General features: G+C 40.0%; 5 protein-coding genes and 1 long non-coding RNA gene across 36 annotated transcripts; 3 read left to right on the top strand and 3 right to left on the bottom strand.

Annotated features, from left to right (window-relative positions):
• The first annotated feature begins 3632 nt into the window (after positions 1-3632).
• On the top strand, positions 3633-34333 carry cad (carbamoyl-phosphate synthetase 2, aspartate transcarbamylase, and dihydroorotase). Of its 3 annotated transcripts, none has more exons than XM_061900832.1 (44): positions 3633-4228; positions 6589-6728; positions 6793-6922; positions 6990-7132; positions 7220-7361; positions 7923-8094; positions 11491-11676; positions 11827-12160; positions 12311-12442; positions 12512-12745; positions 12829-13050; positions 13150-13338; positions 14450-14574; positions 14648-14781; positions 14885-14997; positions 15078-15242; positions 15308-15393; positions 15460-15706; positions 15777-15875; positions 15947-16171; positions 16259-16441; positions 16518-16736; positions 16806-16973; positions 17056-17238; positions 17307-17411; positions 17501-17746; positions 17823-17904; positions 17972-18138; positions 18210-18374; positions 18491-18622; positions 18706-18907; positions 18984-19174; positions 20757-20897; positions 20974-21051; positions 21128-21269; positions 21336-21529; positions 21599-21673; positions 23401-23613; positions 23706-23831; positions 23902-24057; positions 24140-24241; positions 24389-24483; positions 24629-24755; positions 28680-34333. In XM_061900832.1, the coding sequence occupies exons 1-43, from the start codon at positions 4123-4125 to the stop codon at positions 24726-24728; spliced, it is 6789 nt and encodes a 2262-aa protein (XP_061756816.1). In that variant the 5' UTR covers positions 3633-4122; the 3' UTR covers positions 24729-24755; positions 28680-34333. The 3 variants fall into 3 exon arrangements, with proteins under 3 accessions (XP_061756816.1, XP_061756815.1, XP_061756817.1); XM_061900833.1 differs by lacking the exon at positions 28680-34333 and having other exon boundaries at positions 3634-4228; positions 11827-11936; positions 12018-12160; positions 24629-25121; XM_061900831.1 differs by lacking the exon at positions 28680-34333 and having other exon boundaries at positions 24629-25121.
• On the bottom strand, positions 7399-53666 carry LOC133553053 (uncharacterized). 2 transcript variants are annotated; one of them, XR_009806829.1, is made up of 5 exons: positions 53417-53666; positions 53194-53247; positions 24113-24221; positions 12050-12162; positions 7399-8082 (listed from the first exon to the last, which is right to left on the bottom strand). It is a non-coding gene; the product is annotated as an uncharacterized LOC133553053 (long non-coding RNA). The 2 variants fall into 2 exon arrangements; XR_009806830.1 differs by lacking the exons at positions 7399-8082; positions 12050-12162; positions 24113-24221 and adding an exon at positions 47980-48382.
• On the top strand, positions 36750-53152 carry dnajc5ga (DnaJ (Hsp40) homolog, subfamily C, member 5 gamma a). 9 transcript variants are annotated; one of them, XM_061900834.1, is made up of 7 exons: positions 36752-36949; positions 39300-39439; positions 41150-41363; positions 41438-41597; positions 41765-41937; positions 42489-42529; positions 51460-53152. In XM_061900834.1, the coding sequence occupies exons 2-5, from the start codon at positions 39309-39311 to the stop codon at positions 41932-41934; spliced, it is 675 nt and encodes a 224-aa protein (XP_061756818.1). In that variant the 5' UTR covers positions 36752-36949; positions 39300-39308; the 3' UTR covers positions 41935-41937; positions 42489-42529; positions 51460-53152. The 9 variants fall into 9 exon arrangements, with proteins under 9 accessions (XP_061756826.1, XP_061756825.1, XP_061756827.1 ...); XM_061900836.1 differs by having other exon boundaries at positions 51456-53152; XM_061900839.1 differs by having other exon boundaries at positions 51406-53152.
• Positions 53667-56384: 2718 nt separating the features above from the next.
• Positions 56385-77923, top strand: trim54 (tripartite motif containing 54). 6 transcript variants are annotated; one of them, XM_061900819.1, is made up of 9 exons: positions 56385-56936; positions 57094-57272; positions 63877-64054; positions 64643-64738; positions 66575-66808; positions 66883-66905; positions 66976-67100; positions 72868-72930; positions 77293-77923. In XM_061900819.1, exons 1-8 carry the CDS (start codon positions 56724-56726, stop codon positions 72912-72914), a joined length of 1095 nt encoding a protein of 364 aa, XP_061756803.1. In that variant the 5' UTR covers positions 56385-56723; the 3' UTR covers positions 72915-72930; positions 77293-77923. The 6 variants fall into 6 exon arrangements, with proteins under 6 accessions (XP_061756803.1, XP_061756801.1, XP_061756802.1 ...); XM_061900818.1 differs by lacking the exon at positions 77293-77923 and adding an exon at positions 74973-75390 and having other exon boundaries at positions 56387-56936; XM_061900816.1 differs by having other exon boundaries at positions 56392-56936; positions 72862-72930; positions 77293-77922.
• On the bottom strand, positions 77176-94511 carry mpv17 (mitochondrial inner membrane protein MPV17). Of its 12 annotated transcripts, none has more exons than XR_009806827.1 (9): positions 94371-94511; positions 93797-93920; positions 86219-86334; positions 86065-86157; positions 85869-86001; positions 83024-83056; positions 82897-82949; positions 79303-79597; positions 77570-77718 (listed from the first exon to the last, which is right to left on the bottom strand). XR_009806827.1 is itself a non-coding variant. In XM_061900821.1 (9 exons), the coding sequence occupies exons 2-9, from the start codon at positions 93867-93869 to the stop codon at positions 77713-77715; spliced, it is 765 nt and encodes a 254-aa protein (XP_061756805.1). In that variant the 5' UTR covers positions 93870-93920; positions 94371-94511; the 3' UTR covers positions 77570-77712. The 12 variants fall into 12 exon arrangements, 10 of the variants coding, with proteins under 10 accessions (XP_061756804.1, XP_061756814.1, XP_061756806.1 ...); XR_009806828.1 differs by having other exon boundaries at positions 85906-85955; positions 86066-86157; XM_061900821.1 differs by having other exon boundaries at positions 85906-86001.
• Positions 94512-95458: 947 nt separating this feature from the next.
• Positions 95459-114412, bottom strand: si:ch211-243j20.2 (uridine-cytidine kinase-like 1). 4 transcript variants are annotated; one of them, XM_061900810.1, is made up of 15 exons: positions 114253-114412; positions 111098-111306; positions 109574-109680; positions 109182-109352; positions 105067-105138; positions 102165-102354; positions 102024-102085; positions 101670-101686; positions 100147-100245; positions 99981-100074; positions 99806-99868; positions 99321-99443; positions 99120-99227; positions 95914-96070; positions 95459-95840 (listed from the first exon to the last, which is right to left on the bottom strand). In XM_061900810.1, exons 1-15 carry the CDS (start codon positions 114336-114338, stop codon positions 95764-95766), a joined length of 1635 nt encoding a protein of 544 aa, XP_061756794.1. In that variant the 5' UTR covers positions 114339-114412; the 3' UTR covers positions 95459-95763. The 4 variants fall into 4 exon arrangements, with proteins under 4 accessions (XP_061756794.1, XP_061756793.1, XP_061756796.1 ...); XM_061900809.1 differs by lacking the exon at positions 101670-101686 and adding an exon at positions 100823-100842; XM_061900812.1 differs by lacking the exon at positions 101670-101686 and adding an exon at positions 100823-100842 and having other exon boundaries at positions 109182-109331.
• Between the last annotated feature and the right edge of the window lie 4660 nt (positions 114413-119072).

Below are 119072 nucleotides of genomic sequence, written 5' to 3'. Positions count from 1 at the left end.
CCCTTGTCCTGCGGTGTCCCTCAGGTCTCGATCCTAGGACCAATCCTGGTTTCACATGTTTAAAATCACTTAAATTGTCTTGACGACGTAAAAGCTCGGTTGGGAGTAAACTTCTTGAATTTAAATGAAAACAAGACAGAAATTATTTTATTTGGCTCACAAGTAAATCAGTAATCTGGACCCTATGATGCCTTTTTTTAAACCCACAGTCAAACATGTTGGTTTTGAATTCAATAATGATTTTACATTGGAACAGGGGATTAACTCTGTTGTACAATCCTTTTTTTATCCAAGATTTTTAGCACAAATTAAATCTGTTTTGTCCTTTAATGACTTTGCGCAATTTTTTATCATTCAAGATTTTTTTGCACAAATTAAATCCGTTTTATTTTTCAATGACCTTGTGCGGGTATTCCATGCTTTTATTTTATCACGTTTGGACTACTGCAACTCCCTCTATGCTGGTATGAACCAGGCCTCAATCGCTCATTTGCAGCTCGTCCAAAATGCTGCTACTCACCTTCTAACAGGCCAAAATAACATGAGCACATTAACCCTATTTTAGCAGCCCTTAGATGGCTCCAGTTCATTGTATAATTAATTTAAAAATGTTATTGTTTTTAAATCTAACAGATTAGCGCCAAAATTTATGTCAGACCTTCTAAAACTCTGTACACCCAAAAGGTCTCTGAGGTCAGCTGATACATTTCTTCTCATCTCAAAGACACGATTAAAATCCAAGAGGGATCGTGTATTTTCTGCTGTGGCTCTAAAACTTCGTAACGATATCCGTCTTGCTATTCAGATGGCTCCCTCTTAAATGACGTCTTAAGACACATTTTTATTCCTTGGCCTTAAAACTTCCATGAAAGTTGTGTGATTTTGGTCAATTTGATTTTATGTATTTTATGTATTCTCTTTTTATTGTATTTTTTTAAATTTGTTTTACAAATGTGTGTTTTAACTGTTTTGCAGCACTTTGTGAAACTGTTGTTGTTTTTTATAATGTGCTATATATAAAGTGGATTGGTTTTGATATTTTTACATCAACACGCAAAAACAACAACAACATGCTTTTTTTCAGTTTTGTCTATCGAATACTCTGCAACAATTTTTGCTTGAGCTGCGTCAATACTTGGCGCTTGAGCACTGAGTCTTAAAAAACTTAGCCAGTTTTTCCCAAATATTTATTTATTTGTTTAAACCTGTCTCAAATTCGGATTTGTGTGGCAAAACTTAGGTGTGGTGTAACTCCTCTTCACAACCCATTTCATACGTGCCTGGTTTGCCAGAGAACAGGATGTAGCAGAAATTATCTTTCTTGCACTTCAGTGATTTTGTTGCTACATTTAGCGAGTAAGGGTACATAATATTAAAAGTGAAATAGGTGTATCTTGTTTTATGCATTTATCCGGTAATCAGATACAAGTGGTCATGAAAGTATTTGCCGTGTGAGCAAGAGCTAAGATCCGCCACCACAAGCCCAGGAAGCGTGCATTACCACAGCGAGCAGTTAACCTACAGAAGTGAGCAACCCAACATTCTATCAGGTGCCAAGAAAACACAGCTTAGAAAAACTATTCTGTAGTTTGGGAACACTTTGAAGAACACCGCTTTACTTGTTTGACCAGGGCCATTTGCTGAACGCCGCTTCTATTTAACGGGCCTGTGGTACATTGTAAAAAACATAAGTTAAAAAAATTAAATAAATCAGCAAAAATGGAAAAAAACATCAAAAAGGCATAACATAATGACAAAAGACTGAAATGATGATACTAATAACAAATAAAAAACACAAATATTTGTCTTTAAATATGTACTTTAGCCATTGTAGTAGGCTATTTCAGTGGCTCAGTTGAAGGTTAAAGGTTCGATCCCTGCTTCTGCCATCAGTTGTATTTGTTTTTATATTGACTGCTGGCAGGCTATATGCCACGGCTGTTCTAAATACTTGACAATTTAAAGATAGATGGCTTCGTTTTTTGTTATTCTTCCATTCCGATATTTGTATCAACTACTGAATTTCTGTGGTGCAGCACAGAGGGGTTAGTGCATTTGCCTCACAATACGAAGGTCCAGGGTTCGATCCTGCGCTCGGGATCTTTCTGCGTTTAGTTTGCATGTTCTCCCCGTAAATGCATGGGTTTCCTCCAGGTACTCCGGCTTGCTACCACCCCCAAAGACATGCACCAGGGGATTGGTCGATTGGTAGCACTAAATTGGCCCTAGTGTGTGAGTGTGAATGTTGTCTATCTGTGTTGGTCCGGTGATGAGGTGGCGACTTGTCCACGGTGTACACCGCCTACCGCCCGAATGCAGCAGAGACGGGCTGCAGCGACCCCAAAAGGGCCAAGCGGAAGAAAATGGCTGGATACTGAATTTCTTGTATCAGGAAAACAATACAAATAACCAGTTCAATTTAATTAAACATATGCAGCAATCTGACTGAACTATATAATACTCAAATCCATCACTTATATTAAAAAATAGATTAGCAATATTGCTTTCTGTTGCAGGATACGGACAATGGCCTAGTGGTTAGAGTGTCTGCCCTGAGATCGGTAGGTTGGCAGTTCAAACCCTGGCCAAGTCTTACCAAAGACTATAAAAAAAAATGGGACCCGTTACCTCCCTGCTTGGCACTCAGCATCAAGGGTTGGAAATGGGGGTTAAATCACCATAAATGATTCCCGGGTGCGGCACTGCTACTGCCCACTGCTCCCCTCACTTCCCAGGGGGTGATCAAGGGGATGGGTCAAATGCAGAGGACAAATTTCACCACACCTAGTGTGTGCGTGACAATCATTTGTACTTTTAACTTTAAGAAAGCCACCCCCTTAGTTCAGAGGTCTTCAACAGTGGGGGTGCTTAGAAGTAGTGCAGTAAGGTTATGACACTTTAAAAATAAATAAATAATATAAAATTTTTGATCCAATTGCTCCAACACATTGTAGAGTAGTTTAAAAATAACATTGCCATTGTACCTTGCCTGTCTATACATCCATCCATGACTAATCCCTCTCTGGGTTGAAGAGGGACTGGAGCCTATCCCAGCTGCATTTGTGCTTAAGGCAGGTTACACTCTGGACAAGTCGCCAAATCAGTTAGACAAAATATTTAAAATAAAAACATGATTAAATAAATCTGGGTATTATTTAAACATTGCCAAACCGGATGCAGCTGAGAAAGGCTCCAGCACCAAAAAGACAAGCGGTTGAAAAATGGATGGATGGATATAGTCCATCTATTCATTTATAATCGCTTGCACTTCTCAAGGATGATGCGGCAGAGTGGGGTGCTGGAGCCTTTCCCCGAAGTGCCTGGAGAGAACCCACGCAGTCACATGGGTTCCCCGCGTCCGGGGAACGATATACGACCTTCTCCTAATTGGACCATAACAAGCTACATCAAGTGCCTGTTTAAAACACAATTTTGTACAAGATATCTCCACATCAGTTTGGGGTGGGGTCCTAACGTTGAAAACTCCTGCCATAGTTGGAATGAATACAATCAAATCCATCTGCTATGAAATTGCTGCTCATAGGAGCCCCGCCCCCATCTGACGTAGAGGTGACGTCAGAGGCAAGGTAAAAGTGTTTAAAGCTTGGAATTGTGCTACCGGAAGAAGATTATCGGAGTGTACAACGTGCACTCAAAGTGCAAAAAACCAAACAAATTGTTAATATATGTCTAAAAAACGACTGTACAGTATATAGTTTAAAATACATTTTACCTTAGTAGCAACGAGAATGCGTATGTAATACTTTAAAGAAAAAAACAACCGGAAATAACCTTGTTGTGCGTCAAACTTGCTGGTTCCGGCTACGACGGTTCATGTACTGTGGTGGCCGTACATGTGGGGGATCTGGCACCGACTGGCTAAACACACGGATAGGAAAACAAATCAAATAGAATCTACGTTTGGTTTGCCAGATTCATTCAAACATCCGCTGTTTTTGCTTAACATCCGCTGAGGGTGACTCTCGGTGTTCGACTTTTTTAAACTTCCAGTCCGATCTCCGTCTCGCGTCGGCGTGACTTTCACGTGGAGAGCCGCTGGATCGTCCCATCAACCAGAAGTCAACATCATCCAACCAGTCGGTACCGACAGTTCCAAACATCATGTCCGATGAGAAGATGACCACCACGGCGACCCTGATTCTGGAGGACGGGACGAAGTTCGAGGGCCGCCTTTTTGGCGCTAAAGTGTCTGTGTGTGGTGAAGTTGGTGCGTGGCCCTCGTTGTCTTTTTCAGAGTTCATTATTGTGTTATCACTCTTCATGTTGATCCCCACTTTAAAACAATTTTGCTGAGACTAAGTTAACTCACATATCTTGTCAGGGCATCTCCATTTGTCCATCCATCCATTTTCTACCGCCTGTCCCTCTCGGGTCGCAGGCATTTCACTTGTATGACAAGAAAAACAGCTCTAACCCTGCAATAAACTTGTGTGTCAAGATGCAAAGTGTAGCTATTGACACAAGTCACTTATAATATAAGACTAAATAAAATATACTTTACATGTATACAGTTGTGCTCATAAATTTACATACCCAGGGAGAATTTATGATTTTCTTGGCCATTCTTCAGAGAATTTGAATGATAACACAAAAAACTTTCTTCCACTCATGCCTAATGGTTGTGTGAAGCTATTTGTTGGCAAACAACTGTGTTTACTCTTTTTAAATCAAAATGACAAAAGAAAGTACCCAAATGACCCTGAAGAAAGCCATTACTCCAAATTACTTTATTCCAGAAGTTATGAGGCGTGTGTCTGTGCTGTTTGGCGTAATGTAAGCGGGATACTTTGTGACATTTGTGCAGAAATGTCTTTCTTCTGGCGACTTGACCATGCAGCCCATTTTTCTTCAAGTTGCTCCTTATTGTGCATCTTGAAACATCCATCCATCGATCCATTTTCTACCGCTTGTCCCGTCTGGGTCGCGGGGGGGTCGCTGGAACCTATCTCAGCTGCATTCGGGTGGAAGGCTTCCTACACCCTGGACAAGTCGCCAACTCTTCACAGGGCCAACACAGATAGACAGACAACATTCACACTCACATTCAGACACTAAGGCCAGTTTAGTGTTGCCAATCAACCTGGAGTACCCAGAGGCCGCCCACGCAGTCACAGGGAGAACATGCAAACTCCACACGGAAAGATCCCTGGCCCGGGATTGAACCCAGTACAACTCAGGACCTTCGTATGGTGAAGCACATGCACTAACCCCTGTTCCACCATGCTGCCCATCTTGAAACAGCTACACCACACATTTTTAGAGAGTCCGGTATTTCAGCTGAAGTTATTTGTAGATTTTCCTTTGCATCTCAAACTATTTTCCTGGCAGTTGTGGCTGAAATCTTTGCTGGTCTACCTGAATCCCTCATTTTCCACTTTGTAATCAGCGTTTGCACACAGCTGATTGGCATTCTCAATTCCTTGGATATAATTTTATACCTCTTTCCTGTTTCATGCTGTTCAATTACCTTTTCCCGCAGATCCTTAGACAATTATTTTGCCTTCCCCATGACTCGGAATCCAGAAATATCTGTGCAGCACTGGATGAAAGATGCAATAGTCTATAAGAAGCCCAGAAACTCACTGACCTTTTATACACACACATTAATTACAAACAAACATGTCATAGGTGAGGTTTGGAACCTTAATTAGCCATTCAAACCTGTTTGTGTCAACTTTTGTGCATGTTATCAGATCAAAGTCACTGGGGTATGTACACTTTTAATAAGGGTTATTTGGGTACTTTCTTTTGTCATTTTGATTTAAAAAGATATAACACAAATGTTTGCCAATAGCTTCACACAACCATTAAGCATGAGTGGAAGAAAGGCTTTTGTGTTATCATTCAAATTTTCTGAAGAATAGATAGATAGATAGTACTTTATTGATTCCTTCAGGAGAGTTCTTTCCGGAAAATTAAAATTCCAGCAGCAGTGTACGGAGTTGAGATCAATTTAAATAAAAGTAAAAAGTAAATGGGGGTTTAAATGGAAACAAAATAGAGAAATATTACAATAAGAATAAAAAATAAAAAGCAACAATGGGAATAAAAATATAACAGTAAAATAAGAATACAACAAGAGAAAGTAGGCAGTAGTGACCATGTTATGAAAACATATTGCACTGTTATTGTTTTGCATCCCCTGTCATCCTAGTACCCCCCACCCCAGCGAGGAGTTGTACAGTCTAATGGCGTGTGGGACAAAGGAGTTTTTGTGTCTAATAGTCCTGCACTTGGAATGAAGCAGTCTAGCACTGACCAGGCTCCTCTAGCTACTGATAACGCTATGCAGAGGGTGACTGGCATCATCCAGAATGCTCACTAGTTTATGGCCAAGAAATCATAAATTCTCCCAGGGTATGTAAACTTATGAGCACAACTGTATAATATTACTACAGAACGTCCGCTATATCAAAGCTCATGTCACAAATTGAAATGGTCAGAGGTATTAATTTAAAAAATATGTAATTTTGTGGTTTTATAATTGTACTGCATCATACCGAGCATGTGTACTTGTATTTTTTGTTGATTTTCTAAGGCATTGAAATGTATTATCTTTCCACCCAGTGTTCCAGACGGGCATGGTGGGCTACCCTGAGGCGCTGACAGACCCGTCCTACCACTGCCAGCTGCTAACACTAACCTACCCTCTGGTGGGCAACTACGGCGTACCACAGGATGAGCAAGGCGTGTTTGGACTGAGCAAAGTAGGGGTTCACAAAGACAAGGAAGAAGTATGAAACACCTATCAATTGATCTTGTCTGTTTCAGTGGTTTGAGTCGTCAAAGATCCATCCCGCCGCTCTGGTCATCGGGGAGCTGTCGGAGAGTCCAAGTCACTGGAGCTCATTCAAGTCGCTGGACCAGTGGCTCAAAGAGCAGGGAGTTCCGGGTATACAAGGTGAGAACAAACGCTTGTTGCGAATACAAAACTGGACATAGTTTGAGCTTTTTGTGTAACATTGAAGGCATCGACACTCGCTGCCTGACCAAAAAGATTCGCGAGAAAGGGACAATGTTGGCCAAGCTGGTGTTGGACGAAACCCCTGAGGAGAGCATTCCCTTGGATAATGTCCACCAGAGAAACCTGGTCCAGGAGGTGTCCATGAAGGTAATTTAATAAGCCTATTGTTTTTTTGTTTTTTTTAAAGAAAAATTATGATTATTATTTTTAAATCATTTGATTTTCTGTTTCCAGGAGACCCGTGTCTTCAACCCCAGCGGTGCTCTAAGGATCACCGCGGTGGACTGCGGCATCAAATACAACCAGATTCGCTGCCTTGCGGAGCGAGGGGCCCGCGTCACTGTTGTACCCTGGGACCACCCTTTGGACAGCACAGGCTAGTATCACATGAATGCGGCCATTTTTGGTGCCAGTTGACATCTAGATTATGTCGATGAATGTTCTCATTCATCCAGGTCATTTTAATCTCAAGATGTTCAATCGATCGTAACTGGACTGTGCATAGCGATCATTGTGGCACACAATACCTCAAATCTAACAAGGGGAAATTACACTTCGAGTGTCGTTGGGTTTGGCTGTAGGATTGCTCGTTTGCAACTAAACTGTGTTTTTTCTCACTACGATAGGGTGAAACCATCTTTGCCCAGGCACACCCTCCTGGTTTTGGAGTATAAATATTTTGGGTTTTGGCACCAGTCGCTAGACTAAATCTGACCAATCTAAGTCTATGAGCATGAACTGATGAAGCCTACTGAGGTATTGGCACTAGCCGCCAGACTAAATCTGACCAATCTAAGTCTATGAACGTGAACTGATGATCGGATGAGGAGCAAAAGGTCTTCTAAGACAAACCAAACAGTCCAGTTGCGATTGATTGAACGTCCTGAGATGACATCTGGATTAGTTTTATGGTGAATTTCTCTTTTGTTCTCTCCAGAATTTGATGGTTTATTCATCAGCAACGGTCCAGGAGATCCACAGCTATGCCAGGCCACCATCAACAACGTGAGGAAGGTGGTGTGCGTGGATAACCCCAAGCCGGTTTTTGGTATCTGCCTCGGACACCAGCTGCTTTCCTTGGTCATCGGCGCAAACACCTACAAGATGAAGTCAGTGGCTCAAAAACATGAAAGCAATAAAATAAATCGTAGTCATTTCGAGTTTGCCTTAAGGTAGAAAAAAGTGAAAGTTGTCAGACTTCGCTAGATCCTGACCAACCACCATATGTCTGCTTGGAATGGAAACTCTGGGTACACATGGAGTAATAAGTATCAGCATATTGTACACTGATGTTACTAATCCAGCATAATGCGGTAGTACCTCAGTTATTCAGTCCAAAAGGTCAGACAAAGACTGAATCATACTAAAACCTAACGAATTTTTCCCCTAATAATATAAATCCAATTAGACCTTTCCAGACACCCAATATTAATATGACACATTTTATAGAGAATTATACTTTTAAATACAGAAAACAATGTGAAATCCAAATAAATTAATTACATGGATAAATGAGCATTTTAAATCACTTTTACCTTTTATTGAAGACTCTTGGTGAAGATAGGCAGACAAGTTCAATCAATCAATCAATGTTTATTTATATAGCCCCAAATCACAAATGTCTCAAAGGACTGCACAAATCATTACGACTACAACATCCTCGGAAGAACCCACAAAAGGGCAAGGAAAACTCACACCCAGTGGGCAGGGAGAATTCAAATCCAGTGGGACGCCAGTGACAATGCTGACTATGAGAAACCTTGGAGAGGACCTCAGATGTGGGCAACCCCCACCCTCTAGGGGACCGAAAGCAATGGATGTCGAGCAGGTCTAACATGATACTGTGAAAGTTCAATCCATAGTGGCTCCAACACACCCGCGAGAGTTCAGTCCAAGCAGATCCAAGACAGCAGCGAGAGTCCCGTCCACAGGAGACCATCTCAAGCGGAGGCGGATCAGCAGCGTAGAGATGTACCCAACCGATACAGGCGAGCGGTCCATCCTGGGTCCCGACGAGCGGTCCATCCTGGGTCTCGACTCTGGACAGCCAGTACTTCATCCATGGTAATCGGACCGGACCCCCTCCACAAGGGAGGGTGGGACATAGGAGAAAGAAAAGAAGCGGCAGATCAACTGGTCTAAAAAGGAGGTCTATTTAAAGGCTAGAGTATACAGATGAGTTTTAAGGTGAGACTTAAATGCTTCTACTGAGGTAGCATCTCGAACTGTTACCGGGAGGGCATTCCAGAGTACTGGAGCCCGAACGGAAAACGCTCTATAGCCCGCAGGCGTTTTTTGGGCTCTAGGAATCACTAATAAGCCGGAGTCTTTTGAACGCAGATTTCTTGCCGGGTCATATGGTACAATATAATCGGCAAGATAGGCTGGAGCTAGACCGTGTAGTATTTTATACGTAATTAGTAAAACCTTAAAGTCACATCTTAAGTGCACAGGAAGCCAGTGCAGGTGAGCCAGTACAGGCGTAATATGATCAAACTTTCTTGTTCTTGTCAAAAGTCTAGCAGCCGCATTTTGTACCAACTGTAATCTTTTAATGCTAGACATGGGGAGACCCGAAAATAATATGTTACAGTAATCGAGACGAGACGTAACAAATGGATGGATAATGATCTTGGCGTCTTTAGTGGACAAAATGGAGCGAATTTTAGCGATATTACGGAGATGAAAGAAGGCCGTTTTAGTAATGCTTTTAATGTGTGACTCAAAGGAGAGTGTTGGGTCGAAGATAATACCCAGATGTTTTACCGAGTCACCTTGTTTTATTATTTGGTTGTCAAATGTTAAAGTTGTATTATTAAATAGAGGTCGGTGTCTAAATATTTTCTAAAGAGGAACTACAATTGAAAAAAATGCTAATAATTCACTATCCTTATGAAGAATTTTTTTTTTTTTCATGCATTCTAATTCATAATGTACAGCTAGTACGAGGTGGCTAGCAAAGAAGCTGATGGGAGTACTGTGCCCATAAAGCTCTCTCAAACACTGCCAACAATACTCCATTTACATCTTGTGACCTGACTTTTACCCAAGTATTAGCAATATTATTACTATTATAAGAACTAACGCAGAGGACCTACTTTTAGCACCGGTTAACTAGCTTACGCAGCTATTGACATACAGACCTGTTGAGCTGCTGCATCGCCTCTGAATTGGTGAAAGTTAATTCTATTATAAATCACGCATTTCATCTGTATAATAAAAGGTTGTGGCCATGAACTGAGAAGTTGGTCAACTCTGACATTCAACTTAGACCACTCTTTACAACTCCTTGTACGGATCTGAATGGTTATTATATAAATCTTTACCTAAGTTTGAAGCAAAGGTGGTAATGCTAATCGCCACATTTGGCGAGGCATGTTTTAAAGCAGATCTAGCAGTGCGGTGGCTCTATCGTCACCTTAATTGTTAGTTTTGAAGCCAAAATACCTTCATATTGCACTTTACCACACCCTTTATTAACCAGTAGAATTGTCGTTTTTTTTTCTCCTCCGCTATGTGTGCATCATGCGCCTTGACTATGTAGTAGTCACTGCTGCACAGCACCATGCGAATGAAAAAAACGGCACCGGTATTTTTCAGAGACAGTATAGTACTGTTTTCAATTAATTTGTATCGCAGTACTTTATTTGTACCGGTATACTGTACAACCCTAACATTAAGGGATTGTTTTATTATGTCCGTATGTTCTTATTTCTTGAGCACAGAGCATTAACTACTTAAAGCAATTTCTTGTCAAATCAGTTGAAAATTCAGGCGTCTATAAACCGGGGTACAGTGTTTCCTTGCCACCTCACCACTCACTTACTGCATGGCAAATTTTAAAGTATTGTTAAATGTGATGAAATTTGCGTACCCATCTAGGTTAGTTTGAGAGTAAAGTGTTATAAGAGCGTAATAAGTGTTTATAAGTGTGTGTGAAAAATGCATTGTGGGCCTATAAAGACTTCAAATGCATATGATATTCATAAAAAAAATGAAATAGCGTCTCTACTTTGCCGTAATTCACCCGCAATAATGGAGCGGACACTGTACAATTGCACTGTTTCTTCCAAAAAGGAAAAATTAATTTTGTTAGTATAGTGCACCTAATTTCCCCTTTAGACTTTGTCATATTTTGGATCAAAGGCAACAAAATACGCTAGATGAGGAATATCTGTTCCAGGTTTGCCTTCACATGACCCAAACAAGAGAATCTGACACACTGCGTCGTGATGTGAAATGCGTCTACTTGCTGTTCTCAGCCATCTGTTGACTGACTTAGCGGTTCCGCTTATTATCGCTAGAACGTCTGTGACGACTGCTCTTATCAGCCAACTAGAGTCAGGCTGACCTGTAGGACAAATTAAATGAGAACTTTTAGATTGTGCTTGTGGGAAAATGTAACTATTTTCTCAAAAACAAAATACCATCTCTTTCCAGGGAGGGGAAATATTGCTCCAATGTCAAATCCATTACTACTATCTATTTATTTGTGTGCCTGAAAGGTATGGTAACCGTGGGCACAACCAGCCTTGCATCCATCAGGGCACGGACCGCTGCTTCATCACCAGTCAAAACCACGGTTTTGCTGTTGACCCCGACACTCTGCCGAGCGACTGGGATGTCCTCTTTACTAATGCAAACGACCACACCAATGAGGGCATTGTGCACAACACACAACCCCTTTTCAGGTACAACAAGGCAGCTGGTTTTGTCATTTCTTCCTAAAGTGATGTATCATATTGTAATTGTATGCATGTTTGAAATAAACTCAGACCATAAACCATGAAGTCAGCCATGATCAAACTGAATGTGATAGACAAGTGTGTTTCCTCTTCCAGTGTTCAGTTCCATCCCGAACACATGGCTGGCCCCACCGATCTGGTTGGCCTGTTTGATGTTTTCCTCAGCACCGTACAAGGCCATAAAGATGGCGATGTTGGCAAATCTGGTAACCTGACATCCTCATCAGGAGCATCATCTAGTATCAAGTGTTTCTGTGACATGTGGTTCTCCCTTTCTGTTCCTCCAGTAAAGCAGCGTCTCATGAACTATATCACTTACTTGGGTTCCTTGAAGCCTGAAAAGGTGTCCCGACCAAAGAAGGTCCTCATCCTTGGCTCTGGAGGATTGTCCATTGGCCAGGCTGGCGAGTTTGATTACTCAGGCTCTCAGGTCTGTAAGAGAACGTTCCTCCTCTTAAGATCTTTCTAATTTCCCAATAATAATTTACCCTTCACCGTAATGGAAATTACAAAGGACCATTTTTAAATTACTGGGAACGGTAGGAGATTGTCCTAAATTGGCCTCTCGCCTTCTTTTCAGGCAATTAAAGCTTTAAAGGAGGAGAAGATCCAGACACTGCTGATAAACCCTAACATCGCCACCGTGCAGACCTCCAAAGGTCTAGCGGACAAGGTTTACTTCCTGCCAATCACGGCAGAGTATGTCACTCAGGTATGCCTTGTTTTTGCTATCACAAGTGTAAGGGTCATCACATTACAGCGAGTGTCTGTTCATCTTCAGGTAATAAAAAACGAGCGTCCCGACGGCATTCTCCTGACCTTCGGTGGGCAGACGGCGTTGAATTGCGGCGTGGAACTGACAAGACTGGGCGTGCTTGAGAAGTATAACGTGAAAGTGCTGGGAACACCAGTGGTCTCCATTGAGATGACTGAGGACAGGAAGATCTTTGTGGAGAAGATGGAGGAGATCAACGAGCATGTGGCACCTAGTGAAGCGGCTCTATCTGTAGAGCAGGTCAGCAGATTTCTGGAGAATTATCGTTATGGGTTACAATGCCAATTTTGCTTAAATAAAGACTTCTTGTGCACTTATTCTAGGCGCTGGCAGCTGCAGAGCGTCTGGGCTACCCCGTCCTGGTGCGCTCGGCCTTCGCACTCGGCGGCCTGGGCTCTGGGTTTGCCAACAACCGCGAGGAGCTGACCTCTCTGGTGACGTCAGCCTTTGCCCACACCTCTCAGGTCCTGGTGGACAAGTCGCTGAAGGGCTGGAAGGAGATCGAGTACGAGGTGGTGCGGGACGCCTACGACAACTGTGTCACCGTGAGTTTTATTTCACTCCAATGCGTGCTCCTTCCCTGGTGGATGTGTAGCGATGCTCTACCTATTTCAGTTACTCACACATGCTCTCGTCCTGTTTAGGTGTGCAACATGGAGAACATTGACCCCCTGGGCATCCACACTGGAGAGTCTATCGTCGTGGCACCCAGTCAGACGCTTAATGACCACGAGTACAACATGCTGAGAAACACAGCCATTAAGGTTATCCGCCACCTAGGCATAGTGGGAGAGTGTAACATCCAGTATGCCCTCAACCCCGAATCAGACCAGGTGAGAGACTTAAGAACACAAGTAACGACTAGGGCTAGTGGGCTACCCAATTTTTAATCCTGCTATTGGGCAGTAGATACCACCAGATTGTCACTTGAAATATGCATATGAGGGTGAGGAATGTGAAATTTGGACACAAATGGACTTAATAGCCAACCCGATGCCTTTGTTGACCTTTCCACTGCCTTGTAGTCATAACGACCAAACCCAGTTGTAAAGTCTTCTCTTAAAATATGGCTTCAGTTAAGAAAACATTTCTCTGTGAAAAAAAAGTAGATTCCTCCCTATAACACAGAATTAATTTTTTACACTCGTAAGTAGGCGATCACAATTTGGCATAATAAAGGTTTAAAGTTCAACTGTTCTTAGACAACAGTGTACTTATTTAGTCATTTCACTCAGATATGTAACTAGCCCCCATTGTTTATTCAATGACTGAAAAAGGAAACCTACTGTCTTTCCTGCAATAGGAGAAGCTCAGATACAGACTATTTCCCGCTCAACAAGAATTATCTGAGACCTAGAACCTTTTCACTGAATTTGTGAAAACCTTCTCTTTCAATATTTGAACGACAAAGCTCTGAAATTAAAATTAAACCGTGAATATAGTTTTATGTATGTTCTCATTCATCCAGGTCATTGTATTCTCAGGGCAGTCTTATCGATCGCAACTGGACTGTTCGGTTTGTCTTAGAAGACGTTTCGCCTCTCATTCAAGTAGGCTTCATCAGTTCATGCTCATAGACTTGCATTGGTCTGATCTAGTCTTAGACTTAGCTTGGTCAGATCTAATATTAGACCTAGCTTGATCAGTTATACTATAGATCTGGATGAGAGGCAAAACGCCTTCTCAGACAAATCAAACAGTCCAGTTACGATCGACTGAATGCCCTGTGAAAACATTGAACTACATTATATCAAAACATGTCTTTAAAAAAGTTTCAAGGGAGAGCCAAGAAAGGGGGGTACTTTGTTTTACAAAAAGTGACTTGTAACAAATGTTGCTATCGTGGAAATTGATAGTGTTTTTTAAAAAAAAGAACACCATTAACGCGGCATTAACACTTGCATGTGCTTGTTCTTACCAACCTGTTTTCTGAACCTTTATCAGTATTACATCATCGAGGTGAACGCCCGCCTTTCACGGAGCTCCGCCCTGGCCAGTAAGGCGACGGGTTATCCTCTAGCCTACGTGGCGGCTAAACTTGGGCTGGGAATCCCTCTGCCGCAACTCAAGTATGTCTGGAAAGACCACACTCGTGTCTTTAAAATGTTTGATAATAATATATTTTTTGTTGTGTCTGTAAAGGAATTCTGTGACTAACTCAACCACAGCTAACTTTGAGCCCAGTCTGGATTACTGCGTGGTGAAGGTGCCTCGCTGGGATCTGAGCAAATTCCTGAGGGTTTCCACCAAGATCGGAAGCTCCATGAAGAGTATTGGTAAGAGGCAGGGCCTAATTTTTTTGGGTGGGGGAGGGGGGTGGTATTTCAGCTCATTTATCAGCATTCACAATTTATCTGATCTGGGTGTTGATCTTTCTAGGTGAGGTAATGGCTATCGGCCGCAACTTTGAGGAGGCGTTCCAGAAGGCTCTGAGGATGGTGGATGAGAACTGTGTCGGATTTGACCACACCATCAAGCCAGTGTCTGACCAGGTTAGCATCTGGCTTGTGTAGGATGTCGTAAAGATGGAAGCGAGCCTGATTGTTTTGTTATCGGATTTTCCCACCCATAGGAGCTGCAGATGCCTACGGACAAGCGGATCTTTGTTCTTGCCGCTGCCTTCAGAGCCGGCTACACGGTAGACAAGCTGTACCAGCTGACCAAAATCGACCGCTGGTTCCTGCACAAGATGAAGAACATCGCCGACCATGAGCGGATGCTGGAGATGTACAACCAGGTGAGACGAGTTCTCAACTAAAGATTCTGTGCCAAATTCCAGATTCTCATTTGTTTCCCTTGCAGGATGAGAGCAGCATGCCGATAGAGGTGATGCGGAAGGCCAAGCAGCTGGGCTTTTCGGACAAGCAGATTGCTCTTGCCGTACAAAGGTGGGCATAAGATCAATACCACAGATTTTGTATCAGGGTCACACTGCACACTTTTTCTATTCCCAGCACCGAGCTGGCAGTGAGAAAACTGCGTCACGATTGGTCCATCTTGCCAGTAGTCAAGCAGATTGACACTGTGGCCGCCGAGTGGCCGGCCTTTACAAACTATCTGTACCTAACCTACAACGGCACTGAGAACGACCTCGACTTTGAAGAGCAGCATGTCATCGTGATTGGCTCGGGTGTGTACCGCATCGGTAGCAGCGTGGAATTCGACTGGTGTGCCGTGGGCTGCATCACGGAGCTCAGGAAGGTGCGTCCTCCACAGTCCCTCTGGCGGTCCGTCATGGCCGTTTTATTATTATTCATCTTGTCTCCTGCAGATGGGCTACAAGACCATCATGGTGAACTACAACCCTGAGACCGTCAGCACTGACTACGACATGTGTGACCGCCTATACTTTGACGAGATCTCCTTCGAGGTACATCTTCCTTGAACATCTGTGTCATATCAGAGTGGAGAAACTCAAGACGGCGTTTGTGGTCCTCTTAGGTGGTGATGGATATTTATGAGATGGAGAACCCTGAAGGTATTATCCTGTCCATGGGAGGCCAGCTGCCCAACAACATCGCCATGTCATTGCACCGCCAGCAGTGCCGCATTCTGGGAACGTCGCCTGAGTTTATTGACTGTGCCGAGAACAGGTTCAAATTCTCCAGAATGCTAGACACCATCGGCATCAGCCAGCCTCAGTGGAAGGAATTGTCTGACACCAAGGTAACGTTTGTAGGCTCCAGGGTGTGACGTGTGAATATAATACACTCAGCTTTTACACTTTCTGAGGGTCATGAATTTCTCCTGCAGTCGGCTGTGGGGTTTTGTGAGACAGTGGGTTACCCCTGCTTGGTTCGTCCATCCTACGTGCTGAGCGGCGCCGCTATGAACGTGGCATACAGCGACTGTGACCTGGAGAAGTACTTGAGCAGCGCTGTGGCCGTGTCCAAGGAGCACCCTGTTGTCATCTCCAAGTTCATACAGGAAGCTAAGGTCAGCCAGAATGAGACTGGAATTGTTTGCAGCTAAAGAAACAAATAGGAAGAATGTTGTTTTTATAAATGAATAGGAGATAGACGTGGATGCTGTAGCGTGTGACGGCGTTGTGATGGCCATCGCCGTGTCTGAACACGTGGAGAATGCCGGTGTACACTCTGGTGATGCAACGCTAGTGACTCCTCCTCAAGACCTCAACCAGAAGACCATGGAGACGATCAAAATAATTGTCCATGCCATCGGTCAGGAGCTGCAGGTCACGGGACCCTTCAACCTGCAGCTTATTGCAAAGGTGAGAGGACTTTGTGTCGCATCTAAATGATGTCATCGTCCGTAACCAATTGTGTGCCTCCATTTACAGGACGACCAGCTGAAGGTGATCGAGTGCAACGTCCGCGTTTCCCGCTCCTTCCCTTTTGTATCCAAGACATTAGGCGTGGACCTTGTTGCCCTGGCGACGGCAGTCATCATGGGCGATGAGGTGGAGCCTGTGGGCCTCATAAGCGGAAAGGGGATTGTGGGCGTCAAGGTAAAGCCTCACACCGAGATCTTACTCTACATGTTTTAAAACTTTGTTGACCTGGCCTGCACTGTCCACGTATTTTTCTCAGGTTCCTCAGTTTTCCTTTTCGCGCCTGGCGGGGGCCGACGTGGTGCTCAGTGTGGAGATGACCAGCACTGGTGAAGTGGCCTGCTTTGGTGAAAATCGTTACGAAGCTTACCTCAAAGCCATGCTTTCCACTGGCTTCAAGATTCCCAAGAAGAACATTCTGCTCTCCATCGGTAGCTATAAGGTAAAAATAAAACCCTAACTTTGCTTAAAACCCCTTGACTTTTTGATACTGATGTTTTGTATTTGTAGAACAAGAGCGAGCTGCTTCCCACCGTTCAGGCTCTGGAGTCGCTTGGTTACGACCTATACGCTAGTCTAGGCACCGCCGATTTCTACACGGAACATGGAGTCAAGGCGAGTGGACTTTATTCCAATTCACCAGACACCAAATTGAATGTTCATCCAGTGTGTTCTGACACCACACATCATTCACGTCTCGCCAGGTGACAGCTGTGGACTGGCCTTTTGAGGAGGAGGAGAGCAATTGTCCCCCCAAGGAGAAACAGCGCAGTATAATGAATTATCTGGAGGAGAATCACTTTGACCTGGTGATCAACCTCTCTATGAGGAACGGCGGAGGTCGCAGGCTATCGTCCTTCATCACCAAAGGCTACAGGACGAGGCGCATGGCCATCGACTACGCGGTGCCGCTCATCATAGACATTAAGTGCACCAAACTCTTTGTTCAGGTATACGCTTTTACTTAATCTGTTATTTTTCTATTAAAAGCTCTTGAGGAAGGAAAAACAAGATGATTGTTTGCAGGCTCTTCATCAAATTGGTAGAAGTCCACCGGTGAAGACTCATATCGACAGCATGACGTCCCAGACGTTGGTCCGTCTGCCTGGTAAGTTACCAAATTTATGATTGCCATGTTTGCATGGAATAATTTTGATTTCTGTTTGGACTCCCAGGTCTCATTGACGTCCACGTCCATTTGCGTGAACCTGGTGCCACCTACAAGGAGGACTTCTCCTCTGGTACAGCTGCGGCCCTGTCAGGGGGCGTGACCATGGTGTGTGCCATGCCCAACACCTCCCCCGCTATCACAGACGCCACCACTCTGGCCCTCGTGCAAAAGGTAACCTTATCAACGTCTCTTCTGTGATTGTAAAAAGGTGACGCGGACTAAGTGTTCATGTTGGGTCACAGCTAGCTAAAGCCGGCTGCCGCTGTGACTATGCGCTGTACTTGGGCGCCGCCTCGGACAACGCGTCCACCTTACCATCGATCGCCAGCCAGGCCGTTGGCCTAAAGATGTACCTAAATGACACCTACTCAACACTCAAGATGGACAACGTCTCCCTGTGGATGGAGGTGGGTGCCACAGAGCAGAGGCTATGCTAGCTGACTCACACAACGCAAACACTTGACACCGAAAGTCAGTCTCTGTGCGTATTTGCGTCATTTATTACCATTTCTTTTCTTGGAAGCACTTTGAGAAGTGGCCCAAGCCTCTGCCCATCATGGCGCATGCTGAGAAACAGACAGTGGCCGCCATCCTGATGGTTGCACAGCTCTACCAGCGGCCGGTTCACATCTGCCACGTGGCCAAGAAGGAGGAGGTACGACTCTCTTCATGCCGCTCAAAAGTAAAAACGCTGAATAAGTGAAGAAAACTTGACCATTTTCTACCACTTTTTTTCAGATCACTATCATTCGGGCCGCCAAACAGAAGGGCATCCAGGTGACATGTGAGGTGGCGCCCCATCACCTCTTTTTGTGTGAGGACAATATAATAGAAATTGGCGAAGGGCGAGCGCAGGTGCGACCCATGCTGGGCACCCGGGAGGACATGGAGGCGCTGTGGGAGAACCTAGACATCATTGACTGCTTCGCCACTGACCACGGTCAGGAACACCGCACTTCCAGCATTGACAAATATCTTAGTTATTTGACTTTTTTTTGTCTCGATGGTGTTTTAAGCTCCTCACTCTGTGGAGGAGAAGACCAGTGACAATCCGCCTCCAGGTTACCCTGGCCTGGAAACCATGCTGCCGCTGCTGCTGACCGCTGTCAGTGACGGACGGCTGACTTTGGACGACATTGTGCGGCGTCTTCATGATAACCCGCGTAGAATCTTCAACCTCCCTGTGCAAGACAACACCTATGTGGAGGTACAAGTCAGAATGGCATGTTTTTATGCAGGATGTCCCGATCCGATATTAGCCAAAAAAGTGAATATCGGATTTTATCGGACTGAATCCGAAAACTCAGATATAAGCGCTCCGATATAAGTTGTCCATTTGCTGCTGCAGCACTGCAATAATAGTTGACTCTGGTTTGATCACACTCCAACACGTTGGTGCCGACCGCGAAAGAAGAGCGTCTCTGATCCAGCATGCACAGCCCACGAGATCACAACGTCAACGCGTGTGCTTGCAGCAAAGTGTAGTGATGTCGGCTGTGTGGAAGTATTTTAACATAAACTCGGACAAAGACGTTGCCGCTAGATGCAACATTTGGAGGGAGAGAACCGGGAAGGTTCAATACAAGCAACCTCATCGCACTTTTGAAAAAACACCTCAAAAAAGAACATGAGGATTTTCGCGAGAGCACCAAAGCGAAGCAACAAACCTCTGGCTCGCTTCAGCAACCCACGCTGGCTGAAAGATTTGCAAGACGTGACAAACTACCACGGGACAGCAAAAAGGCAACGGCCATAACAGAAAAGATAGCCCAGTTTATTGTGCTAGATGACCAGCCCCTGTCGGTGGTGAGTAATGTCTGGTTTAAACGCTTAATGGAGCACCTCGAACCTCGCTACATTATTCCTAGCCGCCACTACATTGTAGACAAAAGAGCAAAGCATGCCGAAATGCTTATCTTCTTAAAAACATCTCCACATTATGCAGAAAGTGGAGAACGAGGAGGAGTAGTAAGGGTAGTCAGCACTGACTGATTATTTGTTTTATGCTCTTGTTATTAGAGTGATATTTTTATTGTGTTTACACTATAAAAGACTAAGAGTAATTACTACATTGTTTTGGGCACAGTCAGTCAGTGAAACTGGAGCTGTGAACTCTTAAGTTAGAGCAGTTGGACCGTGGACAATATTGTGTTGTTTTAGTTGTTTTTGTCCCTGCCCACAGTTGTTTCCAACATATGCTGACAGTAAAAAAATAACTGAAGTGAACTTGAATTTTTTGCAATTTAAAACGTTTTTTTTTTTTTAAATTGGATTTATTTAGGTTATTTTTCAGGGTCTTCTAATTTATTTTTAATTTATTCTATTCAATTGTATAATTATGTTGGTATTAGTTGTTATTTTGCACTTTTAATATAACATTTTGTTTTTATTGGATTTGTTGAGGTAATACTCTTATGTTGAAGGTTAAAATGTATGTAACCAATTGGTTAATAATAAATGGGTCAGTTTTTCCTATAGCTACTCTTGCTGACTATTGTTTTCTGTTTTAACACTACAAGATCAGTAACAGTAACATTACTTTATAAAGCCTTTTCTAACATTCCACACAACAAAATAAGGAATGATTCGTGCCTATATCGTATTGTATTGATATCGGTATCGGCCAATACACAAGGCTACAATATCGGTATCGTTTCGGAAGTGAAAAAGTTGTATCGGGACATCCATATTTTTATGTCTCTCACTGTAGTTTAGAAATTGTAAACATGCTTGGAATAACATTGATGAGCATTCCGAGGATGTGACCACTCAGGTTGTGTGTGTATCAGGTGGACCTGGAGCAGGAGTGGGTTATTCCACAGACCATGCAGTTCACAAAATCCAAGTGGACGCCTTTCAGCGGCATGAAGGTGAAGGGCAAAGTTCGGCGTGTGGTCTTACGAGGAGAGGTGGCCTACATCGATGGAGAGGTAATCCTCAGTCCTAAACATCTTATTGTCTTTTATCAAGAATGATGTAGAGAAGTTGTTGTCTTGCATGTGTCAGGTCTTGGTGCCGCCAGGTTATGGTGAAGACGTGAAGACCTGGCCGACGTCTTCTAACCTTTCTCCTGAAAGCCCCATTGTAATAAATAATCACACTAGTAAAAATATAGTACATGTAGTTTGCGTACATGCTGAGGTGGTTTCTCTTCCAACAGACACCTGAGCATCCTCGCCCGACTCCTCCCCGCGAGGGCCTAGTGCGAACCCGAGTCCCCAGTCCTCGTCGCTCAGCAGGAGAGGGTCGCTACATGCAGCCCCCTCGTACCCACCGCTCCTCTGACCCAGGGCTTCCGCCAGGTGCTCCATGTCATACATGACAATGCATGGCTAATTGAACGTCCCTAAAAGTTGTGTTCTTTGCAGAGATGGTCATGCTGCCGCCCACGGGGGCTGCTGATGGCTACTGCCACCCCCCTCCCCTGTTCAGGCTGCTGTCCCCTCAGGCCGGGCCAGGACAGATCCCTGCTGGCCAGCTGTCTCACTACCAGATGTCTCCTCTGCTGCACCCTTTAGTAGGCCAGCATATCCTGTCCGTCAGACAGTTCAGCAAAGAGCAGGTGGGATCGCCATCCTCTAGCACATTGGACATGTTTTGTGTACAACACTCACGTTCATTGTCTTCGCAGATGTCTCATCTCTTCAACATTGCACACACGCTCCGCATGATGGTTCAAAAAGAACGCAGCCTTGACATACTGAAGGTTGGTCATTGACTGCATTTATTTTGTGCTAAGCTGGGTTGAGCGTCAACTATCAGAAACTTCTGCACAGGGTATCCGCGGGGTCGTAAAAAGTCTAAAAAAGTCTTAAATTCAATACTTTGAATTTAAGGCCTTAAAATCTCTAAAATTCTCCTAAAATCTCATAAAAGGTCTTGAATACAATTTTGAAAGGTCTTAAAAACCTATTGACATTACTTTTATTTAAAACATGCATAAACTTCAGTCTCGCTTTGAAATGTTTCGATTTTTCAGGACGCTATAACGTAACTACACTGCGGAACAAACTGTGCTGACCGGTCAGAATTTATCGAACACCACCAGCTATTGTTTTGCGCGTGCAGCTGTGTGTTGACAGTTTAGTTAGGATAGCAGCAGAGAAACCTTAATGAAAGCAAAGCCAACAAAGCCAAAATACTTGCTTAAGATGGGTAAGTAAAAGTTCAACAATTTTTGTTTCCAGAACCATCAAATTAATGCTTGGTTGAAGCCGGTGGATGGAAACGTATAAAGTGTTTAGTACCCAGATGTGCAGCATCGAGGGAAGTGTTTGTAAACATGGCGGTGAAAGTGAATGGAATGATCATGTAAAAGTCAAAAATCCACGATAAGTCTGTGTCAAAAGATGCTGAAACATCACAAACACTTGCACCACTTTACAAAGACAAACGTAACCCCCTCAAGGTGTGTTATGTGTGTTAAGTGGCGCCAATTGCCAAAGGAGATAAATATGAGATGTTTAGTAGTGAAATCATACTATTACATACAGTAAGCACACACTAATTAATGTGCGGTAGTACTGTACTCGGCAGTAAAACTATACAACAAACATAATTCACTTATATTATTTGTACCCAGAATTTCAGGTCAGCTTCTCATGCCGAATCTTCTCTCCAAGTTTATACAGCAACCAACATTAAAAGCGGTTGCCTGTTTAGTGTTTACACTCATTTTATTGTGTGGGGGGAGGAATTTAATGGAGATTTGCGAAAGTAATCTTGTCATGCCTAAATAAAAATAATCCTTGTGTATTTGCAATGTTTTCAAAAAAGTAAAAAAAACAAAACGGTAAAAATGTATCCATACCCATCAGATACAAAATGAGCTGAGCACATTTGAATGTTATCCACACTACTCACATCCAAATTCTGTTTGAGGCTTGCAAGCCATAATTACCTTCCTTCTTTTTAGACATTCACTCTCTCTACACATGCTGTTTTTCACAACTTTGTGCAGATACAGTAGTAATGTAGTTGTTTTTATCGGTTTGCTCAATTCTGACAGCTGAGAAAAACATTACAAAAGTTTGCCATTTAGCTTTAGCAGAGATGCTAACTTTTCCTTTCATGGACAATATATTTTTGTGCTTTCCTCTATCATTGCTGATGTTGATGTTACATGAAAACACTTGATATGAAGCACACTGCACCTTTTGCAAGAAAACACTTCTGTGGCAAATCTTCAAAATTGATTAGTTTACACTAGAGTGGTGAATTGAGTTGGCAGAGCAGTGAATGAACTCTTACTTAAAATTCATCCTGGACCTCTGATTTTACTTCGTTGTTGTATTTTTTGTCTGTATGGATGAGAAATGGTCTTAAATAATTTTTAAGATGGTCTTAAAAAAGTCTTAAATTTGACATTTTGAAACCTGCAGAGACCCTGCTTCATGTCAACTAGTTAAGGTGTGATCACGTCCTTCCTTCCAGGGTAAAGTGATGGCGTCCATGTTCTACGAGGTCAGCACCCGCACGAGCAGCTCCTTTGCGGCGGCCATGCAGCGCCTGGGCGGCTCCGTTGTCCACTTCTCTGAGTCCACCTCGTCTTCAAAGAAGGGAGAATCTCTGACTGATTCAGTCCAAACCATGAGCTGCTACGCCGACGTGCTGGTTGTTCGCCACCCGATGCCTGGCGCTGTGGAGGTTTGAGTTTAAAACGCCTCTGTGATGACATCCGACATATGTCAAGTATTCAGAATCGATATGTTTTTATGCCTTGTTGTGACATCACACAGAGCGCATCACGCCATTGTCGTAAGCCGGTGATCAACGCTGGGGACGGTGTGGGGGAGCATCCCACCCAGGCTCTTCTGGATGTTTTTACCATCCGAGAGGAGTTGGGGACGGTCAACGGCATGACGGTGAGGAAAGAAATCTTGTCGACAAAAATGGGACTTCAACTTGTATTTTGTGTCTTTAAATGTGCACCAGATAACCATGGTTGGCGACCTGAAACACGGCCGCACCGTTCATTCGCTGGCCAAGCTGCTCACTCAGTACCGTATCACCCTGCGCTACGTGGCTCCCAAGAACCTGCACATGCCCGCAGACATCATAAACTATGTGGCCTCTAAGGGCATCAAACAGGTAGCGATCATAAATGATGGCCGACATGTCATCATTGAGTACTTTGAAGACTTACCATGTCGGGTATTGTGCCTGTTTGCAGGAGGAGTTTGAGAGTATTGAGGAAGCGCTGCCTGATACCGACGTCATCTACATGACCAGGATCCAGAAGGAGAGGTTTTCATCTGAAGAGGAGTACAAGGCCGTAAGTACACTCTGCTGCTTTAATCGATAACTGTCAAGTGGAAAGAAGAAGTGCATTCAAGCATGTAACCCTTAATGCTGATGTGGCTGTAGTTTGACACATGCCCTCTGGAGGGGAGTAAATTTGTTCCTGTTGTGTCCCTGACAGTGCTTCGGCCAGTTCATCCTAACCCCTCACATCATGACTGGAGCCAAGAAAAAGATGGTCGTCATGCACCCGCTACCCCGAGTAAATGAAATCAGGTGAGACTCAACCCCACTGAACAAGAGACAATTAAAGCTAAATAACCACTAAAAATAGTATTTACCGGAGACACGGTAAAGTTAATTTTTAATGTGTGTCATGTACAATCACACTATGCTTATCAATCCTTTGGTTCCGTTTCAGTGCCGAGGTGGACACGGACCCGAGGGCGGCCTATTTTCGTCAGGCAGAGAACGGCATGTACATCCGAATGGCTCTATTGGCCACCATACTCGGAAGATAAGCAAGCACCTGCTGTTGGTTACAGGAAGTAAGTTGTTGACTCACACTTTTGTCCATTCCATGACAGGTTTTTGAATACGGGTTTTGGTTACATATTACAAAATATATCATGCTGCTATACTTTATTTTTTACTGTCTTCTTTGCAGTCTTTCCTGTTAAGTTGCCATCACATTTACTTTTGGTCTATTGTTTCTTTTGAGCTTTTTTTGTTCAACTACATGCTTCTTTGTACCTTTGATGATATACCTCGTCCACCTTACCATGTGTGGCACCAATCTATAGGCGTCGTCTTGGATTTATCGAACATGTCAGTTCTATTATATCTTGTTGGAGAATGTTTTTGTATTGTTGAACAATTAAGAATAAAAGTTGGTGTTTTTACTTTTCCCTTAATATTGTGGATATTCAGAAATAATAACAAGCTTTTTACTTTTTACTACTGAAAAACATCCAAGTGTTTAGACAAGTGTCTAAACCAGGGGTGCCCATTACGTCGATCGCGAGCTACCAGTCGACCGCGGGGGGTGTGTCAGTCGATCTCCAGCCAGGCTTTTAAAAAAAATAGACCTAAAAATTAGTGATCATCAATCTTCACCAAGACGTCACTTAAATGACATTCACGGTACCGGAGGGTCTTGTGAGATGACGCTGGCTGCTGCAAGATCATTATTATTAAAAATGACCGAGAGGAAGGCGAGAAACACTTTTTATTTCAACAGACTCTCGCGCCGTACCTTCCGTCAAAACTAAAGGCCGACTGCATATTTCCTATCTTCACAATAAAAGCCCTGCTTCATGCTGCCTGCGCTAACTAATAAACACAGAGTCTCGGAAAACTGGCGTGCACAAGCGATCCCTCAGAAAGCTGGCGTGCACATCACTTGTGCACGCCAGCTTTCCGAGACTCTTATTTTGTTAGCGCAGGCAGCATGAAGCAGGGCTTTTATTGTGAAGATAGGAAATGTGCAGTCGGCCTTTAGAGTTTTGACGGAAGGGACGGCGCGAAAGTCTGTTGAAATAAAAAGTGTTTCTCGCCTTCCTCTCTGTCATTTTTTCATAATAATGAACTGGCAGCAGCCAGCGTCATCTCACAAGACCCTCGGGTGCCGTGAATGTCAATCAAGCAAGCTACGGAATTTGCCGCCAATGTTTTTCTTGTAAAGTGTATGGAAGCTGGATGAATTAGATGCCAAAAACCAACCACTTTCATGTGGTATTGTACAGAAAGGACAACTTTTTTTCTCCTCCATTTGAAAATGTGGGCGTTATCATCATTACTGTCTGATTCCAATCAATGCAAGTCATCAGAATCAGGTAATACACCAACTTATATTCTCGTTTTCGTGAAAGAAAGACATCTATATGTGTTACACATGCTTGTATTATCATTAAACACATTTAACTTGTTTACAAACATGTCTCTTTCATAAATAAATAAATATAAATGATATATATAAATGAGGTAGATCCCCTCGAGTTGGTCAATTGAAAAGTAGCTCGCCTGCAGAAAAAGTGTGGGCACCCCTGGTCTAAACTTTTGCCCCCGAGACAGGCATCCAGAAAAACGTAAGGGGTTGTCGAGTTTATGTGGGGCCGCCCCTCACTAAATACAGATCACACGCAATACGTCTGTTGTGGGCTGGCGTCTTGTGTGAAAAAGCATGTATAATGTCAATTTATGAATGATTAATGCAGACTTATTGCAGGGATGTTAATGATGTCACGTCCGGCTAACGTCCTGCCAATGAATACCGGTGGTGATCAAGCTTGCTCTGTTTTCAATGGGTACTAGGCTCCATTTAGCCTTTCTCGAAGAAAAAATGCCCAATGCTTGTGTTGTTGTTAGATTAGATTAGATTAGATAGTACTTTATTTATTCCTTCAGGATACAACCAGCCACTTCTACATACAGCTATGAATAAAAAGTAAAAGAAACATATACACTGGTGGCCTCTGCTGTGTTCCACGCCATCGTCCGCTGGAGTGGAGGGAGCATGGCCAGAGACGGGAGCAGACCCAACAAAGCAACCAAGAGAGCCGACTCCACTCTCGGCCGCCAACCAACTCTCGGCCAGTGTCCAGTCCGCATGGAAGAGTGAGGATACGTCCAAGGAGACTGAGGTGTCCAACACCTGCTCACCCAGCCAAGACACCGCAAAGCCTCTCCGTCCCGGCGCTCAGTGCTAGCTCCGCAGCTCTGTCCCCTCATCCGCATCTCCTCCAGTCCCTCCAAACAGACTTCGGTGTGGCAGAGACCCAGCAGCTGGTCTACATGGCCAAAAGTCTCCCGGTAGGCAGATCCAGAAGTCCACAAAAAAACACCGCAGAGGTCACGAAAGTGCCACCTCTTGTCACACAGTCCCAAGGGGTCCCGGACCAAAAGGCAAAAAAATATAATAACACATGAAAACAAAAGGATGACACTGATCACAGAGCTCCTGCCAACAGCAGCCACTACAGCAGCACCATCTTGGAAAAAAAAATAATAATAATAATTTGTACGAACCGTTCAAATCGCAGAAAGGATAAACGTTTCTTCAGAGTTCCTCGAAAGGTAATAGAAAAGGGCGGAAAAGTGCAAGATTTGTGGAAATGATGACGAGAAAAGCATGCAGCTCACTCTCTCTCTATATACTGTATCTGTCCAAGGGAGCGGAGGCAAAAAATGCATGAGTTTGTTTGATATTCTTTTGACGTTTATTATTTCCCATTTAAATATTAACTTGATATTATTTGTATATGTTAAACACGTTTGCTACAAGTGTTTCGAAAAGCACCGACTGTGTCCAAATAAAAGACAGCAAATGTAAGGAAAAACCTAAAAGACTTAAGCTTTTATCAAAGGCAACAATCATAAATGAAGCTTTCAGCACATCCACAATGTTGCTTTATTTAGATAAAGGCGGGGAAAAGTATGCTACTCGTAAATGGCGCGTGCAACAGCAACAAACATGGCAGCATGGACGGAAAGTTAAATCGTGAAATGTAACCTTACCCAAGCAAAAACGAGGCGTGGTTTATCTGTGAGAGTCTTGAAACCGATTTCCTTGATGCTGCGACACACAAAGAAGTTATACACCTCTATACTTATCCAAGTTTTCATCTGTTTTGTTGTGTAGAATGGCATCTTGAGCTGTCATTCGATATGTCTGGGGACACGACCGACGTAATCCCTGATATCACTCGACACATCTTTTTTTGAACAAGAGTAGGGATCTATTCCATTGCATAGTTTAATTTTTTGTTCATAACTGCTTTATGCAGGAAAATTTAAGGCTCTTTTTTACTCGGTTAGTTTGCGCACTGTGTGCTGTACAACAGCCATCTTGGCTTGGTTGACCACCACTGGTTTTCACTTCCAGGAAGAATGCACTTGTCGGAATACCAGCTATTCCTATGTAACCGGTGGTCTTTTCCTCTGCGTTGTGAGGATGTTATGGAACACCACCGACACCCTGGGTTGCTGCACAGGTGCACTTTACTGACAACACAGATTACAATTGCTGTCAATATTGCCCTGCCACTGTCAAGCCCCTCACCCGGTTTTGTGGAAAAAAGGGCAGTTACGTACAACAGTGAAATAAAAACATACCTGACAATATACACAGAGGAAAGAATAATTTCCTTAAAGGAGGATCTGAGGAAACAAACTTGGGACAATGTGTACAATGAAGATGATGTAGATGATGCATATGGGAATTTTTTCAACACCTTTCGAACACTGTATAATAAACATTGTCCTTAGAAAGAACTTAGTAAGAAGCAAAAGAAAAACAACCAACCATGAATGACAAAAGGACTGAGAAATCCTTGTCACAAAAAAAACACATTATATCGAATATTTATAACACAGATATCTATATGTAGGTGTACACCTAATATTGTGCATGTTCCTTATGCATCTCGAATAACCTGAAATCCCTCAAAGTGTTTGCATCCAATCGTATCCAGGACCTTGGTAACGGACTCGGCCAATCAGTGACATGCGGACTGGCAAATGAGAGGAGAGGAGGGGCGGAAGAAGGAAAAAGAGACGAGAGATGGCGGCACCTGGAGAGCTCCGAGATTGACGAAGTTTGGCTGACGGAGATTTGCGGTAGGAGTAACGATAAATAACAGTTTAGCTCTTAGTTACCGCGTGTGTGACAGGGTAATCTGGGCTACGGAACTGTTAAGGGTTGTCAGTGGCGTGTGGAAGAGCGGAAGACTCCATGCTAACCACGTTGAAGACTCGTCCGCCATTATACCAGCAACAAGTATAAGTCGTGTAGTGCGAGGCACACGTCCTCGTTAGGTAGGGAAAAGTGTTTTTTTATGCAAGTGTATTGTTAGCCGTCGTCAACGTGGGAGTCTCGTCACGTCAGAGGGACGACATCCAGCCTGTTGACTCCTGCAGTACAGACGTGTTTGTGGCTCACCCCCGCTCTCCTCCTCATCCTCTCATGCCAGTGATAAACGGTGCGGTTGGTGAGTAAAAAGACTTCCCCTGCCACATAACTCCACCATTTGGACCGGACATTGCGCCCATGTTGGACGGGGGTTTTTTGGGGTTTTTAACGATCGTCACAAACGGAACGTTACCGTCGGATGACCCAACCCAAAAGGAACTTTGAACTGAATGTGAACAAGGAGAGAACATTGTATAATGTGAAAACTGTGAGACTTTTTTCGAGTTTGCTATTAATAGCAAGGGTACTGTGTGTGCATTGTGTTCACAAACATACGACTGTTATTTGCATATGTGGGATTTTTGCTGGGGTTTTGTGTGTTATTGTGCCACTCTAGTGAAGTGAAGGTGAACACAACGTGTTGGGTTTCTTATAGGGGTTACAGATTATTATAGAAATCAATCCTATAAGTCTATATCTTGTTATTATATATTTTTCTACTTTTCTGCCTTACTTAGTATTAGAGTACTAATACTAGTTTAATAAATAATAACCTTTTCCAACTTTCATGATACTGATTTTATTGTGAAGTTTTTCCTTTCCCTGAAGTAGGAGCGTCTCGTCCTCTGTTCTGGAGCATAATAGTTAGGGGGAATACAGTAAGTCCCACACACTGACACTTACATACTTATTCTGTACTTTAGGTTCTCATCGTGACAGGTTCAAATCCTAGAGCCTAAGCTATTGTGTTCTGACTGGACAGGCAGAGTGAACACGAGATTCATAGGCTTGGGGGTTAGGGATTTAGCTCCTCTAACTTCCTGCCATTCAGGTAAGAGTGATTTACCCCTACTAGACAGACGTAGGTCCAGTCTGTTACATATAGAGGCAGAAAATAAGTATAAGAAATATAAAAACTAGCCAATTGGTATACTACAAACATCTAAGAGGGAATACTACAGTCAATTATTAAACAAGAACAGAAACAACATGAGAGCAACATGTTAAATAGCATAATTAAAAATGGTGCTAAGAAAGATTACCCCCATTACTTTATAGATGGAAATACAAAAAATTACAATATGAACCAAATAGTTGAAATTTTTAATGATTACTTTAATATCGGAAAAAATCTGGAACAAAGAATTCCAAATGCAGATGATGGGTCAGTTGAGAAATTGAGTGAGCTCATAGACAGAAATCCCAATTCCATGTTTCTTAAGAAGATGACAAAATAAGAAGTAATCAAAATTGTAAAAAATTGTAAATCTAAGACCTCAACCGACTGTCATGGTAACGATAAAAAAGGTTATAGAAGACATTTCAGAACCTCTTACATATATCAGTAATGTATCATTTCTAACCCGCAAATTCCCTGACAAAATGAAAATTGCAAAAGTTGTACCAATTCATAAGAATGGAAACATACACTAGTTCACTAAGTACAGACCAGTTTCATTACTTCCACAGTTGTCCAAAATCATGGAAAAACTATTCAATAGCCAATTAGATAAATGTATCAACAAAAGTGGGACGCTCGTGGAGAACAAATTTGGATTTAGAGCAAATATCTCAACATCAATAGTATTAATCAAAATAATAAAGGAAATTACCAATGCAATATAAGGTAAAGAATGTGCAGCCGCAGAATTCATGGATTTAACAAAAGCATTTGACACAATGATGATATTTTAATACAAAAACTAGAACGATGTGGCATCAGAGGTTTTGTATTGAACTGGGTAAGAAGCTATTTAACCAACAGGAAGCAATATGTGAAGATGGGTGAAAATATGTCAATACGGTTGGATATACAGTCTCTTGTGGTGTACCCCAGGGATCAATACTGGGACCAAGATTGTTTTTAATCTTTATATAAATGACATTTGTAAAGTTACTAAGGACTTGAAGTTAGTTTTATTTGCAATTTCTGTTCAGGAGAGAAAACACAGAAGATAATACAAATAATAATGGAAGAAATGAACAAATTAAAAAAATGGTTTGATAAAAACAGACTCTTTGAATCTCAGTAAAACTAAAATAATGCTATTTGGTAACAGTAGAAAAGAGCATCAGACACAAATACAAATAGACAGAGAAGATATTGAAAGGGTAAAAGAAACCAGATTTTTGGGAGTATTAATAGATGATAAAATGAACTGGAAATCTCATATTCAAAACATACAACATAAGGTGGCAAAAAACATTTCAATAATGATTAAAGCAAAATACGTCCTGGGCCAAAAATCCCTTTATATTCTCAACTGCTCGCTAGTGTTACCATATCTGAGTTATCGTGCAGAAATATGGGAAAATAATTACAAATGTGTGCTACATTCGTTAACTGTGTTACAAAAAAGATCAATTAGATGTTGGATATAGAGAACATACCTTTATTTATTGAGTCAAAAATAATAAAGCTCTATGATTTGATAAAATTGCAAAAAGCTAAAATGATGTACAAAGCAAATTACTACCAAAGAATGTACAATAATTCTTCTCAACTAAAGAGGAGAAATATAACCTTAGAGGAAATAATAGTTTAAAACATTTGTATGCACGTACAACACTTAAAACCTTTAGCATATCAGTATTTGGAATTAAATTATGGAATGGAATAAGTAAAGAAATCAAACATTGTACTGATATGATCCAGTTTAAGAGGCTGTTCAAATTAATAGTGCTTACAAAGTACAAAGAAGAATAATTATGAGAAACACTTTCAACCTTATTGAAAATAAGATATTCTTCATCTCTGTATGTTAATAATGACTGAATTAATTAGTTACATGTTGTATTACTGCTGTATTACTAATTCACGGATGTCATTTTACTATTTTGCTGCAAAAAGAGTCAGTAAATGAATGTATATATTTGTGGACGCTCTGACGTGGGGAAGGAGTAGGATTAAATAAGCTTTGCTTCTTCCTACTCCTTTTCGGACATGATGTGATGTGGTTATATGAATTGTCTGATGTATTGTATTGTAAATGTGCTCATGTTCGAAATAAACTAAGAAAGAAAGAAAGGAATAGAGATTACAATTTTCATCATTGTTCTGCCATCGTCAAGCCGCTCCACAAATGTAATACAGAACAAGAAAGTAAACTTAAGTTCTTAACAAGACATAACAATACATTTTCTGTTGTCGCATGGACGCCTACCTCTCCCGTTATTGTGGACAAAGGGAAGTAGGAAGGCGTGTCCAACGCATATAAAGAGACAGGTGTCACAACAATTATTGCAGTAGTAGAGACAATGAGACGATGGTAACGTAACTTACACATATTGTGTAATTATAAAAATTGTATTACATTATAAGATACTTTATTTACATTACATAATTGACCCTGTTACACCTAGCCACTTCTTGCACAGTTACATTGGCTCTCGTGGCGCACATCGTTACTGCTCATCTCAAAAGATGGGATCGAAACCTGCTCGAAGTAGAGTTCGGAGGATTTAAAAGTTTGTTTTTATGATGTTAAAATTATTTTGCACAAAAAAAAAAACAAATTATCACATGAATTTGTTTTAGAACAGGGGTGTCAAACATACGGCCCGCGGACTGGATCAAGCTTGCAAACAGGTTTTATCCGATCCGCGGGATGAGTTTGCTAAGTATAAAAATTAACCGAAATGTTTGAATGAAAAACTGCTGTTCTAAATGTGTCCACTGGATGTCGCAATAGCAATTTTTTGTATGTTTGCAGATGATGCTACATATGTACACAAATAAACCACATGTTAGTGCACCAGTCGAGGAAAATGAGCAAACTACGTAAATACCGTGCTGTAATTTGATTTTGATATTATTTTTTTATCTTGATGGATTGAAAATGAACACCAATGAGTTGACAGATGAACATTATCACAAAATTGATTTAGAAAGTATAAATAATGACAAAGGTGGAATACAATAACCAACAACATTATGATTTGCACATTTTCAGAATGTGCTTGTTCTATATTTAAACAAAGAAAAAAATCTGAAGTTGTCTTTATTTTTAAGTTATCGTGCAGTGATTTTACAGTCCGGCCCACTTGGGAGTATAATTTTCTCCTTGTGGCCCCTGATTTGACATCCCTGTTTCAGAACAAAACATCAGTTTGAAAAGTATAAAAGTTGTTTCACATACATAAAATGTTGGTAAAAAATACTTGTTTGAGGACAAATAAAAAGTGTCCCAAAATAGCCTGGGCAGCCCTAACACATGACACTGATACATTTTATTAACTAAATATGCCATCAATATAAAGCAGGGTCAATCTATGCTAAGAAATTAGGGGTGTGTGGAAAAATCTATGTGAATTTGAATTGTGATTCTCACGCTGTGCGATTCAGAATCGATTTTCTTTTTTTTTTTAATTGTTTTTGTTTTTATTATCAATCCAACAAAACAATACACAGCAATACCATAACAATGCAATCCAATTCCAAAACCAAACCTGACCCAGCAACACTCAGAACTGCAATAAACAGAGCAATTGAGAAGAGACACAAACATGACACAGAACAAACCAAAAGTAGTGAAACAAAAATTAATATTATCAACAACAGTATCAATATTAGTTATAATTTCAGATCAGCAGTGATTAAAAATCCATCATTGACATTATCATTATACATTTTTAAAAATAAAAACAATACTGCAACAGTTGCTTATGTAACAGAGGTAATTTATGATCTCAATTGCTTACTGTCTTACTACTGTTTTTGTTTTAATGTCATTTTATCTAATTTATTACATTCAGACATTATGTAATGTAACTCTTTATTTCGCAATTTTTATTATTCTAAGTTCAGTGCTGTCATTTCCTACATTTTTATGGTCATTGAACGTCACATGTCACAGCAGACTTCCAGGCTGAGACACATGTGTGACGTCAGTCTGTTGTCTTCCACGTGACGGTAAGTTGCGCTCTCTGAATTAGCTTTCAGCTAACTCATTAGCAGGCTAGCTGTAAGCCTAAAAGAGAAGTATTTATGTTAAGTTTTGTTTTGTTTTATTTCTGTACAGATTTATGAATGTTAAGAAGGCTGATTGGAGACTCACTATGATTGTTTTCACCAGGTACTGTGTATTATTTTGTCGTGTGTTAATGTGTTAGTCAGTCTGTTGTCTTCCACATGACGATTTATGAATGTTAAGAAGGCTGATTGGAGACTCACTATGATTGTTTTCACCAGAATAAACCATGTTTGAGTCGGAAGAATGACTGGGTGTCGTCTTTTGGGGAAAAACACAACGCAAAGGAGTACTACATCGCTACACTTACACTTGCATCGCATCTCAAGCTTGACAACCTACTCTGTCTAATATTTTCACAAAGATAAAATAAGTCGTATTATTGGTTCGTTTAAAAGTTAAAACCAATTTACATTATTACAATCAGTTGATAAAACATTGTCCTTTACAATTATAAAAGCTTTTTACAAAAATCTACTACTCTGCTTGCATGTCAGCAGACTGGGGTAGATCCTGCTGAAATCTTATGTATTGAATGAATAGAGAATCCTTTTAAATCGGGAAAAAAATTGTTTTTGAATCGAGAATCATGTTGAATTGAAGAAAAAAAATCGATATCGAATCGTGACCCCAAGAATCGATATTGAATCGAATTGTAGGACACCCAAAGATTCGCAGCCCTATAAGATATGAAAATGAAACATTATAGCAACATCTGAAAATGACATCTAATATATTAGGCAATTTTTGAACATGCCGAGGGCCTATATGAAATGAGCTGGAGGTTAAAATAAAAACCCATTTATACATCCCCTTTGAGTTTACATGAATTAAGCTTGGTTGGGTGATGGCAAAATGTCACACTGGACAGTCACGCCAATGGCCATTACACATACGTTACACGTGTGTTTAATGGAACAAACTGATGGTACAGCAATGGCAATAAACTGGAGGGAGTATATCTCATAAGTATTGACCATGTATGAAAAATGATTTAATATTGTTGTAAGCATTTCACCAATCTCGCGCACTTTGCAAATTTGGACGCGATCTAATAGCAAAACAGTCTCCCTACACTGCATAGATGGCATGAAGGCCTAATTATCCAAGTGTGATCGAGGGCTGGGAAACGAAGGTGTTTGGCGAGGGAAGTGTGGATTCAGGCCGGGTGGCCTATTTCAAGTTCCAGGTAATCTACATTATTATATTTTATAAATAGTAAACCAAGTTGTGGTAGTAGTTTAGTCGTGGATTTACACTCTCCCGTCCAAAGGCAAAACCCAGTAACTAAATTTTGGTCAAAACTGAGCTGATAATAACTTTGGAGTTCCTAGGTGATATGCTTTACATTAGTGTATGCGATATTGTAATTTGTTCCGTAAGCTGTCACGCGCATGGCAGGGCCTAGCAACTACCACATAACCGCGTAGATACAACAGAAAAACCTAGTATCTCAAGGGACCAATCGGAGCTTCTTTGTCAGTCACCTTATTGTCTTTAATGAGACATTTGCACGAATGGGGGCCGACAGTCAACCTGATTATGTGATATTATGGCACGAGGGGATATTTGGAAGATTGGCCCAGGACGTTGCAAGCACCTTCATTAAATGAATTGTTCTTGATTCTTCCCCTTGCATACTCTTTTGGGCAGATAACTGTGGAGGTCAAAATAAAAACTGGACGCTGTACACGGCTCTTGCCCAATGTGCAAACGCAGAATGGGGCCCACCCGAAATATCTGGAGAAAGGAGAAAGGGCACACGTTCATGAGAGCAGATTCAATTCATGGCTCAATCGGCAAGAAAATGAAAGCTCAAAAAAACATCCATACGTTTGATGACTTTGTAGATCTTTGTAAGACAGCATCATGATAGATTGGTTTTCCTTTGTTTTCCCAAAATCAGCTAGAAGTGAGTTACTAGGTTTAGCCTTTGGAGGGGAGCACTGTATATAGCAGGGGTAGGGAACCTATGGCTCTCGAGCCAGATGTGGCTCTTTTGATGACTGCATTAGGCTCTCAGATCAATCTCAGCTGACATTGCTTAATAAACGATAAGTAATGAATAATTCCTCTGGTAATCACAGTGTTAAAAATAACGTTCAAAATATAAAACATTCTCATGCATTTCAAGAAGTCGCATTAATGGTAAGAAGTATGTTATTTATTATTGGTTAGCTTTAGAATACCAATGTTGAAAATAATAAGAGACTTATTACACTCTTAAAAATGTTGGTGTTACTTAAAAGTGCAAGCATTAAGTTGTATTCACTGTTTAAAAAATATTATATGGCTCTCACTAAAATACATTTAAAAATATTTGGCTTTCGACTCTCTCAGCCAAAAAGGTTCCCAACCCCTGCTGTATAGTGATGAATCCAATAAACATTTGATTTGATTTGATTTTGATTTGACATTAAATTTGCAAATTGCGCCCATTGAATGTATTGTGCTTACAACAATATCACCAGCAGGTATTTCACTCTGCTGCACTACACTGCACATATGCTCCATCAATGTTTAATTATGTTGGATCTTCTCTTACTCGAATGGTTTATTTCTGCTGCTTCGTAGTAACAATGCTGTCATTAGTTGAATGACAGAGGCTGCACGGTATCGATGAGAGCGCCGACGTTGCACGGGATGACGGAGTTAACGTGTGCCATCAAACGCGTCATAGTGTGCGCTCGTCATTCCCTGGAAAGAGCGAGCTGTGATTACACCGGCGCGCCTCTGCTAGCGGCGCCGCTACATGCACACCACAGCCCGGCTGACGTCCCCGTCACGCACCGAGCCTATGACCGGAGGTCCGGACCGCGACCCAGATGCCTCTATGATCCAGTTAGCGTCCAGTTATCATCAGGTAAGACCACCCTGCGGCAGCTAGCATGATGCTAACCGGCTCAGGCAAGCGCCCGTTAGGCCGAATTCCATTTTAAAAAATGGTGATAGTTTTTATGCTTTATTTGCTGAAAATTATTCAACAAATCAGTAGTATTTTTCCAGTTGTTAAACATACAATTGAGTTATGGGATCCACTCTTATTTTTGTCCCTGCATAAAGAATGTTAAAATAATACCAAATTGTTGACCATGTTGCGGTTGATTCATTTATTAACACCTCTATGTGGATAACGTGTGATATTTTTTGCAGCAAAAAGATTAGTATTAAATACAGTGAATGCTTAATGCAGGACGATGTCGTGCAGCGTCCAGCTAGCAGGTAGCTTAATGTCAGCACATGCAATTGGGGGTTTTATTTATTTATTTCATATTTCATTCTTCCACGGCCATGGTGCACCCATTAACTGCTAAGGGGAATAATAGAAAGTAGTTAATTATCCTGGTGAGCTGAGATTAACATTAGCGAAAGGATTAAGTCTAGCCAGGCAAGGACAAGGTGGCTTTGGCATTTCTCACAAGCGAAAGACCGGGAACGCCTAATATGCGGGAAAAGTGGTCACGATTTGATGCCCAGGTATTGTACTAATTAAGACATTAGAACTCGGAATTTATTGAGTGTGAATGTTGTCTGTCTATCTGTGTTGGCCCTGCGATGAGGTGGCGACTTGTCCATGGTGTACCCTGCCTTCCGCCCGATTGTAGCTGAGATAGGCGCCAGCGCCCCCCGCGACCCCGAAAGGGAATAAGCGGTAGAAAATGGATGGATGGATATGCTTTGGACACACAGCTTGCATAAGCGCTGTCCACTTCGCAGGTGTCTGTAGGTTGCCGCGCCCCCTTGACCTGCCAGTCATTAGCCTGGTGGACACTTCATTAGGTACACCAACACAGGCGAAATAATGGTGTCAGTGTGAAACGGCAGCAACACTGAATTGTCTTTGAAAAGACAGCAAAAGTTTTGATTGACTTTTAAGGTTGGTGTCTAAAAATACTCGGCTTTTGAAAAGAAGCTAAACTTAGGCACTAGCGTTGAAAGACTTGCTGTTAGACAACACTGCTACTTTTCTCTGTTTAATTGTGCACATAGTAATAGTGCATACACAATAAGCCAACATTATTACAGAATTCACATACAGTGAGGTGGGGGTCATTTCGGGGTTCTTTGCCAATGATTTAGCGCCATCGGGGCGTGCAGTGTTTGATTAAAACGACGGCCTTCTTTATCTCCTCACTGAAGGGTTTGGTTTTTAATTACTTTAACACACTGTTCACTCAACGGGTGTTGACCCAGAGCGGCTGGATTTTTCTCCACATGTGGGACGCACGATATTCCTAGCATGCCACTGTGATGATGAATATGATGATGATGATGAAGAAGACATTCACAGAAAAGAAGCTATAAAGGGAACCTTGATTAAATGAAAGCAATACGTGTGTCGTTTGTGTTTGTGGACTTTACCCGAGTAATCTGTGAGGTCAGCAAAACATAATCTTCTTTGGTCAATGACCCAGCTGGCAGCTTGTGTCTGTCTGTATGAATGTATGTATGTATTCAAGGTGGGAATATTTGGCCACCTCACGATTTGATTACAATTACGATTCAGGAGCTATGATTTGATTAAAAATCGATTATTGATGCATCTTTAATTTAAGTATATTGATGCAGTTATACATTTATTTTCGTTTCACAAAATAAGCGTTTATCACTTGCAACTTTTGAAAACAGTGCATTTGAAACAAGAAACAGTTGACTTACATTTATTATATTCATGGAAATGTGTGTAAAATTGGAACACAAAGGCCCTATAATAAAAGAGGTAGTCAGATCACTTTATTTACAATAAATACATCGATTTCCAATGATTGACATTTACTAATCGATTCTATAATCGTCCAAGTCTAAATTGGGAGGCATCTAAAAATGTATTATTTCTCCCACCTCTTGTAGTTACTGTAGCAAAACAAGCAAATAACATAAATTAGAGCTCTACTTCTTAAAACTCCAGTCACCTTGTAGTATTTAACAGCAAGGTTGAATCTCTGCTTGGAGCAGAAGGGCTTCATTCAGCCTTCTGGTAGTCTTTCTGTTCAATGTAGTACATGCCTGTATGTGTGTGTGTGCACGCAGCGCCACCGGTGTGAGGGATTCACTTGTTGAAAGTAATTGTTGCTTCATCCATCCATCAATTCGTTTTCTACTGCATGTCCCTTTTGGGGTGCTGGAGCCTATCTCAGCTTCATACCAGCATGGATTCTTATTATTGTGTGAAAAATGCTTATGTTTCCTTCTTGTCTTTTGCTGGAGAGCAGAGGTAAGCCATGTCTGACACAAACACCAACACAAACCCCTCGCGGCCTCAGAGGAAGATGTCCACAGCCGGGGAGAGCGTCTACAAGGTGTTAGGACTCGAGAAAGGGGCCTCAGCTGAGGACATCAAGAAAGCTTACAGGTGACTACTCAAGTCTCATTTCTCACTTCCTTGCTTCACTTCAACCCACTTCACTTAACCCACGTCACGTGATGTCATGTCACCTTACTTCAGTTCACTTCAGCTAATGTCATTAAGTTCACTTCCCCTAACTTCATTTCACTTCAGCCCACTTCACCTAATTTCACTTTAGCCTACTTCAATTCCTTTCAGCCCACTTCACTTCAGCCAACTTCACCTCATCCCACTTCACTTCACTTCAGCAAACTTCACCTCATGCCACTTCACTTCAGCCAACATCACTTCATACCACTTCACTTCAACCCACTTCACATCATCCCACGTCACTTCAGCCAACTTCACTTCATCCCTTTTCATGTCAGCCAACTTCACCTCATGCCATTTCACTTCAGCCAACATCAATTCATCCCACTTCACTTCAGCCAACTTCACTTCACTTCATCCTACTTCACTTCAGCCAACTTCACCTCATGCTACTTCACTTCAGCCAACATAAATTCATCTCATTTCACTCCAGCCAACTTCACCTCATGCCACTTCACTTCACTTCAGCCAACATCACTTCATCCCACTGGACTTCAGCCAACTTCACGTCATCCCACCTCATTTCAGCCAACTTCACATCATCCCACGTCAGTTCAGCCAACTTCACCTCATCCCACCTCACTTCAGCCAACTTCACGTCATCCCACGTCACTTCAGCCAACTTCACCTCATCCCACTTCACTTCACTGCAGCCAACTTCACCTCATCCCACTTCACCACAGCCAACTTCACTTCATCCCACTTTACTTCAGCCAACATCACGTCATCCCACTTCAGTCAACTTCACGTCATTCCACTTTACTTCAGCCAACTTCACCTCATCCCACGTCACTTCACTTCAACCAACTTCACCTCATCAAACTTCACTTCAGCCAACTTCACCTCATTCCACTTCACTTCAGCCAACTTCACCTCATTCCACTTCACTTCAGCCAACTTCACCTCATTCCACTTCACTTCAGCCAACTTCACCTCACCTAAGCCCACTTTACTTCACCAAAGCCCACTTCACCTCATCCCACTTCACTTCACATCCGCCAACTTCACCTCATTCCACTTCACTTTAGCCAACTTCACCCCATTCCACTTCACTTCAGCCAACTTCACCTCACCTAAGCCCACTTTACTTCACCAAAGCCCACTTCACCTCATTCCACTTCACTTCACATCCGCCAACTTCACCTCATTCCACTTCACTTTAGCCAACTTCACCTCATTCCACTTCACTTCATCCCACTGGACTTCACCTCATCCCAATTGACTTCAGCCAACTTCACCTCACCTAAGTCCACTTCACTTCACCTAAGCCCACTTCCCTTAAGTTCACTTCACCCATCTTCACTTCATTTCATTTCATTTAAGCCCACTTATCTTAAATTAAACCCTCTTAATTTCACTTCAGCTCACATAATTTCATTTCACTTAACTTCAGCCTTACCCACCCCACCTAAGTTCAATTCACCACACTTCAGCCCACTCCACTTCACTTCAGACCATTTCATTTCAATTTACTTCAGCCCATTTCACTCCACTCTACTAAAGTTCACTTTATCTAACTTCACTTCAGCCCGCTTAACTTCACCTAAGCCCACCTAAATTTACTTCAGCTCACTCCACTTCACTTCAGCCCACTTGAATTATGTTTCCTCTTCATCTGCCTGCCAGGAAGTTGGCGTTGAAGTACCACCCAGACAAGTGCCCGGACAACCCAGAAGCGGCGGAGAAGTTTAAGGAGATCAACAACGCCAACTCTATCTTGAACGATGAGACCAAGAGGAAGATCTACGACGAGTACGGCTCCATGGGTCTTTACGTGTCCGAGCAGTTTGGAGAGGAGAGCGTCAAGTACTACTTCCTCATGTCCAAATGGTGGTTTAAGGTGGGCGTGGCTGCTCTATACTCGTGATGTTGGTGATGTGTGACGTGATGACCATGTTGACTGTTGTGGTGCAGTCGCTTGTGCTATGCTGCACACTCTTCAGCTGCTGCTGCTGTTGTTGCTGCTGCTGTTTTTGCTGCGGAAAATGCAAGCCGCCCGACGAGGACGAGAACTACCAGTACGTGGACCCGGAAGACCTGGAGGCCCAGATCAAGGCGGAGCAGCAGGACAGTGGTAAGTGACCGTGTCTTTCAGCCCATCTCAAACAATCACACGCTGCGTTCAAGACTACTGGGAAATGGAAAAGATCCCTGTGTTGAATACTTGACCTCAATGATAAACACGTCATAATAAAAGCAGGAGACACCTCAATGTGGTCCATCACAATGTTTCTCCAACAGGTCCCACTGTAATCATAAGCCAGGCCACTTCTAGCGGGGGCGGCGATACCCCAGAGGGCAAAAGTCAGCCCATCCCCCTGCCAATGCCAACGCCGATGCCCGAGCCGCCACCCTCGACACCTCTATCCGAAGGGGAGGACAGAGAAGAGAGCTTGCCCGAGTCGAAATGACTCGTAAGAGCTGCCGTTTTTTTCCTGTGTTTGTCTGAATTGCCGTCCTGTTTCCACGCCGCCGCTCTGTACTTTTCTCAGCGTCCTATGCATGCCTCTGTCTTCAACTCATGCTTTCACGTTTCTCTTTACAATAACGTCTGCTCCAGTGTTTGATCACAACATTCGCTAACGTCTTCGTGTCGACGGCACTCATTCAGACATCATTGTTGAAAGCTGCACATACTCTACTGTACCTCATGAAGCATAGATCACAGTTTCCACCGAGGGCCGCATGCTGAAAGAACATTTTTAAAGATATGTCTAAAAAATTTTTTTGTAAAAAGGCTAAAAAACTAGTCATTATGTAAGTTTTTTGTAAAGATGACATGTCGTGTTATTAGTTACAATTGTTAAAACATCAGCTTTGTCTCTTTCCATTGGGTTGTTTTCCTCTATTTTTTCACACTTTTGCTTGGGTTATTTTGTTTTATTCCTATTTTACAATGTGCTGCACTTTGGACGTCGCAGACATTACCAATTATTAATGCAAATAATGTGCTCTCCTCCCTCAGGAAGATGACACTGGACGTCATGCAACAACAAGAGCAGGCAGGTACACTATTATTATTAGCATTATTATCATTATGCAGTCCCTCCAGGATTTTGCAGGCTTTTTTTTTAATGTTGCCTGATTTTGTGGCAGCATTTTCAATAAGTTGCAGCAAAAGTTACAATGATATAAGTCTAATTGTTTTCATTAACATTACATTTCTTTATAATTTTATAAATGTGTGATTATTGTTTTTGTAACCCTAACCCCAAAAAGTAGAGGATTTAAAAAAAATCTAACAAAATATGCTTTATTCACATCTTTATTTAAACATGTCTGAAAATTAATAGTAATTTTTCAGAACATATAGGACATCCGGCCTTTTTTTGAGAAGCCTTAATTTCCCGTAGTTCCAAAATTTACTATGAAAAGTGCAGGGTTTTTTGCCGTTTGTTGCATTAAAGTACAAACCCCATTTCCATGAGTTTGGAAATTGTGTTAGATGTAAATATTAACGGAATACAATGATTTTCAAATCACTTTCAACCCATATTCAGTTGAATATGCTACAAAGACAACATATTTGATGCTCAAACTGATAAACTTTTTTTTTTTGCAAGTAATCATTAACTTAAGAATTTGATGCCAACAACACGTGACAAAGAAGTTGGGAAAGGTGGCAATAAATACTGATAAAGTTGAGGAATGCTCATCAAACACTTATATGGAACATCCCACAGGTGTGCAGGCTAATTGGGAACAGTTGGGTGCCATGATTGGGTATAAAAGCAGCTTCCATGATAAGCTAAGTAATTCACAAACAAGAATGGGGTGAGGGTCACCACTTTGTAAGCAAATTGTCGAACAGTTTTAGAACAACATTTCTCAACGAGCTATTGCAAGGAGTTTAGGGATTTTACCATCTACAGTCTGTAAAATCATCAAAAAGTTCAGAGAATCTGGAGAAATCATTGCACGTAAGCGATGATATTACAGACTTTTGATCCCTCAGGCGGTACTGCATCAAAAACCGACATCCGTGTGTAAAGGATATCACCACATGGGCTCAGGAAGACTTCAGAAAACCACTGTCAATAACTACAGTTGGTCGCTACATCTGTAAGTGCAAGTTAAAACTCTACTATGCAAAGCCAAACCCTTTTATCTACAATATCCTGAAACGCCGCCGGCTTCTCTGGGCCCGAGCTCATCTAAGATGGACTGATGCAAAGTGGAAAAGTGTTCTGTGGTCTGATGAGTCCACATTTCAAATTATATTAGGAAACAGAGGGCGTGGTGTCCTCCAGAACAAAGAGGAAAATAACAATTCGGATTGTTATAGGCGCAAAGTTCAAAAGCCAGCATCTGTGATGATATGGGGGTGCATTAGTGCCCAAGGCATGAGGTAACTTACACATCTGTGAAGGCACCATTAATGCTGAAATGTCCATACAGGTTTTGGAGCAACATATGTTGTCATCCAAGCAACGTTATCATGGACACCCCTGTTTATTTCACAAGACAAGTGTGACAACAGCGTGGCTTCGTAAAAAAAGAATGCGGGTACTTTCCTGGCCCGCCTGCAGTCCAAACCTGTCTCCCATCAAAAATGTGGCGCATTATGAAGCGTAAAATACGACAGCGGAGACCCCGGACTGTTGAACGACTGAAGCTCTGCATAAAACAAGAATGGGAAAGAATTCCACTTTCAAAGCTTCAACAATTAGTTTCCTCAGTTCCCAAACGTTTATTGAGTGTTGTTTAAAGAAAAGGTGATGTAACACAGTGGTGAACATGTCCTTTCCCAACTAATTCGGCACGTGTTGCAGCCATGAAATTCTAAGTTATTATTTGCAAAAAAAATAAAGTTTATGAGTTTGAACATCAAATATCTTGTCTTTGTAGTGCATTCAATTGAATATGGGCTGAAAAGGATTTGCAAATCATTGTATTCCGTTTATATTTACATTTAACACAATTTCCTAACTCACACGGAAACAGGGTTTGTACCATTTGAGTGGAAAAATAAGTTGCCTCTCGTTTGAAGCTGTTTGCAAATAAAAAGATATGATCTAAATAGTATCAGTCTCACTGAGATTCCAGAGCCATTTTGAGAGATAATGAGGAAGCCAGTCATGTGATGTGAGAGGTAGGAACTACAGGTCCCTTCACCACCAACAAAGCTAATCATGCAGACCTTGTGAGCGCCTACAACAATTACTTTGGGAAAATTTATGTTCCAGAACCAGGGCCGTAACTAGCATGTATATACTGTATATATATATATATATATATATATATATACATATATATATATATATATATATATATATATATATATATATATACACACACAGTGGGGCAAAAAAGTAGTCAGCCACCGATTGTGCAAGTTCTCCCACTTAAAATGATGATAGAGGTCTGTAATTTTCATCATAGGTACACTTCAACTGTGAAAGACAGAATGTGAAAAAAAATTCCAGGAATTTACATTGTAGGAATTTTAAAGAATTTATTTGTAAATTATGGTGGAAAATAAGTATTTGCTCAACCATTCAAAGCTCTCACTGATAGAAGGAGGTTTTGGCTCAAAATCTCACGATACATGGCCCCATTCATTCTTTCCTTAACACGGATCAGTCGTCCTGTGCCCTTAGCAGAAAAACAGCCCCAAAGCATGATGTTTCCTCCCCCATGCTTCACAGTATTTATGGTGTTCTTGGGATGCAACTCAGTATTCTTCTTCCCCAAACACGACAAGTTGAGTTTATACCAAAAGGTTCTATTTTGGTTTCATCTGACCACATGACTTTCTCCCAATCCTCTGCTGTATCATCCATGTGCTCTCTGAGAAACTTCAGACAGGCCTGGACATGCACTGGCTTAAGCAGGGGGACACGTCAGGCACTGCAGGATTTGATTCCCTGTCGGCGTAGTGTGTTACTGATGGTAACCTTTGTTACTTTGGTCCCAGCTCTCTGCAGGTCATTCACCAGGTCCCCAAGTGTGGTTCTGGGATTTTTGCTCACCGTTCTCATGATCATTTTGACCCCACGGGATGAGATCTTGCGTGGAGCCCCAGATTGACAGATAGTATCAGTGGTTTTGTATGTCTTCCATTTTCTGATTATTGCTCCCACAGTTGATTTTTTCACACCAAGCTGCTTGCCTATTTTAGATTCACTCTTCCCAGTCTGGTGCAGGTCTACAATTCTTTTCTTGGTTTCCTTCGACAGCTCTTTGGTCTTGGCCAAAGTGGAGTTTGGAGTCTGACTGTTTGAGGCTGTGGACAGGTGTCTTTTATACAGATAACGAGTTCAAACAGGTTCCATTAACACAGGTAACGAGTGGAGGACAGAAGAGCTTCTTAAAGAAGAAGTTACAGGTCTGTGAGAGCCAGAGATATTCTTTGTTTGAAGTGACCAAATACTTATATTCCACCATAATTTACAAATAAATTATTTAAAATTCCTACAATGTGAATTCCTGGATTTTTTTTCATATTCTGTCTCTCACAGTTGAAGTGTACTTATGATGAAAATGAAAATTACAGACCTTCGTCATCATTTTAAGTGGGAGAACTTGCACAATCGGTGGGTGACTAAATACTTCTTTGCCCCACTGTATGTATGTGGCTGACTAAATACTTTGTTGCCCCACTATATATATATATATATATATATATATATATATATATATATATATATATATATATATATATATACATATACATACATATATATACACACACACATATATATATACATACATATATATCCACACACACACATATATATATATATATATACATATATGTTGTGGCTTGTGCAGCCCTTTGAGACACTTGTGATTTAGGGCTATAAAAAATAAACATTAATTGATTTATTTATTGTTTTGTGTATGTATGTATGTATATATACATATTTTTGTATATATATATATATATATATATATATATATATGTATGTGTGTGTATATATATATGTATACATATGTGTTTATATATATGTGTATATATGGCTATGTGTGTATTTATATGTATATGTGTATATATGTATACATATACATATGTATATATATGTGTATGTATATGTGTGTGTAAAGATGTATATAAATGTTTATATATGTATATAAATATGTTTATATATATGTATATAAATATGTTTATATATGTACAATATGTTTATGTTCATATATCTGTATATAATTATATACATATGCACATAAATGTTTATGTATGTATGTATATATATGTGTGTATGTATATATATGTGTATATGTATACACATTAATGCATACGTGTATATATATATATGTATATGTTTACAAATAGGTATCTGTATATATGTATATGTATCTATATGTATATGTGTGTGTATGTGTGTCTGTGCATGCTGAAGATAAGTTAACCATGCAAATTTTATTGAAGACAATATTACTGCGATGAGGTAGCGACTTGTCCAGGGTGTACCCCGCCTTCCGCCCGATTGTAGCTGAGATAGGCGCCAGCGCCCCCCACGACCCCCCAAAAAAAGGGAATAAGCGGTAGAAAATGGATGGGATGTAATATTACATATATGTATATATATAGACATACATGCATATATATATACATACATATATATATGTATATATGTGTGTGTATATATATATGTATGTGTATATATATGCATACATATGTGTGTATATGTATATATATATATGTTTATATATGTATGTATATATATATATATATACATATGTGTATATATGTATGTATATATACGTATATGTGTGTGTATATATGTATATAAAAATGTTTATATATGTATATAAATACCGTATTTCCTTGAATTGCCGCAGGGCATATAGTATGCGCCTGCCTTGAATTACTGCCGGGTCAAACTCGCTTCCCAAAATAATTAACACATGCTTAGTATTACCGCCTGGTCAAACTCGTGACGTCACGAGTGACACTTTCCCTGTCATCATTTTCAAAATGAAGGAGGCTGATTTCAATACCGGTAATTTGAAATCGCATAAAGGGAAGAAGATTAAGAGCTATTCAGTAGGATTTAAGGTCAAAGCTCACATCACACTCAAATTTTTACTGCATGCTTTTGGCAAGTGCCGGAGTGAGAAGAGGTTTTAAAATAATTAGCGCATGCTTACTTTTACCGCATGCCTTTGGTAAGCGCATGAGTGAGAAGAGGTTTTAAATTAATTAGCGCCCCGGCGGCAATTCAAGGAAATACGGTATGTTTATATATTTATATTAATATGTTTATATATGTGTATATGTTTATATATATGGCTATAAATATGTTTATGTATTTATCTATGCATATATATGTGTGTGTATGTGTATATATATAAGTATATGTATACACATATGCATACTTGTGTGTATATATATATTATATATATATATATATATATATATATATATATATATATATATATATATTAGGGGTGTGGGAAAAAATCAATTCGAATACGAATCGCGATTCAGAATCGATTCTCTTTTCTTTTTTTAAATCGATTTTTTATTTATTAGTTTATTTAATTTTTTAATCAATCCAACAAACCCATACACAGCAATACCATAACAATGCAATCCAATTCCAAAACCAAACCTGACCCAGCAACATTCAGAACTGCAATAAACTGAGCAATTGAGAGGAGACTCAAACACGACACAGAGCAAACCAAAAGTAGTGAAACAAAAATGAATATTATCAACAACAGTATCAATATTATTTATAATTTCAGCATAGCAAGGATATGGGACAGCGTGGCGCAGTGGAAGAATGGCCGTGCGCAATCCGATGGTCCCTGGTTCAATCCCCACCTAGTACCGACCTCGTCCTGAGCAAGACACTTCACCCTTGCTCCTGATGGGTGCTGGTTAGCGCCTTGCATGGCAGCTCCCTCCATCTGTGTGTGAATGTGTGTGTGAATGGGTAAATGTGGAAGTAGTGTCAAAGCGCTTTTAATACCTTGAACATAGAAAAGCGCTATACAAGTACAACCCATTTATCATTAAAAATCCCTCATTGAAATTATCATTAGACATTTATAAAAAAAAAAAAGAACAATAGTGTCACAGTGGCTTACACATACATCACATCTCATGAGCTTGACAACAAAGATAAAATAAGTCATATTTCTGGTTTGTTTATTAGTTAAAACAAATATACATTATTGCAATCAGTTGATAAAAAAATGTCCTTTACAATTATAAAATGTTTTTTAAAAAAAAATCTACTACTCTGCTTGAATGTCAGTAGACTGGTGTAGAGCCTGCTGAAATCCTATGTATTAACTGAATACAGAATCGTTTTGAATCGGAAAAATATCGTTTTTGAATCGAGAATCGCGTTGAATCGAATAAAATCGATATATAAACGAATCGCGACCCCAAGAATCGATATTGAATTGAATCGTAGGACACCCCGATATTCGCAGCCCTAATATATATACATATACATGTATATGTATATATATACATATATATATATATATACATATATATACATTTATATATATACATATATATACACATGTATGTATATATATATATATATATATATATATATATATAATACACATATATATATATATATATACATATATATGTGTGTATATATGTATCTATACATATGTATATATGTGTGTGTATGTGGGTCTGTGTGCATGCTGAAGATAAGTTAACAATGCAAATATTATTGAAGACAATATTATAGTGATGGGACTTTGTGTACCAGCTGTACACTGACTACTCTAAAGCTTCATTTCTAGTATTCTCCTTTAAAAATATGTACTGTAATAAAAATGGTTGAAAAGTGTACTCACTTTGTTGAGATACTGTTTTTTGTACATATGCCTATTAAAGTTATTTAATATATGTTTTATTTATAAAGTGTAAATGTAGCCTTAGTGTATTAAATACTAAAGTGTCCCATCTCCTGGAATTTTTATTCCTTACACATGTGACCAATCAACACATGTGCATAGTTATACAAACGAACACCACCAAGCGCTGTGTTATTATTAAGTTTCTAACATGTCCTGTCCAGCCACTTAGGCAAATCATATTGTTTATGTACTGTAGATGCCCATATCTGCTGTACATATTTGTTTTACAAAAGAGAAGTGTGGGATATTTCTTTTGTTGCACTGTTTGAATTTGACTTTATTAAATGGATAAATTCAGTGTTTGGTGCCACCGAACTGGAGCAGTAGGGGTTAGAAAGAAGATAAAAAAGAAGACAAGAAATTGTGGCAAAATGAAGGGGATAAGAGACAACAACAAAAAACATTATTGTTATATATTATTATTACATCTTATTTGCTGTTTGCTTTGTCGTCTGCAAGTTGCAAACATTCTCGTGCATATTTGTGCATGTTTTACAGTAGAAATTTGATCGTAACCTTTCACTTATGCTCATCCATAAATTAAAGGTTACGATCATGCTCATTTATGCAAATACATTGCACGTATTTCACCTGCACTTTTGGTGAGAACAGTGAATAACTGTTGAGAGCGATCGACAGAGGGTTTTTTGTTGGAAAATGAGTGAATGATGAGTAATGAGTAGGGGTGTAACGGTACGTGTATTTGTATTGAACCGTTTCGGTACGGGGGTTTCGGTTCGGTGTGGAGGAGTACCAAACGAGTTCCACACGAACATATGATGTAGCCGCCTATCTAAAGTCTTAATAAGCTGCTCCGTTCTGCCTCTGTCTCCTGCACAGCACCTTGCATTGTCCCACCCACACAACCATCTGATTGGTTACAACCGTAGCGCTAACAAGACAATCAGCAGTGCGTTTTCAGAGCGCATATCGTCAGCGCTTCAGCGTCGAGCAGATAGGTGTTTAGCAGGGGAGCAACGGACTCTCCCCAAATGATACTAAACACTTCCAAGTCAACTACTTTCTAAACATCACTATGAGCCCGTTGATCTTCTAGAAACAAGCTGCAGCTCAGCTCACTCGCAGTCCTGGTTTGAGGTAAAGGCTAGTTAGCTTTTAGCGTAACGTTAGCTCATTTTGCGATGTGTGTGTGTGTGTGTGTGTGTTACGGACAGTGTTGATTGAAGTGTGTTGAAGCAGCAAAAAAGGACATTTTAAATGAAGAGTTTCTGTCTCTGATAAGATATATAATAATATAAGTGCATCATAAAGCCTACATGAACTCCATGGTGGTCAGGGATGAATAGTCTCTCCTATTGCTATTGTACTATTTTTTCAGCTATAATTACATTAATCATTAATAATGTAGCAGCCTAGTTTTGAATGGCAGGGTGCCTGCTATCACATGTTGATACAAAAATAACATTCAACTAATAAAAATCAACTACAGGCTTACCAAATGCTATAATAAATTAAGCTTGATGAGTTGACTTGTAACTGTTTAATGTTGCACTTTTTATATGTATAAGAAAATTTGTGTCATTTTATTTCATCTAAGCAACAACTTGAGGCAGTTTAATGTGGATTAACGTGGGCAGAATTATTATAGTGTTCCCAATGATAAAAGGATCAAGCCATTGTTTACAAATTTGGTAAATAAATAACCCAAAAAATGTATATTTTGTTGTTTTCTTACTGTACTGAAAATGAACCGAACCATGACCTCTAAACCGAGGTACGTATCGAACCGAAATTTTTGTGTACCGTTACACCCCTAGTAATGAGTAAGTTAATTAATCTCTGTCAATGTAAACAAGGAAGTGAAGACGAGGGGCGTTACGAGGTGACATTTGATTGTTTATGTTTGAGTGCTGCTGGCACAAATTTGATTGGCCAAATGTGCAGGATTTTGCATTAACTGAATTGGCGTGAATGCAAAATCCTGGAGGGACTGATTATCATTACTAATAAGGGAAACCTCTAGTACGTTTTTATACAGAATTCAATTAACTTTTATTAACAAGATCTTTTTTCTCCAATAGCTGGGACACCTGTTGGAAGTGTGTATTAACCATGCTCTCCTTAAAAATAGGAAGCCCCGCCCCCGTCATGTTCCAGCCACATTAGCGTGCATGCGCCAGCAGCGCAGAGATGAACCAGCCGTAAGCCACCAGCCGGCTCAGACCCGCCATCTTTATCCCCAACCTGCAGGGGACGTCCAATCTGGGGGAGCCTCCCCCTGTCCTCAGTGAAACGTGTCACGACGTCATCTTGCTGTGGATTCCTTCCTCAATCTTTCTCCACATGCGAGTCAGGACCGTTCCAGGGACGCTCCAGGACGAGTAATGGTGCAACACAGGAAAGTGACTCTCATACATGATGGTCAATATTCAAGTTGGACCAGTTCCTTTTCAAGCGGTGTGAGATGGGCAGGCAAGAATGCATGATTTTGTCAGGATGCATGCTCTCCAGTCCCGCTGAGACACGCCAACTGTGCTCCCAAACCACTCTTCTTGTGCCACTAACTAGCAAACAAAGAAAGCCAGCAGCTTCAGTGAACCATGATCAGCTGAAAAAGGCTAATAATTGCGTGTGAAAAAGCTACATGTAGCCACATAACTTGTGTCTGCTCCCTGCAGATGATGGATCCAAGTCCCTCAAAGGCAATGCAGACCATCCTGTGTACAGTCCATCTTGTCTGCAGCTTACAATGATTTCCTGCTAAATTCAGCTCAAACTCCGAAAAATCTGCTCTTGTCTCATTTCCGCCAATCCCGATGTTGACGGATGAGTGTCCACATGACGGAGCAGGAAAGTGCTTCTTCCTGAGCTTTGAAAGGAAGTGTTGTGCCTTGATTTTAAAGAAAAAGACTATTAAAAAATACAACGTGACACTTTTGTTAAGTAGGAATCCACCCAGACTCGTTTGCCATTTTCCGCATTCCCCCCTATTTGCACGTGGTGTTGTCCAAGAGGAGCATCCTCATTGAGCCAGACATACACTAATTGTCAAATGAAATAGTCTCAATTCAATATGGCCGCGCCATTTTTAAGTCTGAACACTCACTATGCAAAATCATCCATTTCAATCAAAGCAGCAATTTTAAAAGACATCTTTTCTCATTGTCTGTTGTGAATATTTGGGAGGGAAAATCAAATGTGCAGGTGTTCTTTTGGCCATAGTGTGATGTTCCATTAAAAAAAAGCACACATTTTACCTTATGAACTGCAATAAACTGACGTGGACATTTAAGAAATTTAAATATTCTTGTGAAAAGCGGTGTTCTCTGCCGTAAACATTTGTGTTTTGCATAATAGGGCAATTATTTCCCTGAAAATGTGTAATTGACGAAAAGGGGGAAAAAAATGTCCACCACAGAGGATGATGCTTCTCAGGAGGATATACATTTAAACTTTGTTTATTCAGCCAAACCTGTCATTTTACTATATAACAATTAGATGTGTCAGTACTTAAAAAAAACTACAATTTGTATTTGTTTATGTATATAACTTGTGAAACCTGATGACATGTTCTTATCAATGTTCAAACTGTAAATATTCATTTTTAAGTTAATGTTTATTCATGTATGGTGTATTTGTGGGTTAGCATGTTTTTTGTAGGACAGGAACTCAAGAGGACCAGTTGGACAATACACCATTTCATTAAAAAAAGAAAATATAATGAAACAAGAGCAACAATGAGTCCTTAACATAATTATATTTTTGTTTCGTTTTCCATCTGTGTTTGTGCTTTGGAATTCGACCAAATAAAAACGTTTCATAATTCCATTAGTTTTGGAATGCTATGGAATGATGTGCAGTGTTTGTACCTCCCGTCCAGCAGATGGCGACTCTTGGTCCAGATGTTCAGCCTGGCATTGTTCCTGCCCAAATGAGGAAAGGGATGAAATATTTTTGGATTTACCTGTCAATTATTTCATTTTATAGTTATTTTTTCAATGAATAAGGCCGATAAGTAAACAGCAATGTGTGCGAATGTATTGGGTTTGTCCAATTTATGTATCGGATTCTGAGTAAACCACCACTACTTACCAGTGGATGTCATTGTCAACACATGTGTCTTGCTGCTACCGCCTTTATAAATAGTGCGAAAATCCCATTACTGGCCGAGTCTTCTTAGTGGCTCGTCTTCATTCTGCCCATTGGCAGTTGCCTAGTTTTGTTTACCACAATCTGCATGCGGGCTCAAAGATGGGAGGCGACAGTAGGAAAAGGTGTTCGGCTCGTCTTCACTCTTCAGCGGACGAATACAGCGCAGACAGATTCAAGTGAACTTGTAGTGATGTGCGATACCAAGTAATATTCAGGCTGGTATTGTCGATACTGATCCGATACCGATATGCAAATGTGCCTAATGTGTCTGCTATTTGTTTTTAATTGTGTATTTTCTAATATCAAAAGAAGCAGACACGAAGTTGAATTTGAGATTAGTCTCATACATATTTTAGGAAACTACTACTTCCTGAACTTACAAACTTTAGGTAGATAAAGTATATAAGTTCAGGATGTCGTTGTAGTATAAGTATATGTATTAGCTTACATTGAATAAGGCTGTGTCTAGCACAAATAGAAGATTTATGAACTCTACTAAAAATCTCTGTCCAGCTCTCCTTAGATAGGGAAAAGCTGAAAGGTTTAAACTGATGATTAAAAAAAATCATATACTTAGTGACCTATAACTCAAAGTTATATCATTAAATATATATACAAAACCCAAAACCAGTGAAGTTGGCATGTTGTGTAATTCGTAAATAAAAACAAAATCAATGATTTGCAAATCCTTTTCAATTTATATTCAATTGAATAGACTGCAAAGACAAGATATTTAATGTTCTAACTGGTGAACTTTGTTATTTTTTGAAAATAATCATTAATTTAGAATTTAATGGCAGCAACATGTTGCAAAAAAGTTGTCACAGCAGGGGCATTTTTACCACTGTGTTACATAGTCTTTTAACATCACAAAGTAAACATTTGGGAACTGAGGAGGCCAATTTTTAAAGCTTTTCAAGTGGAATTCTTTCCCATTCTTGCTTGATGTACAGCTTACGTTGTTCAACAGTCCGGGGTCTCCGTAGTCGTATTTGACTTTTCATAATGAGCCACACATTTTCAATGGAAGACAGGTCTGGACTACAGGCAGGCCAGTCTAGTACCCGCACTCCTTTACTATGAAGCCACGCTGTTGTAACACGTGGCTTGGTATTGTCTTGCTGAAATAAGCAGAGGCGTCCATGATAACGTTGCTTGGATGGCAACATATGTTGCTCCAAAACCTGAACGTACCTTTCAGCATTAATTAATGGTGCCTTCACAGATGTGTAAGTTACCCATGCCTTGGGCACTAATACACCCTCATACCATCACAGATGCTGGCTTTTTAACTTTTGCGCCTAGAAAAACCGGGATGGTTCTTTTCCTCTTTGTTCCGGAGGACACCACGTCCACAGTTTCCAAAAACAATTTGAAATATGGACTTTTCAAACCACAGAACACTTTTACACTTTGCATCAGTCCATCTTAGATGAGCTCGGGCCCAGCGAAGCCGGCGGCGTTTCTGGGTGTTGTTGATAGATGGCTTTAGCTTTGCATAGTGATGTTTTAACTTGCACTTACAGATGTAGCGACCAACTGAGTTTAGAGCGCTTTTACGGAACCAATTAAGCTACTAAATTAAGACTACTTAGTACATGCACAATAGAGGCCAAAATATATTTTGATCTTTTTTCACTTAATGTAGTGATGAAATGTAAGAAATACTTTTATATAGTTATTAACCTATTTCATAATTAAAATAATTAATATTAATGTAAAAATAATGAATAAAAAACTATTATTGGCAATATTTTAAAAGTGGTTTTATTTGCAATAGTATTCAAATTATTCTAGAATATCCAAATTGAGGTGTATTTATTTTTCTAATACATTTTTGTTTTCAGTCATCCTTTGGCATGTTCACACAGGTCTGTGAAATAAATCATGAATTATTAATAACATTGTGAAATCATTATTTACATCATAACATACTTAAATAAATCACTAAATTGTGTAATATTTAAATCATTAAACAATCAATTAAATTATAAAGTAATGAAATGCATATTTAAATTGCAAAATAATTATTTAAATCACAAAATAATTAAATACATTTTTAATAATTGAATTAAACACCCAATTATGAAATTAATAATACAATTGCTAAATAATAACATTGTAAAACATTTGAATAAAAAAACTATTGAATACATAAATAAATAATGAAATAGGTAAATCACTAAACTATAAATCAAATTATAAAACAAGTAAATTGCAAAATAATTAAATTACAAAATAATTAAATAACTATTTAAATAATTAAATACATTTGCGGAATCATGACAGTAGTAATACAATTGTGAAATAACAAAATGGTAAAATAATTAAATAAAAAACTGTTAAATACAACTTTAAATAATCAAATAAGTAAATAGCTAAATACTAAATTAAATCATAAAATAATTAAATGAATCATGATCATGAATAAATTAAATCTTGAAATAATGAAATCAATTAAAATACACAAAATTCACTGTAGTTTTGCATTACCATTTAACTACACATTTAATAACACATTTGTATTTATTTTCAAGCATAATTAATAAATGACACATTTCTCAAATTATTTAAGTATATAATTATTTAATTTTGTCCCATTTGACCCTCCATAGTTCTAAATAAAGCCTTTTCATAATATATTTTATTTTAAATCTGCCGCAAAAACCAGTAGTTCACCGTGTTGGCCTCCAGAAAACAAGCAGTATGTTACAGGGCTTGAAACATGGTTGCCACCAGTTGCATCGCGTTGAATGAATGTTTATTTTTATTTATATAGCCCCAAATCACAAATGTCTCAAAGGACTGCACAAATCATTACGACTACAACATCCTCGGAAGAACCCAAAAAAATGTTGCGTTAGCAACATTCCCAATTTCACAACACCATGTCCCCTTTTAACTCCCAACGTTAGGGACAAAAGAAAAACACAGAAGCAAAGAGAGACCCTCTGCCACGCCTGGATTTTCCAGTGGTCTGTTTGTGGAATTCTGTTGAGGCAGTAATTGAAGCCAGAACAAACGTAGCCGCTAAGAATAACTCCAGTCAGGGGGGGACAGGGACTTTGGGTCTTGGGCGGGAGTCTTTACACAGAGCGATGGCGCAGAGGTAAAAAAAGGGATGGACAGCTGGACAAAAGTCTTCAAGAAACATTTTGGACTCTACTGACATGGAATTTTACAGCAAAGAGTAGAGTTCTAAGCTTTCAGAACCTTCTCTGCTTTTCATCCTCGACCCCAGGAGGGGATGAACTTTGCCCTTCAGGCGGTTGGCAGCTCTGGTCGTAATCAGGGAGGTCGTGGGTCCTCTGCCGGCGGTGGCGGCAGCGGCGGAGCGACCATGGAGAACTTGGAGAAGCAGCTGATGTGTCCCGTCTGCCTGGAGATGTTCTCCAAGCCGGTGGTCATCCTGCCCTGCCAGCACAACCTCTGCAGAAAATGCGCCAACGACATCTTCCAGGCCAGTGGCGCCCTTGCTAAGATCAACTATTTACACCTACGAGCTTCTATGGTGGCCAGAGTTTGACCCTGGAACAGATGAAGTCATTTTCTTTGAAATTAGATCTTGGAAGTCAAGCATCTTTGTTTTGACGTGTTCGCTCTGTGTTGTTGTGCAGTCGTCCAACCCTGCGGGGCAGTCACGCAGCTCGTCCAGCGTGGCCACCAGCGGGAGTCGCTTCCGCTGCCCGTCGTGTCGTCACGAGGTGGTCCTGGACCGCCACGGCGTGTACGGCCTGCAGAGGAACCTGCTGGTGGAGAACATCATCGACATGTACAGACATCAGGAGGCCTCACGGTAACGACAAGTACACAACTTGGCATTTACACTGAACAAATATTAACAACAACTTAACATTTTACAACAAATTTTCAATACACCTAGATAATGTTTGGATTTTTTTTTCATATCTTCACATATTGCTGCTGGCTTCATCAGAAAAATTCCACATTGTTGTTTTTCTTTTTCAGAAATCAAAATACTGTACTAAAGTTAGCTACTTGTAATAATCCCTGCTGCCGCTAGAGGGCGATATTACATACCATTTGGTGATGAATGGATTTGCCGTGAATAGGCAAATGATGGATGGATGGATAAACAAAAAAGTGTGACGTTATTAGAAATTGATTTTAAATGTTTTTTACCCTAATCAAAGCGAGTGAACTATTTAAAATATGCCCACTTTGTCTCCAAAGGTTGTTTTTTTTTTAATCTCAAAATGTTACAAATTAACAATAATGTAATGTGTGAGATAATAGATGTTGTATGTAAGACATGCAAAAAAAATAAAAAATAAATACATACTATTCAACAACAGAATACTGTACCTGACTTGAGTAATGTGATAAATGAGAAGGGTTCAGGCTGAGTTTGTATTTAATTGCTGGTAAAAGTAGTCATGGGAGGGCGGGGCAAAATGTACACTTGTCTCCATGTAAGTGCATGCACACACACAAACACAAATTATTGTCTTTGTTACCTTCTTGAGACCTCCGAAAAATGCCTGTATCTTTAGGACCACCCTTTTTAGATATATAAAGATTTGTATTTACAACATTAATATTTTATACAATCTACGCAAATATGTAAAAAGTAAGATTTTAGTTAATTATGTTTTGTTTGTAATTGTTTTTTAATCTTCTTTATTTACTTAAAGTTATTACAGTATGTCCCTATATATATAAAAAAAATTAAATAAATTTTGGCCAAAGGGGGCGCATTTCAATTCCTTACACACACTTGTAATTACATATGTTGACCAGAGGGGGAGCACTTTTAAAACCGTTCATCCATCCATCCCTTTTCTACCACTTATTCCCTTTGGGGTCGCGGGGGGCGCTGGTGCCTATCTCAGCTACAATTGGGCGGAAGGCGTCATACACGCTGGACAAGTCGCCACCTCATCGCAGGGCCAACACAGATAGACAACATTCACACTCACATTCACACACTAGGGCCAATTTAGTGTCGCCAATCAATCTATCCCCAGGTGCATGTCTTTGGAGGTGGGAGGAAGCTGGAGTACACGCAGGGAACCCAAGCATTCACGGGAGGGCAACCGACACACAGTCAATTTGAAAAATCCTTCCTTTTTGGGACCATCCTCATTTTGGTTGATTTCACCACCAGGGGTGCAAATGAGACATTCTCTAGTACAGTGATTCTCAACATTTTTTCAGTGATGTACCCCTTGTGAACATTTTTTTAATTCAAGTACCCCCTAATCATAGCAAAGCATTTTTGGTTGGAAAAAAAAGATAAATAAGTAAAGTACAGCACTATGTCATCAGTTCCTGATTTATTCAATTGTATGACAGTGCAAAATATTGCTCATTTGTAGTGGTCTTTCTTGAACTATTTTGAAAAAAAGATATAAAAATAACTAAAAACTTGTTGAAAAATAAACAAGCGATTCGATTTTAAATAAATATTTCTACACATAGAATTAATCATCAACTTAAAGTGCCCTCTTTGGGGATTGTAATAGAGATCTATCTGGATTCATGAACTTAATTTTAAACATTTCACAAAAAAAGAAATCTTTAACATCAATATTTATGGAACATGTCCACAAAAAATGTAGCTGTCAACACTGAATATTGCATTGTTGCATTTCTTTTCACAGTTTATGAACTTACACTCATATTTTGTTGAAGTATTATTCAATAAATATATTTATAAAGGATTTTTGAATTGTTGCTATTTTTAGAATGTTTTTAAAAATCTCACGTACCCCTTGGCATACCTTCAAGTACCCCCAGGGGTACGCGTACCCCCTTTTGAGAACCACTGCTCTAGTAAATGCAAAGGTTTTCTGTATTGGGACCATGATTTCGGTCCTAACTTGTTCACCAGTCCTCACATGGAAGGTACGTTTCCTTGTTGATATCACAAGAAGGGTATAAATAGTATAGTAAATTACACTTTTACATAGTGAAACCCAATATCTAAGTTACATTTAAACCAGTGTGGGTGGCACTGGGAGCAGGTGGGTAAAGTGTCTTGCCCAAGGACACAACGGCAGTGACTAGGAAGTAGGAACACACACACACACACACACACACACACACACACACACACACACACACACACACACACACACACACACACACACACACACACACACGCACACACACACACACACTGTTGTCACTTTCATGGCCAAGTAGACGTTTAGTGAGTCAGAGCGTTGGCTGGTGGAGGAGTCCCGGGCCCCCTTCATTATAGTAGTGATTGTTTCTGATGACAAATAGTTGAAAATGTCCTTTTAATCATCTTATTATCACAAACGCCGACTCAAAGGACCCACACACCATCTAATGATCACGTCCAATAAGAGCTGACCTTTTTCTGCTTTTTCCACACGGGCAAATCACAGGATGCCTTTTGAAACATTTTGTGCATTAAATATGCTTGGTGTTATGTGACAAAGCAAATTAAATGTAATCAAAAATATGCATCTCCTAAATGATGAATTAATTTTATTCTCACAATATTTGTAACATAGATTTGTAAAATGATTTATAGATAGGTAAGTAAATAGGAAGGGAGGTGGGTAAGGCAAGAGATAGATCAGTCAAGATCAGTGGTGCTCAAAGGGGGGCCCTGGGGACATATTTGGCCCACTAAGTTGATTCATGTGGCCTGCCAATGGGTGGCTCCACATAAATATGCAAACTGCTGTCTTTCAAGCCCACACTGCATACAAGGGTGACTTGTTGCCATCTATCTCAAATATGGTGACTTTTGGCTAAACTCCTCACTCATGGTGTTGCTTTTGCGGTCTGGCACTTTTTCACTTTGGCCCTTGGAGGCAAAACATTTGAGCACCCTTGATCTAGATAGGTATAATTGAGTAGGTACAGTCGTGGTCAAAATGTTGCGATTTGTACGCATTTTGATGCGCGAGTTGTCACCACCGGATGCTACAGGACTTCGGACAAGGCAGGATAGAAGGTAGGAGCTTGTTTAATATATAAAATACAAAATAACACTTGACAAAAGGTAAAGCAAAGACGTGCCACGGGAAGCTAAATGCTAACAGTTAGCAAGAGTTGAGTTCAAAGTCCACTGGGAACGACGTGCAGAGCGCACGCGAAGCTAAGATGAGACTTAGCAGAGTAAATACAAAGAAGAATTACCACCGCAAATGTTGCGTAGAGCAAACAAAAGATCCAGACAGAACTCAGGTAGCAGGCGGGCTTAAGTACTAAAACAATAATCAAAAACAGGTGTGCGACAGAAAGGCAGTGCAGGTGGAGATGATGAAGTTGCCATGGTGATAGAAACAAATCAGGAAGTGCACAAACAAACTCAAAAATCTAAACAACAAACGATCCGTGTGGCGGATCGCAACACAAAAGTTTGCATACACATGTAAAGAACATAATGTCATGCCTGTCTTGAGTTTCCAATCATTTCTACAACTCTTATTTTTTTGTGATAGAATGATTGGAGCACATACTTGTTTGTCACAAAAATCATTCATGAAGTTTGGTTCTTTTATGAATTTACTATGGGTTTACTGAAAATGTGAGCAAATCTGCTGGGTCAAAAGTATACATACATCAATGTTAATGTTTGGTTACATGTCCCTTGGCAAGTTTCACTGTAATAAGGCGCTTTTGGTAGTCATCCACAACCCTCTGGCAAGCTTCTGGTGGAATTTTTGACCACTCCTCTTGACAAAATTGGTGCAGTTCAGCTAAATTTGTTCGTTTTCTGACATGGACTTGTTTCTTCAGCATTGTCCACACGTTTAAGTCAGGACTTTGTGAAGACCATTCTAAAAAAAACCTTAATTCTAGCACGATACAGCCATTCCTTTACCACTTTTGACGTGTGTTTGGGGTCATTGGCCTGTTGGAACACCCAACTGCGCCCAAACTAACCCTAACCCTAACTCTCTGTAAAGCACCAGTTCCATTGGCAGCAAAACAGGCCCAGAGCATAATACTACCACCACCATTCCTACTGCCAAGCATGGTGGTGGTAGTATTATGCTCTGCGCCTGTTTTGCTGCCAATGGAACTGGTGCTTTACAGAGAGTAAATGGGACAATGAAAAATTAGGATTACCTCCAAATTATTCAGGACAACCTAAAATCATCAGCCCGGAGGTTGGGTCTTGGGCGCAGTTGGGTGTTCCAACAGGACAATGACCCCAAACACACGTTAAAAGGAGTAAAGGAATGGCTAAGTCAGGCTAGAATTAAGGTTTTAGAATGGCCTTCCTAAAGTCCTGACTTATAGATAGATAGATAGATAGATAGATAGATAGATAGATAGATGGATGGATAGTACTTTATTGATTTCTTTAGTTCAGGGGTCACCAACCTTTTTGAAACCAGGATTTACTTCTTGGGTACTGATTAATGCGAAGGGCTACCAGTTTGATCCACACTTAAATAAATTGCGAGAAATAGCCAATTTGCTCAATTTACCTTTAAAAAAAAAAAAATATATATATATATATATATATGTATATAATGAGTATTTCTGTCTGTCATTCCGTCGTACATTTTTTTTCCTTTTACGGAAGGTTTTTTGAAGAGAATGAATGATGAAAAAAACACTGAAGAAAACGGTTAAAAAGAGGAGAAAACACGAAAAAAATGAAAATTAAATTTTGAAACATAGTTTATCTTCAATTTGGACTCTTTAAAATTCAAAATTCAACCGTAAAAAAATGAAGAGAAAAACTAGCTAATTCAAATCTTTTTGAAAAAATTAAAAAAATTATTTATGGAACATCATTAGTATTTTTTCCTGATTAAGATGAATTTTAGAATTTTGATGACATGTTTTAAATATGTTAAAATCCAATCTGCACTTTGTTAGAATATATAACAAATTGGACCAAGCTACATTTCTAACGAAGACAAATTATTATTTCTTTTAGATTTTCCAGAACAAAAATTTTAAAAGAAATTCAAAAGACTTTGAAATAAGATTTAAATTTGATTCTACAGATCTTCTAGATTTGCCAGAATATTTTTTTAAATTTTAATCATAAGTTTGAAGAAATATTTCACAAATATCGTTTGTTAAAAAAACCAGAAGCTAAAATGAAGAATTAAACTAAAATGTATTTATTATTCTTTACAATAAAAAAATAAAAATTACCTGAACATTGATTTAATGTCAGAAAAGAAGAGGAAGGAACTTAAAAGGTAAAAAGAGGTATATGTGTTTAAAAATCCTAAAATCCTTTTTAAGGCTTTATTTTTTCTCTAAAATTGTCTTTCTGAAAGTTATAAGAAGCAAAGTAAAAAAATAAATGAATTTATTTAAACAAGTGAAGACCAAGTCTTTAAAATATTTTCTTGGATTTTCAAATTCTATTTGAGTTTTGTCTCTCTTAGAATTAAAAATGTCGAGCAAAGCGAGACCAGCTTGCTAGTAAATAGATGAAATGTAAAAAAAATAGAGGCAGCTCACTGGTAAGTGCTGCTATTTGAGCTATTTTTAGAACAGGCCAGTGGGCTACTCATCTGGTGACCCCTGCTTTAGTATGTGTGGACAATGCTGAAGAAACAAGTCCATGTCGGAAAACCAACACATTTAGCTGATCTGCAACACTTTTGTCAAGAGGAGTGGTCAAAAAGTCAACCAGAAGCTCGTGGATGGCTACCAAAAGCGCTTTATTGCAGTGAAACCTGCCAAGGGACATGTAACCAAATATTAACATTTCTGTATGTATACTTTTGACCCAGCAGATTTGGTCACATCTTTAGTAGACCCATAATAAATTCATAAAAGAACCAAACTTCATGAATGTCTTTTTTGTGACCAACAAGTATGTGCTCCAATCACTCTATCAAAAAAAAAATATGAGTTGCAGAAACTATTGGAAACTCAAGACAGCCCTGACATTATGTTCTTTACAAGTCTATGTAAACTTTTGACCACGACTATATGTGGGTTGGTAGATGAAAGGATGAAAGGAGACAAGAGTGGCTAATAAAAATAGAAAATGAGTCAGTAATGTTGTTGAGAGAGAGAGAGAGAGAGAGAAAAAAAAGAACATGGTTGCCATATAGTGACACCTTCCTGCTTGCAAGATGACAAATAAACAACAAAGTGTTATGTCGGCCAAACAAATCTCTCCATGTTGTGGCTTTGTGACGTCTAAGTTTGTCACCAATTAAGAAGCTGACCAGCCAACAACTGTTTAATGGCAAAGAACACTTTTTTTTTTTACTCGCGAGAGAGAACAGAAAGTGAAACAACCACAAAAGCTTTATTAAATATTTTGAGTCACATTTAACATTGTCAGCTGTTAGAAAAGTGTAAAAAGAAACTGAGGTCTGGAACATTGGTACTTGAGTTTTTTTCCTCCACATAGAACCTCACGTCAACGTAGAGCAACACAAGTTCACATTGACTTCCTGTCCCGGCAGGGCAGTTATAGTCAAGCCTGAGACGCAACAGCAGCTGACATGCGACGAGCACGAAGACGAGAAGATCAACATCTACTGCCTGTCCTGCCAGACGCCCACCTGCTCCATGTGCAAAGTGTTCGGCCGGCACAAAGAGTGCGACGTGGCGCCGCTCAGCAGCGTCTACCTGCGGCTCAAGGTAAGGCAACAATGTTATTCCCCTGTACTCGTGCGGCCCAGCCAGCAGGGGGCGACATTAAAACGATACAGAATGAATGTTGACGAGGAAGAAATAATTGTCTTTTATCAGTGTAGCCACCCGAAAACTACACATTCTCTTTATACACAAAGGAAATTTACAGAACTAACCGAACCACCTTAGTTTAAAACTAACTTTCTTGCCACATGCCGCTACATCCCTGCTGAACACACACGCTTGTGAGAACCGCATGGGTTCAAGGAGGGAGCCCTGAGGGACGCCGCATCACAACAGAAGTGGACAAAGATGACACACCTGAATGTGAATGTGCAGCAAACGCACAGACACAAAAGTGTGAAGGCCAGCGAGGATGAAGTCACAAACGTTTAGTCAGTCCAAGACAAAAACAGTCGGCAGATGGCGGCGGCGACATTTGGCCGCTATGTCGCACTCTGATTGACTCATCTGAAATGGAGATGAAGCGGCACAACTTGATGCAGTGTGAATTATCCTCTAGGGGGCGTCATTTGTCTTCTAGGTGTGAACAAGGACAGCTGTTGCAGGTTGTTGTTTGCCTCATGTTCGCAGACTGAACTCAGTGACAGCATCGCCGGTCTGGTTGCCAATAACGACCACATCCAGGCTGCCATCACGCACATGAAGGAAGTATGCAACGCCATCCAGGTAACAAAGTACACCCTAAATCACAGGTGCCAAACTCGAGGCCCGGTGGCAAAAACTGTCCCGCCACATTATTTTATGTGGCCTGTGAAAGCCTGGAAATAACATGTGCTCATAAAATGCTTAATCTTTTCTTACTGAAAATATTTGTTCTTTCCCTTTTGACATTAAAAATAATTTACTGCATACAATCATTTAAAATTCAATAATATCAAAATATTATATCATCATGTATTCCAAAAATATTTTTTGTTAAATATTGTACTTACATATCTGCTAGATTTATGATTTCAAAACAAATTATCAATCAAATTGTAGACTGTAAAATTGACAATAGATTTTACGGTTAAATTGAGGCGACTGAGTTTTTACCGTAAAATCTACTTTGGTACTGGGTTTTTTTTCATATACAGTAAGAGACTAAAACATAAAAAAAACAAACAAAACAAGACATTAAAACTACAGTAAAAACAAAAAAAACAACAACTGGCAGCTCTGTTGCTTGAATTTTACCGCGAAAAACAGTGGTATTGTTTCTCCATTCCATTCTATTTTTTCCATTTTTTCATATGCTGTTAAAAAAACAGCTTTGACTGTAACATTTTGTACTGCCAGTTTTTAGAGTGAAATTTAACTATATTTTTTTCAATCAATCAACCAATCAAGGCTTATTTATATAGCCCTTGTCTCAAAGGGCTGCACAAGGCGGTATAGCTCGGTTGGTAGAGCGGCCGTGCCAGCAACTTGAGGGTTGCAGGTTCGATCCCCGCTTCCGCCATCCTAGTCAATGCCGTTGTGTCCTTGGGCAAGACACTTTACCCACCTGCTCCCAGTGCCACCCACACTGGTTTATATGTAAAAATTAGATATTGGGTTTCACTATGTAAAGCGCTTTGAGTCACTAGAGAAAAAGCGCTATATAAAATATAATTCACTTCACTAATTCACTTCACAAGCCACAACAACATCCTTGACTCAGATCCCACAACAGGGCAAGAAAAAACTCAACCAAAGGGATACAATGAGAAATCTTGGAGATAAAAATGAGTTTTAAAATTGGACTTAATTGCCTCTACTTTTTATAGCTTATGTAAAATTATATATATTGTTAATGTATTATATAAACACATTTATATTCATACAGTGGGGCAAAAAAGTATTTAGTCAGCCACCGATTGTGCAAGTTCTCCCACTTAAAATGATGACAGAGGTCTGTAATTTTCATCGTAGGTACACTTCAACTGTGAGAGACAGAATAAGAAGAAAAAAATCTAACTCGTCGTGTTTGGAGAAAGAACAATACTGAGTTGCATCCCAAGAACACCAAACCTACTGTGAAGGATGAGGGTGGAAACATCATGCTTTGGGGCTGTTTTTCTGCTAAGGAGACAGGACGATTGATCCGTGTTAAGGAAAGAATGAATGGGGCCATGTATCGTGAGATTTTGAGCCAAAACCTCCTTCCATCAGTGAGAGCTTTGAATGTTTGACCAAATACTTATTTTCCACCATAGTTTACAAATAAATTCTTTACAATTCCTACGATGTGAATTCCTGAATTTTTTTCCACATTCTGTCTCTTACAGTTGAAGTGTACCTACGATGAAAATTACAGACCTCTGTCATCATTTTAAGTGGGAGAACTTGCACAATCGGTTGCTGACTAAATACTTTTTTGCCCCACTGTATATTACTCATTGTTAAAAGCGGCCGTCTGAGGGCAACCAAGACTGCGACGTGGTCCTCAATGAAAACCAGTTTGACACCCCTGCCCTAAATACCACTGGATCACTTTGCACGTTTACGCTCCACCAAGTTCATGTGGTTTCCCGCTTTCAGGAGAATGCTTGCCACCGGCGCGAGCAGGTCGCCAGCGAGCTGGAGACGCTGACGGCCATCTTGGATGAGCGGAAACAGGAGCTGGTGCGTCTGATCACCAGGGAGCAGGACGAAAAGCTGCAGCAGGTGCGGGCGCTCGTACGACAGCACGGCGAGCGGCTGGAGGCCTCCGTGACGCTGGTGGAGTCGGCCATCCAGGTCGCAGAAGAGCCGCACATGGCGCTCTTCATCCAGGTCAGTCACATGACACCCATAAGGATCAACATGGATACTTCAATGACGAAATAAGTATCTGTCTGTGTACTCAGAATGCTGCTGTCATACTGGACAAGTAAGTTGTGTACAAGTTGCAGTAACAAAGTCTGTCCAGCAGGTTAAATAAAGTGTCCCTTTTTCATCAGGATGTCGGCGACCACACGAGACGGCAACGACCTGCGTCCGCAACTCGAATACGACAACATGAGCCATTTTGTCATCGACGTCGACGACATCGTTGATATGTTGACCAGCATCGACTTCTGCCACCGTTTGTACACTTAAATACACACACTTCTGAAGTGGTACAATTCAGAGTTTAACCAAAGTGTCCTGGTGAACAAAACTTATAAAACACCGCATTACACCATGTTGAGTTGTACTAGTGGCGGGCCGTGCGTTTCCCACCTAGGCCCTCAGTGATGTCAGACTTCAATGATTACCTCCTAAAATACCATCATTTATGTCACCAAATGACCATTATGCTGGAGGAATACTATACAGCATGAGTGTCAAACTCAAATACAGAGTAAGCCAAAATTTAAAACTGAACAAAGCCGCAGGCCAATGTTGAACAAATTAACTAATAGTGACCCAAACAAGTTTTGCATTGAATATTGAACAAGCAAGGCTTAAATACATTTTTAGTGACATGCAAAATCGAGATTCATGTGAAGACTGTGTGGCATCACGATACCGGGTTTGTTCCTCCAAGGATGCGTCGGGCAAGAACACAGCAAAAGGTAAGAAATAAAGGATTTATTAAAGTAATAAAACGGACTACAAACAAAACACTGGAGCTAAGCAGAAAAGGCAAACACAAAGCACTAGCATGGATGCTAGGAAAACAAACGGAAACACAAACACTAGGCACGAAGGCACGAAAAGGGAAAACAAAACACTTAGCATGAGAGCTTGGAATAAACAAAGGCGTAGCGTGTAAGCTAGCGTGAATATACATATAAATCAGTCGTCACCGTTACACGAAGGCAAATTAGAATCCCAGGCAGAACAACGAAAAGGAGCAAGCTTAAATAAGGTAGCAATCAATAGTAACAGGTGTGCGAGAACCGAGAAAAGCAGGTGGAAATAATAAACAACCATGGTGACAAAGCAAATAGGAAATAAGGACGTCAAACAACAGAGTGATACCAGAATGGAAACAAAAACTACAATATGGGTATGATCCGGACATCAGATCATACCAATTCAAATAATAAACAATAATTAAAAAACATCAATGGCATATCAAAAATAAAAAATGTTTTATAAAAATGTAATGCCTCTTTTCTACCTGCAGCCTTCTGAGGTAAATATCAAAATAAACTTTTACCACAGGCTAATAATGAATTTCAAAATAAAATAACAATAATGAATGAATCAAACATTCAAGCCTTGAAGTAGCAAAAGAAAGTGCATGAATGAAACGTTAATTATTGCCTAGTTTGCTACACTGATTTGCTTTAACACTGAATATGGAACAAGCAACGCTTATATAACTTAATAGTGCCAAATCAACTTTCAAAAAAGAAACGAAAAAACATAAATGGTATATTAAGTACAATTTTGATAAAAAAAAATGTTATGCCTTTTTTTCTATTTGCAGCCTTCTGAGGTAAATATCAACATTAACTTTTTCCACAGGCTAATAATTTAAAGGCCTACTGAAACCCACTACTACCGACCACGCAGTCTGATAGTTTATATATCAATGATGAAATATTAACATTGCAACACATGCCAATACGGCCTTTTTAGTTTACTAAATTGCAATTTTAAATTTCCCGCGAGTTTCTTGTTGAAAACATCGCGGAATGATGACGAGTACGTGTGACGTCACAGACTGTCAGGAAATATTAGTGCTGCAGCAAACACGGCTAAAGGTTGTCTCTGTTCATGGCGTAATTACACAGTATTTTGGACATCTGAGTTGCTGAATCTTTGGCAATTTGTTCATTTAATAATGGAGACTATAAAGAACAATGCTGTTGGTGAAAAGCGGTGGATTGCAGCTGCCTTTAGCACCGAGACACAGCCGGTGTTTTTTTGTTTGTTGTGAAGCTTTAACACAGAGCGGTCAAGCAAACATAATTTCTCTACGTCAACCATTATGTTTTTGGATGGGGAAATTGTGATATATATCTTACCGGAGACATCAATGGATTATTCGTCGTCCTGCAGCAGCTGTCATGTCAAAAAAGGCAGCTGTGGGCTTCCAGCCATCCGACCTCGAGGTATGTCTATACAATCTTTAAAATCTCACTAAAACACTACTAAAACAATAAGCAGATAAGGGATCTTCCAGAATTATCCTAGTAAATGTGTCTAAAAACATCTGAATCGCTCACAATGCAATCGCCTTTTTTTTAAAAACTTTATTTATTTAATTTTTTTTTCTAGTCCTTCGCTATCAATATCCTCAGCCATGAATCTTTCATCCTCGCTCAAATTAATGGGGAAATTGTCATTTTTTTCGGTCCGAATAGCTCTTGCTGTTGGTGGTTCCCATTATCAACAATGTGAGGATGTGAGGAGCCCTCACACGGGTGACGTCATCGTCTGCGACTTCCGGTACAGGCAAGGCTTTTTTATTAGCGACCAAAAGTTGCGAACGTTATCGTGGATGTTCTCTACTAAATTCTTTCAGCAAAAATATGGCAATATCTCGAAATGATCAAGTATAGTATGACACATAGAATGGACCTGCTATCCCCGTTTAAATAAGAAAATCTCATTTCAGTAGGCCTTTAAAAAAAAAAAAACAGTGAGGTGGGCGCGGCTGGGGGGCGGTTTGGTGGTAGCGGGGGTGTATATTGTAGCGTCCTGGAAGAGTTAGTACTGCACGGGGTTCTGGGTATTTGTTTATGTTGTGTTACGGTGCGGATGTTCTCCCGAAATGTGTTTGTCATTCTTGTTTGGTGTGGGTTCACAGTGTGGCACATATTTGTAACAGTGTTAAAGTTGTTTATATGGCCACCCTCAGCGTGACCTGTATGGCTGTTGACCAAGTATGCTTTGCATTCACTAATGTGTGTGTACAAACCGCATATATTATGTGACTGGGCCGGCACACTGTTAGTATGGAGGAGTAGCGGACGTGACGACAGGTTGTAGAGAATGTTAAAGGCAGTGCCTACAAGGTACGCTCCCAATATTGTTGTCAGGGTGAAAATCGGGTTAAAATGTGTGACAATGGTTGCTCCGGGAGATTTTTGGGAGGGTTAACAAGTATGAGTATTAGCGGTGAATGCGGGCCAGCTCTAATGTTAATTTGATATTGCCTCAAGGGCTAAATGAAATTACACGGCAGGCAAAAGTTTGACGCCCATGCTATACAGAAACACATTTAAGCCCTACTGTGCATTGAAACACATCAACAGTGTACAAAACGGGTTATTTTCTTGCGCATTTAAAAATCAATTAAAACACATCAGCAATTACAATATATCTTATTTGCTACTGTCAAACTTTAAATGGCAAAAACATAATAAAAGTGAAAAAATAATATATCTGTATAAGCCACTTGCACCATTCGTCGTCGGCTGATTTGAGTAGAAATGGCGGGCATTTCCCCATGTCGTCGCCAGAACAGCTGAGGTAGCTCCCGGAGTTGGCCGACATCGTCTCACAAGTTATAGTTTCGCTTTAAATATCCTTCTTGGAAAGGGCCTAACAAAAATATGGTAGCGTTTTTATCAATCCATCCATTTCCTACCGCTTGTCCCTTTTGGGGTTGCGGGGGGTTCTGGAGCCTATCTCAGCCGCATTCTGGTGGAAGGCGATGTACACCCTGGACAAGCCGCCACCTCATCGCAGGGCCAACACAGATAGACAGACAACATTCACACTCACATTCACACACTAGAGCCAATTTAGTGTTGCCAATCAACCTATCTCCAGGTGCATGTCTTTGGAGATGGGAGGAAGCCGGAGTACCTGGAGGGAACCCACGCAATCACGAGGAGAACATGCAAACCCCACACAGAAAAATCCCGAGCCCGGGAATTTAACTTAGTACTACTTTGGACCTTCGTATTGTGAGGCACATGCACTAACCCCTCTTCCACCATGTAATCCCACTGTACCGTTTGATGGGTTGATAACGTTTTTTAGTTGAAGATGTCAAGAAACAATTTCACTCTGTCCGACCATTGCCTTTTTTAATGATCCTTTTAATTATGAGCACACGTGAAAGTAGGGCATACTTAGTCAACAACCAAACATGTCACTCTAAGGGTGGCTGTATGAACAACGCCAACACTGTCATAAACATGTGCCATATAGTCAAACCACAAACAAAAATGACAAACACAATTCGGGAGAATATTTGCACCGCAACACAATATAAACACTACGGAACAAATTCCCAGAATTCCCTGCAGCACCAACTCTGCACGGAAGCTACAATATATCTGCCACCTAATCAACGTTTTGTTCTCCCTCTTTGCTATCCCGTTATGGCTATGGCGCAAAACTTCCCGCTTCCTGCTAAATGGAAACTTGTGATTGGATACTCACTTTGGAATGACAAGTGAGTATCCAATCACAGTCTCGTTAACATCAGGTTACTTAGATAGGCTACTGTCAACAACTTGTGATCTGATTGGCTATCGCAACTGTCTCTCAACTTTATGTGTCCTCAAATTCCTCCACTAACAGTCCCGATGAGTATCCAATCACAAGACGCGTAAACGTCACGTTCAATTTAAGACCATCTAGAAGACCTTACTGACAACAACTCCTGATCTGATTGGCTATTGCAAATGTCTATCAACTGTATGTCAGCAATCACTTAAAGTTTATAGACGACAGCATTGTTGATTCTGAAGGCCTCGGGCAGATTTGGTAGAGCATGGCAACATAAGCTTGCTGAATTCTGATTGGATACAAACTAAAACTAAAAACAACAGCACTGGCACGAGCATAACATGACATGAGGAGAATATGAATACTTTTAGATCAGGGGTAGGGAACCTATGGCTCGCGAGCCATATGTGGCTCTTTTGATGACTGCAATTGGCTCTCCAATAAATCTGAGCTGACATTGCTTAACACGATAAGTAATGAATAATTCCACTTGTAATCACAGTGTTAAAAATAACGTTCAAAATATAAAACATTCTCATGCATTTTTAATCCATCCATCCGTTTTTCTACCGCACCTGTTCAAGAAGTTGCATTAATGGTAAGAAGTTATTTATTTAGTATGGTTTTTTTTAGGGCTTGCCCTCCTGGGGGTTCTTCAGACCACCAAGCACCGACATGAGAGCCTGTTTAGGGGTTACAATATTGTTTTATTTTTCAATATGTCTCTCAGTGGCTTTCCAGCAATTGTCTTTTTCTCTTTCGTTCTCGCTCGCGCTCTGGCTCCAGCCCCAGCCCCAACCCTGTCTCTCCGCATGGCTACTGCTTATAACAGAGCGACAAGTGATTAGATAACAAGGCCCAGGTGGGCTGTCTACGCACCTGTCGCTGATTTCGAGCCCGGTCGTGGCACACCCCGCTTCGCTGTAGGCCCCCAGGCCACACCCCCTCCACAGTTAGCTTCTGAATAAAAATGTTATTACAAAGAATAAGAGACCTATTGTACTCTAGAAATGTTGGTCTTACTTAAAAATGCACGCGTTTAGTTGTGTTGAGTGTTGAAAAAAATATTATATGACTCTTACGGAAATACATTTGAAAATATTTGGATTCTTGGCTCTCTCAGCCAAAAAGGTTCCCGACCCCTGTTTTAGATATTTAGGGAAAGTTAAATAAAAAATAATTGTATTTTTAATTATGATCATGATTTGTAGTTTTGTTAGGCCAGCAAAAAGGTCTTGCTGGCCCTGAAGGCACACCACTGAGTTCTACTTTATTTTAGTCTTATTGCACCATGCCTAACCTATTTTATACTTATACGAGGGTTCAAATGTGACTTATTTTTTTTATTAATGGCGCGGCCAAGTTTTAGAATGGCCACAGTGGGACCTTGGAACAGGTTATTTCTATTTCCATTACTTGTAAATGAGAGCTACATGTCTTTTCAGCTTCAGTGGTGGAAGGTGAAGACGACCTCGAGGACGACTCAGAACTGGACTGACCCGCCATCAACACAGGTCCGTGCGCAACACCTTTAAGTTTCTTCTCGGCACAAGTTGTCTTTTAACAGACAAACACGTGTTGCTGCTGAGTCGTATGGAGTGTGAAAATGTTTTTTTTTTTTTTTTTTTTTTTTAAACTGATGGATTCCCCTCGCCCACACGGGAACAGTTGACTCAGCAAACAATAACAATAATGACAAATGGCCGCCTCCAAAAGAGAAACACTGGCTTTACTTACCAACATTCTTTTGGCGCAGTGGGAGAGTGGCCGTGCGCAACCCGAGGGTCAATCCCCACCTAGTACCAACCTCGTTACGTCCGTTGTGTCCTGAGCAAGACACTTCACCCTTGCTCCTGATGGGTGCTAGTTAGCGCCTTGCATGGCAGCTCCCTCCATCAGTGTGTGAATGTGTGTGTGAATGGGTAAATGTGAAGTAGTGTCGAAGCGCTTTGAGTACCTTGAAGTTAGAAAAGCGCTATACAAGTACAACCCATTTATCATTTATTTTAGGGACTCCTACCAATGAGATCCACATGGTCCCTGCGCCACATTGAGCTCCATTTACTCCTCTATAAGTCACAGTAATCTACAAGGTCCCTGCAATTCATCAGGGACCTCATGTATTAAGAGTTGCATGGATGTCCTACTAAAAATAGACGTACGTTACAATCCAAAAAAACCTCATACACAAGAATCATACACAAATGTATTAAAGTGTGCATGCATTCATGCGCACGCACAAATCCAGGCACATTTCTTTTTTACATCACATCAGACCTGGAAATGACTGAAGATATTTGCCTGGCTGGCCAGCTTAGGCCAGGCCCCATTATTAATACGCAAATCATATTGATCCGCTGACAGGCTGAAATAAGAAAGAAATGTTGACTGGAGATAAATTTGTGGAAATTTTGAAAAATATAGTCATTACAATGACATGTCAAACTTAAGAAGAAGTGCGTAACTCTGATAACCCTTAATATAAATATCACTTCTGTAATTAACATCAAAATATGTTTATACACTAGAGCAGTTGTTCTCAACCTTTTTTCAGTGACGTACGTCCTGTTAACATTTTTTTAATTCAAGTACCTCCTACTCAGAGCAAAGCATTTTTGGTTGAAAAAAAGAGATGAAGAAGTAAAATCAGTTTCTGATTTATTAAATTGTATAACAGTGCAAAATATTGCTAATTTGTAGTGGTATTTCTTGAACTATTTGGAAAAAAAGATATAAACATAACTAAAAACTTGTTGAAAAATAAACAAGTGATTCAATTATAAATAAAGATTTCTACACATAGAAGTAATTATCAACTTAAAGTGCCCTCTTTGGGGATTGTAATAGAGATCCTTCTGGATTCATGAACTTAATTCTAAACATTTCTTCACAAAGAAAGAAATCTTTAACATCGATATTTATGGAACATGTCCACAAAAAAATCTTGCTGTCAACACTGAATATTGCATTGTTGCATTTCTTTTCACAGTTTATGAACTTACATTCATATTTTGTTGAAGTATTTTTCAATAAATATATTTATAAAGGATTTTTAAATTGTTGCTATTTTTAGAATATCTTTAAAAAATTCAAAAAATCTCAAGTACCCCCAGGGGTACACGTACCCCCATTTGAGAACCACTGCAGTAGTGTGTTCACAGCCAGATTAGTTTCATGCGAAAATGTTGCAATATTTGGTTTGCAATCATTTAAATTCAAACCACATTGTCTGTAAAATCCATAAAATGGACTCAACTCTACCAGATTTCTCTGAGGTCCCTGTGAAGTGAAGTGTATTTATATAGCACTTTTCTCTAGTGACTCAAAGCGCTTTACATAGTGAAACCCATTATCTAAGTTACATTTAAACCAGTGTGGTTGACACTGGGAGCAGGGGGGTGAAGTGTCTTGCCCAAGGACACAACAGCAGTGACTAGGATGTCAGAAGCGGGTATCGAACCCAGAACCATCAAGTTGCTGGCACGGCCGCTCTCTCATCTGAGCTATGCCGTCCCTACACACCCTCCAAGTGCCCCCTTTTTTCACTACCCTGCAGGCAAGAAGGGGGCGCGGTCCACAGCGTCTCACTCTACCAAGTCACTTCTTTACCTGTCAAGGTCCTTTGGCCCTCATTACGCCCTGGAAAGTCTCTGGAGACGATACGCTCACAGAACATTTATTTCTTGTACTATATCAGTATGTGTTATGTTTTAAAGATGGAAACATGGTTTGTGTTGACTTAAAATATATTTTTACTCCTTAAAGTTGCAGTGACTCAAGTGCAAAGATTTAAACTTGTTTTATTAGAAAATATAAATGTCGGACACAAAGACAATGTGATGGATGGTATTTAAACACAACTTCCCAGTCTGTAAAAGGGGCGTCGCCAGACATATTTCACTGGGGCACGTGCCCCACTGTTGATCTGCAGTGCCCCAGTAAAAATTTCACCAATAAAAAAAACCAAAACACTTCAGAGTTTTAAGTCTACATAACATAGACAACAGCGCACATACTACTTAGTATGGTAATTGATTGCTACTGTATTCACTCCACTAACAATGAGCACATGGCTAATTAATATGGTAATTTATTCACGTGTGGATCGAGACTTCGATTGAGAGAGAGAGAGAGAGGATGAGAATCACTGCGTGAGGTAGGTAACGTTAGCCAACAACAATTTGTTAATTACAATATTTTGATTTTGATTTGACTCAAACTGTAACTCCTAGATGGATTTAAGAAAGTTATTCGCCCGCAGCAGAGAAGAAGCGAGGAATGAGAGATGTAAGTGAAGTCCTAGCTAGCTAGGCAACATCATTGTCTTAAGTTGATGCTAAGTTAGCTAACCTTATTCCTTGTATCAAGACAAACATATTAATTTGCTGTGCGAGTTGTCGGGGGAATTTCCAATGAACATGAAACATCATGTTGGTTATTGTCTGCTGGTTCTGCATCAATGATGATTTGGAGTAAGCATGCGTGAGTTGAGTGCTTCTCAAATGGTTTATCTTCAGGAAGAAAAACATTTTTTCATATCATCAAGTCGTGAGCCAAATTTTTAAATCATTCAAGTTTATTTCACAGAAAAATAGCACAGTAGACTTGTCTTGTTAATCGGTGTGACTTTGACTAAAATAATCTTGTTTTGTCACCAGAAAAATGGCTACAGCATCTGGTTTTGTTTCCAGAAAAAATAGTAACATTTCTGTATTTGTTTTCAGAAAGATGGCTGAAAATATCGGGTTTTTTTGCCCCATATAGATTTTTTAAAAATATATTTCCATGTCTGTCCTGAGTCCTCCTCCAACTTGTTAGTCGGTTTGCCTTTTGCTAAAATACTCACTAATAGTCACTAGAAAAATGGCTAAAAATATCTGGTTTTGTTGCCACAATTTGAGTTTTTTTCTCCCTAAACTTTTTTTTTTTTCATGCACACATCTGACTGCGACTCACTGAAAATGACACACAATCCACTTTTATGTCACGACCCAGCAGTTGGGAACCACTGGTCAACTGTATAACAGTTACTGTAATATTTCCATGTCTGTCCAGAGTGATTGACCACTTTGCAAAAATGAAAACGAGACGTTACAGTTTACTTCTCAGAAAATGATTCCCTGAACAGACACACAACAGTTGTTCATTTATTCTACTACTGTGGCTTTATTGTTTTGTGTATATTTTATAGTTTTGTGTATCTGAAATAGGATTAGCCACATTGCCATAAATGGAAATTAAATAATATAAAAGAACCCACATATGTTGGGGTGCTTTATTTTTTGTTATACTTTTGTAGATGTTAAATTTGCAGATGATTACTGCAATATATATTTCAAAAAGATTCATTGCTCTTCATTTTTGCTTTTACCAGTAGCAGTTTAGAAGTCTGGAGTAAAAAGTGCACAAGTAGGTCAAATGCATTAGTTAATTTCAGGCTGTTAATCAAAGATCCATACAACATAATCCGATATGATCTCCTAGTTTAAAGCACTATTTGTGTATTTTTTATGATAAATAAGTGCTAAAAATGTTTTTGCTTGCGCGCTTTGCACGTTCACATGAATTATTTGTGCTCCAGGTGTGCCCCAGTACAGTATTAGGTCTAGTGACGCCCCTGGTCTGTAAACGTTCTGTTTGAAGATCCGAAATAACATTTTGGTTCATTTGAAAAGACAAAACTGTAGTAAGCACACATGTCGATCTTGTCATTGTCAATACAGCTACATTTGAGTGAGGAAAAAAACATGTTGTTCAAATTTTGCATTGTGAAAACGGCTTTAATCATTTCAACAGACATTCATCATGTGACATAAACCTTAAACTTTCACATTTCCAGCTCTAATATTCATGTTATGTACAATATTTACGTTAAGAGGAAGCGAGCGTGCGTAAAAGAGGAGGACGACGACGGCGTGATGACTGTTACTTGCCGACCTCATCCAGCACTTTGCGGTTGAAGTGAGCCCTCTGCCTCTGCTTCTCCGTCCGGGCCAAGTGGATCATGTTCCTCAGGAGGTGAAAGGTCAAGTCGATGGAGATTGGCGCGTCTTCGTTGCGCTTCTGAAGCTGCCCCTCCTCCGCTTCAACGTTATTATCATCATAATCCTCCTTCCCAAGAAAATGTTTGGGGATGCTGAAGCCCAGCAGGCGGGCGGCACTGCTGTCCCCGGCTGAAGCCGCCTTGAGAAGCACCTGGCCTGGCTGGAGCGTGTTGTCCAAGAGGGGGCGCCCTCTGCTGGCGGCGGGAGGGAGTAGCACCGAGGAGAAGAGGAGCAGAAGCAGCGACGCTGATTTCATGGCTGCAATCAAATGCATGAATAATTAACTTGGGACACATTTCAACTATAACAACGCTCACTTTATTTAGACTTTAAAGCAGGGGTCACCAACCTTTTTGAAACCAAGAGCTACTTCTTGGGTACGGATTAATGCAAAGGGCTACCTGTTTGATACACACTTAAATAAATTGCCAGAAATAGCCAATTTGCTCAATTTACCTTTAATAAATAAATCTATATATACAAAAAAATTGATATTTCAGACTGTCATTCCGTCGTACACTTTTTTTACTTTTACGGAATGTTTTTGGAGAGAATAAATAACGAAGAAAACAATTGAATGGTTTAAAAGAGGAGAAAACAGGAAAAAAATGAAAATTAAAATTTTAAACATAGTTTATCTTTAATTTGGACTATTTAAAATTCAAAATTCAACCAAAAAAAGAAGAGAAAAACAAGCTAATTCAAATTTTTTGAAAAAAAAATAAAAAAAATTATGGAAGTTCATTAGAATTTTTTACTGATTAAGATTAATTTTAGAATTTTGATGACATGTTTTAAATAGGTTAAAATCCAATCTGCACTTTGTTAGAATATATAACAAATTGGACCAAGCTATATTTCTAACAAAGACAAATCAAAATTTCTTCTAGATTTTCCAGAACAAAAATTTTAAAAGAAATTCAAAAGACTTTGAAATAAGATTTAAATTTGAACCTACAGATTTTCTAGATTTGCCAGAATATATATTTTTTTAATTTTAATCATAGTAATTTGGAAGAAATATTTCACAAATATTCTTTGTCGAAAAAACAGAAGTTAAAATTAAGAATTCAATTAGAAATGTATTTATTATTCTTTACAATAAAAAAAATAATTTACTTGAACATTGATTTAAATTGTCAGGAAAGAAGAGGAAGGAATTTAAAAGGTAAAAAGGTATATGTGTTTAAAAATCCTAAAATCATTTTTAAGGTTGTATTTTTTCTCTAAAATTGTCTTTTTGAAAGTTATAAGAAGCAAAGTAAAACAATAAATTAATTTATTTAAACAAGTGAAGACAATGTCTTTAAAATAGTTTCTTGGATTTTCAAATTCTATTTGAGTTTTGTCTCTCTTAGAATTAAAAATGTCGAGCAAAGCGAGACCAGCTTGCTAGTAAATAATAAAAAATAAAAAAATAGAGGCAGCTCACTGGTAAGTGCTGCTATTTGAGCTATTTTTAGAACAGGCCAGCAGGCGACTCATCTGGTCCTTACGGGCTACCTGGTGCCCGCGGGCACCGCGTTGGTGACCCCTGCTTTAAAGTATAAGAAGTGTTATGTTATGCCTTGCACAAACTTCAGTAAAGCTTTTGTTGGGGTTGCAAAGTGTTTGAAAAAATAGATATTCTAAAGTCGAGTGCCCATACTACAGATTCATCATACATTAAGTTTTAATTTTTAATAGCTTTTATAAAGTTATAAAATTAAAATTAAGTTTACATTTTTGATAATGCCAATATAACAGCAATGACTTTCTTTTGCCAAGCAGATTAAGTAAAACTGCAGCAAAGTCTTTTAATCTGACAGAAGCCGGAAGTAGAACAGGTGAGCGTCCACTTACTTGCCGCAGGTGAACGTGCGGTAGAGCTTCAGCAGTGAAGGGTCCGTGGGCATGTGCGCGCAGGGCGGCGCGAGCACGGGGCTTTTTATCCACGCAGCTCGTGACGTCATCGCCCGGTCCGCGGCTTTGGATGCGGGAGACATGGTCCTCGCGGTAAGGAAGTGCGGACACACGAGAAGGTCGTGGAGCACTTTTGGGGGGCGGGCAAGTCCCACAGGGGCCCTCGTGGGGGCGTGCGGGGGTGGGGGCCTCCTCCTCCTCGCCACTTAAGGTCAAAGACGTTTGCAGCACTTTCCTACCATCAAGAAGAGTTTTCATACCCTGACGTGATAAACTTTTTAATATTTTTTTTACATTTCCATCCATCTCAATTTGTTTGCCATAAATATTTGTGTGACGTCAGTGTTTTTTTCACATTGGAGCTGTCCACAGTGCTGAATCATGTGTGTTAATGTGTGTGCGTACACACGCACATTAACACATCCCATTTCCAATAAGGTCAAACACTATTATTGTGCCTGCTAAACATTTACATAAGAGCACTTGAGAAATGAATATTTCATCAGGAAGAAGGTGCGTGATTGTGTGTGATGGGCGTGCACATAATGGATGTTACTTTCAACTTTTTCCTTTTAATTTATTCTCATGACAAAAACACTATACATTTAATAAATGAAGGAAAAAGACTAGTACTGACGTCGCCTCCAGTTTCACAGTAACACGTTGTTTAATAACTACATTATTTTAGACTTTGTTTCTTCGGGAACTAACCAGGAGGAACTGTGTGAATGTGTGTGTGTGTGTGTGTGTGTGTGTGTGTGTGTGTGTGTGTGTGTGTGTGTGTGTGTGTGTGTGTTAAGATCCCCAAATAAATGCATGTGCTTCAGATGTTGAATGTGTCAGCAGTGATTCAGTGGCTCTTTTACACTTTGCAATGTTCTCTCTGGTCCAGCAGCAGAAACAACAATTGATTGTGTTTGTGTGCGTGTGTCACTCTTTGTTGGCCTTCCAGGTCAAGTAGGAGTTCCACGCCACAGCGACCACCTGCACCACTGCCAACCTGTGTGCATCCAAAGGTTCTGGTTAACCACACCTGGAAAATATTATTTCCACTACTATACTGCTAATGTTATCCAAGAGGAGACTGAGGGCCGCACAGTGCAAACTATGCTGCATCCGCACCTAAACCAACGTGCTTCATGTTGTCATTTCCTGTGGTGTATTTAATCTGCTTGACCAATCAGTGAGTAGTAGTGGTTTACGTCATCCAGGTGTCCAAAGTGCGACAGGGAGACATTTTCAACCCACAGTTTTTCTTAAATATTGTATTTCACCATTAACTTCCGGTGCCTCTCTTGGCGCGCGTCTCTAGTACTGAAAATGCATAGTAGAAGGTCTTGGGTTGAAACCCATGTTGGAGATTAAATGATTTAACTTTTTAAACTTATATAAAAAAAATATATATAAAAAAAATGGTTATACTTGTTTAGCGCTTTTCTACATTTTTTTTTTTTAAGGAACTCAAAGCGCTTTGACACTATTTCCACATTCACACACACATTTACACACTGATGGTGGGAGCTGCCATGCAAGGCGCTAACCAGGACCCATCAGGAGCAAGGGGGAAGTGTCTTGCTCAAGGACACAACGGACGTGACTAGGATGGTAGGTGGGGATTGAACCAGAAACACTTAGGTTGCTAGCACAGCCACTCTCCCAACTGCGCCACGCCCCCCCCTATGTTTTAAATATGCTAAAATTGTTTAGTAAGCTGACCTTCAGCATAGTACCTCTGTATTTGTCAAATTCTGGTTACGGCCCTGATAATGAGGTGTTTTACCGTATTTTTCTAGACTATAAGGCACACTTAAAATCCTTTCATTTTCTTAAAAATCGACAGGGCGCCTTATAACCCGATACGCCTAATGTACGGAATAATAATGGTTGTGCTTACCAACCTGGAAGCAATTTTATTCGGTACATGATGTAACCATGTAAGTGTGACCAGTAGATGGTAGTCATTCATAAGAGATACATTTAGACTGCAATATGACGCCAGTAAACAACACTAAACTTTAAATTTTCCATTGAAAATAAAAAACATTACACACAGCACTCAAAAATCTGTCAAAATGTTTAAGTATGACTTTGAAGCCGCACCGCTTGATGGATTGTCGCCCCATTACTGCTACCGTTGTCAGAGATACAAGTATTATTATAGTGTGTGTATAAGGATTGAAAAATAACAGCCAGTAGCAGACATATTATCTGGCATTTTGTTTCACAATGTTCTGCAAAACCAACGTTTCTTACCTTCTTGTACCTGCTGATGTGTATTTGAGGTCGGCATAAGTCCTGAAAATCGGCGCAGGTCTGCCACTGTAGTCCATGACAATGCCGTTATCGATAAGATTCTTCTTTTTCACTATCTTCTCGTATGGGGCATTCACCCTCTGCTGTTGCCATTTCTAATATAAAGTAGTGTAAAGTTGTCATTTATATCTCACTATGGAAACGCTAAAAACTACCAGTGTAGTGAGTTTACATTATTCACCCACGGAACTTTAGTTATTAGAGAGTTACGGTCGGACGATTTTTCACAGGACACATTTACGGCATTGTTATTGCACTAGTGAGCCACGGATGAGATGCTGCTACGTTATTGTTTTAAGTAAAGTCTGAATGTAATTAAAACAGTTAGCTCCATCTTTTGACACTTCTTCCACTCCCATCGTTGCACGCTACACCGCTACAACAAAGATGACGGAGAGAAAACGTTCTCGAAGGTTAGCCATGTAAATAAGACCGCCCGCAAAACGGCGCATCCTGAAGCCACTGTCAGAAAGCGCCTTGAAGATGGTCTATAAAACATAATCTATGCAACATTTTGACCAAAGAACCACCATTACAACCTTTTTGTACTTTTTGTAGCTGCGGACCGGTCAACGCTTGATAATTTGTCCCACAGCCCGGGACATATTTGTGTTGGTGCACCAATTGTAAGTGTATCTTGTGTTTTTTATGTTGATTTAACAAATAAAAAATAAAAAAATAAAAATGATAAATTAAAAAAAAAAAAAAATTAATACAAAATTATTCTGTGGCCCGGTACCAATTGAGCCGCGGCCCGGCCCGGTGGTCGGGGACCACTGATGTACACCACAAGGAAATCTTTTAAATTTTGAAAATAATTAATAATATGACCCCTTTAATGCGCCCTATAATCCAGTGCACCCTATAGTAAAAAAAATACAGTACTTATGGCCTCAGCATCCTTCAGTTTTACATGGACTTTTGTGGAAAAAGTTTAGACAGCCAATATCCGTATTGTAGGATTACAACGGCAAGGTCGAGAAATACTACCTGCTTCAGCCACATCATGTAAATCCAGAGAAGCAGCGTCCTCTGCAGTGGACATTATTTTAGGTTCACTTCTTTTATCAGAGTTACACATTTCGGGGGAAAAATAACCCAATACAAATGTTCACTACAGAGCACACTGGTTTTCAGGAGGTTATGGCAAGTGGTTTAGCCATGTTGTATAGGAGGAGTTGGAAGGGGCAGCAGGGGGCTAAAGGGTCTTTTAGGACTGACCTGTAGTGGAGCGGGATGAAGTAGAAGTTGGCCATCTGCACAGGCGGCCACAGCTGACACACACAAACAACACACACGTTGGCATTTAACTTATAAGGATATCACTTAAAAATGTAGTACTACTCACATAATAGTTGGCGATGAGAGCATCTGTATAGTCCTGTGAAAACAACGGAGGTACATTACAACACTTGCACACACACAAACGCAGACAAGCGTGAGTGTTGTTAAAAGGTCACAGTGACATGTGTACGTCTAAAAACAAAAATCCAAAATTCTGCCAACATTTAACCTTCAATCCTTTCAGAGTGAAACATATTTCTAATTAACCATTAACATTTCAATTTTTTTGTTGTAACAAAGTACTTTCACTACTGTGACTAATCAGATACACCAATAGGTGCTGTGGTGGAAAAAAGCTTGTTTCGCACCCTACAGCGTGGTCCGTGTTTACAACTCTTGGGGCATTCAGAGAGTTCCTGAGTGGCATTCTCGAAGTTTTAGTAGAGAGCGAGTGTCCACAGACTGGCGGCGGGGCAGAGTGTCTACAGGAAAGGGCGGGGCCAGCTCCCAGTCAAACACAAAGTTGTCTCCAATCCCAACAACGTGTTTGATCAGCGTCTGCTGTGTCGTTTATTTGCTGTCCTCTGTGACATCACCGCCTTCTAACGTCAATAATTGATCAGCCTGTTAGTGGACGCAATGTTTAAACACACATGAACGCGAGCAAGTGAGTCACACACACTCTGCCCCTCCCTCTCTTGCTGCATCACAGGAAGTATTTGCTAATAATTATAATTGTAATTGTGGACACAAAAGCTAACAATTAGCCGTATTGGCACAACGATGCCCCTCAAAGGTCAGTGTGGGTACTAAATCGCTATTGTCAGTGCTTTAAAGGCCTACTGAAATGAGATTTTCCTTTTAAAACAGGGATAGCAGGTCCATTCTATGTGTTATACTTGATCATTTCGCGATATTGCCATATTTTTGTTTCTACGATAAAGTTCGCAACTTTTGCTCGCTAATAAAAAAAGCCTTGCCTTTACCGGAAGTCGCAGACGATGACGTCACAAGGGTGAGGGCTCCTCACGTCCTGACATTGTTTATAATGGTAGCCTCCAGAAGCAAGAGCTATTTGGACCGAGAAAACGTCAATTTCCCCATTAATTTGAGCGAGGATGAAAGATTTGTGGATGATGAATGATATTGGAAAGGACTAGAATTTTTTTTTAAGAAAATTAAGTAACATTTAAAAAAAGGCGATTGCATTGGGACGGATTCAGATGTTTTTAGACACATTTATTAGGATAATTCTGGGAAATCAGTTTCAGTTTCAGTATATTTTCAGTCTAACAAAAACCTATTCAAACATGAATAACATGACTGAAACAGGCAGAAGCAAAAAAGCTTATATGCCCAACATAACATTTTTTACATTCAATTAAGTTACCTTTTCTAATAATTTTGTAATACAAAAAGAAATATAGTCATTCTGCATTTACATTTAAGTTGCCCTTTAACAAATCATACAAAAATATATACTTACACACATGCACTTGTTTGTAAATAGACAAACATACATACCTTCTAAATACAACATTTAACCAAACAAACATAAATTTCTAGTTCACATAACTTTTTAAAATACATTGTGACATGTTCTTTTTGAAATTAAATACTGAGTCACTCATTTTTATTTCTTTACCAACAGAATTCCACAAATTAACACCGAGAACAGATAAACATCTACGTTTAACAAATAATCTTGCTTTTGGTAAAATAAACTTAGATTCATCTCTTAGATTGTATTTGCTGGTCTGTAGAGAGAAGTATTTTTGAATTCCTTCTGGAAGAGTATTTATTTTTGCTTTGAACATTATCTGTGTTATTTTATAATAAACAATATATTGAAATTTCATAAGTTTTGATTTTGATCCCTTATCTTTCTATTGTGTTGCTAGTTTTAGTGAGATTAAATAGTACCTGATAGTCAGAGGGGTGTGTCCACGGGTGTGTTGACGCCAGTGTCTGAGGGAAGTCGACGGCAGCTGCATGGACGGTGCAAGCTCAGCTGATCTCCGGTAAGAGGCGACTTTTTACCACAATTTTCTCACCGAAACCTGCTGGTTGACAAGTGGTCGGGAACCATGTTCGCTTGACCGCTCTGATCCATAGTAAAGCTTCACCTCCGGGAATTTTAAACAAGGAAACACTGTGTGTTTGTGTGGCTAAAGGCTAAAGCTTCCCACCTCCATCTTTCTACTTTGACTGCACCATTATTAATTGAACAAATTGCCTCTGCCTCACAATACGAAGGTCCTGCAGTCCTGGGTTCAATCCCAGGCTCGGGATCTTTCTGTGTGGAGTTTGCATGTTCTCCCCGCGAATGCGTGGGTTCCCTACGGGTACTCCGGCTTCCTCCGACTTCCAAAGACATGCACCTGGGGATAGGTTGATTGGCAACACTAAATTGGCCCTAGTGTGTCAATGTGAGTGTGAATGTTGTCTGTGTCTATCTGTGTTGGCCCTGCGATGAGGTGGCGACTTGTCCAGGGTGTACACCGCCTTCCGCCCGATTGTAGCTGAGATAGGCGCCAGGGCTCCCCGCGACCCCAAAAGGGAATAAGCGGTAGAAAATGGATGGATGGATGGCAAAAGATTCAGCAACACAGATGTCCAGAATACTGTTTAATTGCGCGATGAAAAGAGACGACTTTTAGCCACAAATGATGCTGCGCTAATATGTCCCCTGCAACCCGGGACGTCACGCGCACGCGTCATCATTCCGCGACGTTTTCAACAAGAAACTCAGCGGGAAATTTAAAATTGTAATTTAGTAAACTAAACCGGCCGTATTGGCATGTGTTGCAATGTTAATATTTCATCATCGCTATATAAACTATCAGACTGTGTGGTCGGCAGTAGTGGGTTTCAGTAGGGTTTAAGTGTGTGAATGTTGGGTGCTTCACCTTTTCCTTGGTGGAGGTACCCATGAATCATTCTCACCCTGCGCATCTTGGCGACGTTCTCCTCCACTGTCAGTCCGTTTAGAACACCGGAAAGAGCGAGGAAGGCCCCCAAAAAACATGGGGCGAAGCATAACTACACACAAGCAAACACACAAATCAGCAACTTTGCGCAACAAACAACAGTTTTACTAGTCACCTGATCCACCGTCATCTTCTTGAACGCAGCACTCTTGCTTCCTCCCGCCACCAGTCGGTCCAGAACTTTGTACCAGCTTCCAATGACGGGACCCTTCAAAGAAGGAGTGCTCCGTTACTAAGAAGTCACCTGGCTGAAAGATAAACACACTTACCACAAAAAAGAAGCCGACGCCCATCATCTTGGCGGTGCGACGTACGTTGTGACCGGCGACTCCGCGCCTCTCAATCAGCTGCTGGGCGATGACGTCGCCCACGCCCACTAGCGAGCCTAATAAACACCATTTTGTTAGAAAACACAACAATGACGCTAGAAGGATTTTTTTTTTTTTTTTTTTTTAAATACTAACTTAGTGATGTCCTCACTTAGGTGATCTTTATAACACTATATTAGCAAACATGTCCTGCCTCCTCCTGCTTTGGTCAACAGGTTGCTATGTTGACACGACTTCCTCAGCAGGTGTGTGGCGATCTAAAGCACTGTGGCGCGGTTAAAAGTAACAAGACGCAACCTTTGGTTAAAAGGTCATAACAAACAATATTTTTTGGCAATTTCTGACACTCCGGTTCATTTTTATTGACCCTCTGCATTTTCTAAAAATACAATTTGTTATTAATAAGTCATATTGTTAAAAATTACATTAATTTCACCTATAACGCAAAGCTTAGATGTTTTGTTGAGCTAGCTTAGCGTACTTTATAATGACCTACATCGGATGGTGTGGAACCGGAGAGACAACTGCTGGCAACCATCTTTTCCTCTGGAGTGGCACAAATGATGGGGGAGGTGGTGTAGCCCTCACCCTCCTGCTGTACAGCAGTGATAAGACTGTTCTCGTCTTTTACACCAACATGGAATGATGTCAGGTATTGCCGCTTGTAGCCCAAACGATGTCACCCCAGATTAGACCAACAACACTTTTAAAGACCTGCTACAAGATGTTATCATGGCAGCCTGCCCTCAGGACATTTTCATTGTCCTCACCGATAGCAATGCTACAATCTCCACACAGGAGATTCAAGCTGTAACAGGCCCAATCTTCATCAATACCACCACCAACGACATCAGCCAACGATTACTCAATCTATGTAGAGCCACCAATCTCTGTATGGCCACATGTCACATGGTTCCCCCGATGCGGATCCATCACTGGACCTGGTACAGCCCGACAGAAAGACCAAAAAGGCCATTGACCACATACTCATATCCAACCAACTGCTGTGTCTTCAGAGGCGCACAACTTGGCAACACAGACCATTGATTGCAGATGGCCGACCTGTGGCTGAGTCTCAAGGCAAGAGCATCAGCCAATGCCTCCCCCAAGCTGGACTCCCCCCGTCCAGTAGACCCAGCCATCATGGAGCGATACAGATGCACCATCGCTAACAGATTTAGTGCTCTCACCAGCAAGAAATCTAAGAACTAACACCACCAACAAGGTCGTCACGGCATCCACAGAAACCATCGGGAGAACAACACCTGCCCTCAAGAAGCCCTGGATATCCCACGCTACGTTGGACAGTGTCAATAACCGACGACACGGATCTGTATCAACGTCTTAACAGCCAACGAAAAATCTTCATCCGCTGCGACATTTTGGAGCAATCAGGTGACAGCCATGGAGTAAGCTTACCAAAATAACAAGCATTTCAATCTCCTCTACCAAGGAGCGGGCCCCCATCAGCCCTGCAACCCATTATAAAAGGATGGTGCATGCAACATCCTCTCAAAAGAAGCAAACTGCCTCAACCGATGGAAGGAGCACCTCAGTTAGCTCCGTAACCGCTCTCCTGTTCTAAAAAGAATCCACCCTTACCAGCCACTCCGCCACTAACTCGGACTGCTCCATCATCCCTGTCTCCCCAGCAGTCAAAGCAGTCGCGTCAGAATTCCAGAATAGCATAGTGCCTGGCATTTGTACCATCACAGCAAGGATGCTGAAGGCTTGGGGCGACAACATCATTCTATGGCTCACACAAGTTATTTATTAGGTGGGGCATTATATTCCTCTTCTGGAAACACAAGGGAGATCAGCTGACCTGCAACAACCACAGAGGCATCACCCTCTTTACCATCCCAAATAAAAAAACCTCTTCATTCACATCCCAGTCAACTGCGCTTTACCCGCAACCAGAAGCGGACGCCGCCAACAACAAGCCGGATTCATAGCCAACTGTCCCACCATCGATCACATCTCTGCTCTCCAGCTCATAATAGAAGAGGCCCAGGAGTTCAGAAAGCACCTCTTCATCGCCTTTATTAACCTTAAGGCTTCCCTTGACACGATGGACCATGGAATCCTCTGGAGCATCCTGAAGTCCCTTGGAGCCCCCACCGAAATCACCACACTCTTTAGACAGCTGTACCAGGGTGCTGAAAGCTGCATATGAGGGAAAGTTTGGGACTCTTAGTGGTTCCTCATAAACATCTGGGTAAGGCAGGGCTGTGTCGCGGTTTCTTAACACTTTAATTGCGTCATCTAACTTGATGTCACGTGTCCGCAAATGAATCCCTGGGGTAGAACTTGGTAACTATGCCCTCAAGGACCTTGAATACGCAGCTGACACCACCCTGCTGACCAGCTCTACGAAGCCATCAGTGAATTCAATGAGTTGTCCAAAAAGTTAGGCCTGAAGATAAGCTGGCCTAAGACCCTACTAACACATGTAGGCGAAGCACCTGACCCATCACCCTCTTTTTTGTGGAACCTCCAATTACCACCTAGCTTTCCCCAGCAAGTTGACTGGAGATGACCCAAAAGTGTCCCCCGCACCTACTAACTGGATGTAACAGCCCAGGGACTTAAAGCCTGTAACATGACTCTGGCTCAAGCTCAACACATGGCCCACAATATACTCAAATGGAGAGACCCGGTTGGCTCTACGCACCTTGACGTGCAAGAGGACTAATGACATGAAATTACTTTGGATTGCTTTTAGCATCTTTAATGTACAGAATGTATCAAAGCATACTCCCATTTTTCTTTTTGTAGTCCTATGTGGAAATAGTTTGGACACCCCCATTATAAACTAATCTCATACAACCTATTTGTAGTGTACTGAGATATGAGCTTGATGTAAACATTAATTTATTCATAATTACCATATTTCCTTGAATTTCCGCAGGGCATATAAAATGCGCCTGCCGGGTCAAACTCGCTTCCCAAAATAATTAGCGCATGCTTAGTATTCCGCCTGGTCAAACTCGTGACGTCACGAGTGACACTTCCCCTGTCATCAATTTGAAAATGGAGGAGGCTGATTTCAATACCGGTAATTTGAAATTGCATAAAGGGAAGAAGATTAAGAGCTATTCATTAGGATTTAAGGTCCAAGTTTACATCACACTCAAATTTTTACTGCATGCCTTTGCTAATTGCCGGAGTGACTAGAGGTTTTAAAATAATTAGCGCATGCTTACTTTTACCGCATGCTTGTGGTAAGCGCAGGAGTGAGAAGAGGTTTTAAATTAATTAGCGCCCCGGCGGCAATTCAAGGAAATACGGTATGCATAATTAGGTGATGACGGCGTGGCTCAGATGGTTTGAGCATTTAGCCAGAAACTTGAGGGTTCTTAGTACAGATCCGGCTTCTGCCATCCTACTCACTGCCAATGTGTCCTTGGGCAAGACACTTTACCCACCTTGCTCCCATTGCAGCCCACATTAGTGTATGAATGTTTGGTGGTGGTTGGGCAGGCTGTTGGCGTAAATAATTGTCATTTTCTTAATTAAAATTTTAATTAAATAAACACATTTGTGATAAATTACAGTAATTTTATAACAATTATTTAATCAATTTCAATTTAGTTGTAAATATTTACTAAAATAATTCACAATTTAATCATTGTAAGATTTTTATTTATTTCATGATGTATTTATTGTATGAACCTGTGTGTCAGCGCTTCATGAAGTTATTTTATCCGTCAAACTCGTCCGTCAAAGTCAGTGGGCAGTGTTAACAGGAATCTAGTTCAATGATTGCTTTGGTCTGAAGCCTGGAACTTTGGAGGTCTTTGAAAACATGGCAGCTAAGAAAGATATACTCTTTCTCAGGAGTTGGTGGTATATATTTTAGTCCTTGCGAAGTATGTGGAAGCAAGACCTGCTGACCCAGGGCTTGTAGCAGTTACATTTTTTTGAAATTGTTTGAGTTATTTCCTCACTTTCAGACCAAGACATCGACCAGTACTCCTCCGCTACACTCTAGTTCAAGTTCATCATGAAAAAAATTAACATATGTATAGTATAATAAGTGATGAATCGTATTGAAATTGTATACAGTACATGTTCGAAATAATCCACCACCAACCAACATACAGTATTTGTTTGTGTGTTATTTAATTCAATTGAGGTCAATCAAAAAACATTCACCCCAACATTTGAAATAAACAATGAATGAAAATGTGTAATGTCTGCCCCCTAGTCATACAGTTACATTTGTTGTTCAACTCAGAAGACTAGCTATATCATATTGGTCACATACATTCATAACATAAAACAAAATAAATAAACATGGAAACAATGATTTACTCCAAACCTTATCTTTTCATCATCATGATTTCTAAATAGATTTTTTATTTCACTGTCAAGATTGTTCCGTTAACTAACACATTTCATTGAAATGCTTCTTTCCTTTATCCCTGTTCTAAATCTCGATTTATAAAAGAGCTCAGTTGCTTTTAGATTATAACTACTTTCTCTTTTAACAAATCTGTTCTGAATGTTATTTGGCAACACTACAAGTAGTGTAATCAGGTGTTGGGATCCGCCCACTGACTTTGATGGATTAAATAAATTCATGAAGTGCTGAAACACAGGTTCATGAATTGAAAAATATATTAAATCGTGAAATAATTTATTAAAACATAAAATAATTCAATCGCAAAACAAATTCATTTTGAAAAGAATTAAATATTGAAATAATAGGTAAATATAGAGTTCCTTTATTCCTACTGCATTAAAATACAACAAAATATAATTTTACATTAGACACTTTATATAATTCCAATTGTAAATAATTCACACATTTAAGTAAATATTTAAAATATGTATTTATTTCGTTCTGTCCCATTTGACCCTCCATACAAGCACTTTTAGTTTCCAGAAAAGCATGGTATCAAAATCTAACAGAGTATGACTTCCAACCTCACTCTTGTCATAATTCAATAGATATGCCAACGTTGGAATTTAGACAGCAGATGTAAGACACTCTGCCTCTATCTAACGGTGAAAAGTTGCATTGCATAAATACATTGGCGTGGAATAATAACCAAAAAGAAAAATCAGCGCATTTCCATGCTTGTTAAAGTGAAAGTATTAGTTAGGTAACGGTAAATGAACAACACTTTATGCTCAAAAGTATTGGAATCCCTCTCAGAAAGTGACAAGTAGGAAAAACGTGACCTTTTGCAACTTAAACAGCTTCTGGGCCGTTCCACCAAACTGGTGCCATTTGCATCTCCAGAAAATAAAATGTATAAATACACAATCCAATTACGGTAACTGTAAAACACATGTTTCTATTAAGCAAAGTGCTCTGCAAATTGATCTGATTGAATATTTACTAAATACAATTCAAAATCATTTAATTAAGTAGAAAAATAACATCTTATGCCTGTCATCTGCCTTTTTAAATTAGACTTTACCATGAAATATAATCAAATAAATCCTTCAGAAACATATTTTTCACATGTGTTGTTCCTTAGCTGTATTTGATGTTGAAATTTTGTTAAAATACACATTTTAGTAATGTCCTGGGTTTTCACTTAGTTCATTTCTACCCACTCCATAAAATACAGAATGTTCCACAAGTCACATGGTTCACATGAAGTTGCATCATTCAGATCCTCTGCAAGTCAGGCTTCCGTGTATATTTGATATTTCAACTACGACTTGGGGGGGTGGTTAAAATCTTTGCACAAATCTTTAAGATTTTTGTTGACAGTAATGTTCTTTGTGTCAACTTATTAGCGTGTATAACAGGTGGCGATTGATGTGTATTTATGGTCCTATCATCCTTGTCCGGACAGAAAGGTGACACAAGGCAGTGTGGCTGGATCAAAAGAGACGTCAGACACGCTTTACTGAACCAAAAGTTGCTTTATTACAAGAGCGTCATTATACAGGACTGCAGTACCTGGAGGAGGTCCTAACTTGGAGGAGCCAAACCACAGTCTTATATTCCTTCTTTTTATGTCTGGGTGTGTGTTAATTCAGGAGAGTAAAACCTGACCATGTAAGGAGATGTTTGTGTGTAAGTGTAAGGGACGAAAACAGATGTATACAGGTGTATAAACATGGAGCCTCTCCTCCAGAATAGCGCAAACACTTTTGCATTCCGAAGTTTGAATTTATTGCCTCTTCTCGTGAGAGAGTCAACCCATTCCATATGCGAATGTCCAACTAAGCCTCCATGATTTATTAAGTAATCAACCATTATTAACTTAAACCTGGTGGTTCGCTTTCTCCAAGTTGAATATAACCATTCAGCATATGTAAAACATAATAATCTAGCCTTTAAATAGACCCCCTTTTTACACCAGTTGATCTGCCGTTTCTTTTCTTTTTCTCCTATGTCCCCCCCCTCCCTTGTGGAGAGGGTCCGGTCCGGTGGCCATGGATGAAGTGTTGGCTGTCCAAAATCGGGACCCAGGATGGACCGCTCGTCCAGAGTCAGGACCCAAGATAGACCGCTCGCCTGTGTATCGGTTGGGGACATCTCTGCGCTGCTGATCCACCTCCAATTTGGATGGGATTCTCGCTACTATATTGGATCCACTTTGGACTTGATTCCCACGGTTACATTAGATCCACTATGGATTGGACTTTCACAATATCATTTTAGATCCGCTCGACATCCATTGCTTTCGGTCCTCTTGGGCGGGGGAGGTTGCCCACATATGTGAGCCTCTCCAAGGTTTCTCATAGTCATAATGGTCGACGTCCCACTGGGGTGAGTTTTTCCTTGCCCTTATGTGGGCCCTACCGAGGATGTCGTGGTTTGTGCGGCCCTTTGAGGCACTTGTGATTCAGGGCTATAAAAATAAACATTGATTGATTGATATGAGTTAATTAATTCACTTCACTATCCTTCACATATTTGCTGATTTTCCGCAAAAAAATCACTGTCAATTTTGGTTCAGTTGCTCAAATTAACTTTTATCTCAGGGACCTTGTACAAAATGAAATAATGATGATGGGGCCCTTAGGCGCCGATTTACATGTCTGCCAGCGGGTGCTCGGACGGGCAGAAATCAGACGCTACTCTTTTGAGCAGGCGCGTTTTTTGCTTGGTGGTGACAAAAGAATCTCCATCAATCCCACGTGGGTGCTCGACATTGCTTTGGGGCCTGAGCACCCACGGGATCGGCTCCTGTGGATGGGCCAATTAATAGTTTTGACTGATTATCAGATTTAGAATTTCTAAAAAGACAGAAATGCAACTTTATTTTAAGAGTTTCAAGGAAATGGCACAAATTTGGTCAAATGACCCTTCCATTTTTCTAGAACGGCTTTTTACAAGATTTTAAACACTGTCTGCGGGGATTCCTGTCCATTTGTTGAATGACAACATACTATTGTGTTTGTGGTGAACAGTGAACTTGTGCAAACACATGCTCAAAGTTCTTTGGCCCAGTGTCATAAAGGTCACAAGGTCATGAAAAGCGTTCACCACAGTGCTCTTCGTCCAGTGCGCACAACAACGTGAAAGTGTGGATGCACTCTTCTCACCTGCAGTCACAATCTGCACAGTCCAGGGGTGGCGTCCCATCAGCACCTGGTAGGACCGCCACAAACTCGCCATCCTTCCGCTCCACAGACGTCAATGAGCACAATGGGAACTCTCTGGTGTCATCTATACAGAAATAGTTATTTGGTCAAATCATATTGAAAACCACTAATCAAGGTAACGGTAGACTTAAGTGTGCCAGGCTGGTGCAACTTGTAGGACAAATAATTCAAACTAACCGTGAAGACACTTAACGTGACTCCACTCAAACTTAAATACTTGAACTCGTTTTAGCAGAAACAGGGCGCCAAATGAAAGATATGTTACTAAAACGAAAGACCAAACGTTTCCTTACGTAACAGAAGAATCTTGGCAAAAACAGCGTAACTAACTTTAAACGACTTTCTGTCTAAATGATATTCGTCGCCCAGCAGAAATAAGTCTCTGGATGAACCGGTTCACGTGACCAGATGTTAGTTATATTCCTCAAATCTTTACAAACGTTCGTGTGGTTTGATGCTCAACTCAAGTGCGAAACAGGTCAAGTTAATAAAACATAGTTGAAGTAACCCTCACCTGTAATCCTGGATGTTTAACGCGCAGTACCCATTGCACGTTATTTCCTATTGCCAGTGAAGGACTCACCGGAACTAACCTTGCTTCACTTCCGCCGTGAAAGAAGGAACATTGTCGCCCCCTAGTGACAGATTCAAACGTTCTAGGCAGAATAAAGTTGTTTTATTCTGCGACTGTGACAAATGTAACATGTTAACAGAAAATACAACACAAACTAATTATAATGGCTTCAATAATTTCAAGTGCACTCTGTAAGGATGATATCCAACTCAATATTAATAATACTTTGTTCTCACATTTAAAAGAATTAAATACAAATGTAGGACTTGTCTATGTAAGTGGCTAAGTCAAGTCATTTTTGACTATATAATAAATAAAATCATTAAAAAGATTAGCGCGGTTGGTGTTCCACATAGTTCAGTTTTTGTTTTCAATATTAATAATACTTTGTTCTTGTATAAAAAAAATACAAATGTGAGACTTATTTATGTAAGTGGCTGCTTAGTTCTTTTTGACGATGAAATAAATAAAAACATCCAAGAAATTAGCGCGGTTGGTGTTCCACAGAGTCCAGTTTTTGTTTTCTATCAAAACAACAGAAAACTAAATAGAGGTATTAATAAACTTACCCCCATCTTGATGTTTCAATGACACTGATAGCTAACAGTTGTAGATAAATTCGACAGAGATGAACGGTTATTTTAACTACTGGCAATACATTTGTAACAGTGTTCGTCTCATGAAAAACAGTGTTGCCAATTATACAAGGTACTGTATAACGAACGGTACACAGTGTAAAAGAAAATGCACATAGCCAAACCATTTGGTCTGTTTTGGCACTTCAAGTAAGAACAATTGTCAGTTTACAGGAAGATGTAACAATTGTTATAAAGAATTTCTTCACGAAAAGTGGAGGACAAACAAGACAACAAAAAACTTGGCTACAGTCAATCTCTCCTTAAAGTTGCAGTAAGAAAGAATTGCGTTCTTAACTCAGAGGTGTACGTGGTTGAGAAGTTAAGAAAACACACTTAGCGCCAACATGATGTGTAGTGTTGATATCATGAAAGCTGTCCAAGCTGTTCCACTTAAAAATAAACCTTTTATTCTAATAATGGAATGAGTTAGGGTTCACCAGCCTATTTCCACATGCTTTTAAATATTTAAAAAACCTCCTAATATAAAAGCGTTGTCCTTTTTCAAAAGAAAATCAGTCAAATAAAATAAAGATATACACGTGATCATGAACACATTACTGGTAACCAAAGTTGTCTTCATCAAGTATTTGGTGGGACATTAGCGTTTGAGCACAAACGGCAGAGGACGGGCAACAAGGCGTTATCTGACCCCAAGTCCACACATTAAGTGTTTCTAGAAACATCAGAGTGTTCCGTCAGAAGTCCATGCCGTCGTCACTTTCGCACCAATCTGACGGAGCGTCTGTGCCGAAGTAACGGTCACCAAAATTACCTTTGGGAACAAACAAGAAAACGATTTAACCTGGTTTGTGTTTTGGGGTCGGGGGTTTCTTACGAGTGCTCACCGATGCCCGGTATGATGTGGAAGTGCTCGTTGACTTCCTTGTCCACAGCGGTGGTGATGATTCTCACTTTGGGGAAGGCGTATGCCACAGAGTGGACGCCCATTTCTGCCATCAGCAATGACAACAGGAAGATCTTGTCCTCCGGCACGTCGTGGTCCTTTAGACGTTAAGATCAAACACATATTTCACGATTCGATATAATACAATCCAAAATGCTTCCTTTCCAGCTTTTTGTTAAGTGTAACATCGTGTTACATCCCAATTTAAGCACTTCTGTCCTTACACCTAGGCTGTTTCAATAGGCTCACTGCTCTACTACACTGTTAATTTATTTGAATAATGATTTCCGTCTTTGTTATTCTCGAAATAATTAAGACGATAACAAACAAACAAATGCACGTTGACTAAGACGATAACAAAATTACCTAACATTTTACTCAACAAATAAAAATTATACAAAAATGTTGACACAAACATAATCCAATCATATTTATTGTCCTGTTGATAAGTGGGAAATGTATCTAATCAGTTATTTAACAGCATACATATACTAACAAGGGACCAGAAGTTACATAGTTACAAAGGAGAGCCAATCCGATGCTTTTCCTTGAGCGATAAAAAAGTTGGATTTTTCATCGCCCAAAAAAATTTAAAAGGATTTAACTATTGCTTGGAGGAAATCAGCATGCGAGTCATTGATCGTGACATCTCGACAACTGTAAGTTAAAGCTAATTCTGTTGTTTCACTTATCAGCTTTTTGGATTTACGTCAGCAGGCCAAGGTTAAAAACCTCCTTTCCAGGCAACAGTTTGAGACAATAATCCATACCTTCATCACATCTCGGCTGAATTACTGTAATTTTATGTATTTTGGAAATAGTGTTCCCTCTCACGTTTGCAGCTGGTCCAAATTGCAGCTGCTCGACTTTTAACTAGCACAAGCCAAAGAGAGCACATTACGCCTGTTTTAGCCTCACTTCACTGGCTGCTTTTGTCTTTTAGAGTCCATTTTAAACTTATTGTATTTGTTTTTAAATCCTTACATGGTCTTGCCCCACTTACCTCTCTGAGCTGCTCCACCTCTCTGCCCCCACCCAGTCCCTCAGGTCAGTTGACCAGCTGATCCTGGAAGTTCCGAAATCAAAGTGCAAGCTCAGAGGGGCCTTCTATGTTGTGGGTCCAAAACTGTAGAACGATCAACCTCTCCATGTGAGACAGGCACCTTCTCTGTCTACTTTTAGAACCCTTCTTAAAACTAATTTTTACTCACTGGCTTTTAACCCAGCATGTAACTTTGAAATGTTTAAACTGTTTTAAAATATTTAACTGCCTTTTATCTAACAAATTGCTCTTAAGATAATTTTTATTTGGATCTTTTTTATTTATATTTTACCTCTGTCTTAAATTATATGTTTTAGTCTGTCCTTTGCTAAACGTCTCTGCTTTTTATATTTTTACTTGTTTGTGATGTACAGCCCTTTGATTTTCAACCGTGGTTGTTTTAAAGGGCTTTATAAATAAGGTTGGTATGGTGGTACTTCACAAAATATTCTCAAGTAACTTTTTACACCTCAGTGAATCATTTATTTAAGGGTAAATCTAAAGGCATGACAACTTTGTGGTTGTGGTTCAACGCACTTACGTCACATGCGCAGCAAAAAAAGAAAGTTGATGCAGCATTTCTATTTATTACACCCCACATAAGAAATGTGTCCTGCCACATACAGTATGTGTATTTGCTGCTTCCAGTTCAGCCGCATTCATAAACAAAATTACAATGAAGGCATGCTTAGTAACTTAATTTCACAACACACATACATTCCTGCTTTGCCAAAAGACACAGCATAAAAAAATAAAAGTATTTTTTTGCTGTGGAGCAAAAAATTACTAATTACATTATTCCTGACCAAGATCCTACTGTGTTGTCTATAAACATTAAACAGGCCTTATCTTTTATACCTTATTCAACTCAATTTACCATAATTTTAGCTGACTAAAATGTGATGTAATTCCGTTGACTAAAACCAAATCGATTTAAATGACTAAAATTGGACTATACATTTTCCTCAAAAGACTACAACTAAGGATAGATAAAAAGTGCTGTAAAATTAAGATTTCTCTACTCACACTTAAATATGTAAACTGCATACTTTTTTTCTGAGGATACGCATTCGACAGTGTACTGATGTCCCAAATAGATTACTGTCTTTGCACACTTACCATTAATGAAGAACACAACATTTATCGATTTTTTCTTTTCTCCTTTTTAAATGTGTATTGAAACCACTCAAGTTAGTTCCTCCAGGCAAGAAAGTGATGACTGAAGGTAGTTAGGGTCAATTGCCACACCATTTGGACCTTGTTGAGTGCAATATCTTGGTAATGACGGCGTGGCGCAGTGGGAGAGTGGCCGTGCGCAACCCGAGGGTCACTGGTTCAAATCCCACCTAGAACCAACCTCGTCACGTCCGTTGTGTCCTGAGCAAGACACTTCACCCTTGCTCCTGATGGTTGCTGGCTGGCGCCTTGCATGGCAGCTCCCTCCATCAGTGTGTGAATGTGTGTGTGAATGGGTAAATGTGGAAGTAGTGTCAAAGCGCTTTGAGTACCTTGAAGGTAGAAAAGCGCTATACAAGTACTACCCATTTATCATTTATATTGCATTTTGCTTTACTTCTACTTGGTAACAACTTACACACTCAAAATGCTAAATGTAAGCGTTGAAGTGCACAAATCCAAACAAAGCCTTCGTCTTTTGAGTGCATAAGTGTGTTGCATTAAAAACAGTCAAAACGGTGAGTACGCAGTGACGGACACTTGATACCCTCAATAATTTCCACCTCAGCTACGTCTGTGTGGCAACTGTGGCGTACTTTCCTCGTTATTTGAAGCGGTGGGTAGACAGACGTGAGAAAAAGTAGCAACAAATACATTTTTGATCATTGTACAACCAAGAAATGGGGGAGGAAATCAGGCAGACATTTTATCGTCCATTCAATCGTGCAATCCAAATTTTCGCATGATACTTCTATGAGTTGTTGAAAATAACCATCTAAAAAAGGGAAAAGAAAAAAGGAAATGGGCAAATATTAAGCTAGTAATTTCCGGTAAGTGCACATTGGCGGCAATCGGCACTTCAACAGTATACTTATTGAAGTGCACTGACAGAATAATTCGATTTGAGACACAGCAAAGCTGCCACTCACCAGCAGCACTCTGACAGCCATTAGAGCAGCGGCGCCCGTGGACACGGTGCTGTCCATCAGGATGACATAGTCCTCGCTGATGTCTTTAGGCAGTCGCAGGTAGTGCAGCTACATAAATGCAACAAAAAACACACAAAGATCCGCATGAAACAACCTCTTTTCTATCCTGAATGGGAATAGCTACTTAGTGGGCTGGCCTACCTCAGGTTCACCCGTGTCATGGTTGGTCTGGATGAGGATTTTTCCCAGTCGGATGTCTTTGCACACAGCCGTGAGTGCCTGCTCCATGGTCTCTCCAGCTCTCAGGATGGACACACCAGTGATCTGCAACAATAACTACTCATTGAAGCGCAACAAGTCCAGCAAATGAGGAACACAAATATTTATTCCACATTACTAGAAGTGTATGATAGCAGACCATCTCAATGTACCCTCCTAGACATCCCCAAAACAAGTGTATGCAAACTCAAACTCAGACCTGGTGGTATAAATTGATACATTACACTTTCAACAATCCTTTCACCAAAGATGACAAATTAATAAACAGATTAAGTAGAAAACCTTTCTAGTCCATGTATACATAATTTAAAGTTTTTAAATTTTAAAGCGATGATTTAATAATATATTCTTTATAATTTTTTTTCTGGCAAACAGCCCATAGTAAACAGCAAGAAGGAAACACATACTCTTTTACCGCTCAGCCACATGCCGTCGTAGACACCACCCTGAGGCGTCTCCACAGATACGGGCTGTAGAGTAGAAGACAAGGTAAAAGAAGACAAAGGGGCCCTGCTGTTACTTCCTTAAATTAAGATGGTTTACAACACCATGCTTCACTGGACTTAAGTTGAGTTATCAGACCTTGAGGGGCAGGAAGGAGAGGGCGTGTTCAATTAGGAGCCTCATTAATCTTTTAGAGTAGAATATGAACTCGTCACGGTTTGTCTCCTTATTCCTAATCAACAACAATGGTGGTAAACATGACATTCAGCACGACTTTAACACTGGGGTTTTTAACGCAACTGACCTGATGATGGTGTGCATGCCGCGCACTTGTGGCGTGCTCTTCAGAACGCTCAGGGTTTCAGGTAAAGGCTGACCCTGGTGGGCCGATGCCAGAGCCGACCTGCCAGCACCACACAAGCAATATCAATGAGGATCAACACACAGCTAATCTGTGCACTGATAATAAACAATATTTTTGTATGCTTGGTTATCTAAATTGTTACTGGAAAATAGTTAAAAATTACCCTGGTATCATTCACTGAATAAACTCGGAAAGTTATTACCAGTGGATTGACAAAACTTTGTACAAGTAATTAAATGTTTGCAGATTGCATAGCAAAAATTTAAATCAGATTGCTGTCTTTTAGGAATAAACATAGGCTACATATTTTTTTCTACCATACGATCTATGAATATTTTTGTGTTTGTGACCAGCAGGTGGCATAGACACTCTTTCCAATGCAATAAGGGTCTATTGCATGGTTACCGACTAAGTAGACAAAGGGAGATGCGAAACTGCATTAAAACATGCTGACAGTGGTAACAGCCATAACACATGCTGAAACACACACACACATACTTTGTGTTGGTGTCATTATATGTTAGTTAAATAGTAAACAGCACACTATCTGTATTTGGGGCATAGGGGGGGTCAAAATGCACAGCAAACAAAGTGAAAGGGCAACAATGTGCCTCACATGTCCCAGCGCAGCTTCCCCTGAAGGAGGTTCATGACAGGAGGAAGTGAAGATACCATTGGAAGACAGAAGAAGAAGAAATAGTGAATGATATAGTGAAGGTTTTTCCTCCCCTACATTTTAAAGATGGCATTAAGTCCTAAAATTCAACACTTCCAAAATAGAAACATCACATGCATTTTTTATCAAGAGGCCTTGTGTGAAATATTAACTAACTAGCCTGGTGGCTCGGTTCATACCTGTCAACAATTGCGTTTAAAAATAAATGACATTTTTACGGAAAATAGGGGAAGATAATAGGAAAATAATAGGAACTGTACACCTGGTACAACTGTCCAATTTTACTTGTGTGCTTTTATCTCATTTTGATGGCCTAACTTTAGGGGCTACCGGATGTGTTGTGGAGTGGACCCGAAGCTGTGCAGCAGCGGCAATACGTGATTTGTTTTCCTATGACAGTCACAATAAGGGAAAGTACAGGAACGGGAAGGTATCCGGAAAGAGGGGAAAAATATGAGCGTTTCCCCAGAGAAAAGGGTAGGATTGACAGAAACAAAATGCAAGGTTTACACAAATGTATATATTTGCATTATCGTAAGTATTAACGAGGGTAAAAACACCAGACATGTCACTCTATTTCACCACAAAGGTCATTTTCACTGTGAAAGGAGTTTTTACTCAAAAGGACTGTTTGTGTTAAGTGGAACTTCGTGTTAAGATAACATTTTAATGTGAAAATATTTTTCAAGGTTTCAGCATTAAGAGGGTTTTAGTTTGAAAGATTGTCTAAATACCCTTTAATTTGACAAGTGTTTTAGTAAAAAAAAAGTTGTAAAAACGTTCATACCTCACATTGATCTCACGCTGGAATGATTACACATCATTTATCCAGGCAAGGCAGGAATGTGGGGAGACGTGCATGTACACAGACACACACACACACACACACACACACACACACACACACACAAGCACACAGTGAGAAACACCAGACGTTAAAGTCACAACTCTATTTAAGATTAACCAACATTATCGTGGTTGTGTGTGTTTACTAAAGCCACCAGGTGTGTGTGTTTGCTAGAAGAGATTAGCTGACTATTCCTCCATGTACAGTAGTACCTGGACTTTTGCCTGAGCTCACTTGATGGGGTGAGGAAGTGCTTGTTGGAAATGCTGGTTGCTGTGAGGAAGTTTGAGTTACCTTCTCCAGTTGACTGTGAACGTGCTGAACAATCAAATCCAGTGCCACAAAGTTGTCGCCACCTGTTGAAAGACACAAAAGCTGGCTGGAGTATGTATTACAAAGGGGCCACAATCTCTTGTATTGTAAACAGAAGTGAACCTCTAGGCACCACGATGTCTGCGAGTGGCACGGTGGGCTCGATGTACTGCTCAAAAGCTGGCTTGACAAACTTGTTGTACTGCTTGATGATGCCGTTGATGTCCCGCCCACGCTGAGAAACGTCCCTCTTCAGCCTGCGTATGAGCCGGATGTCTGAGTCCGTGTCCACAAATACTTTCATGTCCAGCAGCTGGCAAGAGAAGGAATGCAAAGGTGAGCCTGTGTCTTTTCTTCACACATACATGCAGTCCTTTTGAAAAAATAAAGTCAACGTTCATCCTGACACTAAACATCTACTCAGCAAAAACCAAGCAAAATCAATGTGGACGCATTCCGACGACGAGTGAGAACGAGGCAGTGCTAATAAACCTACTGACAAGTGATGAGGTGGACAAGTGATGAGGTGAAAAAGTGTTGGCATGTGATTTAGTGAGTGTTGTCCAGAGAGGTGTAGGCATAACTCAGTGGTACAACGAGCCAAGAGTGTTACTTGTCGTAAATCTCCACAAGCCGCCAACCAAAAGATGGCAAATTGTGAAAGGAACCAGTCACGAGTCCACTTCGCTTTTTCAAAAACAATGGAAAAGCTAATGGATGTAGTTAAAATAATGTATTGATTAATTTGTTGGATTGAGTAATTGAATTACACACACTATGGTTGGTCTGGACAATTAATCAGATTTTGATTATGGCTTTCAATAATCATAAAAATATCATAATCAAATATATGATTAATGGGCCGCGCAACAGGCATGCACATTTCTGATCTTAAGATGATGAAACAGATGAGCTAATAAGTAAAAAAAACACGCCTGCTAGAAGTTTGTGATCACACCATGGTTGATTATTTCCGCGTTAACGTAACCGTGGACAGAATCACAGAATTGACCAATAAAACAGAATCAACTGTTAAACTCAAAATATCAGGGAAATTAACATAACTGTGTGAAATGCTGTCATTGTGAGGAGAAGGAACATTTGTTCAGGAAAATAATTTGTCTGGTACCGTTTATTAATCCCTGAAAAACTCAACTGCCCGCCCTGAATTTAACAATGAAACAGCAACTAAATTATAAAACTAAAGCTTGCAATAATAATCTATACACCCACACACATCTCATCTGCTTATGCTGTGAACAACATCATCGATGGAAGATGTATGTACAAACAGGACAGCAGTCGTCACTTGCAAGCGCTCCTTGTTTTTTAACAGCTTGAAATTGTCTCTGTACTCATCAAGCTCAGAACAGCACCATACTTACCCCCCTTTACAAAAAAAGGGTTGTGCACAACATCAGATCTGACTGCACTAACAAAATAAAGGTTTCAAAAAGTATCTTACACAAGCAAAATGTACTTAAAGCCCTTATTGAAACATTTACACAATTAAGATGGTTTGACTTAAAATACTGGTCAAAATTGTCCAAAGATGTATTGCACCAATAAATGTGAGGATTTCTGCATTTAATTGACAAATTAACAAACATTTTATTAAATGTTATTAATGACATAAAAAGCACACACTCCATGGTGGTAGAATAAATGTAAAAAGTAAAAAACAAACTTCCAAAAAATAAAAGGAAAAACTGAATTTTATTGTTTTTTTATATTGCTATTGTTATTTTAATTTATTGTTGTTAGTATTATTATTATTTTACTTGCTGTAATGTATTCATTACAAATATATAGCATTTTTTTTATTTTAAATTATATTTAAAGTTGAGTTTAGGTCGTACAATAAGTACTTGTTTTCAGATTGATCAATAATCATGTTATTAATCCTGATTTCAATATCAATCAAAATATTTGCGAACATTATTTTTGTCATAATCTTCCAGCTCTACTTATTAGCCTCAACACACAATAATTTGTTCATTGTTTCCTCTCTGCAGTCCTGCCAAAATGATGTCTGCATATTTTACTCATCAAAGTTAAAAAATTGAAAAATGCTGTTTTCTAAACAGATTAATCGAAGAATGGTTGCAGCCCTACATGTGATGATCCCATGTCAAACTCAAAGCTCGGTGCCAAATCTGGCCCACCACGTCATTTTATGTGGACCGCTACAGCGTTGAAATTAGGTGCGTCAATAAAGCACTTTGTCTTTCTTATAAAAAATTGATGGGTCTCCAAACTTCTTCCAAAGGATTGACATAATGACAAATTACATAATGTGGGGGGCAGTTTGATACATTTTTGTCTTCAAGGGGGCACCACGATACATTTTTTTTTACACGCTGTGTCCCTCAAGTGTCTATCTTAGGTCCTATTCTTTTTATTATTTACATGATTCCAATCGGCATCAGGAGACAGAATAATTTCTACAGTTATGATGATGACACAAAAATGTAAGTGTCCATGTCCCCTGATGACACAACTAATTGAAACTCTTTTTAAATCCATTTCGGATATTGATTCCTGGATTGCAAATAACGTTTTACAACTTAAACAGGACAAATCTCTAAGAAAGCTTTAAGAAAGAAACATCTAAACTGCAAGCATTGTCTTGGACTCCATCACTGATGCGTGCAACCAAAACATGAAAAACACGACAAGCTAATGTCCCACTAGCACAAGTACTTCCCACGTCCCAGTAGTGCACCTCATTAGCATATCATTCAGAGTAGTGTAGTAAAGATGAACACCACCAAAACAATCAATCACTGTGGAGACACAAGCCATTATTAACATTGTCGTTGAAAGCTCCCAAGGGAGGCTGCTGTTCCTTATCGCAACGGTCCAGCTTTCTCACATAACACACGCACACAAAAGCACACTCATGTAGGAACTTTGAAGGAACTTATCTAAGAAGGTACATTTTTTAAGAACCTTGTTTACAAGTTTGATTATTAATGTTAAATGTTTGTATTAAGCAACTTAAAAGACATGCACGCAAACTGACCTTTAGTAGCTCCTTGTTAGCAAAGGCCAGGATGCCCTCAAAGATGACCACATTGGCACCGTATACAGTTTTCTGTTAAAAAAAAAAAAAAAAAGAGCACAAACAGGAATTTTGTAGGTCAAGACAACCCTACAAGTATACCACCTAAACCTGGTTCAAAAAGAAGTCAATTAATCAAATGCTGAACAAAAACTAACACAATTTTGCCGGCATTAATAAATTGCCATTTCTGTGTGGTTGTTTTCTTTGTATCGAGCAGCTCTCAATCAGAGTGCAAGAGGTTTTACTCTGTGCATCGCTATCATTACCTGAAGGCGTTTGTTTAATAGCATGTGACGTGAGACTGCTAGTTAACGACATAACTTAGTCGCTAATCGCCAGTAAGAAGCGCCACAAGATAACAAAACATTGGAGGAAAAAAGATGATTACAAAGCAAAATGTCTCGATGTAGGAAATTGGTTTGGCTTCACACCAAATGAGCAACATTTGCCTACCAACACAGGCTGAAAGAGTCGGTATGCCAAAACAATAACAAAAAACACCTGACCCAGTCTTTCCAGCTAGGAAAAAAACTGCGCATCTAGACGTTTTTGCTAATACATACTGAGTCCATTTTATTTTTATTGTTTACTTATTTAGGATAATCAAAAGGTACTTAACCTTTTAATTACAATTGTAAAAATACTGATGAAAAACAACTTTATTGCATTTGAAAGGGTTACTTTCATTAATATTATATATTTTGACTATGTTCACACTGCAGGCCAAAGTGGCCCAAATCAGATTTTTTTTCAGCTGACTGTTCATGCTGCAAGTAAAATCTGATCTTTATCAGACTCCATTGTAAAAGGCACACAGGCCCAAATATGGTCTCGACGTCACTTGCATGCGCAACTCGACAAAGTGTATACAAAGTAAGTTTATCTGTTGCAATGAGCTACATCTCATGGATGAAGAGCTGACTTGTCACTAATGCTACAAGTAATTATTCTTTTATATATATTTAATTTCATATCTGAATCAGCGTTTCTAAACTCATGGTATTGTTTTTTGATGCCGCAGCAGTGTATATCAAAAGTGGCTCATTTAAACAGAACACGAAAGTATGTAAATGAACAAGGAAGCCGTTACTATGCAAGAAAACATGGACGCCACGACGTAGCTCACCCAAGGATGTCACTTTGTCATTTACACTGTAGTCACATTTGAAAATAGCAGATTCAAATCAGATTCAGACTACATCCTGATATAGCCAAAATCTGATTTAAAGTGCTTTGGAACATTTACACAGGCAAAAAAAGATAAGATCTGTGTCACTTGAGGGCAATAAAAAAAAAAGAGATTTGGTGCACGGTGTAAACGGGACCAAATATTTAATTGGTCTCAAAATAACGCTGTCAATAATGTTTATCTGTAATAATTTGTTGGACGACATACCGTAACAGCGCCATCCTTTTAGACTGTGGTCAATGTTTGTAAAAAAAAAAAAAAAAAAAAAAAAACTGGCTGCATCTAAAGAAGTAAATCTCTTTCTTTAAAGATAACGCAACATTTTGATTTGGTTTTACCAACAGCTGTTGCTAATATTTTGAGAACATTCAATCAATCAATCAATCAATGTTTACTTATATAGCCCTAAATCACTAGTGTCTCAAAGGGCTGCACAAACCACTACGACATCCTCGGTAGGCCCACATAAGGGCAAGGAAAACTCACACCCAGTGACAATGATGACTATGAGAACCTTGGAGAGGAGGAAAGCAATGGATGTCAAGCGGGTCTAACATGATACTGTGAAAGTTCAATCCATAATGGATCCAACACTGTAGCCTTTGTGTGTATCGATATTATGCCTTGCAAATTGATATTGAAAAATGTTAAAGATATTAGTCCATAATCGATTATTACAGTCGGTAAAAATATTTTAAATAGTAGCGTTGTGGCTTGTGCAGCCCTTTGAGACACTCTTGATTTAGGGCTATACAAGTAATTATTGATTGATTGATTGAGTTGTACAAGTACAATAATAATACAAATTTGGTAAATTAATTCCTCTCTGACAATGCCAATCAAAAGTAAACATTGCTACCTTCGCAAGTACAATTATGTGTTTTCCTTAGAATGTGCACCTAATCAAGTGAATATCCTGACAGTAGACCACTGCTCATTGACATTTTTTTACACGCAATCGTGAGATGTGGATTAAGGTGACTTTACAAACAGTAAAGTTTGAGCCATCAGAGACAAAATGTGCCAAGCGCGCTGCCATCATATTTACAGTCGCTCCATCAGTGTCACGTGAAAGTCAATAAAGAGGACGTCGCTCCATTGATCTGGAACTAGCGCAGAGACAAAGCGAGTGCAGCGGGCGAATGGGAGCTGTGAATTGTATAGAAACAGATGAATTTTTATCGATTTGGTCATTTCAGTGTCCTCTCCTAAGAGTTGATTTAAGGCGCCTTCAACATGTTCAAGTGCAGCCGCCTGGAGACTGAAGGTGACTTCCTGATGGACCACAGAAGAAGGCGCACGCTGGCTCTCAGCATTTGCAGCCTCCCCAACTCAAGAAGAAGAAGGGTGCAGAGGGATTTTAATTACAAGCAGCTAGTACAAAAGGCCCTTAAAAGGATTTGTGAGTGGCGACAGGCCATTTCCCATGTGGCTTTGCGCCTTTCAGCCATGAAATTACATAGCAAAGAAATAGGGAACAGTCGTCGCCGCTGAATGGATTCCTCAGAATGAGGGTGTTTGTAGATAAGCTTAAATAATTATCACATTAACTGCGATCACATCAATGCATCTGCTTTTAATTATGTCAATGAAAGCAATACATACACACAAACTAGATGACAAGCAGGGATATCAAATCAATGACAATATTGACTTTTCTTAACCCATGTAAGTTTATTAAAAAAAAAAACAAGCTGGCCGCCATTTTTCACTGTTCATGTTTCTACATCTCCTTAAAGGCCTACTGAAACCCACTACTACCGACCACGCAGTCTGATAGTTTATACATCAATGATGAAATATTAACAGTGCAACACATGCCAATACGGCCGGTTTAGTTTACTAAATTGCAATTTTAAATTTCCCGCGGAGTTTCTTGTTAAAAACGTTGCGGAATGATGACGCGTGCGGGTGACGTCACGGACTGTCAGGAAATATTAGCTAAGCACCAGTTACGGCTAAAAGTCGTCTCTTTTCATCGCATAATTACACAGTAATTTGGACATCTGTGTTACTGAATCTTTTGCAATTTGTTCAATCAATAATAGAGACTATAAAGAACAATGCTGTTGGTGGAAAGCGGTGTATTGCAGCTGTCTTTAGCACCGAGACACAGCCGGTGTTTCTTTGTTTTTAACACAGAGCGGTCAAGCGAACATGTTTCTCTACGTCAACCAGCATGTTTTTGGATGGGAAAATTGTGATATATATCTTACTGAAGACATCATTGGATTATTCATCCTCCTGCAGTAGCTGTTTAAAAGGCAGCTGTGAGCTTGGCTCCTCGGCTTCTCTCTGAGACACTGGGTGTTCACCGCAGCCATCCGACCTCGACGTATGTCTTTACAATCTCACTAAATCACTATTAAAACAATAAGCAGATAAGGGATCTTCCAGAATTATCCTAGTAAATGTGTCTAATTACATCTGAAACGCTCACACTGCCGCCGCCCGGAGCCGTCGCTTTTTATTTTATTTTATTTTTTTCTAGTCCTTTGCTATCAATATCATCATCCACGAATCTTTCATCCTCGCTCAAATTAATGCGGAAATTGTCGTTTTCGCGGCCCGAATAGCTCTTGCTGCTGGAGGCTCCCATTATAAACAATGTGAGGACGTGAGAAGCCCTCACCCTTGTGACGTCATCGTCTGCGACTTCCGTTAAAGGCGAGGCTTTTTTATCAGCACCAAAAGTTGCGAACTTTATCGTCAATGTTCTCTACTAAATCCTTTCAGCTAAAATATGGCAATATCACGAAATGATCAAATATGACACAGAATGGACCTACTATCCCCATTTAAATAAGAAAATCTCATTTCAGTAGGCCTTTAATTTCACTGTGAACATTGAGCAAATTTAGAAAATTGTATTCTTATCACCTACCCATTCCTTGCGTCTGCAGTGCGTCGTGAAGTCGTACACAGGAACTTTAATGCTTTTTCCTTTCTTCAGCTTTCGGAGGACGATGACCAGCAGCTCAAAGTCGAAGGCGTCAGGGTGGTCAAAGTTGTACTCGTTCCTCGCCGCCAGCTCCTGCGCGTCTTTATTTAGCACCTTGTCCGCACACAAACAACTTGCGGTAATTTATGACTTGGCATTTAACTACCAAAGTGCATTTTAAAACTAACCTAAATTTTGCAATATAGTACATGTTTTCTAATTAAACTTATACAGTGTAATTTAAGCAGCACCATTTTAGGAAGAGTATTGACCAATAAAGAAAATAAATTAATATGGAACTTCTGTGAAAAACAAACATCAATCTGTAGTGTTACCTTGTAAAAGGAGTCCATGGAGAGAAGAACCACCCAAGGAACATCAAGCGCCTCAATGATTTTATTGGCTACTGTTGTTTTTCCTGAAGCACTTCCTCCACAAAGACCTGCAGAAAGCCCCACATTGACTTAAATTGAACACCACCATAGTTATTTAAAGCGTTTAAATTTTGTTTAAAGAAACGTAACAGTTTTTAGAAAGATGAAAGTAGACAGGAAAATGTATGTGTCAACATACTCTTAATAATTATTGTCATCACTAATGAGATCATTAAATGGGGAAGTGAAGGATTAAGTGATTGGAACACAAGTGGTCCAGTCGTACATGTTGTTCCAGTTTGGCAATGCAGCAAACGTATAACTGCAGTAAAATGAATAAAATAAAAACAATGGTGGTGTAAATAAAAAGCAAGGGCCTACGGGTGATCGAGCACCTAGGCCATCCATTAGAGCAACATTCCTGAGAGGCGTGCCAGCAGACTGTGACGAAAATGTATTTAGCTGTCTACAGATGTGCACGTGCAGGAGCATCAACGGACCAGAGGGTTCCCTCTGCAGTGTGCACACACAACACCCTCAGTTAAGCACTGGAAGCTTCAAAAGGCAAACTGTTGTCGTGGGAGAACATCGCAGTAAAAATTTAAATTGTGAATACAATAATAAAGTCTATATTGATCAACCATACGTGATTGCGCACCTAAGACTGTGTTTTTCCCAAGAAGGTGGTCTATTTGTCTTAAGTGGATAAAGCACGAGGCAACTTTGTCCATTACATGTTTTGAAGCCAGCATGTGATGTTTGTATAATTACAATTAACCTGTACACAATGTCCTTACATTACACCTTTCTGCCCTGTTTATTTTTATAAGTTTTTTTTGTGAATTTCATTTTAGAAGGGGCTGGCGGCCAATACAAAATAAGCGGCACATTGCAAATCACAAAAACATAAAAAAATAAATTTCTGGAGGATTTGAATAATTACTTTTTTGGTAAAGCCACATTTTAGGAATATTTTATTTGTCAAATTTCAATTTCCCTGTGTTTATCTAAAAAAAATGTATTTTACAATTTGTTTTATCATGCGTTTATCATCTTTTTTTGGTGACACAACAGTCACTGATTAAGTGGAATGTCCTGAATAATAAATGTTAACAGTAAAACATTATTCACGATAAAAAGGGATTTTGTGCTTGATCAAGCTGTGTATTTACCGTAGGCCATTCACATTACACGTGGATGACCTCTTGTTGATGAACACAAAGGTGTGCCTGAGGACCAGTCTTAACAGCTAGCAAATGAAGCGAGAACGTGCATCTGTGTGCAAACATCAGAACGCGTGTACTGTGCTTTAAACACATGGGACCAGCTTTAGGGGGAACACAAAAGGGACATTATCATATTATCATCATCTCTACTGGGTTGCATTATAATTTCCCACACGGTTTGTAATAATAAATCTTATAATAACCCTTGCAGAACAAAGACTTTTTTTTTTTTTTTTTTTAAATGATATGGTTTTCTTACCGATGACAAAGGCCTCTTTGAAGGTGGTCCCAGTGACGTTGTACCAAGGGGGCCTGCCGGCGGTGTAAATGGTCCTTTTATTTGTCCTCAGTAGTGGGGGCTCGGTTTTGGATTGGCTGGTGGTCCGTTTTTGTGGTGACAAGGATGGGGTCAAAGGGCAGCGAGTGATGCAGTCGGGTAGGCAGTCCAGGGAATCTTCTCCACTCCCGCTAAAGGTAAGACAAAAAATTATGCTGGCAATTTCAGCTTTAATAAGCAATTTGTGTTTTCTTGTTGCCGTCAGAGATGCCTGATGTGCTCACAGTCGACCCCATGCTGCTCCTTTTAGGGCATTTTGTCATTGGGGGGGGGGGACGACTACAGGGTCCACAAAGCTTTAATTAAAATTATTATTATTATAAAATGTATGAATTTATGAGTAAATGGCATATTAAAACCTTGTGGGACCTACAGACAACCCCCACTGTCCTGTAGAATTGATAAGGAATCCACTCACTTTAGGATCCCCACCACAACACCTCCACAGTGGACATGCTCTGCTGTCTGTGTGCTTGAGGGGGAGGGTGGTGGGAAAAGCCAACAATCCCCAGGAAATCACACGGATGCCCAAAGGAGGCAGCTAACATGAAGGGCCGACGTCGCATGAGTAAGGCTGTCATCATGTGGCAGGAGCAGATTTTAGTTCCAACAAAGCAAGAAGGAGCCACTTTTCAAAATGCACTCACTCTACCCTAATTTACTGTTACGTTGGATGGGGCGGCGTGGCTCCTTTGGTAGAGCGGCCGTGGTTCCAGGTTGTATCCCTGCTTCCACATCCTAGTCACTGCCACTGTGTTCTTTGGCAGGACACTTTACCCACCTTTTCCCAGAGCCACCCACACTGGTTTAAATGAAACCTAAATGACTAGATCAGGGGTAACCAATTTTTTTTGACTCGGAGGCCGCATTGGGTTAAAAACATTGGGCCGGGCTTAGGGCTGGGTGATATATCGATATATCGCTGGTTTGTCTCTGTGCGATGTAGAAAATGACTATGTTGTGGTATTCGAGTATACGTTCTCATGCAGTTGCTTTTAGCTGTGGGCATTACATTAAAGGGCTCTTCTCGCTCGTTCCTGTCTCTCCTTCTCACAGACAGCAAGCACACCTTCTTAAATACGTCACACACGTATACGCCCTCGCAGAGCAGAGAGGTAGCAGCATGGGTGATGTTAGCTGTGATGCTAGCAGAGCCGTGCGAGTGGTATTACGAGAGAAAGAATGTGCGAATGAAGGAAGAATTAATTCCCAAGAAAAAACTGCAGGGGCTCCATCGCCTGACAGTGGTTTGGCTTCAAGCGGGAATATGTCGAACAGACAACCGTAATTTGTCAAGTCTGGGGGGAAAAAGCGTTGCTATACAAAGTAGCGTTACGGCTAATATGTAGCATTATTTGAAAAGTCACTCGCTAAAGAATGAAGAGAATTTCATAACCTTAGTAACCTACCACATAGTGAAGGACGAATACTATTTGATTTCCTATTATGCAACTCATACTGCTGTGATTATATTTATCAAGTGTTCATTCAAGGCCAAGGCAAAATACAGTAAAATATATCGTATATCGCGATATGGCCTAAAAATATTGCGATATTAAAAAAAGGCAAAATCGCACAGCCCTAATATATATATATATTCTGAGTGCGATGTCACGTTATCGATGGAAAAATGCATTTTTAGACAATATGATTTGCCTGAGCGGCTAGGAGACGCTGAGAGTAAAAGCGATAGGAAATGGATTAGAAAGGACAGATTTAAAAATTATGATAATTTAAAAAAAAAAAACTTTTTTTTTTTACTTGCGTGTGAATATTGTCTATCTGTATTGGCCCTGTGATGAGGTCGCGATTTGTCCAGGGTGTACGCCGCCTTTAGCCAAAATGCAGCAGAAATAGACTCCAGCACCCCCGCGACCCCGAAAGGGATAAGCAGTAGAAAATTGATGGATGGGACTTCCCGCGGGCCGAGTTTTGGACGCTGGCGGGTCGGAATTAGCCCGCATGCCGTAGTCTAGGGACCCCAGATCTGGATAATGGGTTCCACTATATAAAGCGCTTTAAGTATGTAAAAAAAAGTGCGATATACATATATTTCACTTCACTTAATTTGCCAAAGACATGCTAAAGATTAAAATAACGATGGTGGAAGAGGGGTTAGTGCATCTGCCTCACAATACGAAGGTCCTGCAGTCCTGGGTTCAATCCCAGGGGGTTAGTGGATCTGCCTCACAATACAAAGGTCCTGCAGTCCTGGGTTCAATCCCAGGCTCGGGATCTTTCTGTGTGGAGTTTGCATGTTCACCCCGTGAATGCGTGGGTTTCCTCCGGGTACTCCGGCTTCCTCCCACTTCCAAAGACATGCACCTGGGGATAGGATAATTGGCAACACTAAATTGGCCCTAATGTGTGAATGTGAGTGTGAATGTTGTCTGTCTGTCTGTCTAAGTTGGCCCTGCGATGAGGTGGCGACTTGTCCAGGGTGTACAACGCGTTCCGCCTGATTGCAGTTGAGATAGGCGCCAGCGCCCCCCCGCGACCCCAAAAGGGAATACGCGGTAGAAAATGGATGGATGGTATGGCAGTTTCAACACCTTCAAAACAACAAAGACGTATGTTGCGATCAAACAAACTGGCATTAGATCAATACAATACTTTTTCTTTCGGCCTGGGCCGATAACAAATTTTGTTGAACCAACAAAATTAGTGCCAATAGACAATATTTTGAGACCAAATTAACCACTGATGTACTGAGAATATTACATATTAGAATGCATTACAAGAAGAAAAAAGGGATTGTGAATAAGTAATATTCCAAAAAAGTGCAGTTTCATAGACGCATCATCGCCAAATAAAAGGTTCAACTAAATGCCTTACCCTGAGAAGAAATAACGTCATAATGTGTGTCAAAGTAATGCCTTTACAAAGTTAGTGTGATTTCAAAGCAGCTGTTTTCTTTTGTTTCTTTACTGCTGCAGGCAAGGTTCCGGGTAGTTAGCCAGTTAGCAGCATTAGCTTGCTAGCTACTGTCTCCTGTCTATGTCCTGTCTCTACTACGTGTTGGCGCCACAACACAAGGAGAACCCGCACAACAAACGTTCCTTGCAAGTCGTCTTTACCTGTCGGACCTCGACACGGCTCTGTCTGACTCCCTACCGCTGTCGGCCGGCGGCTCATCTTGGTCAGCAGAGCTCGATGTGCTCATATCTACCGGCTAATAATGGCGCGGCTGAGAACACAAACACTGATGACGTCATGACGTAAAGCTGGAGCGGCATCGCTTTTGTTGAAAAGTATTTTTTTACTTAAAACCTTGTCTTGTGCACATGCTGCAGGAAAGTGACATCTTGCCTGACCTGGCACAAAATGAAGGCCTGTTAACATTACTATGGAACGTTCAAAACATTTGGACAAATTTAATGCAAATTAAATCACCTTTATATTAGAAAATACATTTTACAAAGACCCCAAAAGGGACAAGCGGTAGAATATTGGATGGATGGATGGATTGCATTATTTTACGATGCTTCACATGTTTGCAGAATCTTTCAAACATAGTTTCAAGTTCATTCACAATACCATAAAGCAATTTCAATAGTAGTGAATATCATAAATTAAAGATGTTGGTACTGAAAGGGTCCCCTAGAAGAAGTTTTTGACAGGGGGTCCAGAGGACAGTATATACACATGGAATGTTGGAACATGAAACATGGTAGCAAGCACAACAACAAAAACAACAACAACGCTATATGTTAAACAAGATAATAGTACTAAAGCAAGCATACACATACATACATACATACATTCATTCAACCATGCAAAACCCAACAGTAGTCTACCCCACATGAGGCATTAAAGATAGGGGGTAGCATACAGAAATCCTCACATCTACTTAATAAATTGATGCAACAGATTACAATTAATATTAATACATTTCACAATATTTGGTAATGAGTAGATAATAATATTAAACCCTTTATAGTTTGTCATTAAATATGAGCAGATTGAATAGAAAACAGTACAGAATGAACGATAATCTAAACAAAATAACTTAGTTGATTTAAAAAATTTAACTCCCTAATGTGTAAATAGCACTCATAAACAATTATTTAATTCCACATATCAATGACATATAATTGAGTAATAGTCATCCACAAAAAACCTATGCATTGATTTGATTTAATCAATGCAGTTATCCATCCATTTTATACTGCTTGTCCCTTAAAGGCCTACTGAAATGAGATTTTCCTATTTAAACAGGAATAGCAGGTCTATTCTATGTGTCATACTTGTTCATTTTGCGATATTGCCATATTTTTGCTGAAAGGATTTAGTAGAGAACAACGACGATAAAGTTCGCAACTTTTGGTCGCTAATAGAAAAGCCCTGCCTTTACCGGAAGTATGTGCGCGTGACGTCACGAGTTGCAGGGCTTCACACATATTCCCATTGTTTATAGTGGGAGCCACCAAGCAGTAAGAGCAATTCGGACCGAGAAAGTAACAATTTCCCCATTAATTTGAGCGAGGATGAAAGATTCGTGGATGAGGACGTTTAGAGTGAAGTACTAGATAAAAGTTTTTTTTAAAAAGTAGAAAAAAAGAACAGGCGATGGCTCCAGGCGGCATTTCAGATGTAATTAGACGCATTTACTAGGATAATTCTGAAAGATCCCTTATCTGCTTATTGTTTTGATAGTATTTTAGTGAGATTCTAAAGACATACCTGAAAGTCGGGTGGCTGCGGTGAACGCCAGTGTCTCTCAGAGAAGCAAATGGAGGAGCCAAGATCACAGCTGCCTTTTTGAGCTGCAGGACGAAGTCCCATCATCCACTGATTTCTCCGGTAAGACTTTTTATCGCAATTTTCCCATCCAAAGACGTGCTGGTTGACGTAGAGAAAACATGTTCGCTTGACTGCTCTGTGTAAAAGCTTCACAACAAACAAAGAAACACCTGCTGTGTCTCGGTGCTAAAGACAGCTGCAATCCACCGCTTTCCACCAACAGAATTGTTCTTTATAGTCTCCATTTTTAAATAAACAAATTGCAAAAGATTCAGCAAAACGGATGTCCAAAATACTGTGTAATTATGCGGTTAAAGCAGACGACTTTTAACCGCGAGTCGTGCAGCGCTATTACTTCCTTACAGTCGTCATTATTCCGCGACGTTTAAAATGGCAATTTAGTAAACTAAACCAGCCGTATTGGCATGTGTTGCAATGTTAGGATTTCATCATTGATATATAAACTATCAGACTGCGTGGTCGGTAGTAGTGGGTTTCAGTAGGCCTTTAATTAAATCTATATATTATTTTTTCTTATAGGTACAGTATATAAGAGAGATATGGCCCAGGAAGTGCAGAAAAAAAATACTCAAATAAGATTGTTTTATTAACAATTAAACATTTAATACTCCATCCATCCATTTTCTACCGCTTATTCCCTTTCGGGGATTGCGGGGGGCGCTGGCGCCTATCTCAGCTACAATCGGGCGGAAGGCAGGGTACACCCTGGACAAACAATTGCCTTCCAAACATAGCTCTGCAAAAGCTGGACATTGTAGCACATGTACATTGCAATGCTATCTTAGAAGTTTGGTCACCCATTTCAAACCACAACTTTGAAAAAGACGAAATGCTGACTTCAACTACTAAAAAGAAAACTTTTCATATGAATGACGATGTGTTCATAAACATGTGTTTCCATGCTTTCTCACCTCACTAAGCCTATCCCAGCTGCATACAGGCGGAAGGCGTGGTCCACCATGGACAAGTCGCCACCTCTTCACAGGGCCAACAAAGATAGACAACTTTCACACTCACATTAATTCACTTGGGCCAATTTAGTGTTGTCAATCAACCCATCCCCATGGGTGGGAGGAAGCTACAGTACCCAGAGGGAACCCACACATCACAGGGAGAACATGCAAACTCCACACATGTAGATCCAGAGTCCAGGATCAAACCCAGGAAGTTTGTATTGTGAGGCAGATGTTTAAACCCCTGTGCTGCCCCAAGTTAGATTTGTATTAACACTTAATATTCATATATATATTTAATATTTACATATAAAATTTAGAGTCAACATTTAGTCTTGAATTTGATGAAAAATTGCTGAATGTGAGAAATAATCTGCTAGAAAAGTGTGACTGAATTTTTACATTCGGCACCACATAAAAACAAGTGTCAAAACATACATTACAGAAGTGCAATTTGTATAACGTAAAACAAATTTCTACTTCTAACAACAATTGAAATGTCATTGACAATTGTGGGACAAATCAGAGCCTACTTAAAAACATAGCGTAGAAGCTGTGTCGCAAAAACGTTTGCACTGTAACTACAATCTCATATCAAGCCAGAAGTTTGTTCTTCAGGAACTGGAGTGTGTTTGCCAGCTTTAAATCATCCAGTTTTAAGAAAAGTTTTTGGAATACCTCAAATGTGTATACTTTAGCTTTCTGGGATGATCGAGATTCAACGCGTAGGTCAAGCTAAGGAGAAGAGTGCAAGCCCTTGCAATATTTCTATGTCCTGTGATGACTTCCACGCCCTCTGTGACGATGCTAATCCATCCATCCATCCTCCTCTGCTTATCCGAGGTCGGGTCGCGGGGGCAGCAGCCTAAGTAGGGAAGCCCAGACTTCCCTCTCCCCGGCCACTTCGTCTAGCTCTTCTGGGGGGATCCCGAGGCGTTCCCAGGCCAGCCGGTAGACATAGTCTTCCCAACGTGTCCTGGGTCTTCCCCGTGGCCTCCTACCGGTTGGACGTACCCTAAACACTTCCCTCGGGAGGCGTTCGGGTGCTAACGATGCTAATGTTATCTGGTATTTGTCCAAGATCTGGGCTTTTTGGGTCACAGTAATGGCCATCATGAGATGTTCAAGTTCCTCCAAGCTCCCAGTGTTCTGCAACATGAAATTGTTAGTGTCTATATATTATACAGACATATATAGCAAGCATATTACATTACTAGACTATACATTTATTATTGATTTCATAGGTTACTAATCTATTTTATTTTCATGCTTGCCTTGGTTTCAAATTGATTTATGTTTTTTTAATGCTCTAGTTTGATGTTTTTATAGACTACACATGCAAATGTTCTTCCATTATATTCTCTATGTACAGTATCTTGTGGAACAATAGTGTTGATCTCTCTAGATCAGTGATTCCAAACTGTGGTATGTGTACCACTAGTGGTATGCAGGCTTTATCTAATGGTACGTCAAATAATCACTTGATTAAAGTACAGTGGGGTTTTTTTTTCCTAATTTCAAACACAGTGTTACTTTTCCAACTGTGTATAATGTTACAGTGGCCCAAAATATTAAATGTAGTTGTTAAATAAAAACCTCTGCTTTGTTTGAATGAATACAGAGGCCTCATTATTATTATTACTACTGTGCCACTGTATTTTAACATTGATCATGGTGGTACTTGGAGAACCAATTTTTTTCAGAGGTGGTACTTCATGAAAAAAGTTTGAGAACCACTGCTCTAGTTGATTTTTGAGATTTGGAGACTGTATGACAAGGACCACTGAAGCTGTTAAAAAAGATAGTACAAAAAAGGTCACAGATCTGTTTCAATTTACAAACCCCATTTCCATATTAGTTGGGAAATTGTGTTGGATGTAAATATAAATGGAGTACAATGATTTGCAAATCCTTCCCAACCCATATTCAATTGAATGCACTACAAAGGCAAGATATTTGATGTTCAAACTCATAAACTTTATTTTCTGTTTGAAAATAATAATTAACTTAAAATTACATGGCTGCAACACGTGCCAAAGTAGTTGGGAAAGGGCATGTTCACCACTGTGTTACATCACCTTTTCTTTTAACAACACTCAATAAACGTTTGGGAACTGAGGAAACTAATTGTTGAAGCTTTGAAAGTGGAATTCTTTCCCATTCTTGTTTTATGTAGAGCT

The sequence above is a fragment of the Nerophis ophidion genome, linkage group LG05 (genome assembly GCF_033978795.1).
Source record: "Nerophis ophidion isolate RoL-2023_Sa linkage group LG05, RoL_Noph_v1.0, whole genome shotgun sequence".
NCBI lineage: Eukaryota > Metazoa > Chordata > Actinopteri > Syngnathiformes > Syngnathidae > Nerophis > Nerophis ophidion.
The sequence above is the reverse complement of the archived record's forward strand: the minus strand, read 5'-3'. Positions and strand labels throughout refer to the sequence as shown.

What these genes read in the sequence shown, in the direction of transcription:
- cad (XM_061900832.1), top strand. Translation starts at nt 4,123, where the DNA reads ATGTCCGATGAGAAGATGACCACCACGGCGACCCTGATTCTGGAGGAC. An exon ending in GCATCACGGAGCTCAGGAAG is followed by an intron (nt 15,707 to 15,776) that starts GTGCGTCCTCCA and finishes TGTCTCCTGCAG; the next exon opens with ATGGGCTACAAGACCATCAT. An exon ending in CTCTGGCCCTCGTGCAAAAG is followed by an intron (nt 18,139 to 18,209) that starts GTAACCTTATCA and finishes GTTGGGTCACAG; the next exon opens with CTAGCTAAAGCCGGCTGCCG.
- dnajc5ga (XM_061900834.1), top strand. Translation starts at nt 39,309, where the DNA reads ATGTCTGACACAAACACCAACACAAACCCCTCGCGGCCTCAGAGGAAG. An exon ending in GACATCAAGAAAGCTTACAG is followed by an intron (nt 39,440 to 41,149) that starts GTGACTACTCAA and finishes TCTGCCTGCCAG; the next exon opens with GAAGTTGGCGTTGAAGTACC. An exon ending in GGCGGAGCAGCAGGACAGTG is followed by an intron (nt 41,598 to 41,764) that starts GTAAGTGACCGT and finishes TTTCTCCAACAG; the next exon opens with GTCCCACTGTAATCATAAGC.
- trim54 (XM_061900816.1), top strand. Translation starts at nt 56,724, where the DNA reads ATGAACTTTGCCCTTCAGGCGGTTGGCAGCTCTGGTCGTAATCAGGGA. An exon ending in AGACATCAGGAGGCCTCACG is followed by an intron (nt 57,273 to 63,876) that starts GTAACGACAAGT and finishes CTGTCCCGGCAG; the next exon opens with GGCAGTTATAGTCAAGCCTG. An exon ending in AAGTATGCAACGCCATCCAG is followed by an intron (nt 64,739 to 66,574) that starts GTAACAAAGTAC and finishes TCCCGCTTTCAG; the next exon opens with GAGAATGCTTGCCACCGGCG.
- mpv17 (XM_061900820.1), bottom strand. Translation starts at nt 93,869, where the DNA reads ATGGCGAGTTTGTGGCGGTCCTACCAGGTGCTGATGGGACGCCACCCC. An exon ending in TGTGCAGATTGTGACTGCAG is followed by an intron (nt 86,335 to 93,796) that starts GTGAGAAGAGTG and finishes GGTGTTTATTAG; the next exon opens with GCTCGCTAGTGGGCGTGGGC. An exon ending in TTCATCCCGCTCCACTACAG is followed by an intron (nt 77,719 to 82,896) that starts GTCAGTCCTAAA and finishes ATTTGATTGCAG; the next exon opens with CCATGAAATCAGCGTCGCTG.
- si:ch211-243j20.2 (XM_061900809.1), bottom strand. Translation starts at nt 114,338, where the DNA reads ATGAGCACATCGAGCTCTGCTGACCAAGATGAGCCGCCGGCCGACAGC. An exon ending in GCCGTGTCGAGGTCCGACAG is followed by an intron (nt 111,307 to 114,252) that starts GTAAAGACGACT and finishes TCTTACCTTTAG; the next exon opens with CGGGAGTGGAGAAGATTCCC. An exon ending in TGGCTGTCAGAGTGCTGCTG is followed by an intron (nt 96,071 to 99,119) that starts GTGAGTGGCAGC and finishes TAACGTCTAAAG; the next exon opens with GACCACGACGTGCCGGAGGA.